This window comes from Saccoglossus kowalevskii, chromosome 14 (assembly GCF_978046115.1).
Source record: "Saccoglossus kowalevskii chromosome 14, keSacKowa6.1, whole genome shotgun sequence".
In the NCBI taxonomy this organism is placed as follows: domain Eukaryota; kingdom Metazoa; phylum Hemichordata; class Enteropneusta; family Harrimaniidae; genus Saccoglossus; species Saccoglossus kowalevskii.
Genome location: NC_140654.1, coordinates 11,786,142 through 11,919,556, shown reverse-complemented (window position 1 = coordinate 11,919,556; position 133,415 = coordinate 11,786,142). Strand labels below are relative to the sequence as shown.

General features: G+C 35.5%; 6 protein-coding genes and 1 long non-coding RNA gene across 8 annotated transcripts; 4 read left to right on the top strand and 3 right to left on the bottom strand.

Annotated features, from left to right (window-relative positions):
* The first annotated feature begins 4,052 nt into the window (after nucleotides 1–4,052).
* LOC100375516 (small ribosomal subunit protein uS14m-like) lies at nucleotides 4,053–11,999 on the top strand. The gene is made up of 3 exons (XM_002733328.4): nucleotides 4,053–4,139; nucleotides 10,411–10,596; nucleotides 11,540–11,999. The coding sequence occupies exons 1-3, from the start codon at nucleotides 4,086–4,088 to the stop codon at nucleotides 11,720–11,722; spliced, it is 423 nt and encodes a 140-aa protein (XP_002733374.1). The 5' UTR covers nucleotides 4,053–4,085; the 3' UTR covers nucleotides 11,723–11,999.
* Nucleotides 12,000–21,083: 9,084 nt separating this feature from the next.
* Nucleotides 21,084–26,998, top strand: EEF1A1 (eukaryotic translation elongation factor 1 alpha 1). Its single transcript, NM_001184809.1, has 7 exons — nucleotides 21,084–21,120; nucleotides 22,209–22,416; nucleotides 22,911–23,090; nucleotides 23,311–23,607; nucleotides 23,816–23,966; nucleotides 24,776–25,032; nucleotides 26,176–26,998. Exons 2-7 carry the CDS (start codon nucleotides 22,273–22,275, stop codon nucleotides 26,530–26,532), a joined length of 1,386 nt encoding a protein of 461 aa, NP_001171738.1. The 5' UTR covers nucleotides 21,084–21,120; nucleotides 22,209–22,272; the 3' UTR covers nucleotides 26,533–26,998.
* An 852-nt stretch (nucleotides 26,999–27,850) lies between these two features.
* LOC102807311 (mitochondrial inner membrane protein Mpv17-like) lies at nucleotides 27,851–52,146 on the bottom strand. The gene is made up of 6 exons (XM_006814703.3): nucleotides 51,979–52,146; nucleotides 47,780–47,892; nucleotides 46,706–46,801; nucleotides 35,363–35,458; nucleotides 34,920–35,005; nucleotides 27,851–31,173 (listed from the first exon to the last, which is right to left on the bottom strand). The coding sequence occupies exons 1-6, from the start codon at nucleotides 52,052–52,054 to the stop codon at nucleotides 31,056–31,058; spliced, it is 585 nt and encodes a 194-aa protein (XP_006814766.1). The 5' UTR covers nucleotides 52,055–52,146; the 3' UTR covers nucleotides 27,851–31,055.
* Nucleotides 52,147–52,838: 692 nt separating this feature from the next.
* On the top strand, nucleotides 52,839–60,475 carry LOC100376565 (adenosine deaminase-like). The gene is made up of 8 exons (XM_085507913.1): nucleotides 52,839–52,965; nucleotides 53,588–53,649; nucleotides 54,883–55,005; nucleotides 56,057–56,310; nucleotides 56,644–56,762; nucleotides 58,290–58,534; nucleotides 58,640–58,769; nucleotides 60,118–60,475. The coding sequence occupies exons 1-8, from the start codon at nucleotides 52,915–52,917 to the stop codon at nucleotides 60,238–60,240; spliced, it is 1,107 nt and encodes a 368-aa protein (XP_085364039.1). The 5' UTR covers nucleotides 52,839–52,914; the 3' UTR covers nucleotides 60,241–60,475.
* Nucleotides 60,476–63,002: 2,527 nt separating this feature from the next.
* LOC100376412 (doublecortin domain-containing protein 2-like) lies at nucleotides 63,003–98,290 on the bottom strand. 2 transcript variants are annotated; one of them, XM_085507912.1, is made up of 9 exons: nucleotides 97,910–98,290; nucleotides 97,453–97,504; nucleotides 75,035–75,117; nucleotides 74,209–74,340; nucleotides 73,718–73,864; nucleotides 73,147–73,234; nucleotides 72,806–72,974; nucleotides 72,077–72,273; nucleotides 63,003–66,360 (listed from the first exon to the last, which is right to left on the bottom strand). In XM_085507912.1, exons 1-9 carry the CDS (start codon nucleotides 98,179–98,181, stop codon nucleotides 65,680–65,682), a joined length of 1,821 nt encoding a protein of 606 aa, XP_085364038.1. In that variant the 5' UTR covers nucleotides 98,182–98,290; the 3' UTR covers nucleotides 63,003–65,679. The 2 variants fall into 2 exon arrangements, with proteins under 2 accessions (XP_085364038.1, XP_002733380.1); XM_002733334.4 differs by having other exon boundaries at nucleotides 72,806–72,977; nucleotides 97,910–98,289.
* A 7,091-nt stretch (nucleotides 98,291–105,381) lies between these two features.
* On the top strand, nucleotides 105,382–131,204 carry LOC144355304 (mitochondrial nicotinamide adenine dinucleotide transporter SLC25A51-like). Its single transcript, XM_085507911.1, has 3 exons — nucleotides 105,382–105,578; nucleotides 106,472–107,101; nucleotides 125,816–131,204. Exons 2-3 carry the CDS (start codon nucleotides 106,684–106,686, stop codon nucleotides 126,331–126,333), a joined length of 936 nt encoding a protein of 311 aa, XP_085364037.1. The 5' UTR covers nucleotides 105,382–105,578; nucleotides 106,472–106,683; the 3' UTR covers nucleotides 126,334–131,204.
* Nucleotides 124,706–125,575, bottom strand: LOC146734454 (uncharacterized). The gene is made up of 2 exons (XR_014931605.1): nucleotides 125,369–125,575; nucleotides 124,706–124,879 (listed from the first exon to the last, which is right to left on the bottom strand). It is a non-coding gene; the product is annotated as an uncharacterized LOC146734454 (long non-coding RNA).
* Nucleotides 131,205–133,415: the final 2,211 nt, after the last annotated feature.

Below are 133,415 nucleotides of genomic sequence, written 5' to 3'. Positions count from 1 at the left end.
CCTAAGAGGGCTGTGTACCAGACACAGTCGATCTTATTAGCATGAAGAAAGATATATTTAAACTATCCTCCAAGCTTAGCTCAGATCCCTATAATAAAGAAAAAAGGTTGGCATGCTATAAACTAAAAAAACAATATAAACAATTAGTTAAGAAAAAAAAAGAAGGGAATTTAAAAATAACATTCTAACAAAGCTTGATAATCTGAGCCAATCGAAACCAAGTGAATATTGGAATTTAATTAATGAGCTTAAAAATAACCCTCAAGAAAATCATTTGAAAAACATTGACAACCAAAAATGGTTTGATCATTTTAACAATTTAAATGCAAGTCCAGCTAATTAAAAAACAAATCAAAGCATTAAAGATGAACTCGAGTTTATGGAACACAATGAGCAATATCGACTGGTTTTAGATCAACCAATATCTCAACCAGAGATACAAAAAAGAAATAAATAATTTGAAAAAAAAAAAACACCTGGTGCTGATAAAATAACAAACGAAATGATTAAATCAGGTTGTCATATTTTGATAAAACCTTTACAAACTCTGTATAACCTAGTTCTATCCATGGGTAACTTCCCAAACAGCTGGAATCTGGGTACCATAACTCCTATTTTTAAGAAAGGAGATAAAGTGGATCCAGGTAACTATAGGGGCTTTACTTTATTAAATTCCCTCAGTAAATTATTCACAGCAATTTTAAAATCAAGGCTCATTAAGCATCTTAATGATGGAAAAGTAATTATAAAAGAACAAATAAGTTTCATGTCAAAGTTCAGGACATCTGACCATATATTTATCTTTAAACAATTACTCACAAAATAACTATCCAAGGGTAAATATATCTTTGCATGTGTCATAAAGCCTTTGATTCTATCTGGCACCATGGTCTGCTTTATAAGCTATTAAAAAACGGTATTTCTGGTAAATTCTATAGAATCATAAAGTCAATGTACATGAACTCTCTAGGCTGTGTCAAGGTCAAACATGGCCTCACTGAACAGTTCAGGGTACAGAGAGGAATTTGACAAGGTGACGGATTAAGCCCCATGTTGTTCAACATTTTCATAAATGACATCAAGGCACACATACATTGTAGACTCTGTTTTATATGCGGATGACTTAGTCCTATTGTCAAATTCAAATTCAGGTCTACAAAATGAATTGAATACTTTAGAGAAATACTGTACAAAATGGCACCTGAAAATTAATACATCAAAATCAAAAACCATTGTTTTTAATAAATCAGGTAAAACTCTTAAAAAATTTAAATTTTTTATAGATGGGAAAGAGATAGAAAAAGTCTCTTCTTACACATACCTGGGCATTAAACTAAACTCAACAAGTAAATTAAATAAAGCCCAGGAAGATCTTAAAAACAGAGCAACAAAAGCATGCTTTAAGCTAAAACAGACCAATATCCCAATAAAAGTATACTTAAAAATGTTTGACTCAATGATCAAACCAATTATATTATAACTGCAGTGAGATTTGGTCAAATGAAGGAATAACAGACTCATTAAATTTATTTAATCTTGCGCGCCCAATAGAGAAACTCCACAGCAGATACCCTGGTACTGTAAATATTTACTGAATGTTAACAGTAGAGCAACTAATATTGCATGTCTGTTGGAATTGGGTAGATATCCCCTCATCATTCCAAACCTGACACAGATGGTAAAATACTGGCAAAACATCACTAAAAACCATAAAAACACACTGGTCAAGGAAGCCTACAACGTTGGTATCCAACTAGATAAGCAAGGTACCAACAACTGGGTTTCAGGGCTTGTACATATTTTAAAATTCTTGGGCATCAAATACACTTTGAACGATAAAAGGATTGAAAATACCTTTTTTGCAACTTTTGTGGAAAAATTAAAACAGAGATTTGAAGAACACAGCAACAATGTATTATTTGATGATAACAAGGGGGAAACCAGAAAAACAAATTAAGAGCATACAGGCAACTAAAAAAAAATGTTTCATTTGAAAACTATTTGGAAATTATAAAAAACCCTCATCATAGGTCAGCCTTAACTAAACTTAGGTTAAGTGCCCACAATCTCCACATTGAAACTGGCAGATATACTAATAAAGATGTGACTGACAGAAAATGCCAAATCTGTCAAAACAGTGAAATTGAAGATGAGAAACACTTTCTATTTCAATGTAGTCATTACACTAAATTAAGGAACACATTTTTTAACAAATTTAACATTGTTCCTAATATCTGTTCAGCAGAACAGCATTTTATCAAATTATTAAAAAGTACACATCAGGAAACCATTATTGAACTTGTTCAACTTATCTACAGTTGTTTTCAAATGAGAGAACAAACTTTGAATAAATAAATTTACCAGCTGTCTCATATCAGAACCATCAATAAATAAATAAATAACATTTTATTGTAATATTACCATCTATGCAGTGTACTTATTTTACCTTTGTCTCAACTGAATTTTCTGTTTTTACTTTTTTATTATCATGATTTTATTCTTTAATGTAATTTTATCTATATCTCAACAGAGATTCGATAACAATAAAGTTATTATTACAGCAAATAGTGAGCTGGGCATTAGCGAAGTGGTGTACAGCAAATAGAAAGCTACATACACTGGGCTAAAAAGGGTATGCTGGGCTAAGGAGTGATGTACAACAAATAGTGGGCTGCATAGACTGGGCTAAAAAAGGGGTATACGGCAAATAGTGGGCTGTATAGACTAGGATAAAAAGGGGTATACAGCAAATAGTGGGCTGTATAGACTGGGCTAAAAAGGGGTATACAGCAAATAGTGGGCTGTATTAACTGGGCTAAAAAGGGGTATACAGCAAATAGTGGGCTGTATAGACTGGGCTAAAAAGGGGTATACTGCAAATAGTGGGCTGCATAAACTGGGCTAAAAAGGTGTATACTGCAAATAGTGGGCTGTATAGACTGGGCTAAAAAGGGGTATACTGCAAATAGTGGGCTGTATAGACTGGGCTAAAAAGGGGTATACAACAAATAGTGGGCTGTATAGACTGGGCTAAAAAGGGGTATACAACAAATAGTGGGCTGCATAAACTGGGCTAAAAAGGGGTATACAGCAAATAGTGGGCTGTATAGACTGGGCTAAAAAGGGGTGTACAGCAAATAGTGGCTGCATAAACTGGGCTAAAAAGGGGTATACAGCAAATAGTGGACTGTATAGACTGGGCTAAAAAGGGGTATACTGCAAATAGTGGGCTGTATAGACTGGGCTAAAAAGGGGTATACAGCAAATAGTGGGCTGCATAAACTGGGCTAAAAAGAGGTGTATAGCAAATAGTGGGCTGCATAAACTGGGCTAAAAAGGGGTATACAGCAAATAGTGGGCTGCATAAACTGGGCTAAAAAGGGGTATACAGCAAATAGTGGGCTGTATAGACTGGGCTAAAAAGGGGTATACAACAAATAGTGGGCTGTATAGACTGGGCTAAAAAGGGGTATACAACAAATAGTGGGCTGTATAGACTGGGCTAAAAAGGGGTATACAACAAATAGTGGGCTGCATAAACTGGGCTAAAAAGGGGTATACAGCAAATAGTGGGCTGTATAGACTGGGCTAAAAAGGGGTGTACAGCAAATAGTGGCTGCATAAACTGGGCTAAAAAGGGGTATACAGCAAATAGTGGACTGTATAGACTGGGCTAAAAAGGGGTATACTGCAAATAGTGGGCTGTATAGACTGGGCTAAAAAGGGGTATACAGCAAATAGTGGGCTGCATAAACTGGGCTAAAAAGAGGTGTACAGCAAATAGTGGGCTGCATAAACTGGGCTAAAAAGGGGTATACAGCAAATAGTGGGCTGTATAGACTGGGCTAAAAAGGGCAAATCAAAAGCTAGATTCTAAGGTTGTTGCATGATTTAATCTAAATTATCAGTTTACCTAGCCTGATTACCTATTATTCGTAGCTACTGTTTAAGAAATTTCATTTATAATAAACATCGTGTAGAAATGTACAGTGCTCGTGAAAAGTCGTGTATGGTGCGCCATCACGGTTCAGATTGTTACTTCATTACCTCTGACACCGGAAGTGATTGAAAAAGATCCGGTAAGCATGTTTGGTGTCGTGAGAAAAGGTTTTGCCTCTTCTTTTGCAGTTGTGCAACAGGTATTAACAATTTTATTAGATATTGATTTAATTTATTGAACATAGATCTGTTATGGCGGTTAAATTAACTGGGCAAGATAAGAGGGTGGGCTAAAAAAAAAATGATAACGCTTAACGATCGAGTTCGTGGTGTGTGACAACACGGTTACTAAAAAAGTGACAGCGATTCCAAGCACACTCAAATTAAAGCACTCGTCAACCTTGTCACATTGTCATAATCAGTACATGCCTAGATACTAGCTTTGAAAAATTGATTAAACAATTTTCTTCTCAATTCTTCTAGTTTCGGTAAAACAAAACATTGAGGGCGCACTACACAACAAAAAATAGTTTAGTACCGGTAAGCTGTTTTTTTTTTTCCGGAATCCATAGATTACGTCAGAATATGTAAATTCCGGAAACTAATTTAAAAATGTCAAGAACTAGTTAAATGTATACAATATAAGTCATCATTTCTATACTACGAAATGTAATCTTTACAGTCAGTTGGCAAACAAGTGTTTGTATGGACATGGACATACATGTACAGTGACTAAAGTCCACTGTTCTCGGGGGTGGACATCCAGGCATTTTCACCGCCTGGCAACAATCACGGTGAAAACAAAAGCCGAAAACTCTCAGAAAAAGGTAGTCTGGGATGGTTGTTGAGACTCCCCTGAACAGTGTAACAAGATTACCCCTGTGTGTGTAACATATATAAATTTGATTGTTCAAGATTACTTCAAAGTTGAGTTCCTGATTTTCACTGACTCTTCGCTCATCGTTCATTTCGGAAATTGATATCAATCTTATAGAGTATACACATTGCAATGATTGAGCACAGTCGCTTGGAATGAAAAATGTCACGCAAACCGATCCGACATTATTGTACCTTATACATTACAAGTATTGGCGTCAAAATTTTATACTAATTTACATATTTTTCTAACGGATTAATAGAAATTGATTTTTTTCCGCAGAAATAAAGTTTGTGATTTTAGATAGCAAATGATATATAATTTGTTATAACAACACTCCGAAAACAAAAGAAATAGTATTGCTTTCAACACACGGCTATGGGTTTTTTCTATGTAAAGTGATTAAGAGGTCAATGAATCAAGTAAATAAACACCAAAACACGTGTGTAGCTCCACCAATGTTTCGAATGACAGCTTGCATTCTTGATGGCATCGATCTGACAAGTTTCTGGCATTTTACTAATGGTACACTTTCAAATTCTTTTTTTACTGCTGTGTACCGCGCGAGATAACTGTGTCACATGACGATGACACCCCTGTACAGCACTCCCAATTTGGTTCCACAGGTTTTCTATCGATGGCCAGGCGATCACTTCCATACTATCAAATGACATGGGGGTTATCAAACCATATCATCATTAGCTTGGCAAGGTGAATAGGTGCATTGTAATGCTGAAACAGAAAATCTGGTGCCACAGTCTCATGTTCACTCGGTATCATGTGATTCTCTAGAATATTGAGATATCCAAATTGGTTGAGACATTCATCACATTTACACACGTCAAACACCTTTAGCACTGAAACATCCCCCATATCATAACAATGTCATCGCCATATTTTACAGTTGGTACAAGACAGTTGTCGCAGTATGCTTTGCATGGTCGCCAGTGAACATGTACGTGGCCATCGCTGCAAAATAGCTTAAACCTTGATTCATCTGACGACATCACTCAACTCCAATCTTCAAAGACAATTCGTGCTTGTTTCTGCTGGTGTTTCAGTAGAGGTTTTTTCTATGCCACATACGCGTTCATGTTTACTTCACATAAATGTTGGTGCACAGTGAAAACACTAATATTTTTCCCGTAATTAGTTTCCATTTCATTGCGTATTCTTGGTGCGTTTTGAACCGATCTTGCATACTGATCCGCAAAATTGTCCGGTCTTCACACACTGTTGTCCCTTTTGATCTTGGTAAATTCACCATATTTCCATGCATTTCCATTTTTGCCAGGTTATAACAAACACAATGTTCAGAAATCCTCGAAGAACGATTATTCCTTCTTGAAGTGTACTGTGTTAACATCTGACCCTTCATAAAATTCGAAATCTGTAAGGCTCAGGCATATTCAATTCAAAACTTATATTTACAAAATAGGCAGAGCTATCAATGCAAAGTTTTGTAAAACAGAGTGACAGCTGCTAACAAAGAAATTCCTGCCCTTTGACCCCGATTGAATCGCGCTAGAATCGCGATTGGCGACTACAAATTCACCATATCATGAATCAGGGATTGAAGAATACGGTGGTCCGAGGTCCGGGACTCATAAATTACTTTGACAAACCTCTGGATTAAAGTCCATCGGACCATTGATTTTATAGATAAAAAATAATAAAAGTGTCTGCATATAACAATTTAATCTAAAAACAGTCCTGATATTCGTAGTCTCAAAACTGAGTTTATTACATGGAACGTAGTGACGTCCTCCGTTTTCTTACGCAGACTGTAATTGGTCAATAATATAGCGCGCGGAAACATCAATGATGTCAGCCTACTTTGTGCGCGACAGCAATACAATGAATCCTGCACGCGCAAACATTATTTGTGTACAGCAGCCATGAGTAGCAGTTTGTTTGATTTTGGGTTTAGTCAAACTAAAAAATCTAAAGGGAGTGATGACCATGAGACAGAAGAAGTTCCGTCTAAAAACAGAAGTACAATGTGACATCAAGTCATAGTGAACCAGAGAAACTCGCGAACTTGACGAAGGACAAGAAATACGATCGTGAGAAACGTGTTTGGACTTTCAAGTCACATTGGACAACTGAATTTCCTTGGGTATGCTACGATGAAGTTACGAATACATGTACTATGTTCTGTGAATATTGCCGAAACTATCCGCTGTCATCTGATAAGTCAAGTGCCTTAGTGAAAGGAACGACTAATTTGAAACTCGATTCGCTACGTTCTCACGATGTTACCAACGAACACTTATCCTGTAGCCGACAGTTCTTGAGAGATAAAGATGGTCGAGCAGCAACGCCAGTGTCACAGGAAAATGTATTTGAAACTTGTATCGTCAAATCCTTCACGCGAATGGGTAAAGAAAACCAAGACCGAATGAGATATTTATTCACCACCGCATATGCGGTTGCCAAAGCAGGAAAGCCTTTTTCTGACTTCAAATTTATTTGTGGTATTCAAAAGAAAAATGGATTATGTTAATAGTTATGGCTGTACGGAATTTATGGAACACATTGCTTCAACATTAAGAAAGGACATTTCCAAAGAAATAAAGACTGTGAATTTTATCAGTGTTCTTGGCGACGGTAGTACCGACAAATCAATTATTGAACAGGAAATTACCTATGTACGCTATGTTGGGCCACGTAACAAGTTACCTGTCACCCGCGAGGTTGCGATTACATCGGTAGAAAATGCCACATCACAGGGGTTTTTTGATGCTTTGACGAATGGATTATCAAGTGTTGATTTAAATTTGGACGATCTCAACCCTGATAGGGAGAAAAAAAAAACATCTCTTATATCATCAAACTTTGATGGTGCCTCCGTGAATATGGGAAAGAAGACGGGTGTCATCACGAAAATAAAAGACGTTATCCCGTCATCTATTGGTATTCATTGTGTGGCGCACAAGTTGGAATTGGCGATTTTGGACGATTGTAAAACTGTGAAACAAATATCAGACTTCGAGGCCACATTAAAGGGGATATTTCATTTTTACCACTATTCTCTGAAGCGTCGACGTGAACTTAAGGAGATTGCCAATATATTTGAGACGGACTTAGCACATTTCTCGTCAGTCAAACAAGTTCGCTGGTTGGCAAGTAAAGAACGCGCAGTGAAGTCATTAGCGGTAAATATTGTAACAGTTGTAAAACACTTAGAACACAATTATACTGCTGGTAATCGAGCTGATGATGCAAACTGCGCAATGGCTTATTTAAAGGCGATTAGATCGTCATCTTTCCTGAAGATGCTCTATTTTTTGTTAGATTTTCTTCCAATTATTGCAAATTTGTCAAGGGTATTTCAGCAAGACACATTAGTTATTGAACTTCCTGATAAAATTGAGCAAACTATTATAAAGTTAAATGCTCTGAAAACTGTTCCTGGTACGAATATGAAGCATTTTAGTGACTGCTATGAACCAGAAACTCGTAAATTTGAAGATATTGAAATTAACGGTATTTTATTACCAGCTGAATATAATACACCAGTTTTTGAAAAACTGATTGACAAAACCACTAAATATATAAACAACAGATTTATTGAACTTAATGAACCATCATTTAAACAGTTGTTGTGCCTGAACTTTCATCAGTGTCCTATGGATAAACAAGAATAGGCTACATATGGCAATGAAGATATTAATGAACTCATAAACAATACAGTAGTCAAATCATATTTCAGTGAATCAGAAAGAGAGACAATAATTAATGATTGGTTAAATTTGAAGTTTTATTGCAAAACACACAGGTCACAGACGCTTTTAGATGTATACTCAATAATTCTACAGAGTGCAAATGATGTTATTAGTGCACCAGTTAAGAAATTATTTGAATATATGTTAACAGTATCACCTAGTACTAGTGCTTGTGAGAGAGGTTTTTCTAAAGTGAATGTTATAAAAACTGAACTCGGAACTAGACTAAATCATAACAATTTTCAGAATCAATTATTTGTTATGTCCAGATTTAGCTGATTATAATCCTTACCCAGCAATTGTTGAATGGTTGTTATCTTCATCAACTTCAAGGCATATATCAGAACATAAGTTACCTCAACCTAAAACTGATGAACATGCTCCATTACCTGAGATTGTATCAGAAAAGTAACTTACTCATGTACATGTATATGTATTAAAAATGAAATATGCTGTTAGAAAATAAAAAAATAATATTAAAACATCATTTCAGGACCAGTGAAATTATTACACGGACTAGTGACAATTTTCTTATCACTAGTCCTGGACCAGTGGGAAAATTCCATATTCTTCAACCCCTAATGGATATTTATAAAATGGGTGGGAAAGTTACAAGGTTAAACAATGGAACACTATTATGCAAATGTTATGCTAATGAGATGACACGCCATAGCAAAACAACGGTGCAAAAACTCTGTTAAAATTGAGTGATGGTGCAAAATAATGACAATGGTTCATTAGAAGTGTCAGATTTATTATATTGTGCGTCTACATACAATTGATCAAATCGTGGGCATCTCAACAATACTTTTGACGTGTAGTGTACCTCAGACCATTTTTCCACACCTCTGATGTAACACAAACTTTGAGGATAATGATGAAATACGAGACCAAGTGCATGATTGGTTGAATTAAATGAGTATTAGAAATTTAAACTAATCATCTGTTTGCGTGCATGACATCACAGATAAGGTGAGGGTTGTCACATGAATGTTCATCGCTAATAAACGGCTGATATTTTCCTTTATTTGCATAATTTTGATTGAGTCAATTAATGCATCAAGTTATTGTCATCACAATTTCGCATAATTTTAGTGCTAAAAATGGCAGATTTTAATTAAAGTGGGTAACCAATCAAAACATTACATGTAGTTTTCTAATTTCCAATATACTAAGTACACTAATTTTATTTTTCTTTACAAGTGAATGTGTTTACAGCATGTAAACCAGGCCAAGTGTTTATTTCGGAAATGGACGTAATACGAATAAACATGCTCAGTGTACCAGGTGTAACTGAACCTCAAAGGATCAAATAAGCTGTTTATCAGAATCAATCCCAGGACCCCACTGGTGCGAGTCAAACCTGCTCACCACTGCACCATCACGCAGGTCCAGGTGTTTACCTGACTTATCAGAGGTTCTATGTGTGCCATGCTTGCACTTCCTTGTGTTATTCAAAGCATAGCCGAAAATTATTAAACATACTCCGTATTCTTTACTTGTATATTTTGTATACTTTGGAGAATTTTGATCATGTGAAAAACCAGCAATCATAAATCACCAAACTGAAATAATATCTCATTCTGGACTTATACAATTCATAAATCAGCTGAAATTTGAGAAGTTCTGTCGCTTTAAATTCAATCAATCAATGTTTGTACTCAGTGTGTATGAGAATAAGGGAATATAGAGAAAAGGAGTGCGACTCAGATTACCCAAATTTATGTTTCAAAAAATGGAGATTTCGCAAAATCAACCTCTGAAAAAGCAAATATATAATGTGTGTAGAAATCATAAGCAAATGTGATCATTCATTCATTCATTCCATTCATTCATTGGGCATTCATGTTTAATTTTTTTATTCAGGTTTGTCTGAATAATCTGTTGAAGTTTGTGCCCTCGTCACCAATCAAGACGACTGTGAGAACATACTATGCTGACTGGCGGATGTTACGAGATGTTAAAAGACGAAGAATGGTTAAGCAATATGCTTCACAAAGAGTCCGACTTAACTCTCTGAGAAAAAATACTATTTTACCCAAAGAGTTACAAGTAAGTAAAAGACGCAGTTTACAACAGCTTCAGTAAGGGCCAACATTTGTCTGGTCATCACACATTTCTCAAAAATAATATCACACCAACCCATTTTATTTGAAGTATACCCTCTATGCAACACAATAGAAGTATGCCCTCTATAGATCATTTTGCTGGAAGTACAGACTCTATGGCAAGAATGAGTGTTTTTAGAGGTGAAATGTTAAAGGTAACTGAAATCTGTACTATAAAAGTGACACAGTTATCATATTTTTATGCGATATTTACATGGTATGGTATCAATTCATTAGAATTAAAATTCTCATTCATTCCCACACTGAAAAAGAAATCTCATGCATTTCATTTTTTGAGAACCATTTACCAGAAAAATAATTTCTTGAGAACCAAAGATTTTCATTCAACACATGTAAGGTTATAAATATCTAGTGGCATAGGTATCAGGTTGCTATCATTCTTCTCGCCTTGGTTGATATGACATGATATGACTAAATATGGTCACAATGCTCATATTTGGAAGCATGATTTGAATATTTATGAGTTATTCTTTGAAAATGTCAGTTGTAAGTTCAGTTCATGTAAATATTGGTTCTGAGTTGGAAAACTGCAATACTAGTATATTGTAGCAGTGAGCATTTTATGATTTGACTGAATGTCACTCAAAGCGACTTTCACTAGATTCCTAGGGAGTCACAGTGAATTTCACTAGGGTCCTAGGGAGTCGCATCAACTTTCACTGGGGTCCTTGGGTCAGTGACTTTTGTTAGGGTCCTAGGGTGTCACAGTGACTTTCACTGGTGTCCTAGGGAGTTACAGCGACTTTTATGAAATGTCATGAATTTCCTCAAAATCAATGCAAAGTGATAGCATTGAAAATAAGACAGTTTATAGTTATCACTGTTTCTATGGTGAGTGATTATATACATTTATCTGTACTTTACAGGAGATTGCGGATCAAGAGATTGCAGCGTTACCGAGAGACAGTTGTCCAGTACGCCTAGTTAAGCGGTGTGCCATCACCTCAAGACCTAAAGCAGTATCAAGACGATGGCGTCTTAGTCGTATTCAGTGGCGTATTTTAGCAGACGCTAATCAACTTCCAGGAGTTATCAGATCAATGTGGTGATGCACGTTCGTTGACTTTTTAGGAGTATTTATGCAAGGATAGACGATGTACACATTTTATTGACACATTACCTACTGAAAGCAGCCTCCGATAAATGTGGAAATAAATGACGTCGACAGGCGATGTGTTAAGCATGCAATGATAATATGGTTGATGTTGGGCATTATGATCATTCGTGTTCTTGATGTTATCGTCATATTTTCAGTCAAAGTACCCAAATTTAACTACTGTAGAACATGTTGAAATAGCTGCATGCAATTTTAGCAGACTTTTGGCATAAATTAACAGAATCTTAATTTAGCTAAAGTGTTGACTAAATTAGTTAAAATAACATGGCATGCTAGCTAAAAAGACATGTTTTACAGTATGTTTCTTTTCTAAAATGAACAGGTTACCATAACCTAAACTTAGGGTAAATCACAATATACTAGTACTATTGAACCCCAGGGTCCTTAATCGGAGTAACGCTATCGTCAGAACTGTGCATGTGTATGTGGACGGCTCACATAACAACAAATGTTTATTTATTAATGGCCGTTCTTAAATAAGTGATTTCCATTTACTGTAAGATCTCATCTATTGCGTAAAAAGGCACAGACAAAACGTCTGGCACAAATATTAAATAATTTGATTTCAAACTTGAATTTCTCATTAAATGTGCATAGTACATTATTCCCATGCAATGTTTTGATGTCACTAAGACATTGTTATCTTTGTTTGTCATGTTTTCACCTTAAATTTCATGCTTAGCATAGAATCTTGTAAGGGAGGGAAAATGGTTATTAACAGTTTACTGTACGTTTCTTCATGGTGATAAGTTATAGTATACTCAGAGATATTAATTCTAATAAACTGCCACATTTGGAAGTTTAAGAGAAGTAGCATTCAGTTGATAATGTTTCTATTCCTGTATTCATTTATGCCATTAATGGTAGCCATTTTTCATGTCGGTATAAGCATGCTGAAATGTAAATTAGGTTTTTTCAAAATAAAACTTGAACCTAGTAACTAGTGTTTTTTTGTTTTTCTAAACACACCACAATTATGCAAGTTTCATTAGAGCACATCTCATTGACTGTGGTGCGTTAAAATGCGTTTCATGATCCAAGATGCCGAATGGTGGCCATTTTAGTGCTAAAAATTCATCAAAATCAAGCGTTTCTGCCATTTCGAAACTGGATCTCAGTGCATGGACACATGTCATTCATTTTTTTCCCAAGATTTGATTCAAAATGGCTGTCTGATGGCCATTTTGATTTCAACAAGTGCTGTTTTTAGAATCATATTGTTGACATGGTTGGACTGAGATCATGTAACATATTTGCACACACACGTGATTCAAGATGGCTGATCGTCATTTTTCATGCCAGAAATGCATTATGAATACCATGGGTGGAATAAAGGAAGGAATAAATAACACAAACTGTACCATAACTGGCTCATAACTTTGTGGGTTAACAGTTTGTAATCTATTCTTATTTGATCTAGTAGCCAGTGATGGCTTTGGAGAACTGGAGATATTATCTTTTCTGCAATGAATTGTGATTCTATATAATTATTCAATGCTATATTACATACATTTAGCAAATTTTGCACCAATGATTATTTTTTTTAATACATGTAATAGAGTGAAACCTTTCAATATTTCTAATTACTAAAAATGTGCAACAAAAGTAAAAAGCAATGGTCGTTGTGCAGCACATTCTGATTTTGTGTATACATTGCACGAACAGAATGCCAAGCAACTACCACCAGTCGTTAAAAGTATACAACAATTATTCCTTTATTTAGAATTTTGCTTTGAATATGCAAGTATATACTGTCGTTGTACTTGCAGTCAGAAGGAAAACAAGCAGCCTCTCGGCTGAGATAGCGTTGCTGTTAGCAATGCACTTTTCAAATAAAGAACTGAAGATATCATTAGAAAATGAACAATAAACTGTTTTCAACAAGAATTCATTGGATTTTAATTGGATTGATTAACTTTCTAACCTTAAATTTGTTTTTCTTGTATTTTTCATTATTTCTTGAAAGAAACCATAATTTTGGAACCAACAGACAAAATTTGAGTCAATTTTTATTTTTTACTCAAAACATTCGACTTTTTTTGTCCCAATCTTCTGAAGGAAAGTTTTCAACAAAATGATAAACATTGGGCAGAAATTTGCCAGCACCTTATGAAACATGGTTGTCCCTATCTGAGGTTTCTGAAATTGTATTTGTGTCGACAAAATTTTTTTTTTGGTGGTGGAATAATTCAGTAAAAATAAAATCCAGTGAATATACCGTTTTTCTTATATTTTGCATCGTTCTGTCAGATGTGCGTTTGGTTTGGAGCACCATAGAGAGATGGTCATTACGACATGATGAACTTTGTTCTTTGTTGCTCCTGGCACTTTTAGACAAAGTAAACAGTATAGAGCAGTACTGACTACATACCAAACAGCAATCTGATTCAGATATTAATTGACATTTAATTTGTCTGATTGCTCTACATTTGGTATTCACCTCTTCATAAGCGATAACATCTCATTTAGTATCATTGAAAATGGCAGGCTGAAGGATCTGAGGTGACCTTTTAACGCAAAGTTCACTAAACCCCTTGTTCCCAACACATATACTGTAGCATTTGACACTATCTGGAAAAGTTCTTTCAGAGACTCTGCACCTAAAATGCTCGGAATTGAAACCAGGAGAAGACACTCTGCTGCAGTACGTCCATGCACCTCTTCTGACCAAGTTTCATGACGATTAATCTCTACACACTGCTGGATAAATCTGTAGTTATCTCCATGCCTAATGCAGCGCTGAATCGTTTTCTTCAAAAACAGAGAACCCCATATCCCTACCAATACATGCAACTGATGTGAGGAAACTATCCATGGTGACCAATTGAGTATTCCAGGATCAAATCTTGCGTTCATCACCTTGTTTCCCAAATGATCCTATATCAATATTTACAGGTGACTTTGTTGTTTTTAGTCTTCGAGTCTTTGATTTCCATCGATCTAGTTTTTTGCTACACCACACCAGATGAATGGAGGGTGGATTTCTGGATCATCTATTTTCAGATCAATGTTTAGCAATCTTGAAATTGCCGTTTCATTGGTTAATTTATTAGTTGGTGACCGCCCAGGAATGCATGATCTTTGGTTCTGGCAGAGTCGGCAAAACTCCTTCAGATGTTCTCTGTGAAATTCCATGTCCACATTTTACCTGCAGAGTTAAAAAAAAAATATATTAATTCATGACTGTTGTTGGTAAATACCTTGGAAATACACTTGTAAACGTATAACAACTACTGCAGAATACTTTATTTTGGCTTGAAGTTAATTTTCGCTATTTTCGCTGAAGGAATAATTCAGTAAAAATAAAATATACCGTTTTTCTTATATTTTGCATTCAACTTATCAAAAATCAGTGAAAATAATATCTATACAAAACACCAAAAATGTCTATTTAATCAAAAATTAATTCCAGCTAAAATAAAGCATTTTACAGTAGATGAATTTATATAATCCTTTACATGCAGAACAAGATAAAATACATTGTGTTTTGTTGCGTTGTGGTGCAGTGCGTTGCGGTGCGGTGCGGTGCGGTGCGGTATCGTACGGTGCGGTATCGTACCGTACCGTACGGTATCGTATGGTATGGTATCGTATCGTTATTGTATTGTATATGAGGTTTTGATGAAAGGTACAATAAAGTAATAAATACAGGGGGAAAAAAAGACGCTCAAATTCCTAGAAATTGGTTAATTTGTATTTTCTGAAGCTGCAGTTTCAAGAATTTCACTTTTAATTAAATTTTCTTTCTAAAACAGTTATGCCGGTAGATGTGTTTTGCCACGTATCATTTATAATGTTTTTATCTTTATTGTTTAGAATATTAATTAATAACTGTTCATTGTTTTTGTTGTCATGGATACTGTAAAATTACTAATTTTCACTAGGTTTAAATTTCGCTGATTTACCATTTCAGGCATATTCAGTGGGTTTTAAATTCATGGTTTTGTCATTTAGATAATGTGTTCTATGCTAAATATTATTCACTGGATTTAAATTTAGTGCATTTTCCAGTCAGCGAAATAAACAAAATTAAAACCCAGTGAATAATCAACCCCTTTACAGTGATGTTGTTCCTTTTGAACAAACTTTCTCTTTCTTTATCGCATAACTGGCATGACAGCAAGAAGTTGTTGCTCATTTTTAATTTTCAAACTGAACATTTTCTATCAGAAATTGATACATTATTGTATCTGTCCATTTCAATCAGAAAGTGATTGGCACTTATCCTCAGTTTGGTCACTGCAAAGCGATATAGTTTTTTTTTTATTATTATTTGCAAGTATTTCTTCTAATGAAAAATCTGTTTTTAATTTTTTGTACGTTCTCAGTTTATTTTTATGGTTTGTGCTTTTGTCGTCGTTGTACATAAATTCTTTACATCAAATAATGTAAAATACTTTATTGTAGATGGAATTGATTTTCGCTGAAAAAAAAAATTTGGTGCTTTGTATGGAATTTATTTTCACTGATTTTTGACAAGTGGAATGTAAAATATAGGAAAAAAGGTATATTCGCTGGATTTTATTTTCACTGAAACATTCCTACGAGCAAAAATTAATTCCAAGCAAAAATAAAGTATTCTACAGTATTTGAATCCCACTAGATACCCAAGTTTGTGTACCTGAGTTGTGTATTTTTAAACCAAAGCTGCAAAGTTGCAGAAATCCTTTGTGTGTTTAACTATGTCACTTAACCCAAATTTCTGTACAGTACAAAAGGACTGGTTTAATTACTGCATCAAACATCTTTAGATGAATTAGCAAAGGAATAACGAAACGAGTACCAGTATTTGGTTTATTTTTGATGCAGCCTTTTAATGCCTTGTTTTTCAGGGATATATGTGCTCTATCTAATCTACCTGGTCCCACGAGTCGATTCGTCCCAATTCACATTCGTCCCACGAGTCGATTAACTTGTGAGACGAATCGACTTGGGACGAATGTGATTTAGGATGAATTGACCCCCACCCCACCCCCACAAACCTGGTCACAAGCATCGCAGGCTGAAAATAACACTGACCACAGTAACTAACCGTGCACTGACGCATGCGTAGTACTACTTCGCATTCACTGCGCAGTATAGTATTTCGTTTTTGCCTTTTTTTAGACTATCGACAGTCGGTCGTACCTAATATTAATCTGTTGTTATTATTAATAAATATTGCGTATAAACGTAATAGGTGTGAATAAATTGCGAACGCCGGGACAGAAAGTCTAAAGTTCCTCGCGTGAAATGCTTTGGCGTTTGTATTTCTAGGATACACAATTACATCAGGCCCGAGGACTGTCGACAGCCTAGCTCCATGGTTACAGTACAGCAAGTGATCTGCCTGCTGGTGAGTTTCAAAAGATCATATATCATAATTAAATAATGTTTTATCAGTAGTCTGAGATTTGAGGAGTACTGGTAAACACTGTCGCATTGGTTACTTATCAGAGGGGATGCAAGGGGGTAGCTGGTACGGTTTTACGGGAAATAAAAAGGGATTTTTACAATTTACATCTAGTCGTTTTACAGTTTCTAAAATGTAATTTCCCTGGATTATTCTTTACGATTTTTTTTTTGATGTAAATTCTTGTACGTACCGAGAAAAATGACACATTTTTACAGTGTACGAAAAAAATATTTGATTGATTACGTTGTACGTCTAGCCTGTGATTGCAGAATTACGGAATTTATTTTTCAATTTACGTTGTACGAACAAAAAACATATTGCAATTACGTTGAACGAAAATAACCCTTGCCCCCCTCTAGTTTGCCATGGGTTGTTTACAATCTGAAGAGACTTTTTATTGAAACGTCGGCCTTTTCTTCCACTTATTTGGTAAATTTTTGGATAACATTATAATGTATTAAAATGCAACAATATGGAATAATTTATGGCTTCAATGTATATATCGAATCAAAAAGAAACACACCAAAAGTCGTTTCTGTTGTTGTTGCGAAGTGTTAGGCTTTGAGTTTGTCATATTTGTTTTGACCATCTTTTCTACCTTCATGGTTTGATCTCAGACAACTAATATTAGTTGTCTGGGGTTTGATATAGCAGTCAAACCATAGACCTTAGAAAACATGTTTTCTAAGGTCTATGGTCAAACAAAGCAGTTGTCAGTCTTCCCTGGATCATGAAGGCACGGTTACTAAAAATTTAGTAACCGTGATGAAGGTAATGCCTGAGGCTGAATCTTTCCTATCGAGTTTGTAAAAGGTTGGTTCTTGCCTTGCATTTCGTGGTAAAGAATCAAATTTACCTAAATTTCCGAATGTAAATATACATGAACATATCCCCTAACCACAGTCCCTCAACACATCTATTGTTGAGGGACTGTGCCCTAACTTATGAATGGACTACAGTTTATTTTGTGTTGGTTTAAAAATTGGCTGGACAACAGTAAGTGTACATAGGCAGAAAACAACACAACTTTTGTCACTGTATCAATAAACATTATACGCGCATAATAAAAGTAACCGTGATTGGTGTAAGAAGAGAAGCTGCTACTATCCGTGTTTAGTTTTCAAATTAAAATTTCTGATAACGAGGTGAGATGTGTCAAAAAAATGCACGTGCAATGATCCCCGTCAGTCAGCTACACGTGATCAATACTAACATGTCTTAGCAAAATACCTCCCTCAACATTTTCTTGGTCACGTGGAAAGTCGACAAAACTGAATGTCTAAATTGAGTGTTAGGTATTTGGATTTTTTCTCGAAAAATATTAACAAAAAAAAAACAGATCACAGACATGAGATTGATGATCACTAGTATACTAAAACGGACACCGTCCTGCTGGTTATAGGATTAACAGCTTTAGACAATGGTGTTTCATTGAAGGGCTGTGTCGAAAAGTGTGATTTCTCGACGGTCATGTCCCGTAAAAGTTTATACTATACATCCATCCATGTTATAATGAAGGTAAATCCACATCGGCTCAGACGGTTAAAATTAGCTGATATATACATGACATTGACCATGAAGTAAATATTCTTCTTAGAACGTCAAATTTATTTATTTATTTATTTATTTATTTATTTATTTATTTATTTATTTATTTATTTATTTATTTATTTATTTATTTATTTATTTATTTATTTATTTATTTATTTATTTATTTATTTATTTATTTATTTATTTATTTATTTATTTATTTATTTATTTATTTATTTATTTATTTATTTATTTATTTATTTATTTATTTATTTATTTATTTATTTATTTATTTATTTATTTATTTATTTATTTATTTATTTATTTATTTATTTATTTATTTATTTATTTATTTATTTATTTATTTATTTATTTATTTATTTATTTATTTATTTATTTATTTATTTATTTATTTATTTATTTATTTATTTATTTATTTATTTATTTATTTATTTATTTATTTATTTATTTATTTATTTATTTATTTATTTATTTATTTATTTATTTATTTATTTATTTATTTATTTATTTATTTATTTATTTATTTATTTATTTATTTATTTATTTATTTATTTATTTATTTATTTATTTATTTATTTATTTATTTATTTATTTATTTATTTATTTATTTATTTATTTATTTATTTATTTATTTATTTATTTATTTATTTATTTATTTATTTATTTATTTATTTATTAACACACAACATCCCCCGGAGGGGATGAAAAGGGTTACAAATCAAATATTAGTAAAAGAAAAATAACTGCCTAAAAAGTAAGGGAACAAAAAAGCATTAAAAAAAAGAAAGATAAATTGGTATACGAGGAATGTGTTACTGGCTTAGTTTATGTAGGTGCTGCTGTCTTGTATTAAAACAGTTTTTTAAATATTGCGCTAAAGGAATTGACATTTTCTCGTTACTTAGTAATGACATGGAGGGGTTTATAGTTCCATGGTAATGATATGAATTTATTTTCATTACTAAATTTGTCAAAATTTGGTATACATTTTTAGCTACAATGTAAAGTTTTGATCTTATTTCGTTGTAATGAGGACAATTTATGACAAAATGTTGTTCATCTTCAACATGGTCATTGTCGCACATATTGCAGACTCTGTCTTTAAAATCCAAACCTATATGCGTGTCAATTGCATGGTATTTTCAAGAGTGATGCGATGGTGACCATGGCTTCTGGGTTTATTTTTTTTAATGCTTAAACCATCGACATTTTCGCCATTATTTGAATGCCATTATACTATTGAGCTACTGGTATATTATTTCGTTACTGGCCAGTATCCTGAACATGATTACCATCAACAAAAATAATGACCATTTCACACCTGAACTTGTCTTTAGAAATGACACACATGCCACGACAGCCCCCGTCACCACCTGGATTATAGACGAGACTAAGCTGTGAAATATATACAATTCTGGGAAGGTGTGGCGTCATGGAAACAATAGGGTGACAATTTCCAGCCCGCGAATAAACGTTTATCGGTTGTTCATCAGAAAGCCGTGAACAATGAAGTGATTGACGGGTGTTGACCAAACTCGACTCAATACTGTATGCTACGCACGTGAACATTTCACACATTTTTTGCGCTCAGTTTTCGCTCCATTTAATGTTCACGTTGATGCTACCCACCCTCGATCAAGAGTTGTGTATACTTCTCAATATCAGTACGTGTTTTTTGATTAAAATCAGATTTTTTAAAAATGTTAACGATTTGTATTAATTGACACAAATTATTTAAAATACATACACCAGATTATAAAATGGTGTTGTACAATGTATTCTTATCCGCTATTACATTTGACCATGGATGTACTGATGTACTTAGTACATCCATGATTTGACTCAGTCATTCACATGAAAAGTGTATTCATATTGCTTATTATCTTTTTAGTTTATAAATTACTCCACATTTTCAAATTCCGATGCAATCATAGACCTGCTCTAATAAACTCTATGATGCAATAAACTTTGCAAGAAAATATAAAGTCACAACAGTTTTTTCAATGAATTTAAAATATTTGTGTAAGCATAGATATACATTAAAATTTATTCACCCTAAATATTTTATGACGCTGTTGATGCATGCCTTCACAAGCAAGACTTTAAATGACCCGTGAAAGATATGTTAATGGTGGCAAAAATAGTTTGCTTTGTTTTAGAAATAAGCCAGAGCTCCTTGAAATAATACATTAGTACTTGTGAACGATCCACACTGACCGATAATCACCAATTCACGGATAGACACTGTGACGTAGATTGCGCAATGTGGATGGGGTACGGGCATTGCGCATATGACGTCATTTCTCGAACCCCTCTAATCGAGCACTATATATACCACGTGACTTGCACTGAACCGGTCTCTTCTAACTCGTGGCACAGCCGTGGTAAGTCTCGATTTTCTGTCTTGTCATTTGAAATCCATTGCAATCTGCTTGAGTTTTCACAAAGGAAGTAACATCTTGTATATGTATAGTTGAAGAACTTAACTAACTATCTCATCGTTATTATTTTGCCGATGATCAGAATCCGGTCGACTTTTTAATTCGTGAAAAACCTGAGCAGTTTTTCGGAAGCTATTGGACGTCGTTGGTACAAAAGCACTCATAAGCTATTCGGATTATTCAGGACAAATTTATGACAATTCAATGATACTTGCAGACATTTTAAATTTGTAATGTAATTTATATTTTGGATTCTTAAAAGCAGACAACGATAATTTTTGGACCAAAGAGCCGTTGATTGTTGCCCAAGCTGTTTGGATAGACCGGCCATTGTTGGGCGTATTCGAGATTGCACAACACTTTGAAATTAGAGAGAGTGGTGATACGTTTATATTCCGCGACTTGGCTCGGCACAAATTCAGTGTTGTAGTTGACAGGACCTGTGAAATCAAGAGACTCGAGCTTTATTTTATTGAAGCTGCAAGTTTGGTCGACAAAGACGGCAGCCATCTTGGAGAATTGTCAACGTGGAAATAACGATTATATTTCGGTTTGGTTAACTCCCAACTTAATATTCCCACCTACAACAGTAGCCTCTAAAACATTTTTTCATTTGTAGTCGTCCATTTTATTGTCTTGAAATATTCAATTTTGTATTTGTGTGTATCGCTCCTGTATTCCCTTACAACACGTGGTAATCATAGATTTAACGAATCAGTCTGTTCGAGGTAGTTGACTGTACATGCTTTCTTCTCGGAGGCCTATGTGGGGTATTTCCGCAGTATTTGTGACCAATCTTGCACGAGTTCCCAACACCCCGTAAAGTATTTCATAAAAACTTCAACCTTTGTCCTTTTGAAAACAAAGGCTTGTTCACAATGCGTCAACTTTCCTGGCAACGTGGACTTTTATAGTCTGGTTTTAACGTGAAGCCATTTTCGCTGCATGGAGTCGGTCCAATAGGATTTGAGTGAACTAATACATTTACGCGATTGATTTGTTTAATGTTTTTTTCTTTTCTTTTTTCACAGAAAAAGCCAAGCCAGCCCTAACATCTCAGCTTAGCCCAAGTTGATAAAAAACAAACAAATCAGAATGCCTAAAGAAAAAACTCACATTAACATTGTTGTCATCGGTCATGTAGATTCTGGAAAGTCAACCACCACTGGACATCTTATTTACAAATGTGGTGGAATTGATAAAAGAACCATTGAGAAATTTGAAAAAGAAGCACAAGAAGTGAGTAAACTGCCTGTGGATATCAATCGATTCCATTTAGATGACAAATTGTGTACCCCTTCAATGGAAAATTGTATCCATCCTATTCAGATCTCTTATTAAAAAAATAATTCAAGGATTGATATTGAAGTTTTCTGCAGTTGGACAGCAGAATTAATTTGATTTAAAACAAATTGCAATAATGGCTGTCACGGAGTGTACTGCCCTCATGCCTTGGCCATGGACCCCCTACCCTAGGGAGTAGATCCTATGGCAACCATACAATTCAGATTGACCAGGGAATAACGTATGGCGAGTCTTCAACTGTGACCAGCATGACAGTAATGTTTGCCACAAGAAAGCCTTAGAATGCTTTATTTTAACTTAGAAATATCAAACTCCACACCCTGGTAGGGGAGTAACCCCCCTCCCACTTGGTGGCGCTGCTGAATTGCAGTTTTTATTCTAGAATAACCCCTGACTGTCATTGTAACTGACTCTTTTCTCTTCAATAGATTGGAAAAGGTTCTTTCAAATATGCCTGGGTATTGGACAAGCTGAAGGCTGAGCGTGAACGTGGCATTACTATTGACATTGCATTATGGAAATTTGAAACTGACAAATTTATGATTACTGTTATTGATGCCCCAGGTCATCGTGATTTCATCAAAAACATGATTACGGGAACCTCTCAGGTGAGTCTTGCAGTGTTTTTTTAGTATAATTAACTATCATTTCTGGAGCTTAAATTGGTGTACAGTCTGCGGTATTAGATTTAAAAGACTGGTTCTTGCAAACAAAAAAATATCAGTATTTAAAAATGTCAATCATTAAGTTTGTAAACTCTGCCATAAACACTCGACTTAGTCCAAATTCCTTCTTTTGTATCTAACAAGCTCTTGTGTTACTTTGTAGGCTGATTGTGCTGTGCTGATCGTTGCTGCTGGGGTGGGAGAATTTGAAGCCGGTATCTCCAAAAATGGCCAAACTCGTGAACATGCTTTGTTGGCTTTCACCTTGGGAGTAAAGCAACTGATTGTTGGTATCAACAAGATGGATAATACTGAACCACCATACAGCGAGTCTCGGTTCAATGAAATTGTGAAGGAAGTGTCCGCATATGTGAAGAAAGTAGGATACAACCCAAAGAATGTTGCCTTTGTACCAATCTCGGGTTGGCATGGAGACAACATGTTGGAACAATCTGCAAATGTAAGTGTGAAATTGACTGGTAATGGGTATATGCACACATTTGCTTTGTTGGTTGTATTGGGTTTCGTTGACAAGATTTGCACAAGACCATTTGTTGCCACTGTTCCATTCTACTGGTTCCCTGGACCATGTAGCTGAACAAGTGGATGCAATGCATCTGCTAATAACTTTACTGATTTAAAAATACACAACTTGTATCTCATTTTAGATGAAATGGTACACTGGATGGAGCATGGAACGCAAAGAAGGAAACGCCAAGGGTATAACTTTGAAAGAGGCTATGGACGCTATCTTGCCACCCAAACGTCCAAGTGACAAACCTCTTCGTCTACCACTGCAGGATGTCTACAAAATTGGAGGCAAGTTTACAATACTGATTAATGAAACTGCAAACAACATGTCTCCACGAGGGGTTTTATCGGGGCCCATGCCCCGTTATTTAAAATGTGCAGCCTGGTCGAATCAACAGTTTGTCTGCTTTGTTCAAAAACAATTTTACTGTGTGCACACTGATATTATGTAACACTTGCTTTTGATTGACCAAAGCCATGCATTGACATGAAAAAGAACCAATCAGAATGTTTGTTCCAAGATCACAAGTAAATTTATCTCCTTCACTTATGATAAAAAAAAACGCATGGCTGTTTTACCAGGGTTTTTAAATCCTAATTTAAAGAAAATTAAACTTTAAATAGCGACATTCGTCAAAATATAAACATTTACATGTTTGAGCAATCATTCATGTGGACTTCTTGGTGATCGACAATGTCTGTGATATTACGTCTATTGCGCAGGTCGTTTACCGATCATGCAAGTGCATGGCTGCCTTGGTTCCGCTCAGTGGCGACTATGTTGCAGCTACAGTGTCATGATGCATGGTGCGCTCAGTTTGATTTTCAAACTATGTAGAAGCCTGAATAATCTTAATTGTTAAACCTAAAATGTTTCTAGGTTGTATACAAGAACTATGCATCGTAATATAAATTTTACTAATAGTAATCGTAGGATGTATGCAACATTTATTTTTAAAAAACCTTTTTTATACTAAAAAAAGAACTTCATAGTATCCAGTGGTATTAGACCTAAAAAAAATGTTCTACAATAAAGGCCATTATATCGTTTTATTCCTGGTATCAAGCTAATAAATATCACTGACATTTTGTTTTAGGTATTGGAACTGTGCCAGTAGGAAGAGTAGAGACTGGTATTATGAAACCTGGCATGATTGTTACTATTGCCCCAGCTATGATCACTACTGAAGTAAAATCTGTTGAGATGCATCATACAGCCCTAACTGAAGCCTTGCCTGGTGACAATGTTGGCTTTAATGTCAAGAACGTCTCTGTGAAAGAAATTCGCCGTGGTAATGTTGCTGGTGACAGCAAAAATGATGCCCCTAAAGGAGCCAAATCCTTCAATGCACAGGTAAGAATAACTTATCTCTTAGGTTATGCCTTTCAAATCATTATGCATTTATTAAGATGCAAGTCTAAAGCCTGAAATCAACAAAAATGCTACCATTTAAAAATGAAATAATCCAGAGCAACAGCCTAGTTAGTTCCCGTTCGGACGCGGTCCGAAAACGGGGACTTGTGTTTTGACGTCCATCTGTGTGTGTGTGTGCGTGCGTGTGTGTGATTGGACCCGTATCTTAAAAATGCCTGGACCAATCACAATCAAACTTTACACATGCATCATACATGATAGTATACATATGCACATCAATTTGTTTTGCGATCTGATTTAAGATGGATGACTGGCGGGCATTTTGTTTTAATGAATGTGGTTCTCGCACCAAATGTCTAACTTGTTTTGACTGATTATGTTCAAATTTTTAATATTCATTATACATCATGTCATAGATATACGGATATATTGGTTTGATGATCTTTTTCAAAGTGGCCAAATGGTGGCTATTTTTAGGCTAAAAAAAATCATCAAATATCAAGCATTTCTGGCATTTATGGATGGATTCAGTTCAAACTTATAACATACATTAGATATAACAGGTTCCTGATGCATGTCATTTTATTTTTCAGATTGGATTCAAAATGGCTGACTGGTGGCCATTGTTTTAATGATTGGGCTTCTCGAGCCATATCTTTTAAATGCTTTGACTGATTATATTCAAATTTTATATATTCGTTATACATCATGTGATATATATATACATGTATTCAAAATGGCTGATTTTGAATGTTCCAGAGCAATATCTCTCAATATGGACAAGTACTTGTTTGACGATCAGATACAAATGTCAATCATTTTAAATGTTAAAAAATCGTATTCCTGACTTAGTTATATTACTATAAACAAAACTATATCTTAAATTTGAGAACTAACAGGGACTGTGCCATGCATGGCTTGTTGTTGTAAATTATTTAGTACAAGAAATTCTTTCTCAAAGCGATTTGTTTGTGCAGCTGTTTGCTAGTCTTATTTTACTAACTGTTTCATGTGCTGTGTATAGTATGCAATTCAAATTGAACATGTGTGCAATGATATTTGTACATTTCCTGTCTCTGTACTGTTTCAATAAGCTAAAAATGTTCAATTGTTTTTCAACAGGTCATTGTGTTGAACCATCCAGGACAAATTGCAAATGGATACAGTCCAGTCTTGGATTGCCACACTGCTCACATTGCGTGCAAGTTTGCTGAACTGAAAGAAAAGTGTGATCGCCGTACTGGCAAAAAAATTGAAGACAACCCCAAGTTTGTTAAGAGTGGAGATGCTGCTATTGTCAATCTTATACCATCTAAGCCAATGTGCGTTGAAGCCTTCGCGGAATATCCCCCCTTGGGGCGTTTTGCTGTGCGTGATATGAAACAGACCGTTGCTGTTGGTGTTATCAAGAGCGTTGAGAAAGCAGATGCTTCTGGCAAAATGACCAAGTCTGCCCAGAAAGCTACCAAGAAGAAGTGATGGCTGCCCCCCGCGCTCGCCATGTCTGGTGCCGCAGATGACAAAAAGAAGTGTAAACGGGACATTGTTAAATTAAAGAAATGTCATGCAGAATTGTGCACTAGTGTTTTCAAATACTTCATTAGATATATTTTCTTCTTTTTAGCCGCCTGGATTTTGTCCAGTAAACAACACTGGAAACATTTCAGACGGAAAAAACATTTTGGTAACAATTTACCTTGCCTAATTTAATGGTGGCAAACAAAACTTGAAGAATTCTTTATTTTATTGTTGTAAGCGAAAAGAATTGGCCCTCTCATTTACCAAACCTCCTTTTTGTTAACTGTCGCAGACAGAAATTCTACAAGATAAAATGCCATCTATTGTTTGGACACAAGCATAATAAAAAATAAAATGCAGTCTAGAAAACATGCTTCCAGCTTATGTGTCATTTACTTATAGCCTGAATAAATGTGGCTTAAATTCATGATTGTTGCCTTATTTTGTTGACCCTGCACAGCCAGTGATGTTCCCAATTTGGCATGTTGGCAAAATATTGCCATGTATCTATTATAAACTTCAGATAGTTGTGAATTTATCACCTAAGAAGAGCACTGTTAATGACAGAGATTAATCTCCATAGTACATCGTGTAACCCAAATGTAGTTTAAATATATGAAGTTTTAAGATTGTTAGTTGGCCAGAATGGGTTTTGTACTTTAGGTGGGTCTATCAGCTGTTTATTTTATGAACATGGCTTTCATTAGCTCAGTTGTCAACAGATAACAAATTAATACAATTACTGAACGAAATGCTCCCTAATTTTCTGCTGTATACAACAATCTTGAAGTTGATCTGAAAGTAGCCATTTTGTAGTTGTGTTGATAGTGTGTGGTTTACCAATTTCGTGAATGACACAAAACTGAAACCGCATGTTGTGAACATCAAAACATTGTTTAAAGTTGACTGGTTTCTTTTACAAAGTGCATTGTTTGGCTAAATGTACTCATTCACAAGCATGACTGTCCTGACATTTCATACTGACTGACTGTTGTGCCATTTATGATTAGAAGACTTGAATCGTTTTCTATATACAAGTTTCACGGTTAGTTTCACTTCTGTTGGTTTGACTCGCACAAAAATCTCGTGTATAGCAAACCAGTTGGCTAATATGCCTGACCGTGGTTTCGTGACTCCTTTTTTTTCCCCTTCAAAATCTGTTGATTGAAATTTGTTTATTTTGGATGTTTTGTATGAAATTTATTTTCACTGATTTGTAAAAAAAAAAAAGGTACCGTATGTTGGATTCACCTAAAAACAGTATACAATCACACTAGAGTTGAAAAAACTTAATTTTTTAATTCAAGTGATATTTACCATACTACATTAGAAATTCATAAATATATCTATTGCACATTAAATCTGATAAACATAATTGCCATATATATGATCTCATTAATGCTCAAATATTGTATCTTTAGCAAATAGGTAGGTGCCCGGAGATCGTGTGGAAAATAGAATTGCTCCTAGGGGGTCTGGTATGAAAAATGGTGAAATTATTTATCCACATCTCAAAATATTCTGGACATTCGCGTATTTGTATTAAAATAAATTTTAGTAGTGCTGAAACAACTCGACAAATTTACATTTAATTCCATGATATACATTAGGAAATTCTTTCCCAGAATGCACTGCATACATGTGCTGTAACAGTAGTACAAAACTTAAGCTCAAACTACATCAAGGGCATTTGTGAAACTGAAATTTAAGAAAGTCATCAATTGACAAGATTTTTCTGAATCAAAAAAAAAAATCATCTGCCCAAATAAACCTGCTACTGCTATGAAATGATATGAACAACATTGACATTAAAAAGGAACGCAAATACAAGTTAATAACAGTAATATTAATATGAAACTCGGATTTATATATTACATTATATCTTCTGAGTGAAAAAGTTAAATACAGGTATATAACTGGTGGTCAGTGTCTTTTCTTAACAGGGGCGCAGCGCCCTCATGCCAAGACCATGTGCCCCCTTACCCTGGGGAGCAGATCCTCTGGCAACCATACAATTCTGATTGACCAGGGATCAAATGTGGCCAGTCTTCTACTGTGACCTGTCTGATAGTAATTTTGGCCCCAAGGAAGTCATAGAATACTCCATTTTAACTTAGAATTATCAGAAACTCCACACCCTGGTAGGGAGAACCCTATCACCCTGACTTGGTGGCACCGCTGAATTGCAGTGCTCCCTCTTTTTTACCTAAGTTTTTTTCTAGAAAAAACTCCTGTTATAGACAAAACGATGCTTTACAAACAACCCCTAATGGTTGCGTATCCTTTCTGGAGCAGGTTGTCACTAATATGTGTCCCACCCCAACGTAAGTACGGCTCTCATTGATGCACAAAGATGATTTTAACACAGCCATAAGTGTGTAATAATAATAGGAAATTATCATTCAAACAACTGTGATTATAAACAGTGTATTTGTATCAAATCCACACCATTCTTGGTAAAAAAAATATCAATAACAACACAGAATGAAATTCCTAATCTAGAGAAAACATCTTGTCAGAGTTGGGGAATTTGTCACCAAAGAATTCAAAGCATGCAAGTGAGGTGAGCAAGTTGACACTGTTTATTAATTTAGAATGTTCAATGGCACTTTGTTAAGAATCCAGAAATATTTAACATGCACTAGTTTAATATTTATTTTGATTTGGTAATTCAGCAAATGAAGTTGTTGTATAGGACAATACCCCCAGATATTACCAGGATGTGTGACCTTTTGGGGTCATACATAAGGCATATTGTGAGCACTATATATAGACTTGTATCTCTGCCTCAGTTAATATATGCAACTAATTTACATATATATATGATATGCGGCGACCATAATGAATATGACTGTGGCTACCACCCTCTAGTGGCAGATTTGAAATGTTTTTTCTTAGAATGTGAGAAGAGTCTCCCGAAACAAATCAAATAGCTTCACTATCTCAGTGGTGTGCCATTTCGCATTGAAAATTGTTCTTTATGTTTCATGAGTTTTATGCATCTGTAGACTACTTGTTATGTTTGGAGATTTTGATTGATGGTAATAATTATTTTGTGTTGCATTATGGATAATTTTACTCATTACTTGTTTGATCTTTCGATGTGACTCGCCCTTTTATGGGCATTATTGCCGTTTGATGATAAATCCAAAACATGAAAGCTGTTTTCTTGTTATGTCAATGTGAATTTCTAATATTTTCAATTATCTCAAGGCTTTACGGGTCGCCAATGAGTTTTTACAGACCTTAAAGGGAGACACTCATCGTGCCGCGTCCTGTTCGATATGGGACTCATAGCGACGTATACAAGCGTGTAAAATACATTGTTTATTTACATGAAATTCGAACACACGCTGCCCAACGATCGCCATGCTTTAAGATTGTGAATACGATGTTCATGAAGGTACTTGGTTTTACACTACTAATCGTTCGCTGTATTGTGTTAAGCAGACCTGCACTGCTACTATGAATAAATCACATCTCCAGGATACGAAACTCTTGTAGACTTGTCACTTTAAAGTAAAGCTCTTGATGATACAATGATCCCCCAGTAAATATCGGTAAATTACTCGCGTATATTACCGTAAAATCTGTATTAGAAGCTGCGGCTTCTATTAAAATGGTACAATGCAACAGAAGGGATGGGGCTTCAATTAGAGCATCTACATGTATGAGAAATTGTGAATGTTTGGTACTCAATTATTCAGAAAGAATTCATGCGACTTCTATTAGGGATGCGACTTCTAATACAGACTTTACGGTACTGGTATACATACATGTAATACTTTGCTCAGACTCTGACAGAATTTATAAACTTGTCACTTTAAAGTAAAGCTCTTGGTGACACAATGGTCCCCCAGTAAAAAATGGGTAAATTGCTCGCGTATATTATATATATTTGTAATGCAACTTACTGCACTCAGACTCTGACCGAATTTATGAACATTGCCTCGCGAACAATGAACATGGTTTACAGTTATTCTGCTACAGTTATTTATCACATCTAAGATTTAAAAAAAAAAAAATTGTCATTAGTGATCTTGATCAAAATTTTTAAAAGAATATGAAAAAAAAAAAAAATTTATTTTGTGAAAGATGACAAATGGTTGACTTTGTTTTTAGAAAGATAACACCATAATTTTTCTCATCAAAATTTTGTTGCAATGCAATACTTTTATAATAACAATATAGCAAATTGGCATAATTTTCCTTTGGCTCCAGAAAGTTTTTTTAAAAAATCATTCTGGTTCATAGTGTAAAAGGTCAAAATTAGACTACTCAAGTGTCATATCTTCCTATCGCTCATAAAAAATGAGACAAATTTGGTTACAACGGCCATGCATGCAGAAACCAGAGCTCAGAAATAGTGTAGACATCAAATCTGATTTTTCAATCTTGTTACCAATTGAATTATCTTCTCATGTAGATGTAAGTCATATTCCTAGCACAACTTAGTGTTGCCCTGGCAACCAATTTTATCCTTTTTAGTCCAAGATCATCTGTCCATCTGGGCTGACCTTATCTTGTGGTGCAATATCTATGTTTGTTTTCCAGGCTAGATATGTGTTCCAAAATAATGCCACAGTGTTCACAAATAATACCCTGTAGCGGGGACAAAAAAAAAATATGCAAAACAAGTTAAAGTTGTCAAAATCAGCAATAACTGATTGGACCAAAACACAAATTAATGTGCATATAATATCATGTGTCATCTTTGAACAAGGTCTGACAAAAATTGACCAGGCATGTCTTATGAAATGGTTCCAGACAGATGCCATCCAAATTAATATAATAATTTTCAGACTTCGCTCCAACAAACAAGTACTGTAGAATACTTTATTTTCGCTTGGAATTTATTTTCACTATTTTTGCTGGATGGATGATTCCGTGAAAATAAAATCCAGTGAATATATTTTTTTCCCTATATTTCACATTAAATTCATCAAAAATCAGTGAAAATAAGTTCCATACAAAACGCCCAAAAAGCCTTTTCAGCGAAAATTAATTCCAGCGAAAATAAAGTATTTCACAGTAATAATTAACCTCAGTGACCCTGATTACATTACATGCACCTTTGTATGTTGCAGAAAACAGCTGTACTTAAACAAGTAACTCACCTGTATTGAGCTAGTGATGTACTAAAACCAATAACTCACCTGTGTTGAGGTAGTGATGTACTAAAACCAATAACTCACCAGTGTTGAGGTAGTGATGTACTAAAACCAATAACTCACCTGTATTGAGCTAGTGATGTACTAAAACCAATAACTCACCTGTGTTGAGCTAGTGATGTAGTAAAACCAATAACTCACCTGTGTTGAGCTAGTGATGTACTAAAACCAATAACTCACCTGTATTGAGCTAGTGTTGTACTAAAACCAATAACTCACCTGTGTTGAGGTAGTGATGTACTAAAACCAATAACTCACCAGTGTTGAGGTAGTGATGTACTAAAACCAATAACTCACCTGTATTGAGCTAGTGATGTACTAAAACCAATAACTCACCTGTGTTGAGCTATTGATGTAGTAAAACCAATAACTCACCTGTGTTGAGCTAGTGATGTACTAAAACCAATAACTCACCTGTATTGAGCTAGTGATATACTAAAACCAATAACTCACCTGTGTTGAGCTAGTGATGTACTAAAACCAATAACTCACCTGTATTGAGCTAGTGATGTAGTAAAACCAATAACTCACCTGTGTTGAGCTAGTGATGTACTAAAACCAATAACTCACCTGTATTGAGCTAGTGTTGTACTAAAACCAATAACTCACCTGTGTTGAGCTAGTGATGTACTAAAACCAATAACTCACCTGTATTGAGCTAGTGATGTACTAAAACCAATAACTCACCTGTGTTGAGCTGGTGATGTACTAAAACCAATAACTCACCTGTATTGAGCTAGTGTTGTACTAAAACCAATAACTCACCTGTATTGAGCTAGTGTTGTACTAAAACCAATAACTCACCTGTGTTGAGCTAGTGATATACTAAAACCAATAACTCACCTGTGTTGAGTAGTGATGTACTAAAACCAATAACTCACCTGTATTGAGGTAGTGATGTACTAAAACCAATAACTCACCTGTGTGGAGCTAGTGATGTATTAAAACCAATAACTCACCTGTATTAAGCTAGTGATGTACTAAAACCAATAACTCACCTGTGTGGAGCTAGTGATGTACTAAAACCAATAACTCACCAGTGTTGAGGGTAGTGATGTACTAAAACCAATAACTTACCTGTGTTGTTGTATTAAAACCAATAGCTCACCTGTATTGAGCTAGTGATGTACTAAAACCAATAACTCACCTGTATTGAGCTAGTGTACTAAAACCAATAACTCACCTGTATTGAGCTAGTGTTGTACTAAAACCAATAACTCACCTGTGTAGAGCTAGTGATGTATTAAAACCAATAACTCACCTGTGTGGAGCTAGTGATGTATTAAAACCAATAACTCACCTGTATTGAGCTAGTGATGTACTAAAACCAATAACTCACCTGTGTGGAGCTAGTGATGTATTAAAACCAATAACTCACCTGTATTGAGCTAGTGATGTACTAAAACCAATAACTCACCTGTGTGGAGCTAGCGATGTACTAAAACCAATAACTCACCAGTGTTGAGGTAGTGATGTACTAAAACCAATAACCCATCTGTGTTGTTGTATTAAAACCAATAACTCACCTGTATTGAGCTAGTAATGTACTAAAACCAATAACTCACCAGTGTTGAGGTAGTGATGTACTAAAACCAATAACTCACCTGTGTTGTTGTACTAAAACCAATAACTCACCAGTGTTGAGGTAGTGATGTACTAAAACCAATAACTCACCTGTGTTGTTGTACTAAAACCAATAACTCACCTGTGTTGAGCTAGTGATGTACTAAAACCAATAACTCACCTGTGTGGAGCTAGCGATGTACTAAAACCAATAACTCACCAGTGTTGAGGTAGTGATGTACTAAAACCAATAACTCATCTGTGTTGTTGTATTAAAACCAATAACTCACCTGTATTGAGCTAGTGATGTACTAAAACCAATAACTCACCAGTGTTGAGGTAGTGATGTACTAAAACCAATAACTCACCTGTGTTGTTGTACTAAAACCAATAACTCACCAGTGTTGAGGTAGTGATGTACTAAAACCAATAACTCACCTGTGTTGTTGTACTAAAACCAATAACTCACCTGTGTTGAGCTAGTGATGTACTAAAACCAATAACTCACCTGTGTGGAGCTAGCGATGTACTAAAACCAATAACTCACCAGTGTTGAGGTAGTGATGTACTAAAACCAATAACTCATCTGTGTTGTTGTATTAAAACCAATAACTCACCTGTATTGAGCTAGTGATGTACTAAAACCAATAACTCACCAGTGTTGAGGTAGTGATGTACTAAAACCAATAACTCACCTGTGTTGTTGTACTAAAACCAATAACTCACCAGTGTTGAGCTAGTGATGTACTAAAACCAATAACTTATCTGTGTTGTTGTATTAAAACCAATAACTCACCTGTATTGAGCTAGTGATGTACTAAAACCAATAACTCACCTGTGTTGAGGTAGTGATGTACTAAAACCAATAACTCACCTGTGTTGAGCTAGTGATGTACTAAAACCAATAACTCACCTGTGTTGAGGTAGTGATGTACTAAAACCAATAACTCACCTGTATTGAGGTAGTGATGTACTAAAACCAATAACTCACCTGTGTTGAGCTAGTGATATACTAAAACCAATAACTCACCTGTGTTGAGGTAGTGATGTACTAAAACCAATAACTCACCTGTATTGAGCTAGTGATGTACTAAAACCAATAACTCACCTGTGTTGAGCTAGTGATGTATTAAAACCAATAACTCACCTGTATTGAGCTAGTGATGTACGAAAACCAATAACTCACCTGTGTTGAGCTAGTGATATACTAAAACCAATAACTCACCTGTGTTGAGTAGTGATGTACTAAAACCAATAACTCACCTGTATTGAGGTAGTGATGTACTAAAACCAATAACTCACCTGTGTAGAGCTAGTGATGTACTAAAACCAATAACTCACCTGTGTTGAGGTAGTGATGTACTGAAACCAATAACTCACCTGTGTTGAGCTAGTGATATACTAAAACCAATAACTCACCTGTGTGGAGCTAGTGATGTATTAAAACCAATAACTCACCTGTGTAGAGCTAGTGATGTACTAAAACCAATAACTCACCTGTGTTGAGCTAGTGATATACTAAAACCAATAACTCACCTGTGTTGAGGTAGTGATGTACTAAAACCAATAACTCACCTGTGTTGAGGTAGTGATGTACTAAAACCAATAACTCACCTGTGTTGCAGTGGGATGAAGTAAAAATTAATCAGCTGGAATGCCGGCCATACTTTATAGTTAGCAATGACTGTGTCAAAATAGTCCTGAGTAAATTAAACAGAGTGAAAGAAACTGATATAAATGGTGGCAATTGAAAATTAATTAAGTACAATTACTGACGTCTTCCAACAGTGTGCTATAGGACAATGTATTTTTCAAGCAAGAATGCCAAATTTTGGTTAATTTCAATACAATGTAAACTAAAGTTACCCCATTAGATTGTTTTTTGTAAGAATCTGAAAACTAGTTTTCATAACATTCAAAATGGCTGCAGCTATATTTTAATAATAGGTCAGCTGACAGTGTGTAGCCATATTCAGCTTGATTAAAATCAGTCATCTCCAAGGGTAGTATTTATTACGGTTATTTTATGTTATTTTACGGTTTTCTGTGTAACGTACCTGACGTACTTTGTCTTTAATCTTTTGTAAGGATTTACCACTCGCACATCCCATGACGGTGAAAAATGTAAATATAAACAGAGGAGCCATGATAATCTAGAAAATAATAGAAATAAACAAGAAGAGTGATTATTCTGTGGTAATAATACAAAAATAGGGGTTCCAAAATATATGTGTAATACAAGTAACCTGTAGAATGCTGTATGGGTAATATTTTTATATTGATTTTTGTTGCATTTGCAGCAAATAGTTACCAAACAATGAGAAATCTATAAGATTGGATATATCTCTCAGCTGGCTTCACATGCATAGTTCAAGACTACCTAACCAGTGCTTATACCGGGATTTAGTTACAGTACCTAGACGGTCTGTGGTTACAGCTTCTTGTTCCGAGTAATTGCAAGAAATTGACATTACAATAGAAAATAAAAGACTGGCAATCCTATGCCAATAATAGCAAGTGAAATTCCTGGGATTGAAACATAGATTTTGAAGTCACTGATGTAGGCATTGAATAACTTCAAGTTGTCATAAAGACGACTCATTTAGATGAGGTAGTTTAGAAGCTGAAAATATAATTAAGTCCGTTGTCATATAATTTGTTTATTTCAATTTCTCCTAAAGTCAAATAGAATACATGTTTTGTGGGTGTAGTTTACATTGTGTATGAATTGGTAGGGTTGGGTTTCATATAATTTGTTCATTTCCAACTCTCATGAAGTCACATAGAATTTCACTTAATATATTTTCGATGAAAAGTTTTCAAGCATTACGTGTAAATCCAATTTTCAATGTGCTGTTTCAAGTCTCAATAGAGTATGAGGGAAATTTTCACTGGAATTTATTTTAGCGGAAAAAAGTTTACATTGAAAATGTATTCCACATTATTACATATGTACTGCAGTTTACTTTGATTCGTCCCTAAAATCAAAATCGGTATTACCACACTCCATATGCAAATGAGGTCTGGGAGCAAACAAAGTAGTCCTTTCAACAGTAGCGATTTTTGAAACATAGCAGAAATAAACAATATATAGAAGTACGATATTTAATTTTACCCCTTGGGTACATGAATATACTTGCCGAGTAAAATGAAATTTGAACAACAGTAATGAAACTTCTTGGCAGTCACTTTTTAATTAAAACTAATTTGCATATCACCAACGCAATAATGTTTTTTGTATTTTCATGGACAATATGCAAATGAACATAGTATTGGCGATCCGCTCCACTACGATTGCCCTTAAAATCACTTTTGTGTGTGATTTCCAGTGTTTTCACGTATAAATTCTTCTGTTTTTTTTGGCTTGGCCGATTTCGCTCAAACTTAGCAGGTAGGTTACACCTTCACCCTAGTTATTAGGAAAAATATGAAAAAAATTTCGCCCACCGTTGCCATAGCAACAGCCAAAAAACTGATTTTGGGATAGCTTCGCGTAAATGTATCTCCTGCTACAAATTTAGTATACAACACCTCAGACATAGCTCATTCTACTCAACTTGAGTGTGGGCACAAAGTTACTATTTGTAACATCTGAGAACAAATTCTGACCACCGTTTCCATGGCAACAGCCAAAAATGAATACCTTTACGCCAAATGTATCACACCCAACATTTCTATGATTAAAAAGCACGGACGTAGCTCATTCTACTCAGCTCGAGTGTGGGCAACAATTTACTGTTTTTATGTCTATTTTCATTACCGAGAAAATTAACCCCAAGGTTGGGGTAACTTTTTAGCAGCAAGGTACAACACTCCATTGAGTTACTCATTGTTTCGAGATTGAGCATTGAGTTACTCATTGTTTCGAAATTGAGAAACTCATTGCATCAACATTGAGTTACTCATTGCTTCAACACTGAGTTACTCATTGCTTCAACACTGAGTTACTCATTGCTTCAACACTGAGTTACTCATTGCTTCAAGATTGAGTTACTCATTGCTTCAAGATTGAGTTACACATTGTTTAAAGATTGAGTTACTCATTGCTTCAACATGAGTTACTCATTGCTTCAACATTGAGTTACACATTGCTTAAAGATTGAGTTACCCATTTCTTCAAGATGGCGCTCATTATGAAACAAACATACGTGTATATGCATATTAACTGCCTGGTGATGAGGGCAAGTACTTATGCTGGTGATTATATTCCCCAAAGATTGACAGCATTTTTAGCATCTCTAAAAACTGTCTTTCACCAGACTTTGAGGTAAATTTGACATTCTGATCAAACATTGCAAAACACAATTTTGAAACACAAATGCAACAGACTTCTTAAGAATTAAATAGGGTTCAAAAAATTTCCAGAGAAAAGTTCAATAAAGAATTTTGGGTAATTCATAGTGCTATAAGGTTTATGAATTAATTTATCCATAAAAATATTTGTGATTCATCACAGTTTACCAATCAACATTTTAATATAGTGACAAATACGCGAGTGTCATGCTGCATTTCACAAGTGAATAACTTGCTTGTTTTCAAAAGGTTGCAACTGTTGATTATTACTCTGTTGTGATTATAATAACGTACAAAAAATAAATTTGCTCAATTGTTATGAAATGAAAGTAAAATTCAATTTTGTTTCAACGTAAGTGAATGATTTTGGTCACATGTAAACGCTTGATGCTATACGATATCCGCCATGCTTTTCAAAGCACATGAGTGAACTGAAAGTCGCTAAATAACCAATTAAAATGCTGGATGGTGCCAACATGTTCGAATTACCATACCTCATTTAAATATGTTAAAGTGTAACTGAATTGGAACAATTTACTTTTTTTGTGTGCAAAATTTATTTATAAACAACATTATGAAAAAAACTCAAGTGAAAAATGTACATAAATTAAATAAACGATCAATAGCAATGTTCTGGATAAGGAAACATCCATGTCCAATTTCTTGGCCGACTCAGAACGAGGCTTCAGCTAGAGAACTAATTAGCATACAAGGGTAATTTGTGACGTCACTGGGGGAACTTGTCATCGTTTCACAATGGCCACTATATGTAGGCAGTGCTCGGAAAGCGACACAGACTCTATCTTATTCACACCAAAAATGGCTGTTTATGGTGAGCTAGGAATTAAGGTACCCATTGACTGTTTTATCAAGAAACAACGACTTAAATATTTCAACCAGGTAAGAAACTCTGATAACACATTACTAAAAGAAGCCTACTTAGTAAATAAGAATGTAAAAAGTAAATGGTTTACTAGTGCAGAAACCCTCATGCAAGATATAGATGTTGTCACCATTGTAAACTCAAGTGAAAAAATAATTAAGAAAAATTTAGACTTTATTCATAAAAAAATAAACAAATCATTTGAGAACCAATGGATCTTAGACATGCATAATGATAATGATAATAGAAAACAAACCTTGGCTAAAAACAAACTAAGAACATACAGACTTTTCAAACAAGATTTAAAAATTGAAAATTACCTAATTAATATGCAGAACCATAGTCTTAGAAGGTTAATTGCAAAATTCAGGACAAGCAACCATGACCTTAAAATTGAGAAAGGCAGACATAATAATGTGCCGCTGGATAAAAGAACATGTGATATGTGCAGCCAAAATATAGTTGAGGATGAGCAACATTTTGTAATGAAATGTCCAGCTTACAGTCACCATAGGGACAAATTATTCCTGACTGCACAAAATAAAGTTCCAAATTTTGATAAAGAAAATAGTCAGAATAAATTCATTTTGATTATGGCAAACTATACTCTAGCACCAGCCTTAGCTGTCTTCTTAAAAAACAGCTATGGAACAAAACAGCAACAACTACATTGTATCAGTGTATTAGGCTACATTTTGTGTTCATTCCATATTCTGTATTCACCATTGGCTGCAAATTGTCTTTATTGTTTTTGATTTGTTTTATTTGTTTTAGAAAAGTTTTCATTTTTTGTTTTACTTTTTAGATTGTAGTTTTTTTTTTTTTAAATTTCTTTCTGTAAGACCCTTTTTATCCTTTCCTAAGGATTTTATGCGTCTAATAAAAAAATAAAAAATATCATTGTCAGACGAGAGTTATGAGAACGAGGAATATGATGACAACGAGATATGTCAAGATTTTGTTTTAGAGTGCCAGGGACAAAGTGGCTCATACAGGTTTGAACCTGCGAGAAAAGTACGCGATGTGGGTGACCGTGTACCTCCCCAAAATGACCGTAACGATTCAGGCACAGGCACAGAGTTTGAACATCGTGACCGAAAATCTTAATGTTGTTATTTTTATTAAACTCCACCTGAACAATGTATCGGTAATGTTAGAAAATTTGCACTCTAAAGTGAAAATATTTGTGCGTCCGATAGATCGATGGATCGCGTGTTCTATTTCCGGTAGGACAAATACCTACAACTGCAAGATCGAAACAAATGAAATTGTACTGATAAATGATTCGGGCGTAAAATTGGCACTGCAGATAACGTTATAAGGAGAAGGTCCATCCCAATATTTCATGGTGTTCTTGACGGCTTTGATCCACTGATGTCGTAATTCGAATTTAGGTGAGGGTTCTCCGAACCCGCCTCTTCACATAGTTCATACCCACCATAGACTCCGGTCAGTCAAAATGACTATTTTGAACTGTAGGCATTAATCAGCGATTCTGCCGGTGATGGAGAGATAGAATCCAGGTCAGGGGAAGCCCCATGACCTCAAGATTCTTTTACCCCTTACGTCACGAACCCACGTGACCGAGGCCACCTGGCAGCGCCACAGGTAGCCGTCCTTCACTCTGGTTCCTTTCTCTCCGCCTCGAGGACTTAGACCAACGCGACGGAAAGAGTGGGGAGGTTGGGGGGGACCCGGAGTCTATGGTGGGTATGAACTATGTGAATAGGCGGGTTCGGAGAACCCTCGCCTAAATTCACTACGTTCAATTACCCACCATAGACTCCGGTCAGTCAAAATGACTATTTTGAACTGTAGGCAGAGTCAGACACCGATAGGTGGCGGGTTTTTCAGAGCAAACAGAAAAAAAAGGAGAATGATGAAAGACTTTTCCCCAGTCCGGGATGAAAACACACCCAAAAACCTAAGTTAAGACCCAAGAAGGGTGGTGTCTTACCTTGCCTGTGCTGTCCCCGAAGCAAGAAGCCAATGCTGCTGTGGTGACAGGGTTCGGTGTGCCCGAGAAAGCTAGACCCAAGCCGAACTCGGGGGTGATAAGCTTGAAGTAGGACCGAAACAGTTCGCATGAGGGCGTAGGTCGACAGAAGCGAAACCTGGGAGCTTCCAGGAAGTGCTAGTGGAACAGACAATCTGCCCGCAAAAATGCAGAGACTGACTTATCGCCTATGTGCAGAGGCCCCTGCAGTCGTTCGGGCTGGGTCAGCAAACAAGGCCTGACCCGCTACGACGGGGCCTAACCTGAAGAGACCCTGCTCAATAGATTGGGTGTCTCCTAGGTAGTAGTTGATGAAGACGTTCTGCGTTCTCCAGAAGCCTGCCCTCAGAATGTGTTTGAGGGGGGCACCTGACGCTAGCGCTAGTGAGTTAGCAATCGCACGGAACTCATGTTCTTGTACTTGGTGTCTCTGCAAGGTCTGTGTTGAGGAGGATAGTGTATTATAGACCTCCAGTACAGTCGCAGTAATCCACCTGGGGATGGAAGTCGGGGAAACCGGCTTATCCCGCTTGTCAGGGCCGTAACACAAAAACATGTGTTTGGTTCCCCGTCTAGAAAACCTGTTGCAAGGGGGGGGGGGGTGCTCCCTTCACCCATGAGGCGAGTTCCCCAAGGCCTGAAGTAGTCACTAAGTTGTGATCTGGCCACTCACCGAACACGTGCCCCCCCCCCCCCCCCCCCCGGTTGCAGAGGTGAGCGTCAAACATGCTTCCCCTGCTGCCGGGTAGACGTCCGCCCAGAGAGGGTGAGGAGCCACCACCTGGCTCTTACCTCCCTGGGGGCGCGCCACTACCCTTCCCTCCCATGGAAGGGTATAAGCGCTTGCCTCCTGGCTGACTCTGGCTAGTGGACAACGCCCTAGGGCGTTTTGTTTTCTGTGCTTGGGGTGCCCTCCGCTTGCCCATGGCAGGACCAACTGGCTAGCGGATTCGATCTGAACCCTCTGATTCATTGCACTCCGAAGCTTCGAGACTGTACCCACCATTCCCTGAACAAAGAGGGTGGAGGGTGTCCAGTCTGCGTCACTGAAGTGGGGGACGTACCCCAGCGTCTAAGGCCGCGTCTCGTAGCACAGTAGTGGCCCTGGCCAAGCGAGCCAGGCAACACTAGGGGGTGTCGCACGTAGATGTGCGGTGGCCCACCAGTAAAAATGTCGCCTGGTCTAGGAGGCTGGTGCGTTCTGCCTCCAAGGTCACCAGAGTGCTGGGCACGCATAATAATGAGCTCAAGCAACTCTGCCCTCAGGGCTAGATGGGTCGTCCTCAATTGGCAAAGACACCCATGGAACGCGGCTATCCCCCTTTGCCCGGTTTGCCAAATTCGTGGTACCGGGGTCTGGGGAAGGAGCCTTGGAATCCGGTTGGGGGCGTTTTGGTCTCATCCCACGCTATGGGGTCTGATCCCGAGACACACCGACCGGGTAGCGTTTGGTCCAGTGGGAAGTGTTGCCTAACGTTATCCCCACCCGGGGGCCTTGAGCATTACATCCTCCGTGGCTGACCAACGCCGCCCATCAACACCGTTTGCATGCTCTGCGCCCCACTCCGCACTCAGACGGACAGGGGAGAGATGTGCCGACGGGGTTGCTTTGGATTCCGACGCCTGTGATCCCATAAGTGTTGAAGCCACCTTAGGTGGTCACTTTAGGATCAAGGGTGGGGTATATACATCGTCTCACTGGGATCGATGATACTCCGCCTCACCCCAAAAGCGTGGCTCACCGAGTCATACAGATGGAAGACTCTGAGGGACCGCCCGGAGTACCGGCTGTATCCAACGCGAGCGAACTGCGTCTCCTTTAACTTAAAATATGTGAGAGGGAGCGTGTTCGACTGTGCGTCTCATGACAGGGTCGGTTCCCTCTGGGGACGCCCGTGGGTCGGTAAGAAAGTAGTCAAAACCCACAGCGGGGACCGGACACAAGGATAAATTCGTTACCGTTGTACCATTATCGCGTGACGAACCCTAGCTGGCTGAAAGTGGGGGGTCAACGCGTGCCCTGCCCTGAAAGCCCTGCCCCGAGATCGGAGACTTGGCTGCCAGCACCCCGTTGGCATTCAGTGCCCACGGATCCAAAGAAGGACCGGTGCAATTAGCCTGAGCCTCGGCCACCCCCCAAAATAGTGGGAGAGCCGTGACTGGGAACGGGGGTTCCCCGGAAGAGACGTGTTTGAATGCAAACATGCTTTCGTGTCTCTTCCTGCTTGCCCACCGAGGGGACACAGTGGAGACAGCTCGCTCCGACTGCGTCTGATCTACCCGACCTGCCAGGGACGCAATTGCCCCGACAGTTCTTCGACCAAAGCCCTCAACTCGGAGGCAAACTCGGCGCCGTGCGAGGAAGGGTCCACGAAGAGACCCGCAACGGGCCCCATAGGAGGAAAGCCTCCAGGGGCACAGCCTCGCTGCAGCCGGTAAAATCGGGTAAAAAAACACCGCCTGAAAAAACAGACTGTGAGGATGCCCTCCGATCAGCGGGGGAGACCGAGAAAATATCGGTACCTCCGCCGTCGGGCCTCTTACTCGACGTCCCGGTACATAAAGTACCGGTAGCCGAGCGCGAGGACTTTCCACTCATGCAAAACACGCAACTCACTTTAACCGATTTGTTTACTGGACGCGCGACCTTGCTGTGACGCGGTCAGTGTCAGCGATTTTGATGGCTCTGAAAGAAAATCTCAGGCCTCAGAACTCCAGTGAAAAAAACACGCTTTCACGCAAAAAAAAAAACCGGAACCCACACATAGCCACGACAAAGCATCTCGGATGCGGGTTCTATGCTGGTAGATTCTGAATAAACCACTGTACGGTCGGCTCGAAAGACGAGGAGACCGGAAGAAAAAGGCAGCGAGCCTTGGAGCTGTCATTACATCGATATATTGCTAAATACATTAAAAATAAAAGACGACATGCATGAGGGAGACGAATTACAGTTGTAAAAGGTGCCGCCATGAAATCAACATGTGATTACGTAGTGGCGCCGGATTTTGATTTCTTTGCTGTGAAAAATACTACACGCAAAGGGGAAAACGACACGAGGGTAAAAAAAGACAAGGAAAACTTATCCTACCAGCTACCATGTCGGATGCCGAGCAGCGGCAACAACCCAAGCTATAAATCCGGACAGGAAAAAAAGCAGGCGATCGCGCAGAGCTCGCTAGATTTCATCTCCACTCGAGGCGGAGAGAAATTAAGAGTGAAGGACGGCTACCTGTGGCGCTGCCAGGTGGCCTCGGTCACGTGGGTTCGTGACGTAAGGGGTAAAAGAATCTTGAGGTCATGGGGCTTCCCCTGACCTGGATTCTATCTCTCCGTCACCGGCAGAATCGCTGATTAATGCCTACAGTTCAAAATAGTCATTTTGACTGACCGGAGTCTATGGTGGGTAATTGAACGTAGTGAATCTTTTGGGAACTGTGCATAGATATTGAACAACCGTCAAAAGTTCAAATACTTTTTGTTTCAACTATCTATAATTATATGCACGCAATCTGACCTTCGACCTAGATTTGGCTGGGATTGAATATTTTATTTTAGACAATATTCTGGCGTGACGAACTGCTACAAAATGTATTTCAACAGAAGTACGACATGGTTGTCTGCGTTTCCTTTCCTTTCCTGATTGTGTTGAGTTTACGATTTGTATAATTATTGTTGTTTTCCTCCAAGGAGAAGACAAGCCAACGGACCATGCAGCTAAATAGAAGTCCCACACATGGACTGGGTGAAAGAAAATATTAAAATAAAGGCTAAAACAAAACCTAATATTACACTTCTTTGTGTATTTGTCAATTTTGCATATATTTGGTATATATTTGTTCGTAAATATCTAGAAAATGTCGTCTTTCGTTAATAATTTCATTTGTTTGAAATGTCCACCGACCGTGTCCCACTAATTTGTTTGGAATAATGATCCCGTTGTAACAAAGCATATTTGATGCAAATTGAAGGGTCGTCATACCATCGAATCTCCTGCGTCGATTCACTTAGTTTTTTGTGCTGTGACAGGCTTCACAATTATTCAATGAAAAACATCGGCATATTTTGACAATCGGATGCGATTTGACTTCAGTTCAAAAAAAACAGGGCTGAGACACAAATCAGTGTCGCAAGTTGGGAAATAAGGTACACCAGACTGGGGTCGACGATTTTCAGTATCGAAGAACTTCAAGTTCCGTGTGAATCATGATTTTCAATTTGTTCATCGGCTGGTCACCAAATATTTACTGCTACAACTAAATGGACATGCTTTTTTCTGAAGACCAATAAATTATTTCTGCACGTCAAGCGCTATTCGATTTTTTTACAGGGCATGTGGTTTTTATTCGAAAATATTTTTTGTGAGAATACTTTTAAAGTACGTATAGATCGAGCTCAGGTCACTGATCGTGACTTAATTTTGAAAATTGGATGTCAAATTTTACCAGACCGACGCCACCACAACCATCCAATCATAGTTAGAAATGTACGCACTTGTTTTGGAACTTTGTATCAAGATGGCAGGCGGCGACGCCGACGCAACCAGGCGGCGTACGTGTGTTTTGCAGGTATTAGTAGTCCGAAAACGAAACACAGAACCTGAAAATACCACCGAAATGAGTAATCTGAATCTGTTCTCTTCCCAGCAAGTAAAATGAGCGAAAAAAAGGTAATTTTATAACAAGAACAGCTTCATTTCGTATATAGTAAATTGTGTTGTATCCGAACGACGATTGCATCGTGTGATTTTTTAAATTTATCACAATTTTCCTTGCAGTCAATACGACACTCGTCACGTTGCCGATTGTAATGTACTTCACAATGTTTTTGGTGCCCAATACTCTCAACACTAAAATAATTAAACAAGACATCTTTTTAAAATGTCACTTTACTTTTGATCATATTATTTTATTCCCCTTACCGCCTTGAATTTCAAATCGATTATATATCGAACTTCTGTACATGTGTTTTTCTCTACTGTGTGCAAATAATGAGATCATACTCATGTCACAATACTTTGAAGCTGATGCCATGTTGATGCCATGAGACTGCGAAGTTGAGGCCACGATGATGCCACAAAATAAGCGAGACAAGCGCAGCTTCAATTTTCAATGACGCGAAGCGACAATGAAGCAATGCGTAGGCGACAATGATGCCACAAAAGCCAAATCTTTCGCGAGAACTGTACTGTATGCTGGTTTACTATTAACGCTTGCGTATGAAAAATGGTAAACAATCCTGTGCACTAGCAATCTCCTGCTTTATGGTCCCGTTGGTGGCGCCATTTCGGCAACACTCGTAATGCTGAAAAAACTCGAAGGTAACAGGAGAGGAGGCGTGGCCCGGTTTTGGAATATCATTGACTGTTTACCCAATTTATATACCCTTTTCACTTGATTTTTTTTCATAATGTTGTTTATAAACAAATTTTGCACACAAAAAAGTCAATTGGCCCAATTCAGTTACACTTTAATGACAGTTCAGTGACTTCATGGTAAATGCAACACGGAAGAGGTTTACTAATGTTGTAGTGTGATCTTTTAGATTTGATTTCAATCATTTTTTTAAATCAAGAAATTATTTTTTTTAGTCGGCAGATTTAGAAATATAAATAAGCGCACCGCCCCAAATAAAAACATACCAGGTGGAATTTTTCGGGAAAAAAATAAATGTACCTGTACGTTTATCTGGAACTTGAGAGAATATCCGGTGAATGCGAGGCATCATTGCTCTTTAAAATAAACTAAATAAAGTACTGTAAAATACTTTATTTTAGCTGGAATTAATTTTCGCTGAAAACACTTTTTGGATGTTTTTTATGGAATTTATTTTCACTGATTTTTGGCGAGTTGAGTGTAAAATATATAGGAAAAAAGGTATATTCGCTGGCTTTTATTTTCACTGAATCACTCCTTCAGTGAAAATAGCAAAAATTAATTCCGAGCGAAAATAAAGTATTTTACAGTACTCAACAAGAGATCATGTAGACTGCCCTCTATGAGACGACATTTACTATACTGTAAAATGACTAATTTTCACTGGGTTTAAATTTCACTGATTTACCATTTCAGGCATATTCAGTGGGTTTTAAATTCACAGTTTTCTCATTTAGATAATGTGTTCTATGCTAAATTTTACATATTTACTGTGTTTTAATTTAGCGCATTTTTCCAGTCAGCGAAATAAGCTAAATTAAAACCCAGTGAATAATTACCCCCTTTACAGTACCTGATCAGTGACCATTTTCTTCAATGCCGCAGTCTGTGGTCTAGATGTTTTGTATATTTTATCGAGTAACACGTACCATCCTCTTAACGCAGGCCCCTGTGAATGAAGTACATAAAACACTCATGTCCATAACTTACAAAACTTAAATAGTTTTATACATAATAACAAGGTTTTTCATACTTCAATATATCAAATATGTTCAGAGTTCTCCCCAGGGCATTATGGGATAGGGGTTTCCAACTGCTAAATTTTGGATAAACAATAGAACAAATTTAGCATAACAATAAATACAATAAAAGTCATAAAGTAAATTGACCGATAATGTATTCATTTTTTGTGGAGAGAACACTGATGTTGAAATGTCAAGATTCACCCCTAAAAAATAGGTTGTTCTTATACCTGATCCAAATTAAAGAAGATCGCAGACTGTATTCAAGTATTTTGGTTCTAATGATAATTCTGAAAAATGAATATTAATTAGCTCATAAATATTAATGCACTCATGAATATTAATTAGTGACCGGCACACAAATCAGGCTGGGCAGAACCCTGAATTCTCTTAACTCTCAGTCTGCATAACTGTTGACTCAAATTAAAATCTAATAATCAATCTCAGAATTAATATGACGGCGATTGTTGATCTAAAAGCACTTGTATATTACAAAATACACTCAAGAATATGTTTATAATACAAGGTTATTACGAGAATACCTTAAAGCATGCTCGAAGACAGTACAGCTGGAGTATCGACCGACGCGACAATGACGTACTGTCTGAGTGCATACTTTGAGGTATTCTCGTAATAACCTTATTATTATACATCTTATTTTCCTACCAAGAATACATCATGGGAATGCCGAAATCAAAAAATTTAGAACAGAATCAGCGAACTTCTTTGTGTGGAGTCCGGTCAAACCCCGAATGCAGACATGTTAATCATTCCATATTTGGAATTCGCATTTACTTTATATGGTAGGAAGAAAATACCCTGTAAAATACGACAAAATTACGACACGCTGTAACTTATGGCGTTACGGTGACAGATGTATAATAAAGATAATTATTTGAACTCACAGCAATGACTAGTCCAAATACGGTCTGTCTAACTGTGCGATATGGATTGTGGTTACTTCCCTTCCTTTCAACGACCTGCTGAGCTACCACGTCACCAATGAAGAACAAAACACCTAAAGTAAATATGCCATCAAATGAACAAATGAACATTTACCGGTAAATCAAAAAAAATGTGCGGCTTTTGTTTCCACATGTCTGCCAAATAATTGAGCGCATGTTTACACCAAGGTCATAAAAAAAATCGTTCCACCACTCTATTTTTGGAAGTAACGAGAAATATAATGACATCTATATGTTGTTTGATTCTGGGGAATTCAAATTCGTACAGAGTTGCTTTAATTAAACAGAGAGATTTGAAAACATTAGGTGCCTAAAGGTATAATATTGAATCAATCTAACAGGTGTTTTTTTTTTTTTTAAATACAAATATTTAAGACCGAAGTACCCGTTCGTTCAAGTGTGAAAACAATCTAACTTGCGGTTAAAATTTAAGTTACAGCAGGAGCAAAATATCTGCATTCACTCAACAATATTGTTGTAACACTTTGAAGTAATATAATACGAACATAAAACAGACAATGGATATCAACAAGGAATAATGATTAAATATTCTGTTGATGATATTTGAGTATTGTATATTAGTAATAGTAGCTTTGTTAGTGTCATGTTCTCAGTTTCCTGTATAATGAAATGTACTATTGAAGGTTTGCCAGAACATGCATCACCTAGTCAATCTTTCACCGGAATCTTTCACTTTTAGTTTAAACCCTGTAAAGTAAAATGCATCAGTATCAAATATCCTTCAAATCTTGTGTCATGCCATATTGAGTTTATAACGGTCACTGAAAGAGTCTGGGATGCTACAAAGTCACTCGGTAATTGGCTATCAAGTACGGAAGCTACGTGTACGTAAACATTTTGCACCTGTTGTTACTGTGTCAAATCAGCTTCACTGTTGTTCAAAACTGAATGCAAGCAGTAATATCAAAGTATGACACAATACAGAGAATTGTCATAAAATTACACTACCTGTAGCAAGGCGCACACAATGCTAACTAATGTAAAACATGTTGAATAAGCGACATGCAATTTTAACGAACTGTGGTGAAATGACGTAATAGCGAAATGTTGATTTAGCGATTCTTTCTCATTGTTGATTTTCTGTTTTCACTATACTTGTCTGTCGCGTGCCAAAACAAATGTGCAGTTATCATCTCCATAAAAAGAAAGAAAAACTGTCAAAGTCATTAGCGACATCTTGAATTAGCGAATCAGTTCTCTCGCTAAATTCGCTAAAAAGACATGTTTTACAGTAATTCTGGAGGGACTGTCACTGGAGTGTAAGGGTTTGGGTTTAAGGTTATTGCGTTTACAACGGTCACTGAAAGTGTCTGGGATGCTGCAAAGTCACTCTGTAATTGGCTATCAAGTACGGAAGCTACGTGTACGTAAACATTTTGCACCTGCTGTTCCTGTGTCAAATCAGCTTCACTGTTGTTCAAAACTGAATGCAAGCAGTAATATCAAAGTATGATACAATACAGAGAATTGTCATAAAATTACACTACCTGTAGCAAGGCGCACACAATGCTAACTAATGTAAAACATGTTGAATAAGGGACATGCAATTTTAACGAACTGTGGTGAAATGACGTAATAGCGAAATGTTGATTTAGCGATTCTTTCTCATTGTTAATTTTCTGTTTTCACTATACTTGTCTGTCGCGTGCCAAAACAAATGTGCAGTTATCATCTCCATAAAAAGAAAGAAAAACTGTCAAAGTCATTAGCGACATCTTGAATTAGTGAATCAGTTCTCTCGCTAAATTCGCTAAAAAGACATGTTTTACAGTAATTCTGGAGGGACTGTCACTGGAGTGTAAGGGTTTGGGTTTAAGGTTATTGCGTTTACAACGGTCACTGAAAGTGTCTGGGATGCTGCAAAGTCACTCTGTAATTGCCTATCAAGTACGGAAGCTACGTGTACGTAAACATTTTGCACCTGTTGTTACTGTGTCAAATCAGCTTCACTGTTGTTCAAAACTGAATGCAAGCAGTAATATCAAAGTATGACACAATACAGAGAATTGTCATAAAATTACACTACCTGTAGCAAGACGCACACAATGCTAACTAATGTAAAACATGTTGAATAAGCGACATGCAATTTTAGCGAACTGTGGTGAAATGACGTAATAGCGAAATGTTGATTTAGCGATTCTTTCTCATTGTTGATTTTCTGTTTTCACTATACTTGTCTGTCGCGTGCCAAAACAAATATGCAGTTATCATCTCCATAAAAACAAAGAAAAACTGTCAAAGTCATTAGCGACATCTTGAATTAGCAAATCAGTTCTCTCGCTAAATTCGCTAAAAAGACATGCTTGCGAAAAAGACATGTTTTACAGTAATTCTGGAGGGACTGTCACTGGAGTGTAAGGGTTTGGGTTTAAGGTTAGGGGCCGGACCATAAAGTATATGGATTTGTAGTTTCAATATTTTTTTATTATTTTTTATATCCTTGACCCCCCCCCCCCCCATTTTTTTCATGTTGTTATGTTTTTTTTTACTGATATCTGATTTGTAAACCTTTTCATTCCCTCCGGGGGATGATATGTGTTAATAAAAAAATATAAATGGCAGTGGTTGCACAGTGTGTGTTCGATTTTCATGTAAACAAACAATGTATTTTATATGTCTTGCCATATTGCGTTTACAACGGTCACTGAAAGTGTCTGGGATGCTGCAAAGTCACTCTGTAATTGCCTATCAAGTACGGAAGCTACGTGTACGTAAACATTTTGCACCTGTTGTTACTGTGTCAAATCAGCTTCACTGTTGTTCAAAACTGAATGCAAGCAGTAATATCAAAGTATGACACAATACAGAGAATTGTCATAAAATTACACTACCTGTAGCGAGGCGCACACAAACATGAGTGATTACCCACAGGGCAACCTGTTTTTCATGATGCTAACTAATTCTGGGGGAACTGGAGTGTAAGGGTTTAGATTTAAGGTTAGGGGCGAAGACATTAAAGTATTTGTAGTTTCAATACTTTTTTATTGTTTTTTACTATATCCTTGATTTATTTTTCATTTTTTTTCATCTAGTTATTTTTTTTATATTGATATAGTTATATCTGATTTGTGACCCTTTTTATCCCCTCCTGGGGATTTTATGTGTTTATAAATAAATAAATATAAATGGTGGTTGTTGCGCAGTGAGTGTTCGAATTTCATGTAAACAAACAATGTATCTTATAATTATCTCGTTACCATGTTTTTTTGTGTAGAAATTGTACTCTTTTGATGGAATGATTTTATGTATTAACGAAAAATAAAATAAAATATAAAAAAATAATGTATTTTACAGGTATGTATCGAACAGCCTACTCATAAGTGGTCATAAATCGCATGAAAATGTTTATTGGTTTATTTTGTAAAATAGTGAAGCTATGGCACCATAAAATAGCATTTTGAGAAACTTGCCACTTTTTAAAAGCCAGATTTTTTAAATAATTGAGAGCAAAAAGTACCCCATTCTTCACAATATACCGTGACAATTTTTTCAGCTTACATGTATGTCACCAGCCTATAATTTAAGATATGATATATTTAATTATCTCTATCATAGGAACCTATGGTAAAAGCACTGGAATCCTGCCAAAATAACCACGATGTATATCCACTAAAATACAACCATAATTTTTTTCGAAAATTAAACAGGTGAACCCCAGCTTTTTTTATTCTTATATTCTTATATTGCTCGAAAGTACAATTACTTGGAAAATGGCTAAATTCCCTTTACCTTAAAGGGCGGCAGTCGTCGTGCCGCGTCCTGCTCGATATAGGACTCATAGCGACGTATACAACGCGTGTAAAATTCATTGTTTATTTACATGAAATTCGAACACGCGCTGCGCGACGACCACCGCGCTTTAATTAATTTAAGGAAGTTTTTCCCTGGTGGGAATGTATCTGGCATTGGTTAAATAATAGCACGTGTTTGTGAGGGCTGTTGGTCATGACTATAATATTGATGATGCCACGGCAGGCCTCAAATCGTGATATTGCCTGAATCACCACGGCTGACAGGATATGTACTAGAAAAAAATACAGAGCTTAGGAAATATTGTCGAAATATTGATTAGAGTCGGTGTGCAACAGTAAATTGCCCACAGAGGGGCTAAGACTGACCTGATGAGTAAGCTTGCGACTTCAGAGGATATTTAGCCACGAAATCTATATAACTCTTCCACAATCGCACTGCCATTTCAAGAAGTATTGTATCGCCAGCTATTGATAACACATCATCGTATATATGGCTGTTTATAGATCTAACAAAACACGTGTTTCAAGCTTCCGGTCAAACCGAGTGAAAACAAATTTTTGATTGGTTATTGCATGATTTTAGTAATTCGTGGCTTATTATGTTATTTTCTGAAAGTATAGTAAAATATAAATATTATACGCAGTAATAAATATTTATGTAGACCAAAATATGTAAATAAAATATGTTTTCACTAACTTCTGATATTTTTACATTAGAATAATTTATAATTATATTATTATGTTACGGTCGAAACATTGAACTAGAAGTCCAAAATACTTTCAGTATTGCTCAGGGGGGCACTCTCAGCTGGACACTCTAATCGGAAGGTGTGATAGGGTTAGGGGTCGATCATTTGACATAATGGAGGGTGGCTGGAAGATTTGTTAACACACAAAAAATGTCAAGCTAGACAGCGAAAACAAAATGCATACAAAATGTTGAAGGGAAGAATATTGGCACATTAAAACAAAATGTACAGAAAAGACACCCGAACAAAAAATACACTTTTCCTGCCACCCCCATGGATTCAAATGGTTGACCCATATGTATACTTAGGGTTAGGGATTACAAGGTCCGCTGCCCTATAGGAATAGCCAGGTTGCACACTGTCGAATTAAAACCTGGATTCAACTTTATATCCAACTCTGGGCCGGTTCAATAAACCACCTTAACCGTGACCTTTTATTGGAATTCCTCCAACAGAAGGACACTTCCGTCATTGGTTGCGGATCAGCCTATCAGTCACTCTGAGTGAATGGTATTCAAAGTAGGCTGGCCCCTGGCCTTACAAGTAGCTAACAATGCTTATTTCACTAGCAAAGATGGCAGCATCGTCAGTTACCAAATTCAGGGTAGGAAATTTTACAAATTCTTGCTATATAAGTATATATAGTGACTCTCCACTGTCTTGTAGCGATCACAAATGGTAAACGCCGCAAATATAAAGACAACCTATCACTTGATACAAATGGTTTACAATCTAATTTGGACTTTGGACGTGTTACAAGCGATGTACCGGTTTGCCAGTGTACAGTCACAGCACTATAAGTTGTTTACCGTAATACTAAAGTCATACCGTAGTAGGTCACATCGAACTTCGTGTTGTCACACATGCGAGCGAACCAGATTTTGCGACATGTTTCATGAATTAGACCATTATTTCGACCAAAATTCATGCCGGGTTTTTATTTTCAATAACCGTAACATATGTTATAACTGCGAGTGTGTAAATTGTTAAATTATTTTCAGTTGTTGACGGTAATCTATGACGTCTACATCCTTAACATATTTACTAAACATTCTACCAGAGAAAGTCTGTTGTGTTCGATATTTATTCCCCTTCATAGAAATGTTTAGTATATTAATATTAATGGTAGTAATAATAGTTTTTAAAAATGTTTGTTTTTAACATGCCATTCACAGTACAGTATCCTTGACCCAGTTTGACAGTTAAACTGTATGTTTGCACTATAGGTGGAGTTGCACTGCCACTTAGATGGCAGTATTAGAGTCTCGTCGCTTTATGAGCTAGCCAAGTAAGTATTATAATTATTTCAATTCTAGAAAGAAAAAAAAAATCAAGCCTCAGCAGGCTGATTAGAAGATTCAGTTGTAAAAAAAATAAATACAAAAATGAGATTACATACACAAAACTGACAACAACACCCAAAGATGTTGAAATACTGTAAAATGGTTAATTATTCACTGGGTTTTAATTTAGCTTATTTCGCTGACTGGAAAATGCGCTAAATTAAAACCCAGTGAACATGTAAAATTTAGCATAGAACAAATTATATAAATGATAAAACCGTGAATTTAAAATCCAATGAATATGCCTGAAATGGTAAATCAGTGAAATTTAAACCCAGTGAAAATTAGTCATTTTACAGTAGTTCTTTCTTAACTACAGCTGTGGTATGTCCTGGATTTGCAGGGAAATGTCAGGCATACTATACTATCATAAGATGTAACACAGTGCAGGGCCCCCTAGGTTGAAAACTTTTAGCCATCAAGTCATTGTTTTGTCATTTTCCCACCATGCACATTTTTTACAGATTTCGCACGAATGTTGTTTATGATTAATTTATATATATTTTTTTCAAAACAAGAACATTCAAAACTCGAAGTGATGATTAAAGCGCGGTGGTCGTCGGGCAACGCATGTTATAATTTCATGTAAATAAACAATGTATTTTACACGCGTTGTATACGTCACTATGAGTCCCATATTGAACATGACGCGGCGCGGCAACTGTCGCCCTTTAAAATACAGAGCAAGAGTGCAAAAAGTGCTTTATTCAATATGATCATAATTTATTTGTTTTGCTCTCTTAAATCTAGATTGACTTCTCATTATTGACTTTGTGTACAATTTTTGATATCCTATCTCGTATGACACATGAAACAACAAATCCAAAATGGTAGAAAATAAGAACATTTTATTGTTTTGATACACTGGCATAATTAATGACACTCAATGTTGAAAATTTAAATCCATATCAAAATATGTGGATATATACATTTTAATTGCAATTGAATTTAAGTCCACAATAATGACTATTTAAATCCATTTTTGACTGTTAGTACAATTTTTATAAAATATGTGTATATATCTGGATTTAAAGCGAGAGAGTCGTCACGTGCACATGCGTCAGATGGCCATAGCGCGTCATTGTTTACAAATATTGGTAAAATATGGTTTTGATTAGCGAAAAGTGGAAAAAGTTGACTTCAAACTTATTTAATATTTATTTATATTTTATTGCTAGAAAGAGAGGATCACCGTATGGACAGAAGCCATTTGAAGAGTTCAAGAATGATGTGACTTATACCGAAATTGGAAATTTAACCAAGTTTTTAAAGACATTTAAAATTTTTATCCCATGGATTGTGTAAGTTTGATTTATTTATTTTTAGCTGATCAACAAATTTCTGTTTCTCACATGAGCTTCTGCCATGCTCTTGATACCTATCTAAATTTGCATATATGTAAATTATAGCCTCACTTCCATCACAAACTTGCATGACTATGCTAATATTCTTTTTTTTTTCTCTCCCAATTTTTTCTTATATTCATTAATATTTCTGGAAATGAACCCTAATTTTGGAGCCAACAGACAAAATTTGAGTAAATTTTTAGTTTTCAATCAAAAAATTTGGCAATTTTTTGTCCCAATCTTCTGAAGAAAAGTGCAGACTATAAAGGGGACTATTTTGTGAATTTGTGAAAAGAGGCAACAGGTGGTGAAAAGGTTAAATCACTATAGTTGCTGCACCCTTTCCTGTTTGATTTGGGGAAACAGCAACCACAACGCATGCAAAATACAATTTTTGTTTTAGCTGAATTTGAACATTTTAGGCATGATAGAATAGTTAATATAAATAGTCTATTTTGGAGTTTTTGCAGGCATCTTTCATCTTTCAAAGATTCCCGTGAAATAATAATGACGGAATAATTTAAATAAAATACAAACAAAAATTACATTTTTGAAACATCAATGAAAAACACTAAAAGTCTACGTATAAGAAAGATGAAAAAAACTCACAATTTGTTACAAAAAGTTTTGTCCAAATTTCTCCTCGGTAACAATATTAATGTAATGTTGCGCATATTAATTAATTTTTTTGTTTAATTAAAGCTCCTGTCATTTCACAACATAGTGTTCGATATGGTTTCATGCAACGTATTAAATGTATGTAATGTGAATTAAATAAACAATGCATGATGACGTTCAAATCATTCATTATTTGATAATAAACAAAATGTACAACATAGTAGAATGCGAGGAACAAAATTTCAGAAAAAAATGTGCTCTCGTTATAAATAGTTTATTTCAAATTCAAGAAATTTGCTCAATATTTATGTTAAATGTGGGATAACTATCGCGGTATAACATATGGTAGTAAATAGTTTGCCTAACTGGTTAACTTGTTTAATTTCAGAGGAGATCGTGAATTTATTAAGAGGATGGCATATGAGCTGTGTGAAGACAAGGCTAATCAAGGTGTAGCATACATAGAAATGCGTTACTGTCCACATTTCTTTGCTAGTGCCAAGGTTGCAGAGTTGAAACGCGTCGATGGAGATCTGACACCTCACGGTGTTGTGCAATGTGTTAACGAGGGTTTGAAAGAAGGATGCAAAGACTTTGGTATTACTGCTAAAAGTATACTATGTTGCATGAGAGGTTTTTCAGGTATGTTTAACTTTTTAGCTCCGTTGTCATCGTGAATGAAAGAGTGGAGCTGTTCATATTATCGGGGGCGAACATCCGGGCATTTTCACCGCCTGGCAACTATCATGGTGAAAACAAAGGCCGAAAACTCTCATACAACTGGATAGTTGTTGAGACTCTGCAGTTTTAGCTGTTTTCACAGAGCCCATAGAAACACATGATACAGTGGTGCAAGCACGTCTTAGCAAAGTAGAACGTTCTGTGACGTAGCTGTGCCCATGAGAATTGTTTGTGTTGTTGTATTTTTTATTATAATATTAGTCTTAATAACAAATATTTGATTTATTCATTTAGCGTGGTCACCGCAGATTATAGAATTGTGTAAGGAATTTCACAATGACACTGTAGTCGGGATAGATCTCGCTGGCGATGAGGATCTCCCGTTAACAGACCATGAGCTACAGGCATTTGAGGTGAGTTTACCAGAATGAGGTAAAAGCATTTGAGGTGAGTTTACCAGAATGAGCTACAGGCATTTGAGGTGAGTTTACCAGAATGAGGTAAAAGCATTTGAGGTGAGTTTACCAGAATGAGGTAAAAGCATTTGAGGTGAGTTTACCAGAATGAGGTAAAAGCATTTGAGGTGAGTTTACCAGAATGAGGTAAAAGCATTTGAGGTGAGTTTACCAGAATGAGGTAAAAGCATTTGAGGTGAGTTTACCAGAATGAGGTAAAAGCATTTGAGGTGAGTTTACCAGAATGAGGTAAAAGCATTTGAGGTGAGTTTACCAGAATGAGGTAAAAGCATTTGAGGTGAGTTTACCAGAATGAGGTAAAAGCATTTGAGGTGAGTTTACCAGAATGAGGTAAAAGCATTTGAGGTGAGTTTACCAGAATGAGGTAAAAGCATTTGAGGTGAGTTTACCAGAATGAGGTAAAAGCATTTGAGGTGAGTTTACCAGAATGAGGTAAAAGCATTTGAGGTGAGTTTACCAGAATGAGGTAAAAGCATTTGAGGTGAGTTTACCAGAATGAGGTAAAAGCATTTGAGGTGAGTTTACCAGAATGAGGTAAAAGCATTTGAGGTGAGTTTACCAGAATGAGGTAAAAGCATTTGAGGTGAGTTTACTAGAATGAGGTAAAAGCATTTGAGGTGAGTTTACCAGAATGAGGTAAAAGCATTTGAGGTGAGTTTACCAGAATGAGGTAAAAGCATTTGAGGTGAGTTTACCAGAATGAGGTAAAAGCATTTGAGGTGAGTTTACCAGAATGAGGTAAAAGCATTTGAGGTGAGTTTACCAGAATGAGGTAAAAGCATTTGAGGTGAGTTTACCAGAATGAGGTAAAAGCATTTGAGGTGAGTTTACCAGAATGAGGTAAAAGCATTTGAGGTGAGTTTACCAGAATGAGGTAAAAGCATTTGAGGTGAGTTTACCAGAATGAGGTAAAAGCATTTGAGGTGAGTTTACCAGAATGAGGTAAAAGCATTTGAGGTGAGTTTACCAGAATGAGGTAAAAGCATTTGAGGTGAGTTTACCAGAATGAGGTAAAAGCATTTGAGGTGAGTTTACCAGAATGAGGTAAAAGCATTTGAGGTGAGTTTACCAGAATGAGGTAAAAGCATTTGAGGTGAGTTTACCAGAATGAGGTAAAAGCATTTGAGGTGAGTTTACCAGAATGAGGTAAAAGCATTTGAGGTGAGTTTACCAGAATGAGGTAAAAGCATTTGAGGTGAGTTTACCAGAATGAGGTAAAAGCATTTGAGGTGAGTTTACCAGAATGAGGAAAAAGCATTTGAGGTGAGTTTACTAGAATGAGATATCTAGAGATAGATTCTCCTGACTTCTTCTCAAAGTATCATACAATATTGAATTGATACATTTAATTCAATCTCAGATTCTTCTATTACGAGTAGTGTTAACATTTGTACTCATTTTTTTTTTAAATGTTGCTGTACATTTACAAATATAGAATTATGCAGCCATAGTGTTATTTTGCAGGAAGCTGTGAGGTGTGGTATACATCGTACTGTACATGCTGGGGAGTCTGGTCCATCTGCACATGTGAAAACTGCTATTGATGTAATGAAAGCTGAAAGAATAGGCCATGGTTACCATGTCCTGGAAGATGAAAAATTATATGAGCGAGTTCTGGAGGATCAAATTCATTTCGAGGTGTGCCCGATGTCAAGTTACTATCTGTCCTCGGCAGGTACTGAAAATTTCCGAAAACACCCTGCTGTTAGGTGAGGTGCTGCAGTTAGCATAAGATTCGGATTCTTGAATTCCAAGATTCAGATTCAAGATCATACATTAAATCAACATGTTATTTTGTTTTTATATTTTTCTAGGTTTGCCAAAGATAATTTGAATTTTTCCTTCAACACAGACGACGAGAGTATCTTTGAGACATCACTTCCGAATGAGTTTAACGTTGGTTATAATAAAATGGGACTAAGTGAAGCTGTACTCACTAAACTGGTATGAGCTGTTTTTTCATTTGAGAGCTTTTGATCGTGGTACATCAGTGGTGATTTTTTCTTTTTGGATTTTTTGTTAGCTCCGCTGTCGACTTTGTCGAGCGGAGCTTATCATATGAGTGATTGTCCGTCGTCGTCGTCCGTCTCCGTCGTCCGTGTCAATGTTTTACTTTTTCGACTTCTTCTTGAAAACTACAAGCCCTGAATGCTTTGATACTTGGTGTATATGTACCTTGGGTAGACCTCTCTCAGATTTGTTCATTTCATGATGATATCTTCAATTCTCTAATTTTGGTGAATATTTTTGTCATTTTTAGTAAAAAGTGATATTTTCGACTTCTTGTTGAAAACCGCAAGTGCAATTGCTTTGATATTACATATATAGGTACTACATGTGGACCTCTCTCAGATTTGTTCATTTTGTAATGATATCTTTAATTCTCTAATTTTGGTGAATATTTTTGTCATTTTTGGTAAAAAGTGATATTTTCGACTTCTTGTTGAAAACCGCAAGTCCAATTGCTTTGATATTACATATATAGGTACTACATGTCGACCTCTCTCAGATTTGTTCATTTTGTAATGATATCTTCAATTCTCTAATTTTGGTGAATATTTTTGTAATTTTTGGTAAAAAGTGATATTTTCGACTTCTTGTTGAAAACCGCAAGTCCAATTGCTTTGATATTACATATATAGGTACTACATGTGGACCTCTCTCAGATTTGTTCATTTTGTAATGATATCTTTAATTCTCTAATTTTGGTGAATATTTTTGTAATTTTTGGTAAAAAGTGATATTTTCGACTTCTTGTTGAAAACTGCAAGTCCAATTGCTTTGATATTACATATATAGGTACTACATGTGGACCTCTCTCAGATTTGTTCATTTTGTAATGATATCTTTAATTCTCTAATTTTGGTGAATATTTTTGTAATTTTTGGTAAAAAGTGATATTTTCGACTTGTTGAAAACCGCAAGTCCAATTGCTTTGATATTACATATATAGGTACTACATGTGGACCTCTCTCAGATTTGTTCATTTCATAATGATATCTTTAATTCTCTAATTTTGATGAATATTTTTGTAATTTTTGGTAAAAAGTGATATTTTCGACTTCTTGTTGAAAACCGCAAGTCCAATTGCTTTGATATATTATACATATAGGTACTACATGTGGACCTCTCTCAGATTTGTTCGTTTTCTAATGATATCTTCTGTTCTTTAATTGCCATGTGCATTGCTAACAGCGGAGCTATCTCAGCCGACAGGCTGCTTGTTTGTTTATATTTCGGCAAAAAAACAATTATTATATTTGAAACTGATTGATTTGTTTTTGTTTGTCAGGTCTTCAATGCAGCTCGGTCAAGCTTCCTTCCTGAAAATGAAAAACTTGATCTGATTCGTCACCTACAAGGTGTGTATGGGATGACAAACAACGTGAACACATCGCAGTGCAATACACTATAGAAGACCGCCTTCTATGGCCAACAAGAATCATCAATGGCTGTGAGTTCCACAGTGCATTGTTCATGTCCTCTGGACTGTTGGTGAGAAGCAAGGTATAGAAGGAGGGAAATCATTGTCCCTCTAGGGTGTGTGTGCTCCATTTAACAGACGTAGGAATCTCAGAAAAATTAGTCACAGTAGTCAATTAGTAATTAATTAAATTATGGTATTAATTGTATTACTAGACATATTCTAACTCTTTGTGGGATCATGTAATTTGCTACATTGATACTCACTGCACAGAGATCCTAGCTTGGGTTAGGGTTACATAGACATGTACAGTAAATTTGAGGCAATGATAGTCACACTGCACAGAGATCCTAGCTTGGGTTAGGGTCACATAGGACATGTACAGTAGATTTGAGGCATTGATAATCATACTTGACAGGGATCCTAGCTTGGGTTTCTGTGACAGAGGGGGCATCCACTAAAACAATTGTTACCCGTATATATATATTATACCGGTATATCCCATAATGCAATGTCTTGACAACATTGTAAAGATGCACCCTACTGTCCACAAATCTTGTCCCAGTGTTGGGATCTAGTAGAAGTTTACAGTATATTTACATTTTGCTGATTTTTTTTCAAGCTGCTGATTTTAATTAATTGTTATTTTCAATGTATTGCTAAAACGACTTCCCCTTAGTTCTCGTAATAGATTGTTTACATCTACATGCTCCATAGTACATAAATGGAATTCGGCTATACATCCTAAATCCATCCCGTCCTAAATTCAGTTAAAATATTTTTACATTTTGTAAAATTTTCATTAAATTTTATCATCATTTTGAACCATATAAACAGTTTTCAGATATTGCTTTTAGTTTTTGATCAAAAGGTTTGTCAATTTTTATCAACCTTTCATGTGGGGACGAGCAGACCATATGGTGGCAAAGGTCACCCACCAGCTCTATGTGTTTTCATATTGACTTGATTAGATAAGGGTTATCAGTAATATCAAGTGCAAAAATGGCAAAAACAACAGGTTATGTAACGTTTACACAATGTATTATTACAGTATGTTTTTATTTGAAATGAACAATTGTTGTGAGCATGCTGCTAGGCGACAATAATGTGAAGATTGAGAGAATGACTTCCCATGAAGTCTTTCAACAAGTGTTGTATTAACTACTGCAAAAAATGTGACAGACTATGTTGAAAGGGGAGTTCATGGAATGGCATGCTAAAGTAATTGAACACTTGCTTCATGGTGTGTCTTCTTCCTTTGATGTTTTTTGCAGTTGTAGTCTACGTCCATTATTTTTATTGGCGTCCTCACTCATATTTTTGCACAGTTTTCGACCATCCAAATCTATAATCCCGTAGTAAATCCTTAATATATTTACTTTGTTTTTATTTCTGTCATTGTATTGTAATTTTTATTTTTTAATTGTATGACTATCATTTTGTCCATTTACAGACATCCACATTAATTTTTTGGAAGATTTATTTTGTTAAATGTATTTCTTTTCTACAGCTTTATATCATTTCAGTCATTTAAAACGGAATCCTATTTATCTGACCACATATCCAAGTTCAACTAAAAAGCATAAACGATCTTTGTCGTTATATTTTGCTATTGCAATCTCTAATGTAAAGTCATACATGCAGAACCAGCATAAGCAATCAAGAAAACTTGAGTGGAAAATTTTACCTTCTTTTTGCTGGACATAAAGTATAAATCCATGGTAAATTTTAACCTTGGGGTGGTTTCACATAAAACACTTGGTGGCCTCTAGGTGGCATGGTATGACTATTTGCGGTCAGCTACAGTCCAAGTTTTTTTTAATGAATTTAATTGTACCATGTACAATATTCTCGTCAGTCAGTGGTTGAATTTATCTGGATTGTTATTCTGTATGGAAAAAAAAATCGATTTGATCACTATGTGATCCAGTGTAGACCCTTAATTGTGAATTATTATTAAAATACATGAAGTCATTATCATCCTTGTAACTGGCATTATTACATCTTCAAATCGCGTGTAAAAAAAACCATGTATTTTACATGTGTTCTATACATTGTATGGAACCCCCATTTGAACGCAACACTGCATGGTGACAAATAAATTGTGGTAATGAACCCTAAGAGATTAATATCGACTGACAATTTGATCATTTCCCATTATGCATTACTGACATGTGCACATGTCATAAAATGTAAGGATACAGTAAGGTTACTGTGAATGAAAATGCAACCCAAACATCAGTACTGCAATATAGAGTCTGTGTATTAACTTGCAAACTATCAATGTAAGATTTTTTTCAAAATTAGACTCCCCTCCCTTGCTTTTTATTATTTTCCAGTAAGCCAAAAATGACAAAATTCTTGCTTTTTTTTAAAAACTCTATCGATTATCCTTAATTGTTGGCCAATTTCCGGTTCTATTAGTCAGCACCAAAAAAAAAAAAGGGGGGGGGGTCAAAATTAGTAGTAAGAGTGCGATTTATTTCAATAGCCAAGATATTAAACTAATTGACAAATTCCAAAACATGGAAAAAATTCTCCATTTCTAATGGTCAACCCTTAATTTGTTTCAAGAGCAAATTTTGTTCAGTTTGTTTACAAGGATTTCTTCCCCATCTATTTCCATAACATTAAGATGAATGCAGGAAATGAGGATAGTCTATGAGATTCAGTGGACTCCAGTATGTACACAATAAAAATAAAAAGAGCAATTCTTCACTCTGACACTGAAATAAATATTCGTGCAACGTATCTTAGCAATGCAAATATAGGTTTATTTTAGAACAAATCGACAGAGACCATGGGAAATGATGCCATCTTAACTGCTCCATTGTCATGGAAACCTGAGATTCTGCATCACTATATACAAACTGAAAATTTCTTGCATACATACATACATAGCTAGCTATACAAAATCAGGTCTTTCAGATCAAAATCTGTCGGAGATGATCTTCGCACGGACGGAAAACTGGATGTAAATCATATAAATAAACTGATTGAATCTGAACGAAAGACTGGTTTTCAGTTTTCTAAGCCATCAGGTATAGCTTGTTATAATTTTGTACCATTAACAAGACTATTTCGGATACAATGAATCGTCCGATCACTTAATACTGTAAAAAGATTAATTATTCACTGGGTTTTAATTTTGCTTATTTCGCTGACTGGAAAATGGGTTAAATTAAAACCCAGTGAATATGTAAAATTTAGCATAGAACACGTTATCTAAATGATAAAACCGTGAATTTAAAACCCACTGAATATGCCTGAAATGGTAAATCGGCGAAATTTAAACCCAGTGAAAATTAGTCATTTTACAGTATAACAACTTGTACCAGTAGCTGTGATACAAATCACTACCAGCCAGATACCAAGGTGTTTCTCTCTGAAAACTATATTTAATATAAGGTGCCACAAAATCTGTGTGTATTTTAACACGCATTGATTTTGATTTTAAGTGTCAAAACTAGGGATCACATGCACTTATCCGAGACCTGGATTTGTATTCAAGTAAAATTACAATATTACTACCAGTAGTCTTAAAAGCGCTACTGTCGTGTCTTTGATGTGGGAACCTCATTGTTTCTTTGGAAAATCATAGGAGAATACGACAAAATAATAAAGGAGTAAAATAAATTGCCAGTAAAAATTAATGCTTTTACAGTGTCAAGATCTGTCCAAATGTAAAAAAAAAAGAAGACAGACACAAGAGTTGGTAAACAAATGTTGATTGATTGGTTCACCGCTTTAGCCAATTAGATAAGACCTTATATATGACTTTTGAGCAAATAGTACAAAGTAGCAAGCCATATCCACTTGCGTTAAAAAATTACGATAACCACACAATCTCAAATAACTGACATAAATATTTAGAAAGCTGCAACAAATGTGAAATAATGTTTACATGCAATGATGGAAATGGCAGCAACGACGTCTTTAAAGTAGAAGGTTACACAAGGTAAAAAATATTGTCATTTTCTTCATTTTCACATACATGTATTTGATATTTCATGTCATGAGGATAGAAAATAGAATACAAATATGGGGTCATCGTAGTTGATTTTAAAAAAAATTGTACAAAATTGAGTGTAATAACATGACTGTTTTAGGGCATTTTACGAATATTTCCTAGAGAACGAATATGGTAAAAGATATATAGTGTCGTTCAAGGTACTTTCTGATGTATAGAAGTATTAAAAAAATTGACAATATTTTCAGTGGGTTTTATTGAGGAAATGTGTTTTCCTTGTTTATTTTACAGTTTTTTTCTAAAAGAACAGATTGACAGTGAACCAAAACAAGTTCATATACAGATAGATTTTGACACAAAATATTGCTCCTGATATAATATGCGCAAATGTAAAAAACATTCTTAATATCAGAGAGTCAAATATTCTGCCAACAAGACTCTTAATCATCTCCGCATATTGTGAAAGGTTTGATGATAGGCTCATGTGGGGGACGGGTACAATAATAAAACACCAATTAGACCAAAAAACAAAACAGAAAAGTTGTTTTCTGGGTCTCACAGTAAAATGTTGACAATGTACATAAACAAACTCTTACAGATACACAATAAATCACAATTTCCTTTTTCTGTACGGCAAAGTGATTGAAAATTAACGTCAGATGTTTGTTGAGGAAATGTGTACCACGGCAATATCAGAATTCAAACGTGTTTGCCTATACTCATTTTGGAATTCATATTTGATTTCTAAACTAGAAACATATAATCAATGAAAATCTCCTGTGAATTAATTAATACTGTCATGCATGCAAATAAGTTTTGAGGTCAAAGTGGAGGGAATAATACATCTCATAACACCACAATGTTTATATATAAAAAATCAAATTATGTGAGTATTACAAAACGTTTCTACAACACTTCAGATATACTGAATATATACAAAAAAACTGAACTAAATTACTCTGTGCTGTAAATTTTAAACTCCACAATGTGATAATTTGTTTTCTTTGTTGAATAAAAATATATATATTTATATAAGTAGCACACGTAGGTATACATCAAACACATTGTCATGCACCATTGGGGGGTCAAACTACCAAAACCAGCCATGAGCAACCAAAAACTACCATTAATGATATGATACAAATTGATATATATATATATATGTACAATCAATGAATTTTACATCTTTTTTTAAAAATATATTAATGAGGATAACTGTCAAGACCAACTTTTTCAGCTTGATGAATAGCGCCATCTACAAGTGAAAATACCAGTTGTAGAGGGTGCTATTTACACTGTAAATTTATGGCAACCAGAATTCATAGAAAATGATATATCAATAAAAATAAACCTCAGAGTGATCAAGGCAACACACATTTTTTTGGGTGGGTTTCTGATTTAATTGAAGTCATAATGTTCAACAAGTTGTTAAGAAGAAAATTGAATCTTTGAAGCCATAATTAAATGTCATCAACCTTTTCTTCAGCACTTTTGTCAGTCTCAGCATTTTCCATCGGTTGTTCATCGTCATCTTTCACAGGCTCAACAGTTTCTTCCTCTGCAGCTAGCTCTTCTTTGATTGGTTGATCAGCTTCTTCCGCTGGCTTGTCAGTTTCTTCTGTTGGCTTGTCAATTTCTTCTGTCGGTTCATCAATTTCTTCTGCTGGCTCATCAATTTCTTCTGCCGGCTCATCAACTACTTCTTCTTCCACAGGCTTGTCATTGTCCTTGTCCTCACTTTCTTTGTCAGGAGTTGTCACTTTTTCAGGTGTCTTAGGTGGACTTGCTGAAGGAGTCACATCCTGAGAGGCCTTCGGTGTGTTCTGTTTGCTGCCACTAGATACTGGTGCAGAGACTGGACGGCTACCTTTATTATTATTATTACTATTAGTTGGTGACGATCTACCTTTAGTTGAGTTTTCAGCTGGACTCCTGGGAGAGCTTTCTACAGGACTTCTGGCAGGACTTCTAGGGGGGCTTGCTACTGTACTTCTGGCAGGACTTCTAGGGGGGCTTGCTACTGTACTTCTGGCAGGACTTCTAGGGGGGCTTGCTACTGTACTTCTGGCAGGACTGCTAGGGGGACTTGCTACTGGACTTTTGGCAGGACTTCTCGGGGGACTCGATGGCTGGTTTTCATTCTGTAAATAACAAATGTTCTTTGTGTTAATGTGTCTATGATTATTTGGCACATTAGATGCAGACCATGGATCGGAAACATAGCAGTCATCTCCAGCTAGTTATATTATAACATTCTAGTACAGCTTTATGGAGTATTATTTTCCATGGTATACACCAACTTACCCTCAGACAAACTTAATTAAGAGACTGTGGTGAGCATGTAATGAAAGAAAATAATAGCCATGTTATTTGTTGGTGACACTGCCCTCTAGTGTTGAAAGTATACAGTTACTTTGTTTTTAGCACATGACTGGTAAACTGTTCTACAGTGTATTCATTGTGTATAGCAATGCCCTTTGAGGAAAAGTAAATTCTTGTAATATTATGAGGATTATTGAGCAGATGTCCAATTTTTAATTGTTTTTTTGAGTGTTTATTATCGTCAACTGTTCACTGGATTTGTTTTCACTGAAAAATTAAATCTATATGAACATGTGAAATTATAGTACAACTAGTTGTTTCTTTGGAAAATTTGTCAACATTTTTACAGTATCAAAAGTGAAAGCTGTCCAAATGTGAAAAAAAATCAAAGGGATTGGTAAAACTACTGTTGTGCCATCCTGTTCTTTGTGTGAATTATCAGCCTTCTTTAACAAAATTCTTGCAAACAAAAATTTGTTAGTTACATTTTGACTGGAATTGACAAACAAGCAGCCTGTCGGCTGAGATAGCTCCACTGTTAGCGATGCACATTGCAATTTAAGAACTGAAGATATCATTAGACAAGCAGCCTGTCAGCTGAGAGCTCCACTGTTAGCAATGCACATTGCAATTTAAGAACTGAAGATATCATTAGACAAGCAGCCTGTCGGCTGAGATAGCTCCACTGTTAGCAATGCACATTGCAATTTAAGAACAGAAGATATCATTAGACAAGCAGCCTCTCAGCTAAGATAGCTCCACTGTTAGCAATGCACATTGCAATTTAAGAACAGTAGATATCATTAGACAAGCAGCCTGTCGGCTGAGATAGCTCCACTGTTAGCAATGCACATTGCAATTTAAGAACAGAAGATATCATTAGACAAGCAGCCTCTCAGCTAAGATAGCTCCACTGTTAGCAATGCACATTGCAATTTAAGAACAGTAGATATCATTAGACAAGCAGCCTGTCGGCTAAGATAGCTCCACTGTTAGCAATGCACATTGCAATTTAAGAACAGTAGATATCATTAGACAAGCAGCCTCTCGGCTGAGATAGCTCCACTGTTAGTTATGCACATTGCAATTTAAGAACAGAAGATATCATTAGTAAATGAACAATATGTATAGTATCTTCTGTTCTTAAATTGCAATGTGCATTGCTAACAGTGGAGCTATCTCAGCCGACAGGCTGCTTGTCTAATGATATCTTCAGTTCTTAAATTGCAATGTGCATTGCTAACAGTGGAGCTATCTCAGCCGACAGGCTGCTTGTCTAATGATATCTTCTGTTCTTAAATTGCAATGTGCATTGCTAACAGTGGAGCTATCTTAGCCGACAGGCTGCTTGTCTAATGATATCTTCTGTTCTTAAATTGCAATGTGCATTGCTAACAGTGGAGCTATCTCAGCCGACAGGCTGCTTGTCTAATGATATCTACTGTTCTTAAATTGCAATGTGCATTGCTAACAGTGGAGCTATCTTAGCTGAGAGGCTGCTTGTCTAATGATATCTTCTGTTCTTAAATTGCAATGTGCATTGCTAACAGTGGAGCTATCTTAGCTGAGAGGCTGCTTGTCTAATGATATCTTCTGTTCTTAAATTGCAATGTGCATTGCTAACAGTGGAGCTATCTCAGCCAACAGGCTGCTTGTCTAATGATATCTTCAGTTCTTAAATTGCAATGTGCATTGCTAACAGTGGAGCTATCTTAGCCAAAAGGCTGCTTATCTAATGATATCTTCTGTTCTTAAATTGCAATGTGCATTGCTAACAGTGGAGCTATCTCAGCCGACAGGCTGCTTGTCTAATGATATCTTCAGTTCTTAAATTGCAATGTGCATTGCTAACAGTGGAGCTATCTCAGCCGACAGGCTGCTTGTCTAATGATATCTTCTGTTCTTAAATTGCAATGTGCATTGCTAACAGTGGAGCTATCTTAGCCGACAGGCTGCTTGTCTAATGATATCTTCTGTTCTTAAATTGCAATGTGCATTGCTAACAGTGGAGCTATCTCAGCCGACAGGCTGCTTGTCTAATGATATCTACTGTTCTTAAATTGCAATGTGCATTGCTAACAGTGGAGCTATCTTAGCTGAGAGGCTGCTTGTCTAATGATATCTTCTGTTCTTAAATTGCAATGTGCATTGCTAACAGTGGAGCTATCTTAGCTGAGAGGCTGCTTGTCTAATGATATCTTCTGTTCTTAAATTGCAATGTGCATTGCTAACAGTGGAGCTATCTCAGCCAACAGGCTGCTTGTCTAATGATATCTTCAGTTCTTAAATTGCAATGTGCATTGCTAACATTGGAGCTATCTCAGCCGACAGGCTGCTTGTCTAATGATATCTTCAGTTCTTAAATTGCAATGTGCATTGCTAACAGTGGAGCTATCTCAGCCGACAGGCTGCTTGTCTAATGATATCTTCAGTTCTTAAATTGCAATGTGCATTGCTAACACAGTAACAGTGGAGCTCTCAGCCGACAGGCTGCTTGTCTAATGATATCTTCAGTTCTTAAATTGCAATGTGCATTGCTAACAGTGGAGCTATCTCAGCCGACAGGCTACTTGTCTAATGATATCTTCAGTTCTTAAATTGCAATGTGCATTGCTAACAGTGGAGCTATCTCAGCCGACAGGCTGCTTGTCTAATGATATCTTCAGTTCTTAAATTGCAATGTGCATTGCTAACAGTGGAGCTATCTCAGCCGACAGGCTGCTTGTCTAATGATATCTTCTGTTCTTAAATTGCAATGTGCATTGCTAACAGTGGAGCTATCTTAGCCAAAAGGCTGCTTATCTAATGATATCTTCTGTTCTTAAATTGCAATGTGCATTGCTAACAGTGGAGCTATCTCAGCCGAAAGGCTGCTTGTCTAATGATATCTTCAGTTCTTAAATTGCAATGTGCATTGCTAACAGTGGAGCTATCTCAGCCGACAGGCTGCTTGTCTAATGATATCTTCAGTTCTTAAATTGCAATGTGCATTGCTAACAGTGGAGCTATCTCAGCCGAAAGGCTGCTTGTCTAATGATATCTTCAGTTCTTAAATTGCAATGTGCATTGCTAACAGTGGAGCTATCTCAGCCGACAGGCTGCTTGTCTAATGATATCTTCTGTTCTTAAATTGCAATGTGCATTGCTAACAGTGGAGCTATCTTAGCCGAAAGGCAGCTTGTCTAATGATATCTTCTGTTCTTAAATTGCAATGTGCAATTTCAAAGCAAAAATTACAAAAATATTCACCAAAATTAGAGAATTAAAAATATCATTACTAAATGAATAAATCTGAAAGAGGTCCACATGTAGTACCTATAAATGTAATATCAAAGCAATTGGACTTGCGGTTTTTAAAAAGAAGTCGAAAATATCATATTTTACCAAAACTTACAAAAATATTCACCAAAATTAGAGAATTAAAGATATCATTACAAAATGAACAAATCTGAGAGAGGTCCACATGTAGTACCTATGTATGTGATATCAAAGCAATTGGACTTGTGGTTTTTAACAAGAAGTCGAAAATATCACCTTTTACCAAAAATGACAAAAATATTCACCAAAATTAGAGAATTAAAGATATCATCATGAAATGAACAAATCTAAGAGAGGTCTACCCAAGGTACATATACACCAAGTATCAAAGCATTCAGGCTTGTAGTTTTCAAGAAGAAGTCGAAAAAGTTAAAAGTAAAAGGTTACTGTAAAAACTTTCCATCATAATTAAATATTTTTTCAGAATACAAAAGTTTTGACTTGCTGATTTTTCTCATAGTAAAAAAATCACTAATTAGATGACTAAGTGGTGCATCATTTATTCTCGTAAAAGCAAAATTTTTGTCAAAACACAATCACTTGTAATGTTTCATGCCCCCCCCGAAAAAACAAATTATGAATACGACTGAGTTAACGCCATTTCATCCGTTATATCATAAAAGCTGTTGAAAATCTTTAAATATCTTACATGCTCTATTGACCTAAGTTCCCTCAAATTCTCCAATGGGCTGCATGAGGGCGCTACAAATATGATATTTGCACAATATGACATGCAACTTTGATAATGCTAATATTTGGAAGATGTCAGAAACTGACAGTAGAGCTGCAAGGTATTCTGAGTGGTTAAAGGCATTCTTGACCTATCAGGTTAAGGGACACCTTGGCAGGTCAACTTGCGTCAAAAAAAACAAACATGGCAGATCTCAGCTGTGTATGGAATTGATCAGATGTCATGAAACATTTGCTCACAATGAAACAAACTTTAAGTTTACATAGATTTCATAGCAGACAAAAGTAACAGCATTTTTTGTATATACATTGAACCACGATTGAATAATAAGCTATGCTTTTATAATCTCGGAAAAGAAGTTATTTGTGTGTGTACGTCTACGGTCTAGATCAATAGTGTTTGTTCTCATTATTTAATAAATAGGTTGAAGAAGAAAAATCTGAGATGAACGAATTTTTCTTTCGTATGTTTTCATAATATCAGAGTTTAGCAAATGATATCAGCTACTCCACCCCCCTCCCCCCAAAAAATAAAAATGACATTGTACGAGACCCATATCATACATGGCATGATGGCTATAGTGATTTAACAAGTTAAACCAACATATACAGTGCTTTGAAAAGCAACAGAATGTTTAATCACTTAATTAATCTAATTAAGTAGTGATAGTTCACGATCTACAGTTATGTATGCTGAGTTTTTCCCTTAATAATATATTATTATATGCTAACAGTGCTGACTTTAAGCCAGTTTTAAGCATGAGTTATGTCACTGCCTTACCACTAACACCTTTTTTCCCTATTTATGCAATTTTAGCAGCGGCTTCCACAGACCACAATGAAAACACATCAGGGTTGGACTATTAGAAACTCAAGAGTTTCAATTTTTTTTTTTAATGATGAATTTGCTATAATTTTTTTCCCACTAAGTGAAATACTTTCCTTATAAGATTTAAGTGTGTAGAATTGTTTTTTCATCTGTTCCAGTGCAAATTATTTTTTTTTCCATTCTGCCATCACTCCTCTCCTGAGTTTCTATTGGTCCACCCTTAACCAACAGTTTATACAATTGGGGAGAGATGGTAAAGAACCATGTGATTATAACATTAATTATTAAAAATAATCAGCCATGCACAGAAAGGCAGATAAAGCAACACTATCAGTAAAGCATGACTAATAAAACAACGAGATAAAAAACATGCACAATAAAAATTAATTTGAACCAAACTATGTAAATAAGATCATGCATTAATTAAAAACAAATTAATTAATGCCAAATCAATGAACAGAGTGAATTCACTCGATTAGATAAGAACCGACACAGAAAACAGAAGCTTATGCTTTGATTCATGGGTAATTTGAAGCATAGCATAGGTTACGTCATCTGTTACGACTCCGGGGATTAGCTCAGGTTATATAACTTTGGAAAAAAGATTACATACATCATGCTAATTCTGACGGCAGCTTTATCTACCTACCCGAAGTTCATCACCATGGTAACATCATTGGTAGATTATTTCAACTCACTTGATCCTCAGCTTCCTTGGCTTCGTTGCTAGGTAATTCTAGTTCATCGCCTTCAGGTTTGATGTCTTCCTCCAGTACTTCCTCCGCTGTTACTTGATCAATCGGGAGTTCGACAGCTGTGTTCTTATCTTCTTTTACCTCTGAAGCACCCCGTGTTTCTTCTCTCTCGTTTTTCGCTTTAAAAACACTGTTTGGATCTGGAAAAAAAAAAATGTTACTATCAAGTACACAAATAAATAATATTGACAATTTCAGGTAGAGAATTTACTTCCAGCTATTTTCATGTTTTGCATATTTTGTTTACATCACATGGGGCCCATATTGAACAAGGTGTGGTGTGACAACTGTAGCATTTTACCCTTTTGAATGTTAAAATTCTATTCATTTGGCCCAAAATTCTATCCATTAGACCCAAAATTATATACATTTGGCCCAAAATTCTGTCCATTTGGTCCAAAATTAATGAAGAAATTATAGAAAACACACCAACTACTTAATTAAAATATGGGGCTCAAGATTTGAAAAAAATATATTTATGTACACTGATGAAGCAGCAAAAAACTTTGGTAACCTTGGTAACCATCAAGGACATTTACCACAGTTGCCACGCTGCACTCATCAATCAAAATGTTGTGTAACTTATGTGACAGTGATGCTTTAAAAGTTGAGAAAATTAGCTGCAAACGACTAGTCATTCTATCAAGAACTTTATCAAAACTCAATACTTACCATCTTCATATTTAATTTGATCTCCATCCCTTTCTTTGCTATGCTTCACGATGGTTGGTTTTGAATGGAAGACGCCTTCAGTTTCTTCAGCCTTCTTTGACGTTCTCTTCTTCTTATGATTATTATATCCTCCTTTCGGTGAGTTGTGATCTTTTTGTTTCTTAGAATACTGCTGTGAATTTAAGTTTGAGATTCGATGAGTGCATGATGTTTGAGCAAGTCATTTAAGGATGTCTGCCCAAATTATGTTCAAGGACATGTTCTTCATTAAAAAAGGAAACTAATTACTAATTCAAAAGTTATTTTAATATACAAATTAAATTTGAATTAATTCGACTCACCCTATTCGAAAGTGGTTGAGTTCTTGCTGGTTGCGTTTGTGTCCTTGGATGTGCAGGTTGTCTTGGTCTATTTATAGGTGGTAAGGTCCTGGAAAGAATAAGATAAGAGATTGTAAGCATGGCATGGAAATGGAACAAACACTACAATAAAGACATTCAGTTTTCGACATTGTGAAATTCTTTTGACAAGATAACTCATAAATTCATATTAGTAATAATATATAACAAAATGTATTCCCTATGCACCGATAAATAATTTTCATAATTACTGATTATCCAAGAATATTACTGAAAAAAGATATTCTCTATATTTTTGCTTTTTATCTGTCTTGAATTATAACTGAAAGAAGCTGAATGAAATTACAAACAATGTAGTGTGTTCAACAACTCATGTATGAACAATAACTTTAATAAATACGATTTTACCCAATAAAAATACTGTATTTTTCTGCATAAAAACGAAAGAATTTGACAATGTTGAAAACGAAAAGTCTTTATCGTGTTAACAGTATGATAATCTGCCATTTACAACACAAGACTTGAAATTTAAAATTAGTTTTCTTTAACTTACCGAACACTTCTGGGCGAGTTTACTGGTGACTGATAGCCCTGACCATAAGGCACTCGTTTAAATTTCCCGGGGCCAACAGCAACAAAGGTTTCACCATTTTTAATATCCGCAAGATCAACTATCTGACGGCCATCTATACTATACAACCTATAATGTCGACAACAACAAAATATGGATAAGTAAGTGTTTTTTGTCATCGTCATAATGGTGTACACTTTAAACACATTTCAAAATACTGCACTAGACAAAGAAGAAAAGAGCAGAAGGAAACTGTACAAAATATAGGACACATACAATCAACAATTACCAATATTGTATTTGTTCTATAATAAGCAACTCTCCAATAAAGGCACACTTATACCATTATTATACTATAGACACATCTCTGTCATTTATGTAAGTAAATGTAATACTAATAGAATAAACGTGGTTGCGATTCAAAATGATTTACACATCCAGGTAAAAGATCCAAGTCTCGGTTGGTTGCTCACCTCCTAACTGCTCCTGTTGTAAGATTGACTCGATCTGTGACCATATCTAGCACCATATCCCAATTGTGTAGAGCTTTCTGAGGAAGCAACATTTTCACAGGATGGTTCAGAAAATCTCCATTTCGGTAAACGCTGAATGAACAAAGCAGACATTCAGTGAGTTGGTAGACACAAACATGAACGCATAAATATTATTTTCATTCAATCAGATGGTGGTCGGTATCTATACGCCAGTGTTAGCAGTAATTAGGAGGGATTAAAACAAGTCTCCCTAATGTGAAGCCAAAATGCTAACTAGTGTAGAATGAGGGGTATCTTCAAATGTTATAACCTCAGAAAGCTGTAATTAGTATTCTCCCCAGAAAAATAGGATTCTGCCGAGGCTAATTTTCACAACAATACATGTTATAATAGACCATTTTTCGTTCACTGCGAGAATCACACGTTATGCGTGAAATCGAACGTAAAAACAGGACAAACAAAGGTCATAACGTTGTAGTGGCGTCAAACATCGCGTGGAATTTGACAAACGTAAAAGTATTTTGGGAGACATTTCCATGCTTAATAATGTGCTGTCCACATTTGATGATAGGCAATTTTGATTAAGTAAGGGTATTCGAAAGCAATATTCCACTGTCGAAGATCGGCCGGTCGATGTGAGCTACGAAATAAAGAAATTCAAGTTCAAAATCAAATCGTTCGATTTTTGCGGCAGACGTTTGACGCGCGTCTTTCATGTATCTCGCGACAATCACCTATTGAGCTCTATCCAAAATGCATATGATGCTAAGAGGGGAAAACAGGTGGTCATATAATGTGTACTCACTGAATAGCACATGGCTGAGCAATCCATTCCCTCCATCGTGCTGCCACCTTATCTTTGTAAAGACTATGTTGCACCGGCTTTATCTAATAAATCAGAAAATAAGACACTCATGTAGTCAACATGTATTGGTTAGCTATATATACTTTGGGTTTGACTGCTTGCTGTGAAACGGGAAGACACACATCTTTTTTATAACATGGCTCACTGAACAAAAACAAAATAAGCAACAGGTGCGACACCCACCCACCCACCACATGAAACAGTTTGGAAATTCACACATTTGGTTTACAGATATATTCCAACTGATTTGAATACAAGCATGATGAATGAGGGAATCTCCACAGATCTGAATGAGGATTTTTTAACTGGAACAATGACAAAAAATGCATTACAGCATAAAATACACTCACATATGGTAGTAATCGACGTGACATACTGACAAGAGGGTTATAATGGTCTTTGAGGTGCCACTGGTATATCAAAAATACATCATCATCCCTCAATGGAAGACCCACAATAAATTCAAGACTAATTTCTAATCTTATACATATTACATTGTATATGCTATCGTTAACATGACAACTGGTTAGCAACCAAATTAAGGAGTACAAATCGTCTTTATACCTTTCCCATTGTCATATATATCTAATTGTTTTACGTCATCAATCCCTCAAACAAGTTACTTCATGAATATTCATTACAAATCATAAATGTGTGTTACTGCTTTCTATTATGCTTTTCCCACGGCCTGAGGCAATGATATAAATATTATTATTATACTTTTTATTTGTTACTATGGTGAATTTTTTTTTATAAATTTGCTTTTTGGTGTTGCTTTGTAAATAAATATGAATCCTAAAATGTTCATTTTTTATTGACATAAATCCTAAAAAACTAATGGTACGGTAGTTTGCTAGAGATACACAACAATGTTTTTAATAATTTATTAATTGACCTAACAAACAGTATAAGAAAATATCTTTATTTGTACTTGACTTTTTAAGTTTGTTCTCACTATTCAGTTTATTCATGTATATACACGCATACCATGCATTACTGTAAAGAGGTTAATTATTCACTGGGTTTTAATTTTGCTTATTTCGCTGACTGGAAAATGAGCTAAATTAAAACCCAGTGAATATGTAAAATTTAGCATAGAACACATTATCTAAATGATAAAACCATGAATTTGAAACCCACTGAATATGCCTGAAATGGTAAATCATCAAAATTAAATTAGCTACTTTCTATTTGCTTAAAATGATAGGCACATATTGCAACCAAAATGTAATCAGGTCTGTACATTATCCCAGCGCATCTATGTACCAAGCTTCAATAAAGTATGTTTAGTGGTTGCTCAAAAACAAGTGAAAAACCTTAAGATTTGATAATATACATTTTGTATATGCAAATTGGGTAATTAATATGCACAAATTCCAATCAAAATCTAATCAGGTCTGTACATTATCCCAGCGCATCTATGTACCAAGCTTCAATAAAGTATGTTTAGTGGTTGCTCAAAAACAAGTGAAAAACCTTAAGATTTGATAATATTCATTTTGTATATGCAAATTGGGTAATTAATATGCACAAATTCCAATCAAAATCTAATCAGGTCTGTACATTATCCCAGTGCATCTATGTACCAAGCTTCAATAAAGAGTGTTGAGTGGTTGCTCAAAAACAAGTGAAAAACCTTAAAATTTGCAGATTTAGTAATTAATATGCAAAAATTCCAACCAAAATCTAATCAGGTCTGTACATTATCCCAGCGCATCTATGTAACATGCTTCAATAAAGTGTGTTGAGTGGTTGCTCAAAAACAAGTGAAAAACCTTAAAATTTTCTAATTAATATGCAAATTGGGTAATTAATATGCACAAAAATGACTCAAAATATGAATTTCATTTCAATAATAAGTGCTTGTTGCCATCACATTTTTTACTTTATACAGTCATGTTGTGTTCAGTATTGGTCACATGCGATGTATACAATGTCTGTCGTCTGTTTCACATGAAATCTAACAGTACCACTTCAATTTAATTCTATGACTACACATGAAAAATGGTTTCACTGTAATGAATTAAACTCTAGCTATAAGCAAGTTGAATGATTGTTGGTTAACACCATGCCTCATTACTCCACAACGTTAACACAGTATATTGGTCAGTGTACGGCACTTAGAAGCATTTCCACCTGCCAGTCTGGTGTTGAAAATAGAAACAAAACAATTGAAAATATCCAGATACATATACACAAACAAGTTGTGACAAGAACCAAACCATATTGTTAGGTTCTTTAAGGTGTTTATCAGGGGTTGTTATTGATATAGAAACTCAAGAAGACCAACTATTCAAGCCAGGTCATACAAACACAGACACGCAAGATGCAATGCTATTGTATTGACTACACTGGATTGCTAATATAATATACAGTTGAAATATTAGCATGAAGTCACATTTTAGATACAACACGCAATTATTTGTATTTTCCTATTTACAATGTTTGATTTCGTTAAGATTTTATTCTTTAAGTGTCAAAGTCAACTTCAGGCAAAATAGTTCCATTTATTGTCAGCAATTTTCTTCATAAAATGTTCAATTTTTTTTATCAAAAACTAGAAGCAATGTCACGTTTATGTCTGTTTGGTTCAAAATAAATATTTAATGCAGTGAAAATTATAGAAAAATTTTATCAAATTTACCTTATTTTGAGTGAAAACAAAATTTGACACTTATTAAATAAATGTTAGTTATATATTGTAAGATTAGGCCAGGCCCAAAAAAAGTAACTTGCTTGAAGCAGATTTCGGGAATTTTCAATGACATTTGGCTCAAATTTCCCTTTGATTGAGGAACTGTTGTAAGATACTGATATATGATTTCATGCAGACAACAAAGATATCCCAGACAATGATTGAAAATTATAGTTTAAGCATTTTGCAAAAAAAAAAATCTTTTTGCTGAGTATAAAAACAAGCATTTTTCAGTCTGCTCTTGCTCTACAAAATAATCAGTATACCATATTCACTGACTTAAAATATGATTCAAAAATAAACAAAATTGGATGGATGTAAAATAATCCCAAATTGATAGAAATTAATAATAGTAACAAAAAAAACCCATGAATTATTTGTATTGTTGCCATGGTTACCAATTTTCAATCCGAGACGTGTACGAAATGTACTTTCCTGCGGCGCAGGAATAAGCTATGATATCATTAATATTTATAAACTTGCTTAGTTCATTGAGGGGTTGCGAGATATGCACCTGCCTGTTTTATTTCAACTGTTTCATAATGTTGTTGCTTTTTTTCTAAATTTCTAAATGAACTTACCGGTAATTTAGTAGTATTTGTGGAGATTCTAGATTTGACAATATTACAATAAAAAAAAACATATTGTGGTTACGATTTACAATAATGAAAGCTATGACAAGAGTAAAACTTGATAAAATCATATCATAAAATGACAAACACATTTATTTTTAAACTTCATAAGCAGTTTTCATGTTTTGATGAATGGCAATTTGATTATTAATTGTCTGTAGATTTGAGGAAATGAAAGAAATCAACGGAGACATTCAGTCGTATGCAAATTGGCCACTGTGTTCAGACTTTCAGGCTGTGCAGTGCATAGCTGCTTGAGTGAAAATAGAAAGTATAAAGATTAGGTTTCATTCTGTAGTATTTTTTGTTTCATTGTAAGACTGTAGCTAGAGGGGATTAATGTGTGTCCACAAATAGTCAACAATTGTTTTTTTAAATATAGTTTTCTTTTTACAATCTTTTTTGGCATATCAATCCTGTTGACATTATTCATGACTATTTAATAATTAACATAAAATTACAAAATTACATAGTCCCTGTCAAATTTTTTCAACATTTCAACATTTATGTGCACAACAATAAGACATACAAAAAGAAAAACATTTGTCATTGCACTTGGTAAAAATGTTTAAAAGAAAATTAAATATGTTTGAGAAATGATTAATTGCTTGTGATTAGTTTTTTCAATAAATCAAGTCATTACATATCATCATGTATATCTAAAAGGAACTAAAAAAACGGCCATTCGACGATCTTGAATTGAATGTGCATACATGTATGTATGATTTGTGTGTTAAGTTTCAATGAAATAGACCATGGCATGTCGAGATACAGAACGAACACACAGACAAGAATTTATCTGAACGGGGACTAACAAATATTATACTATCTACTACACTTTTTGAGGAGCGTCTTTCGCAACCAATGAATTTAATGAGAATTGTAATTTTTTGTGACTTTGCCCATCCCAACTTGGGGTTCTATTCACTGACTTTGCATATGTGCTATGGGTCCCAAGTCACTATAAATAAGTAATTGTTAATGACGCAGTCCCCGAGGCAATTAGGAGAAATGTTATTAAGATCTAATCACAAATTGAATTGTTATGGACGTGTATTGCTACATGCATAATATATGCAAACAAATTGGATATGCAAATCACTGGTCATGTGCCCAAGTGACTTGTGCCCAAGTGACTTGTGTCCAGTACTCATTTTTCGCAGTATTCCAAAATACAATGCCAACATTTTGTGTACATGTTCCAATATACCATATAGTACAAGTTTCCAATTCACCACACTAAAAGAGACACTTAGAAACCACACAATGCAAAAACAAGTTCAGTTGCATATAGCAACCATACCAGACATTATTAATTTGTTTAATTGTTTAATTGTTTCAGAAAGAAGCAAGTACCAGTATGTTTAGTATTCAACCTCCTGACATTAGCGATTCACAAAATCAGGTCACAGCAGCTGTTTCCATAGAAACATGCATTATTTAATTTTCCATCTCATAATAATTACAGGAACTTCCCTTGTCCCAGGGCTGACATTTTATGAAAATTAGTAGCCAGACTCGACTAAAAGGATATTATGGTTAGTTTAAGCATTAATAATAAGCTCACGGTATGCATGTGTATGTGTATTCATAACTATGTTTGTTTCAAATAAACTGCTAGGCAACTAAATATTACCAAATAAACTTTTCGAATCGGCAATGGGCTACCAAAAAAAAAAAATGTATTTTTTTAAGTTGTGAATCATACACGTAAGCCTAAAAGTGACAAGTTGTATGAGTGAATTCAAATTTGACATGATTTGGAAAAAGAACTGGTCACTGGTGCCAAACTAGGGAACAGAATGGGAAAAATTAAAGTAAATATATCAAAAGGATTTGAAGTTTGAAATTAAATCTCACCTTTGGTGAAATTTGATCTAAGCTATACATACATGAAGAGTTTAAAAGAAACCTTGCTTTTATAGGGGTATATCTGCAGTGGTACATTCTTTAACAATGTGTATCAGATATGTATACATATATATAACACACAAAATGTTTAGCCTCAAATTCATTAAATAACTATTTGATAGTAGAAATGGGAAATTACGTCTGCTGCATCATTTTGTTTTTATGACTACGTACTATGTAAATGATGGTCACGTGATGGTTACTACATATGAACCACGAGTGTGAAGCGCAATCGCCGTAATCAGTGACTATGGTTTAACTAAATTGTTCCATGGCTGTTGCCAACTTGGGAGTTTCGGCCAAACTAAATTTTGGCTGTGAATATGAGTACCTTAATTTGTACTCAATGTGTTACATATTGGGAATTGTCGGTACTTTGATCTCACATACCACCAATTACCACACCATAACCAGGTTACGCCATATAGCCATGCACGGAAATTCTAGAATGAGCATTGACCAATTCAAAACACCCATGCTACAAAGTTGTTGTAAAGCAAATTTGTTGTACTTAACCTTTACACCACCAGTTCCCTATATTCATCACAAATTCACAAAATAGTCCTGTTTATAGTCTGTCCTTTCCTTCAGAAGATTTGGACAAAAATGGCCAAATTTTTTGAGTAAAAACTGAAAATTGACTCAAATTTTGTCAGTTGGCTTCAAAATTAGGGTTCATTTGCAGAAATATTGAAGAATGTCAAAAAAAGTGCAGAAAAATTTGAACGACAAAGTGTGGTGGCATATTAGCTCAATGTCACGAACCTGCCTGCCATTTATGGTAAGCACAAATGCAAGACACAGGAAGCAGGCAGCATAAACACTATTGCATCAAATGCATAGAAACTGTCTGTTTCGTTGCTATGCAATGGTGTTTATAATATAAAAGTGTGTAGCTTAACATTCCACTTTTGCAGCAATTTAAGTAAGTGATTGATTGAGTGATTGATTGATTGGCTGCCAGTTCTGTGTTATGTTGAGTGGCAATTGCATTTTATGAGTAGTGGCAAAGTTAAACAAGGAATTTAGAATAGATCTATTATGTGCAAAAGGTATTCAACCATCTTTATAAAGGATGTGTTTATTATCAAATAAAAAAACCACATCACAGAGTGTTTACAGTTTAGGAGCACACACAGTTACTGCAATAATGTCAGAGCATGTGCCATTTCTCAATACTTTTAGTTTTCCTAAGCTTAATTAATGGTTTCAGTACAACCACGTCATCATTCAAGTACAAATAATATATTCAGTAGCTGTCAATTCATTGAAATGTTGATTGTCATCGACATTAACCATGCCATGTATGGACATGGATTTTAGTTTCATACCATCTTGAACTGGTCAATGGGCGTTCTAGAATTTCTATGGTTAAATGCCGTAACCTGGTTATGTCATGGTATATGAAATCAAAGTAGCGTCAACCCTGAATATGCAATACATTGACTACAAATTAAGCTACTTGTACTCACAGTAAAAATTTAGTTGGATGAAACTGTCTAATTCGTGATCGCTATGGTACAATTTAGATAATGAACACTAGAAGGTTTTGGCACACAAACTGCTTCATCCTTGTGGTTCATATTTCTATAATCATCTCACGATCATGATTCAACTAGTACAAAGAACAACCTGTTCTATCCGTGTACTTGGACAATCTAGAAACTTTATAACCATTTATTTGAGAGCATCTGGTTCACACAAAAATAATCCATTCAAGACAGGGAAGTAATTAAACAATTAGATACTTTCAAGCAGCACTTTTAGACTAATTAAAATCACTTCAAATAACATGCTTGACCAAATCCCTGCATTTGGATCAACTCAAGTACACATACGAGACTAAGACATTGAGCAATTTAATTTCAGGAAAGGGAAACTTATACTGCTAGGTTTACAATTGCCGAGTTGATTTGCTGAACTCAAGTACAAAGAAATCGATATGAGCTGTAAAGTAATGATTATAACTCACAAAAGTAAATCTCATACTGACATGTATATTGAATTTACAATTATTATTTTCAAAAATTGTTCAAAACCTCCAAAACATAAAGATTGCAGGTGAGTGAAGCCACAAATAAATCATTTAAACTAAACTTGCAAGTACAAGAAGTGTTGTTCTATACTTTTCAACATTCACTAGGAAGCAAAACACATGAGGCCATTAATTGACTCCAGTTGTGAGACAGGCGACATACATAATCCCAAACTCAAACAAAAGGTACTTCATGATTGACTTAACCCAGAGCTACTTTAAAAGTTGAAACTTATTTTGCTTCAAACTACCAAGTAGTCAAATTGCAGAGCATGTGAAATAGACAATAAAATGGTGACGCTTATAAAGTGCCTTTTCAATGTAGCATGGGACATAGCAACAATGTAGCGTGCGATGGAAATCAAATATTGTAACTGAACGAAAATGGTCTTGCAGGACAAAATCACGCTGGCATTTTGGGCTGATATATTTCTCTAAATTATCACTATACAAGCGGGCAAAGATGTACAATAATAAGGTTATCACTAGAATACTGCAATCACATCAACCTCAGCTGTAGATCCACCGGTCAATACAAATGCCCAATTGGCTTAATTTGTTTTCTGTATTTCCGTAATAATAAGATTCTGGATGATTGCTTTTATACAGATTGCCCTATTGATTTTTAAAGATTACAGCTAATAAATTTGGTTACTTAATAATTAATTAATCTTGCTCAGGTGAATAAAAATAGACTTAGAATGTTGAATTATTCTAAGTTAGAAGACGATAAAAAAATGTTTGAACCAAATCAAAGACCAGTGCACAACTTGTGTTTCCCCCATTAGCCAAAAATAGCGATTGTGGTTATATTTCTAGTATAACAATGGTAAAAGTGAGCTAATTAACCAATCGTCCATTATACCTAAATCCCTAGTACTAGTAATTGCACACTTCCTACAAGCCATAAGAATGTTCAATTTTTAGAAGTCATTTAATGACACAAAAGTTGAAAAATAAGACTAAATAAGCAAAACATGATGACAGAATGGTGGTCATGTACCGGCAATATCGGTATTATGATAGTAGTTTCTGCTGTTGACAAAGTAATAATAGAGAATAGAGTATTGCGAAATCACATACAGTTGAAACACATATTGATTTCAGAGAGATAATTTTAAGGAAAATAACCCAATTCTGTCAGTTTTAAGTTGAATAATTTCAGTTCTCATCAACAAATCTACAAAAACAATTTAACCCCCTTAAATTGAGGCATTTATAGCCAATAAACATCACCATGAATGGCTGGCTGGCTGAGCTGGAACAGGAGTGAAATCACCACACCGGATTGTAATGGCTGACACAGCATGTAACATCAGAAGCTCATTAGACAAGAGACGATTACATATATTACATCAGTAAAACATTAACATTAGATAAGTCTCGCATATATAGCAATTTTTGACCTCTTGTGTGACCTCATGCAGTCAACTTCGTCCAACTGATAAATTCTGACAAAATCGATTAGAACAGCAAATATGTCTTTGTTTCCTAAAGACCTATCGATCGAACAATGAACATACCAGATGAAAATAATATACTACTGACGATAACCTATGGCATTAGGACAATTCCACATTTATTACTGTCACATTGTTTTATTTCTTTTTCAATTTATGTAAATTTTCAATTTATTCTCATTCAGGGTTAAAAATGAAACATAACATATTCTGTACTGTGACAATAGCCATGTGAACAGATTGTATCTTTCAACATTAGAAGTGAACTTTGTAACCTTTCCCAAAATAAACCTTACTTGTGCAAAACCTTGTGAAAATTATCAAATTATCAAAAAAATATATAAAAAATACAAAATATTGAACCAAAGTTTTGTTGGAAAATTATTTATAAAATAAATAGACTGTTGCCAAGTACGATATAAATAATGACCACTGTTTTCCATATTACCATGGTTACATTTTTCAAATACCTGTACTTTGTTAGTACATGTATATATTAAATTATTTAAAGTGTAAATTTATAAACCAAAGAAGAAAGAAAAACAAGTTTTTAGAGTCAATATTTATTTTAATAGCAATTAATTATTTTTACCATACATCACATAATTTATGCCATATTATATCACAGAGAAATTGTTGCTAAGCTAATGTTTACTGTACAACATTAACTTTTTTTAGCAGGAATTTATTTTCGCTGTTGACCACAAATATATAACGCATACACAATTAATGTTCGAATGATCTGGTTTCAGAAGCCTTCTAATTTAAAGGCCACTAATTAAAAAATAATAGATATTTTGAAGGTGCCCAATGCAATCTTAGAAAGCTACATCCTCTATGAATTCCATGCCTTGATGAAACAATGAAAAGCAACAAAGCGGCCGCTAAGCGACACCGTACTGGTCAATGACATACGATAAAGCGAGTGTGACTTAAAACAAGGAGGCCAAAACTAGTTATACTTTAGCGAACTCAGACTAAACAGAAATACACAATAATAGTAATTTCACAATGAGTTTGCACAAACCACCTGTGGATCAAGCATGTGTGTGTTACTACAACAAAAACACTGCTCTGTTTGATCTGATATACAAGTACAGCTGGTAACTATGTACATCAACCCCTTCCCCCCATTGTAGTAATAGTTTATCTCCTTTATGTACCAAGTAATACAGACCGTAAAGTTCGGTCATACGTGATGATTTACACTTGAACACAAAACCATACGGTCTTGCACTTGACCTGAAACCATTCTGTAAAGCAACAGCAACAAAGAAATGAGAAGATTTTGTTTATTAACTCATGTAAAAAACATATTGTTGCTTAAAAAAAAAAATATCTGATTGTGATACTGATTGAAAGCCATCAAGCATGTTTGACATTGTGTTAGTGCTATCTGTAGAGATGCCTTGTCGTGTCAAACAATGCATAAACAATATGAGAACTTGACATGGAAAAAACCCCAAAACAGACAACAAGGTAAAGCATTGATAGCAATATTGCACCATGTCAAGCGTTATGTCAAGGTATTGCAATAATAACCTCTCCATTGGGGTGTGAAAACAGCGCTGGTGACATTTACTTGTGTGTCTGATCACTGATATAGATCTGACAACACGCCTCTCTTGTGTTTGTAACATCACATTGATATTTATGTAGCCCGCAAGACATGTACAGTGTTGTCAGCCACTCAATAAAAATACACCTACAACAAAGCGTGTTTGACCAAGAAGAGACACTTTTATTCAGATAGACATGTCTATACCACTCCCCTTTCCATTGTGGGATCAAAACAAAAATGGGCTATTATGCGTAGACCCAAAGGTTTTACTGTCTGTATATAATACACGTATACGTGTCAGCAGGAATTCTTCACCCATTTACATTAATCCGAAGTCAAACGCTGTGTATGGGGTAAACTACATTGTGTGCTTAACAAAGACCATCTCATGGTAAAGTAAATTCCACTTTTCCACACGCAAACACAAGACACCATTTCAAGTAAACTCAGTCATAGCCAAGACCAATAAAGGTGGGGGGTAATATTAAACATATATTGACATAAAAAATAAATAAATATGTGGTTTCTTATAAAAACATTCCATTTCTATATGGTCAAACAATAGAAAATAATGAATTTTAAACAAACAGCTGACAAGTGACAGCAGCATTTATTGTGCCCAAACAAATATTGATACATAAACACTGCAAAGCAGTCAAGTTTTGAATTTAGACCATAACACCAGATACCAAAATGTAAAAAAGTAAATTGAGGCTAAGATGATTTTTTTCAAGAATCTAGTGCTTCATTGTTACCGGTATGTATTATAAATCAATGCGAGAAAGTAGACTGCGTAAGGTGCTTGGGCTCTTTATTTACAGTTTGAACAAGTTGCTATGGTAACAGTACCGGTCAGTGACTTTCTGTGATATTTATACGCATGTTTCCTGCGAACAGCCTCGACCACTGAGCAATACTGTACAAGGGGCATTCTACGGCTAATGAGACTGCATTGTTTGGATTTAGGATTATGTGATTACATTGTTAGTGATAAGTGGAAAATGATACGATTAGCTCAAAGTCCACAGATTATTTAATTGCTTTTTGGGTCAAGTTTTATGACCTAAATGAAAATAATTAGTGCAGTACAGAGTTATGAAAGCACGTCAAGAGTAAAGGCTAAGTTACATAAACAACAATGTTCATTTCTTTAACTCTGTTCTGAACATATTAAACTGTCACCTTTTTATTGCACTTTGTAAAGTTGAATAATAATTTAATTTAAACCTCATATCGGTTTGAGTGCTAACAGTATGGTAATTTTAATAAAAATAGCAAGCCACATTTATAAATAAAATAGAATTGCTGACAGAGATTGACAAGCAAGGTGTTAACAGTTGAGTTGCAGACAAGTATGTTGGTCATTAACTGAACTTCCAAATTACAGGCCGAGAGTTTACTGATAACAATCTTTCTGGTATATTGGGTATACCTGTTAATTCAAGGTATTCTGTAATCACTTAATGCCAGCTTTTGGGAGAGTACAAATAAACACCAAAAAGGAATTTGGGTTTCACAGCAACATAAATTGGTACTGTAAACCTGGCAAACCTTGATTAAATTTGAAACTATCGGTAAAAGACGCATGTTCATTGGATAAGAATGAAAACGCCTGAGTAGACGTATCTGTCCCAATCAGAGACACACCTATCCCAATCAGAGATGCACCTGTCCCAATATGAACGTGACTATCCCATCCAGAAACGTACCAATCACGGAAGTCCCTGCGTGATCAGGTACCTGTTCCTAACAGAGATGTACCTGTCTCAATGAGACGTCCCTGTCATAATCAGAAATGTACCTGTCTCAATCATACATGTCCAAATCAGAGATGTACCTGTTCTTAACAGAGATGTACCTGCCTCAATCAGATGTACCTGTCCCAATCAGAAACGTACCTGTCTCTATCAAAGACATAAATGCACCTGTCCAGGTAATCCAAGTACGCGCCTCCCCTTTCAGCCCGCAAAAAAAAAAAAGACAAATCAATTGCCAAACCCAGCCCACAGGAGGTGCGCTGACATGGCCTTCCACCACGTCAATAGGAGTGCGCCACCCACTTACCGAATTTCTGGAACTGCCAGTGCCAGGGGTATTTACCGTAAACTGCTCTAAGTTCACAAGTGCCAAATTTTCACAACTTTTTGCAAGACATAGAAAAGATCAGTTGAGTGAACTATTCAATCGGATCCTTACAGTCAATGTAAAACACTGTGATGTTCACTGGAATCCTAGGGAGTCACAGTGATTTTCATTGGGGTCTTAGGGAGTCACAATGATTTTCACTGGGGTCCCAGAACGTCGCAGCAACTTTCACTGGGGCCCAAAAAACTTGTAGCAGCAAAAATTTAATGGACTCAAAGGATATTTTATAATTACCCATCTCACTAAAGTCAGCTTGTCTGGAACAGGTAAACAGGCTGTAATGTACTGTAAAACATGTTTAAATAGCTACATGCCATTTTAGCGAGTTTGACTCCATGCATGAATTAACTGAATCTTAATTTAGCTTAAGTGTCGACAATCTCATTGTGAGAATATACTTTATTTTAAATTAGCGACATATTGAATTAGCGAAATTACAGATTAGCTAAATTAGCTAAAATAACATGCTAGCTAAAAGACATGTTTTACAGTACTTCTCAAGAATGGTAGACCCGCATACATTGATTGGTTAGAAATCTACCACAACCAGCATATACTTAAGGAATGTGACGGATAAAGAATTAATCAAAGCATTTAATATGCTTGAATTCTTTGTTGCTATTAGTATCATAAACTGTAAATTAAATATATTTGAAAGATAAGGTTCATGGGGGGTGGTACACAATAATTGTAAGGAATTAGTATTATCAATATAACAACAATCTACATGTATTCTAATGACAAAGAATGATAAATTTTTTTGAGAATTTGGACTGGATCTTTGTAATACATGCCATGTGTTTTTAGCTGAAATTTTTAAGTCTCCAAAAAAATCAGACATCAACCGTTAAATATATATGCAGCCGAAACCGACACTGCGTTCATCTGAAAGAACTATTCACAGTACATAAGTGGCAATGATTTGTTGAGTTGAAACTTAACTGGACCGCTAAATACCCCAAATGTTTCTATTTCGTAATCAGAAATGTACCTGTCTCAATCATACATGTCCAAATCAGAGATGTACCTGTTCCTAACAGAGATGTACCTGCCTCAATCAGATGTACCTGTCCCAATCAGAAACGTACCTGTCTCTATCTATCAAAGACAGACATGCACCTGTCCCAGGTAATCCAAATACGCGCCTCCCCTTCCCTTCACCCCGCAAAAAAAAAAATGACAAATCAATTGCCAAACCCAGTCCACAGGAGGTGCGCTGACATGGCTTTCCGCCACGTCAATAGGAGTGCGCCACCCACTTACCGAATTTCTGGAACTGCCAGTGCCAGGGGTATTTACCGTACACTGCTCTAAGTTCACAAGTGCCAAATTTTCACAACTTTTTGCAAGACATAGAAAAGATCAGTTGAGTGAACTATTCGTTCAGGATCCTTACAGTCAATGTAAAACACTGTGATGTTCACTGGAATCCTAGGGAGTCACAGTGATTTTCATTGGGGTCTTAGGGAGTCACAGTGATTTTCACTGGGGTCCCAGAACGTCGCAGCAACTTTCACTGGGGCCCAAAAAACTTGTAGCAGCAAAAATTTAATGGACTCAAAGGATATTTTGTAATTACCCATCTCACTAAAGTCAGCTTGTCTGGAACAGGTAAACAGGCTGTAATGTACTGTAAAACATGTTTAAATAGCTACATGCCATTTTAGCGAGTTTGACTCCATGCATGAATTAACTGAATCTTAATTTAGCTTAAGTGTCGACAATCTCATTGTGAGAATATACTTTATTTTAAATTAGCGACATATTGAATTAGCGAAATTACAGATTAGCTAAATTAGCTAAAATAACATGCTAGCTAAAAGACATGTTTTACAGTACTTCTCAAGAATGGTAGACCCGCATACATTGATTGGTTAGAAATCTACCACAACCAGCATATACTTAAGGAATGTGACGGATAAAGAATTAATCAAAGCATTTAATATGCTTGAATTCTTTGTTGCTATTAGTATCATAAACTGTAAATTAAATATATTTGAAAGATAAGGTTCATGGGGGGTGGTACACAATAATTGTAAGGAATTAGTATTATCAATATAACAACAATCTACATGTATTCTAATGACAAAGAATGATTAATTTTTTTGAGAATTTGGACTGGATCTTTGTAATACATGCCATGTGTTTTTAGCTGAAATTTTTAAGTCTCCAAAAAAATCAGACATCAACCGTTAACGATATATGCAGCCGAAACCTACACTGCAGTCAATCTGAAAGAACTATTCACAGTACATAAGTGGCAATGATTTGTTGAGTTGAAACTTAACTGGACCGCTAAATACCCCAAATGTTTCTATTTCGTAATCAGAAATGTACCTGTCTCAATCATACATGTCCAAATCAGAGATGTACCTGTTCCTAACAGAGATGTACCTGCCTCAATCAGATGTACCTGTCCCAATCAGAAACGTACCTGTCTCTATCTATCAAAGACAGACATGCACCTGTCCCAGGTAATCCAAATACGCGCCTCCCCTTCCCTTCACCCCGCAAAAAAAAAAATGACAAATCAATTGCCAAACCCAGTCCACAGGAGGTGCGCTGACATGGCTTTCCGCCACGTCAATAGGAGTGCGCCACCCACTTACCGAATTTCTGGAACTGCCAGTGCCAGGGGTATTTACCGTACACTGCTCTAAGTTCACAAGTGCCAAATTTTCACAACTTTTTGCAAACATAGAAAAGATCAGTTGAGTGAACTATTCGTTCAGGATCCTTACAGTCAATGAAAAACACTGTGATGTTCACTGGAATCCTAGGGAGTCACAGTGATTTTCATTGGGGTCTTAGGGAATCACAGTGATTTTCACTGGGGTCCCAGAACGTCGCAGCAACTTTCACTGGGGCCCAAAAAACTTGTAGCAGCAAAAATTTAATGGACTCAAAGGATATTTTGTAATTACCCATCTCACTAAAGTCAGCTTGTCTGGAACAGGTAAACAGGCTGTAATGTACTGTAAAACATGTTTAAATAGCTACATGCCATTTTAGCGAGTTTGACTCCATGCATGACTTAACTGAATCTTAATTTAGCTTAAGTGTCGACAATCTCATTGTGAGAATATACTTTATTTTAAATTAGCGACATATTGAATTAGCGAAATTACAGATTAGCTAAATTAGCTAAAATAACATGCTAGCTAAAAGACATGTTTTACAGTACTTCTCAAGAATGGTAGACCCGCATACATTGATTGGTTAGAAATCTACCACAACCAGCATATACTTAAGGAATGTGACGGATAAAGAATTAATCAAAGCATTTAATATGCTTGAATTCTTTGTTGCTATTAGTATCATAAACTGTAAATTAAATATATTTGAAAGATAAGGTTCATGGGGGGTGGTACACAATAATTGTAAGGAATTAGTATTATCAATATAACAACAATCTACATGTATTCTAATGACAAAGAATGATTAATTTTTTTGAGAATTTGGACTGGATCTTTGTAATACATGCCATGTGTTTTTAGCTGAAATTTTTAAGTCTCCAAAAAAATCAGACATCAACCGTTAAATATATATGCAGCCGAAACCGACACTGCGTTCATCTGAAAGAACTATTCACAGTACATAAGTGGCAATGATTTGTTGAGTTGAAACTTAACTGGACCGCTAAATACCCCAAATGTTTCTATTTCGTAATCAGAAATGTACCTGTCTCAATCATACATGTCCAAATCAGAGATGTACCTGTTCCTAACAGAGATGTACCTGCCTCAATCAGATGTACCTGTCCCAATCAGAAACGTACCTGTCTCTATCTATCAAAGACAGACATGCACCTGTCCCAGGTAATCCAAATACGCGCCTCCCCTTCCCTTCACCCCGCAAAAAAAAAAATGACAAATCAATTGCCAAACCCAGTCCACAGGAGGTGCGCTGACATGGCTTTCCGCCACGTCAATAGGAGTGCGCCACCCACTTACCGAATTTCTGGAACTGCCAGTGCCAGGGGTATTTACCGTACACTGCTCTAAGTTCACAAGTGCCAAATTTTCACAACTTTTTGCAAGACATAGAAAAGATCAGTTGAGTGAACTATTCGTTCAGGATCCTTACAGTCAATGTAAAACACTGTGATGTTCACTGGAATCCTAGGGAGTCACAGTGATTTTCATTGGGGTCTTAGGGAGTCACAGTGATTTTCACTGGGGTCCCAGAACGTCGCAGCAACTTTCACTGGGGCCCAAAAAACTTGTAGCAGCAAAAATTTAATGGACTCAAAGGATATTTTGTAATTACCCATCTCACTAAAGTCAGCTTGTCTGGAACAGGTAAACAGGCTGTAATGTACTGTAAAACATGTTTAAATAGCTACATGCCATTTTAGCGAGTTTGACTCCATGCATGAATTAACTGAATCTTAATTTAGCTTAAGTGTCGACAATCTCATTGTGAGAATATACTTTATTTTAAATTAGCGACATATTGAATTAGCGAAATTACAGATTAGCTAAATTAGCTAAAATAACATGCTAGCTAAAAGACATGTTTTACAGTACTTCTCAAGAATGGTAGACCCGCATACATTGATTGGTTAGAAATCTACCACAACCAGCATATACTTAAGGAATGTGACGGATAAAGAATTAATCAAAGCATTTAATATGCTTGAATTCTTTGTTGCTATTAGTATCATAAACTGTAAATTAAATATATTTGAAAGATAAGGTTCATGGGGGGTGGTACACAATAATTGTAAGGAATTAGTATTATCAATATAACAACAATCTACATGTATTCTAATGACAAAGAATGATTAATTTTTTTGAGAATTTGGACTGGATCTTTGTAATACATGCCATGTGTTTTTAGCTGAAATTTTTAAGTCTCCAAAAAAATCAGACATCAACCGTTAACGATATATGCAGCCGAAACCTACACTGCAGTCAATCTGAAAGAACTATTCACAGTACATAAGTGGCAATGATTTGTTGAGTTGAAACTTAACTGGACCGCTAAATACCCCAAATGTTTCTATTTCGTAATCAGAAATGTACCTGTCTCAATCATACATGTCCAAATCAGAGATGTACCTGTTCCTAACAGAGATGTACCTGCCTCAATCAGATGTACCTGTCCCAATCAGAAACGTACCTGTCTCTATCTATCAAAGACAGACATGCACCTGTCCCAGGTAATCCAAATACGCGCCTCCCCTTCCCTTCACCCCGCAAAAAAAAAAATGACAAATCAATTGCCAAACCCAGTCCACAGGAGGTGCGCTGACATGGCTTTCCGCCACGTCAATAGGAGTGCGCCACCCACTTACCGAATTTCTGGAACTGCCAGTGCCAGGGGTATTTACCGTACACTGCTCTAAGTTCACAAGTGCCAAATTTTCACAACTTTTTGCAAACATAGAAAAGATCAGTTGAGTGAACTATTCGTTCAGGATCCTTACAGTCAATGTAAAACACTGTGATGTTCACTGGAATCCTAGGGAGTCACAGTGATTTTCATTGGGGTCTTAGGGAATCACAGTGATTTTCACTGGGGTCCCAGAACGTCGCAGCAACTTTCACTGGGGCCCAAAAAACTTGTAGCAGCAAAAATTTAATGGACTCAAAGGATATTTTGTAATTACCCATCTCACTAAAGTCAGCTTGTCTGGAACAGGTAAACAGGCTGTAATGTACTGTAAAACATGTTTAAATAGCTACATGCCATTTTAGCGAGTTTGACTCCATGCATGACTTAACTGAATCTTAATTTAGCTTAAGTGTCGACAATCTCATTGTGAGAATATACTTTATTTTAAATTAGCGACATATTGAATTAGCGAAATTACAGATTAGCTAAATTAGCTAAAATAACATGCTAGCTAAAAGACATGTTTTACAGTACTTCTCAAGAATGGTAGACCCGCATACATTGATTGGTTAGAAATCTACCACAACCAGCATATACTTAAGGAATGTGACGGATAAAGAATTAATCAAAGCATTTAATATGCTTGAATTCTTTGTTGCTATTAGTATCATAAACTGTAAATTAAATATATTTGAAAGATAAGGTTCATGGGGGGTGGTACACAATAATTGTAAGGAATTAGTATTATCAATATAACAACAATCTACATGTATTCTAATGACAAAGAATGATTAATTTTTTTGAGAATTTGGACTGGATCTTTGTAATACATGCCATGTGTTTTTAGCTGAAATTTTTAAGTCTCCAAAAAAATCAGACATCAACCGTTAAATATATATGCAGCCGAAACCGACACTGCATTCATCTGAAAGAACTATTCACAGTACATAAGTGGCAATGATTTGTTGAGTTGAAACTTAACTGGATCGCTAAATACCCCAAATGTTTCTATTTTAGACTGCATGTGTATCAAATTTAAAAAAAAAGTAAAAAAGGCATGAAGTAATGCATCTGGATCATCATGACTGAATTAGTGTATTAGTGAGTGGGGTTATATAACTGCAACCTTAGATTACCAGTATATTACCGCGTTCTCATAAGAAACAGTTGCACTCGGTAATAAGTTTAACAACAACAATAACAAACTTAACTGCCTTAAATTTATTTACTTGAATTAACTGCCTAAAAATTTTTCACACATTTCAAGCCATCCTTTGAAATAAAATAAACGTGAATACAGTGGACAGTGGCACTCAAATTCTCAAATTCAGTTTAGGATTCCAATGCAAAACACTCTTTGTGAATGGTTGCCAGTGTTGTTCTCTCCAAGGGGTTGAAACTTTGTCATATTCACATCCCTTTGCACCTTTGTTTTTAAGCCTGCATGTAATACGTAATAGTTGCATCAGTGCAGATACCCTCCTTTTAAGGGGGATTAAACTCCACCATATTTAAGCCTCTTTGTGCTTGCATAACATAATCCTCTGTTTTTCTCTTACGACAACATACCGCCGGTAAGCTACGTACTGTATACTTACTTACAGGTTAGGCCGGATTATGTTTTCTTAAAATGACTTACACTGAGTGAAAAAAATTGGTTTTATTTATATATTCTATTTTATATGTTGTTTCATACTGTATTCATTATTTAGTGTAGAAGTATAGGATGAAATTTAACAAATTAAAATAAATCAACTATAATACAACTTAATACACCAGACATCAGAGTTTGTGATATTGAGATGGAAAATTAGTCATATACCATATAGAAGCTCATCTCTAAATAGCATCACACATAAATCAAAAATAGGATTTACTCAGTAACTGTATACTGGATCATTAAAATATGACATAACTCTGTCATTTACGTAAGCCAATAGTGTTATTACCGTATTTGCTCTATTAGTAGTGCATGCGCTTACATGAATTACAATGGTAAAAATAAGTAATATTTTAATAACGGATGCAGTATAAAATAACAACAAATGCAAGTGTTGGTTTATGTGTGCTGCTATCGGAGATGCGCTTCTAATAGAGCAAATATGGTATTACGAACTTTAATATTTTCTGAATGTCATTTAAATGACGGATACTTAACCATTTATTTTCATTAGGAATTTTTCATTCACAATGAACATTGATAGTTGTATTGATATTTTTTATACAAAAAGATTATTTGTACAAGACACAATGAGAATAATCAATAACCATCGATGTGTAATGTATTCCTAAACGCAACATTCAATGAGTATCTAATCTTGTGTGCTAGTCTATTGGCTAATTAGAAAACAGGTGTTAATTGCACTATTATATGTTGTTTATGTTGATCAATACAATTCTTCGCAAGAAGTAGACAGTAGTGCAACTCATTAAGCTTGACACATGTCCTGATGAAAGCATTCAAGGATAGCCAAAATGAACAGTAAAACAAACAGTGTCAGTAGACGATGAATCATTAATTACAATAATCATTATGGAACGGAAACATCAGAGTCTCTCACAAACAATTCTCTAAGAGTGAGTATACTTTGACAGAACTAAACGATACAGGTACATTTCACCAAAATGATGCGGGATATATTGTACGAGGCACAAATGACGTGACAAAATAAAACCGGAGCACCAATGACTAATTATAGCATTGATGGGTAACATCAAGAATCACTCATTTTAAAGCAGTCTATAGAGGGACTGCGATGTAACTACTAGCTTTGGTGATCAATTATCTTTAATGACCTCTTAATTATACACAGGCACAAAACAAGGTTCAATTTTTAGGGGACAATAATTGCTATAACAAGAATCACTTTTACTGAGCACATACTCCACGGTATCCATGACAATGGTATTGTTGTCAGTTTCCTGCTACTGGTCTGGCTTTAATCCCAGACAACTAATAAATTATTAATTAGTTGTCTGAGCTTTAATGCAACCATAATGTTGACTAGAATACATGTATGCATGGTCATCAAATCAATCGTCATTAATCACGTTCTTTCAGACAGCCACAAATGTCAACGATACCAGGTTTATTTTTATTTTTTTTCGTCAAGTCATGGTTCCCACAGTGACACTCTACATAGCAGAATAGTCGCAGTAATGTTTTTTTGTTGTCGGTTGTGATTGTCTAACAACCATTGTCAAGTGCTGTCGCTTATGATACGCTAATCGTATCTCAATACCGATAGAACTCAGACAAAACTATATATTAATCAAGTAGTGCCTATTTGAAATTATTCTCTTCAAATAATTAAAAAAAAGACAGGTGCCGATGTAGAATGGCTTTGATCATGTCATTCAAACATATTATTTTCTGTCAATAGGCTTGATTATATTAAATTTTATTTAGCGTGTATTTGTAAATCAATTCTCTGAAGGTAAGCAAATTGAATTAATGAACACTAGTTTTACACAATGTAAAGCAATCATAATAAAATACAAGTTTCTAGGCATCAAAAACTTTTATGTAAAATTGTTTTGTTCGCATCGATTCTGTTCTTTATTATTATTTATAAGAGATTAGAAACATAAGATTTAGCGACATATTCGGGAAGACTGTTTCACATTGATTAATACAAAGTAAAATTTAAAGGGCGGCAGTCGTTGTGCCGCGTCCTGTTCTATATGGGACTCATAGCGACATATACAACGCATGTAAAATACATTGTTTATTTACATGAAATTCAAACACGCGCTGCGCGACAACCCACCTTGCTTTAAGTTATAATTTCTGCACAACAATTTGTAATGTGACGTAAAACCTTATGATTACAAATATGGCAAAATATAATAATTTATTTTAAAACGTTGGAGTATTTGTACAACAAATGTGCAAATTTGGCTGTAAATGAAAATCCAGTGAAAAAGAACACATCGCCTAATACCAGAGTGCACAGGTACTGCAAGACTGTATGAACCAAGAGTTCAATACTTGTCAACAGTTGCTTAGCTACTGCCCCTGTTTATTAACTTTATATATGATCTGATTTACAGTATACACTATAATCCCTATATACAGTATCCTATGCTAGTATGTGACTTTGATTTATAGTCAGAGTATCTATATACAGTAGTGTTTATAGCTGTGTATGACATGGTAGTATGGTGTACATGTTTTTTGCCTCAAATCTACCAAGCAGAAATTCAAAATCTATTTCTCGAACCATGAGTTGTCAATTAAATTGTTCAGTGAGCTGTTGAATAAAATGTTTGATTCACAGTTGGCACGAAAGCTTATTTTACACTCCTCGAAGGGTGGACTGACCTGGAATGTGAATCGTTAAAAAAAGAGTCGCGTGGACACGACATGTAGTCTTTAGCTTGTCGTTTTGTTGTACACTTATTGGGATTTTTTGTACCCGCTCTGCGGAACGTACGTGGTCAAAAGCAGGCATTTGGCGGAAAGCTTGTTGTACAAGGAGCAGCAGCTAGCACATTATTTAACTTAACAAATCATGCGAGTGGTCACGGTTCGATTTTGTGAATGAAAACAGAAGCAACGAAAAAAAAACACACTTGCCTCGACGAGTTGTGTCCTCGCATTTGGCTTCTTTGTACCGATTTCTGAGTACCTAATCACATAAAAGTAAAGAAATGTTTACCAATGAGTACAAGGAACTGACATTGTTATATTATTAGAAAGAGGAGGGCACGAAGATAGTGTACACCACAAAGACCGAGGCCATTACGGCAACTCAACAATAACATGTGGGTGTATGTTGGTCTTTTCAATAAAACTAGCTGAGTCAACTTGTCGAAAAAAAAACTAAATAGATTGTAAAACATACAGTAACCAACATAATGGTCGCATGTTTGCTGTGGACAGTGTCTAAAGTTGAGCCATTTTAATTCGTTTGCGAGTGACGACAATCTCTATTCATATTCAGTTGTTTGCAAGGTTTATCGATTGGTTGCTCGCGCTCGCAGCAGGCGATGGAACTACTCCGTGGTAATATCATAATCGGTCGAATACTCACCCAAGTTTCTTGAATCGTTCAACACCACCAGCCACATAAGGTTTTCCATTTTCCAGAGTATCTAGCCTATCAACACGATGTCCATTGATCGGCGTGTAAATGCTTCTAATTGCAGCATTGGCACGGATCCCCGTCGTAACTTGCGTCAAGAACGAGTCATAGTTTCGGATCTGTTTCTCGTTAACCACGAATTTTCGTCCAGGGTAGAATGGGTCACCATTCTTGTATATACGAATGCTCTTTGCAGTAATAAGCTCCGTCCTTGTAGACATTTTGGTCGTGCTACCGTCGGAAATCTCGAATAACTATCGATATATCATGACACACGTGAAACAGCCTGCCAAAACTTCTGCTCTAAAAAACTATGATCGCAAAATCGAGAGTTGCGCGATGCATTGTGGGTCGTGTTTATTGTTTACGATCTCCCGTAGTTTGTTAGGGACATCTCGTCGTCAAGGCGATAATTATTCGTTGACTTAATATTTTAACTATTATATAAATATGTTTCTTTGCACGTATTTTTTACAATGACACGTGCATCGTACCGCAGTTGGTTTTCGCTTTAAAGAACTGACCGCATAGTTGAGTAATTGAGATTCCTGAGCGCAAAGTTGAGTTGCTAGGGAACTTCGGGTGAGCGAATATCGAGGGACAAACGCGGGCGCCGTCGGCCTCGGTTCAGTTCTCGCAGGCAAACTATGTAAGGATATAAAGTAAACTATGTTATACCATTAACCGGCACTAGTACGACAACTGTAAAGTAAATAGAATATCAGATGATTTTTTTTATTTATCGTTATTTTATTTAAAGTACAGGTGATATTGCCAGGTTTTTGTATTTTTTTTTTATAAATAAAGATACTATTACTCGTATTCTGTTTTAATACATCTATACTAGAGCAGAGAATATAATAAAATAGACCAAAAAAGCAAAAACAAAAAACAAAAAAAAACATTGCACTCAAATTAATGTATGATTTAAATCAATTATATAGGAATCACGTGAATTAATGAGGCGCATAAGAAATAGGAAATCAAGAAATAACGATGAGGAATGTATAAACATATTTTTCTTTTTCTCAAAAGACTAGACAGAAAGCAACAAAGTGGATACTACTAGATTATGATATGCAAGTGAAGCATATATGTACCATTACACACGCTTTGTTTAGGCCGCCGGCATTCTGAATTACTGGGGTGTGTCCACTGAGGGGGAGACTGCCTCGGCTCACTCTGCGTACCCAGTCTACTAAGTGCTTTTCCATGAACTCGAAAAATCCCCGGGAGGGAGAAATCCAACACCGAGTATTGTGTATTCCATAAATTACTCCTAGACAACTGTAGAACATTTCAATACGTATTTCGCGGTAATTTGTCTAAATTAGAGACGGTATTAGTTCCAAATCACCGCAAACATCACTGGAAAGTTCCGACCGTGACTGGCACACAGCATCCTGTTTTGAAGTTGACTTACAGCATCAAATCATTGCGATTATACTAGTATCAGTTTTCTGCAATGATTCTATATTTCCGGAGTTGTTTTAATTGCAGGAGAGAACAGTAGTATATATACCACCACTCAATCATCTACAGTTTATGTAATAGACATAATTGCATCGGGGTACATTTAATTTCGCTTATAATACAATATAACAAACAAACACAAAATTGCGCATCATGCTCAAATACACCATTTCTATTTCATAAAAAAAATAATAACGTAAACACAAGCACATGTTAAATGCATGCAAGACTAATATTTTTATTTTAGAGGCCAACATTACTAACATAGATTAAACGCAAAACACTGAACAACCTGTCATCATCATAGTATCCATGGCATGGCACTCGATCGGCGCAAACAACCCCTTGAGTCTAATGTACTGGCTAGGACTTGAACATCGCCAAGAAATGCCACATACCGCCAAAAAATACAGCATTAAAATTCGCCTGGCCGTGTATGAGTTTTTTATGGTGTTTACTTTCGACTTCGGATTTATTTGAAAGAAAATTAAACCAAAGAAAGGATTCCCCTAAGGTATTCCAATGGTAAGCTCTTACCACGTTTTTCTAATTCTTCGTAAGCCATTTGTTACCCTCAGATGATGACGGTGGTTATTCTATTCCCCGAAAAATTTCGCTCTGAAACTTAGAGTTTCTGTTGTTTACCATGGCCTCGATACATGTGCCAAACTGTTATTGTAGCTGAACAATCACTTAAATCACAAGTTTTTCAGGATCAACATTGTGACACACCATGAATGCCATCTTAAGAAATATACCATTATACACACTGCGTGTACCATGCAGTAAACACGTACTACACGCGTGACTCGGACCGACTCACGCACATGTGACCCTTGGTGAAAGTCAGGTACCCAACCTTGAAGTTTTCTATTTGACTGATAAGCACGTACCGTGTCGAGATAGAACACAGATTTTTTTGTAAGTTTCTTGGACGCAATTTAACGACATCCCTCTCCCTTTCGGGGTTACTTTTTGTTCTTATATGTATTTGGGGCTAACTGACTTATATACCCCCAACTACTCATATTGGTAACCGACTTCTTAACTGTCACATGGCGTGCCTGACCAAACATCTCTAATCACGGGTATTTTGTTTTAAAGTTATTCGCGGTTATAGCAATTACGATGCTACGTTTGGCGTAACCGAAACTTTGACATGGAGGGTTAGAACTGGGAATTAAGAAGAGCTCAACAAACAACTTAAAAAAAAGCAAAAAAAAAAATTAAGGAAGAAATAAAAACAAATACTAGAAAACCATGTGTCGTTGCCGCTGGTGGCAATATATTGGTCCCTCTGATCATGATATCTGTTTTTCTTCTCGAAAGTTGGATGTGGTATGCGCCTGCCAGTTTTGGCATTTATTCATGTTAAAACAAACTGTGTAAGTGTTCTTAGTGGCATTGAGATTAATTTATATTGATTTATGCAAGAATGTTAGCAAATGACGAAGGCCTAAGTTTGTTAGCGTCATTTCGCAAACAAACAAAAAATAATGTTGGCGTTACGCTCACTTGGTTTGAGTTCACACACGCACCATTGACGTAATCTCGGCACGGGTCGTCATGAGTAACCCAATGTTTTTGCAGTTACGTCATTATGACGTGGACAAAGCGCACTTGAAAATACCAATCATTATACAAATTATTATTTGGTGAAAACTGTAGTATAGCCCTGAGCTGTTTCATCATAAGCATGATCTCGACTATCAATAGAGCTGAAGCAGCAATGTTATCATAACTCCTGGTTGCAAAAACTCAATAACGTCAAAACAACACACAACAATGACATCGATAACATCAATAAAGACTGTTTATATCAGATATCTAAAGACTACTACAATAAACTATGGAATCAAGACAATAGCAGAGAGAACTCAGAACTACGGACATACAGACAAATAAACAATGAAATTAAAGAAGCACCATATTTAACTAAATTAAATAAACTCCATGATGTTGAAACGCTGGCAAAATTACGGCTTAGTTGCCACAAATTACAGATCAAAGTAGGAAGACATACTCGCCCAAAAACACCACTAAGCAAGAGACTGTGCAAAACATGCAATGTATTGGAGGATGAAATCCACTTTACTCTTCTGAAAGAAAGACTCTTTACGATGACTTTAACCACAGTCCCTCCACATGGAGGGAGTGTGCTTTAACAAAATATTTACTAATTTACATGAAATGGACAAAACAGAAAAATTCAAGACAACATTTACTGAAAGCACTAATCCAATAAATTGATAATGCAAGCTTGAAAAGAAGCATCCAGTAACTTTCTTTGTTTTGATACTTTTATTATAATTAATTTGTGTTCATGTGTATTGATTTAACTTGATTACTCAGAGCCCCCAAAAATTGTAATTTCTTCACGGTGATAATAAAGTGTTATTGTTTTTTGTACTTTTGGAACCGGAGGTTCCCGATTTTTTTCTAAATTGTTCTTTGTGCCTGAGTGTTTTGAAAACTTGACTAACTTTTTAATTATTAACCTAAATTTGATATATTTTACGTATTTTCCAATTTAAAATAACCTCCAAAGTCACGTCACGAGTGAAATCACAAAATTTACTCGTTTCCATTTATTTTGACGTTGGTTATTTGATGAGGTTGGTTTATTATATTAACTGCATTTAATAACAATGTCTAAAATACAAAATGTACATTGTAAATGATTTAGTCAATGTGACCAAGCATTTCAAATTTTAATTACATAACACAGAAAATACATTCCCCAAGATTGCTTACATATTTTTTTCATCATATGTTCCCCATCAAAATGTTGAGACATTTACGTGACCAGTGTTCATAAAGCACACTTGTTAGTCGAAATACATTTCTGAATACTATGATTGGTGATTGTCAACAACAATCTCGGTGTGTGTTGTTTGATGTAAGTGTTCCCAGTGTATCTGCATAATAATGCAAATGCAAATCTCCTGGATCACCTTCGCCGGCCAAGGTCCATTTATTCGGCCATCGTCTCACTATTATAGAAACGGTCATGAATGGCCGACTAAAGCGAAACCGTGGGAATCGGAAGATACCCCCGAAATAATCAGGGTAAAATGACCTAAAATGAACAAAACATGCTATTTTTAAATCAGTTTTTAACACCATTTCTTCCGAACAGGGTATGGCGACTTCATATTTTTCCTATCCTTGCTGTAACACGAGATGAGCCGACATTATTTTTACTTGGAGTAGTGGTCTACCTTACGAGAGATTACTAGTAAACCACCCACCGCGACCAACACCGCCAAACTCGCCCGGCAGTGCTCAGGGAATAACATGCAGACAGGTGATAACTCGCGTATCACACTTGCAACACTCCCGAAAATGTACTTTTCCCATCCAGTCTCACACCGTGCGACACCATTACTTCAGTCACAGTTTTTAATTCGCAGACGGTCCATACTATACACAACATGAATTCAACTATTTTTGTTTAACGTTTGTATGTTTACGAGTTGTTTTAGTCTAATTTGTTGATGTTTTAGATATTCTGTGGTAAATATATTTGCCATAATCTACGTTTATGAGCGGAATGTTTCAATATCGGTTATGTAACATTTGTCATTATACTAGTACAATACACGTCTCTGACACGAAACAGTGCAGTACTATAGTCATTCTATATTAATCACATTGTATCGTGTTCGGTCTGGAATATTGTAGCATTTTTAAATCATGGTTTTGTACTACGATTCACGCGTTGCACTCGCCAAACTTGCAGACATCTTCAGCGCGACTAGACAGACGAGTCTGGGTAATGCAAAACTTAACCGTGTCTACAGTTCCTCGACACCTGTGCCGTGTCATTTTTATTTCCTTCCCCAATTAAAATGTAGTAACGACTGAAATTGGTCATAAATACTCTGGCCTGCACCAACTTTAAACCTTAGCCTGACATGTAGGCGTGAGTGGCGCCCTCACCGGCCGTCCGAACGGCACCGCGGAGGGCGCAACTCACGCGACCTTGTCAGGCTACTTCAAACCTCTGCGAGCTCCAATACAATATAGTAGTAGACGATTGCCGTTGAGAGAGGGCAAAAAAAGATACTTTCTTTTAAAATCGAAATTTGATCAAATATCATTAAATATACATCGTCCGAATCGCACAGTTTCGCTAAAGCCGGCCATTCATAACCGGCCCACAAACCCATGCGTGATCGTGTTAGGAAAAGCTGTATTTCACTGCAGTTAGTCATCTGATTGGGCGCGCCAAGAAGCTGGTCCTACTAATCAGCGTTGTTGTATCATAAATTTGAAGATCCGGGGGGTCATCACAGATTAAAACAATGCGACGCGTCGGCTCTGCGCTGATTTACTGGGAGTCAGGAACAGAAGGTATATGTTCGTTGACACGTTTTCAAATTGTTTTATTCCAACGTTGGAAATTGTTTGTGGGCACGTGGATGAAGACTATGGAATGTTTAAATATTTGTGCAAACTGTGTTTTAGTAAACCACGGTCTTTTTTAGTAACCGTGAGTAAACTGACAAAAACTGTCGAAACAGATAACATGTCGACTTATCCGATCCGTTCATCGTTGCAACTAGCACATCATTTCCCTTAGAAACAGCACTAAGTAAATTTTTTATCTTTTAATGGTCATTAAGCTCGTTCACAGAAAAAAGCTAGCAACACGAGCTTGCACCACCGTGACGATTATACAAACTAATATGCCATTTCTATCGTGAGTTCTGATTGGGTAAATCAAAGACCTAAGGTTTATGGGTAAATCAAATGAGCCCACGTGAACCTTAGAATCGTTTGAGGGCGTGCAACATACAGTAAATCGCAGTGAAATCGAGAAATCTGTCAAGGGTTAATGTTGAGGCTTCGGTCGAATAAATGGTTCTTGGCTTGCGAAGATACTAAATACTAGTATGCTGCATGAATGGATTTGTGTTGGGCCAGTGAAAATATATGACCGGACAGGTTGGAATAAAAAAACAAAAAAAATCAAAATTCGGATACGGAACTAAAATAATCAAAAGTGCACACATTTGTTTACTCATGCATGGAGGTATAAACAGATTATATCCCATGGCTCATGTAAGTCGTGTAAATAGGTGATTTTCCGTACAACTGCGAGATCTCGCGAGATGCATGAAAGACGCGCGTCGAACGTCTGCCGCAAAAATCGAACGATTTGATTTTGAACTCGAATTTCTTTATTTCGTAGTGCACATCGACCGGCCGATCTTCGACAGAGGAATATTGCATTCGAATATCCTCACTTTATCGAAATTGCCCATCATCAAATGTGTACAGCACATTATTGACATGGAAATGTTCCCCAAAATACTTTCGCGTTTGTCGAATCTCACGCGATGTTTGACGCCACTACGACCTTTGTTTGTCCTGTTTTTACGTTCGATTTCACGCATAACGCGTGATTCTCGCAGTGAACGGAAAATGGTCTTTTACAATGGCACGGAATCCGAGTTCGCTGGTTCCCGGCGTCCTTTGCGAATGGCAGGTAGGATTTTTTGGTACGCCATGACACTTGAGGCGGGAACCAGCCAAGGAATCCGAGCAGAGCACCACCACCGGTCAGTTGTCAAGGAGAGCGCCACCAATTATGACACATTTGAATAGAATATGCAAACGTTTAAGGGCATTCGAATGTATTATCGTATTTGTATTACGTTTCATAAACTTTGGCTTTGAAAACGAATGGGTGTCCCCCTCTGAAGTTCAAGCCCAGTGCAGCAAATACAGATAATCAATTGAAAGTCAGTTTTAAGTAAAATTCTCCAATCTGTTCACGACAGTGATTCAATAAACACAACAGTACATGTCCTCCTATTGTCCGTATGTGTGCGTGTGTGCGTGTCTTGTTTCCGTGGGGAATAACAAATACTTGTATGTAAGTGCGCGTCTTCTGCTACACCCATCCCATGATGCATCTGCATAATAATTACTCCACACTCAAACAAACATGGCGGACGAAGAACACGTTGTTCCATCGTGATCGTACACAATTCATTCGCTACCTGCCAAGTGGTGTCAAATGCCAACTACGTCAAAACACAGTAAAACCCATTGTCAAAATAACAGCGTTGACGAGAGAGGGTTTTGCAGACGATTGCACGGGCAGCCTGAGTATACGAGCACGGCAACGGAACCGGTATGTACTAGTATGCAACGCAATCAAGTTGTTCAGTGTGATCGATATCGAATCGGTCAAGATCGTTTCTAAATACCTGACCTTGTAGAGTTCACATTGTTCCTGACTCCGCCCTCACTTACCAAATGTACTTCTATTAATTTTCGGGAACGACTTGAACTGAGCTCTAAATTTAATTTGTCAGTTAAATAACTGCCATGACTGTACTGATGTCGCGTACCGTTGACTACTGTTTACCGTGTTGTTGGTGACCTCACTCTGATATTATTAGTTGATCAGCTGACTTAATTTGTTCGTGTCACCTGACATATGGGCACATGAACCCAACCCACAACAGTTTTTTAATCGAGTGACCGTTGGTACATATACTGGGCACGGACTCTCGAAGTCAACGTGGCACTTATAACGATCCGTCTACTGTGCTCTCAATGTACTGTGCCCCAGTTTCCAAATGTATTTTATGGTAAACGTGTTGACCTTACCAATGCTACTTGGACATATTGCTATACGTAATTATATAACATATGGGAATTGTACTAAATATATTGGGTATTTAATTATTAATATGCAAATAAGATTGATTGGTCAATTATTAATATTAGAATTTCTGTACATTGAAATATTTGTTGAAAGATAAGTGCGAAATGTTAATATGCCAAATATCAACATAGTGATTGTTTAAACTGGTAACCATGTTCAGTCAAAAGTTTAAGTTCTACCTGAAGTGACTGTAATTGATGTAACAATAATGTATTCATTTCATCTCAATACATGTATTAAACATGAGTTTATGGTAATTCTGTTATCAGTACAATGCATTATGGGAAATTCAAACAAGTTCATGCATAAATATATATTTTATTTTCTTAATTGTAATTTATTCTGCTCTACAGATTTTTCCCCATTTATGGTTGCCTATTGATGCAAGAATTTGGTCTGCATATATCGATCTGCTACAATTCCCGTACATGTGATTCAGCAGAGATGAATTTCAATAAAAACTATTGACTCATTGATTGGCGCTCTTTCTCTGTTTGGAGAGTAACATTGGAAATAACTGTTGTGCTGCTGTTGTTGTTGTAGTACTGTGTCGAATGAAGTGAGGATGCCAAACAGTGGAGTGGTATATCAAGATGTTGATGGAAAATGGACTGAAAATGAAAGTTGCCAAGTTGAATCTAATCTTCATTATGAAATTGATAGAATGCCTTTTCAAGGGCAGGTTCATCAAGAGTTTGTATGCGGTTGGGGCGCTGCCTTTATCAACATTCTGGCTACTTTTCCATTGAATAAGTTAATGTTCAGACAACAACTGCATGGCATTCCGTGCTGGCGCGCTGCTCGGCAATTACGAGAAGAAGGCATCATCAATCTGTATCGAGGACTGCTTCCACCGCTGATCCAGAAGACTACGTCGGTGTCAATGATGTTTGGGCTGTATGACTATTTCCAAGTAGTTATTCATCGCTTTGACCCTTCTGTTACAGTGCCTGTTGCTCAGGGAATCTCAGCGCTTTTAGCAGGTAAGCTCCCCTAACTCGATAGTTTTAGCAGGTAAGCTCCCCTAACTCAGCAATTTTAGCAGGTAAGCTCCCCTAAATCAGCAGTTTTAGCAGGGATAGACTAGATTTTCAGTGCCAACAATTTTACATAGTCTGTGTGATACATATCCCCCTCAAAATATTTGATTTGAATAGCTTAGAAAAATATGTTCAGCATTAAAGATTTATTTTTCAGTTTTTATGGCTTAATACAGATGTGTATTATTATTCCCTACTGTGAAGTCAAGTACTTGGTGAAAACCAAATTGTGATAATTTTATCACGTATAAAACTACAATATGCAAATCAGTGGAACTTGTTCTATTGATATCCACGTAAAATATATGCTCTTTTACTTTTGTTGTAATGGTAAACCTAATTTTGTGTTTAATAGTGCTGCATAAATCTGTAAGTTAAGTATTAAGCTAATTTTAATTACTAGTTAATGTTCCAGAAAAGTGCAGTGTTCACTATTTTATTATTGTTCTATTTTTTCAACCAATTATATAATAATACAAGTAACCTGTAGAATGCTGTGTGGGTAATATTTTTATATTGATTTTTGTTGCATTTGCAGCAAATAGTTACCAAACAATGAGAAATCTATTGAATTGGATTTACCTCTCAGCTGGCTTCACATGCATAGTTCAAGACTGCCTAACCGGTGCTTATACTAGGATTTAGTTACATCACCTAGACGGTCTGTGGTTACAGTTGCATGTTCCGAGTAATCGCAAGAAATTGACATTACAATAAAAATTAAAAGACTGGCACTCCAATGCAATTAATAGCAAGTGAAATTCCTCGGATTGAAACATAGACTTTGAAGTCACTGATGTAGGCAATGAATAACTTCAAGTTGGCATAAAGACGAGGTAGTTTATTTAACCAGTGCTGAACTAGAAGCTGAAATTATAATTAAGTTCGTTGTCATGTAATTTGTTTATTTCAATTTCTCCTGAAGTCAAATAGAATACACTGGTGAAAGGATGTTTTGGGGGTGCAGTTTACATTGTGTATGGAGTGGTAGGGTTGGATTTCATATAATTTGTTCATTTCCAACTCTCATGAAGTCACATAGAATTTCACTTAATTTATTTTCGTTTTCAAGCATTACATGTGAATCCAATTTTCACTGTGCTGTGTCAAGTCTCAATGGAGTATGAGGGAAATGGCATTTTCACTGGAATTTATTTTATGGAAAAATGTTTACAGTGAAAATGAAGTATTTAACATTATTACATATGTACTGCAGTTTATTTTGATTCGTACCTGAAATCAAAATCGGCATTTCCACACCACATATGCAAATGAGGTCTGAGAGCAAACAAATTAGTCCTTTCAAAAGTAGCGTTTTTCGAAACAGCAAAAATAAACTATATTTAGAAGTACGATATTTTACCATTGGGTACATGAATATACTTGCCGACTAAAATAAATTTTGAACAAAAGTAATGGTACTTCTAGGCAGTCACTTATTTTGACTAAAACTAATTTGCATATCACCCATGCAATAAGGTTTTTGGTATTTTCACGGTCAATATGCAAATGAACATGGTATTGGCGTTCCGCTTGACTGGGATTGCTCTTGCAATCACTTTTCTTGGGTGTCTTGGCTTGGCCTATTTCGCTCAAACTTAACAGGTAGGTCATACCTTCATCAGAAAAAAATCTGGAGAAAAAAATTGCCCACCGTTGCCATAGCAACAGCCAAAAAACTGATTTTTTGATAGCTTCGCGCTAAATGTATCTCCTCCAACAAATTCAAGATACAACATCTCAGACATAGCTCATTTTACTTAGCTTGAGTGTGGGCACAAAGTTACTTTTTGTAAAATCCTAAAACAAATTCTGACCACCGTTTCCATGGCAACAGCCAAAAACTGATTCTTTTAATACCTTCACGCCAAATGTATCACACCCTACATTTCCATGATTGAAAAGCACGGACGTAGCTCATTCCACTCAGCTTGAATGTGGGCAACAATTTACTGTTTTTGTATGTCTATTTTCATTACCGAGAAAATGGACCCCAACGTTGGGGTAACTTTTCACCAGCAACAGCTTTTAACTCCTCTCTTGGCTAATTTTGTTCATACATGACAGGCAGGTCGTACCGTCACTAATCCTGGCCCACAGCTACCATAGCAACAGCCAGAAACTGTTTTTTTTTTAATACTTTCGCGCCAACTTTACTGCTCAAATTGTTATAGTAATTGCTTGCTCTGCATAATAATACACTTCGCCATATTTTGCGGATCTCCTTGTCAGTGAAACAAAACTTTTCTGCTATTTCACGAAAAGAAGAAAAATGACCAGTGATCGGATTACCGCCACACAATATAATTTCATTAACAATCATATTTTCAACCTCTGATGTTTTTGACCGTCTCTTCAATATTTTACCGGTGGCAGTAACGGTATTAGCCATATTTCTGGTCGAATATCGTGTGAAGCAACGCAGAGAAACTTATTTATTCTGTGGGCGTGGTTTAGAGTGGAGACGGTTGGCGGGTTGACTTTTATTTTTTGTGCGTAAACCTTTGCAATTTGGCGCGTAGATGTTTTGACTTGACAAGTTGTTTGACAGCTAGCAAAAAGATTGTGCGACGCGCACCGTCGGCGGCGTCTTTTTATGACGTTTGAACACTTAGTCAATTTGAGCAGTAATACCAGTCTTGTAATAGCAGTGTTTAAATGATTATGCCTTTTATTTTGGCTACGTTGCACACCGGCGCCGACATTGTTACAGTCAACGTAATCTCAACGCAACTTTGAACTTTGAATGAAATGTAAATGCTGCCTCCAATCTAGAAAATACTATCGCAAAACGGTTGGAAATAATACATTTAATGGCAAAATACGTTCTAGCAATAAAATTAAGTGACTTCTAAAGACTGAATGTTTTTTGCAAACTTCGTATACGGTGCCCGGTTTTAGTTATAAACTGGCGTTAGCTTCACGTTCCTGTCATAGCATCGCCAACCAGCCTATCGGCTTGTTTTCATTGGCAACCGGACTACTTTTATTTTGTATACAAATTTTCGTCTGCTATTGTTATCCAGTTCAAATCGCTCAGCAACATTTTTGGCATATCAAGTGTACATCACATGGAATACTACGATTGAGAGAACTTGGTGTAATGTTGAGCTTTATAAACCCTGAAGGGCTCTCGGAAGACCCCCCCCCCCCCCGCAGTAAAATTAGTGATTGCCATGGAGGCGCAACCATCAAGATCAAGGTACCAGGAGGTTTCTGCTGGCGCCATTACCCAGTTCCAAATAAAGATTACCAACGCCAAATGAGCAACATTTTAACTGGTAATCAAGATTCATTCAATCCACGGCTAACAAGTTACATCACAAGCGAAGTTGTAGCGTGCAGCTCAGCGACGAAAATCATCCCGCCAGTGGAGTACCGCAGTAGCATGGCATGTTTGCCAATGCAAAATTCTGTGGAGGAACTTTTAACTTCAACAGAAATTTGTGTCAACCCTTCACCATTGTATTCAAACGAATCACGTGGTGTGCCGTTCTTCTTCAAACCCGGCATTCAATCAAAAGGGGAGTTTCAATTAAGAAAAAACATCATGCAAATCATGCAAATTCAACATTTTCAAACCAGTATACTAAAACAGAAATGTTCAGCGATGGAAAAGAAGGATAGATGTTACTTTTCAGTATACACATCTCTGTTGATACTATCCCTCACATATTCTACTCCCAATTATTCCTGCGTAAAATGGACTAGTCTCTTTTCATGTTGACATTCAGAGTAAAATCACGTGACAGGCTGTTAAAATTGACTGTTGCATACACTTTCGCCGGTCTGGAAAATGTGTTTAATTAGCTCTCATTCAAGCAACAATGCTAATTTCCCAGTGGGAGTGAAACTATTCGACTCTGCCATTATAACAAAGGGGTGTTTTGAGCAAAAAACGAATAACTCTGGAGTGTACACAACACACTGAATTTCGGAACAAATTTTGCATTATTTACAGCAGCAGAATACCACAGAAATATCAGACGAAACATGGAAACACTATATATTGTATTTCGGCCTGAACCCTCTCTATTGCAATTCCAGGAATTACAACCATATGTGCATCCATTTTCCACCTTGGTATCACCCACCCCTGAAAACAAACTCTTAATACCACGCTGAAGCGTTTGGTAATAAAATGAATGTTTAAACATAAAAATGAAACTGTTTAAAAAAAATAAATGAAAAAAATGAATGTCATTTTGTACTTCTGTAGTCATGGCAACCTAAAGTAAATTACTAAATCAATTAGAAATAACAAAAAAAACATATTGACATATTTTGTCGTCCATTGATCCTTTCAATTCCTTGTACAAATCAAGTCTGCAGCATCGATTAATTTATTGATTTCCCCATACTCATCAGATAATGACTGCAGCACTGATCAATAAATTATATTTATCTGTGAACAGAGTTAAAGAGCGTTCATCTCGAGATCAATAATGATCTACTGACGATTATTAATGTGGAATATTGATCATTACCATATTGTCATGTTTTTTTACTGAATTGCCCTAATAGCGTAACCATGCACATAGTAATAACAGATTGCTACATAAAACAGAAAACTTATTTTCTTTGACTACACAGTTTGATCAATGATGTACATTTTAAATATACTTTAAAAATCCTTTGAAAGTCTTTGGATTTTTTGAGGTCTGGAAAGTCTTTGAGTTGTCTTTAAAATAAATTACAGGAAAAATAAAAAAATCTTTGAAAAGTCTTTAAATTTCTACATAGTTGTTACCGGTAATTCATTTTAGAAAGACACGTTTTCTTTGCATAGAGTCTTTTTTTGTATAAAAGTGTTTTCTACCCCAGTTCCGACAAGTGTTGGTAATGATTGCTATCCTAGCGCCTGAATAAAAGATTAAAATGTCTTGGAAAAAGACAAGAAAGTTTGGGAAAAGGTCTGGAAAAGTCTTGAAAATCATTTGGCTCTTGGTGCTATCATGGAGTTAAAAAAAGGAGGAGACTGGACTGGTTTTAATCCTACTTGAGTCTTTTGTTTTAAGCTGATTATTCTTTTGTGTTTACACCTTTCTTGTCGATGACTTCTGCCGGCTGCCGTCACACTGATTATTACCGCCTTCCTGAGGTGTGACGATCATTTTTGTTCTGCGCAGTTGACGTCAAAGGGTGGAGAACATGCGCGTAGCGATAATTACGGAAGAGTGTCGTCAGTTCTACAGGTCTGCGTTTGAGTCATGGAAATCGGACGGGTTTTCAGCAAGTTATTACAATGTATGTGGTTCTCGTAATGTCAAAAACATTGCTCACAAGAAATTGATTTTAAAATAAAATACTTGGTCGCAGACGATAAAATTACCACCGATATATAGTGTTTTCCATGTACTTTCCAACAAGCTTGAATTGAAGTTCGAGCTCCCATAGCCAAATTCACAATCACGTTTTTCATTTCTGTTCATCTGTCCTACTTCCTGTGTGGGCCCTCATAGACAACACGTGCTTTGGATAAACGACGCGTTAAATTTAAGCTCCGGTAAATTTTATTTTTTTCGTAAAATCTTTTCCCGCAAACGCCGAAATTTAGTTAAATAGTAAGCTGACCTCTTCTACGTCATGCTAGGGTAGATGCCAATAGCGACATATAACGGCCAAACCGGCAATCGCCGATTGAATTTGACATGCGTTGCGTTGCTTTGATTTGTGTTGATAGCTCATATAGGATAGGGAATAGTTATATTGTGGCGGGTTGGAAGTTAACGATACTTTGTTCCCCACTACATTGATTCCATCACAATTACTTGTGTATTACACATCACCAATTTAGAAGTTACTGTGTAATTCTGGCCATGTTTTTTTCCTACTTGAGTCGTTATAAATTTGTTTTCGTCCCTCACCCTGCTTTGTAATACCGACCGAACTCATCCGAGAATGTCCGATCATGACTAATTAAATATTCACGTCCAGTAATCCCCCCATAAACCTGTCAAGTGTTATCTGTTGACTAAATAGTCGGCTGAAGTCATGGTAACAATAGCATCAAAGGGAGTTCACTCTCCTTTTTTTTTTAGCTCCATGGTGCTATGGATCCTGCTAAATTACAATTTATGTGAATTTAGGCAGTAATTTTACAGCAGACTAAGAAATGGATAAAGTTTGAAGAAAGAAAGAAATGATATACATGTACTCTAATCACTCACAAAATAGTATTTGCTTGTTTGCTGGTACATACATACCAGTAATGAGTATAAAATATTAATATGTTTGGACCTAAACACTATTTTTATAAATTTACCGGTACATCATAATCCAGTATGTATATATCAAAATGATATGTACATGTGTATGGATGTTATTATTATTACGAGGGAGAATACTGCGATGTATGCACCAAGGCAGTACAGTGCATCAACCAATGTGTAATTGAGGTTGATGCCATCCTGTACTGCTTGTTATTGAGAAGTACACTGAGGTCAAAATTAAGGCATGTCCACAGACAAACAAATTTTGGCTGGGTCAGGTAGGTCCTGAATTGAAATCCTACCTGGGGTTGAACACCAAAAAGAGGTTGACCCCCCTCCCCCCTACCATGGGTGGGTAATCACCTATTGAATTGACATAATACAATGTAACATTATAATAGAAAGTTGGTCACAATGCCCTGTCACGTAGTCCCAAACATGGAATATGGTTTCTGTAACAAAATACATTATACATGGTACACCACAGTGAGGAGGGTGTCATAACTACCAAACTTTTCTCAGCTGACTTTGCCTTTTTCATAAATCCTGCGATAAAGTTACCGGTAGTAATGGTGTGATCCATATCAGTAATTTCAATAAATCATTTATTGCATTCTCAGAAATAGTTTTCATTGGTTGATAGCAATAACAAATTACTGTAAAAAGATGAATTATTCACTGCGTTTTAATTTTGCTTATTTTGCTGACTGGAAAACGCGCTAAATTAAAACCCTGTGAATATGTAAAATTTAGCATAGAACACATTATCTAAATGATAAAACCGTGAATTTAAAACCCACTTAATAAGCCTGAAATGGTAAATCAGCGAAATTTAAACCCAGCGAAAATTAGTCATTTTACAGTAGTTATAAGAAACAATAAATATACTAAAGTAAATTATCAGTTATTTTTATTTTTGATCTCAAATACTTTATATAAATATTGACCAGCTTGGCTGATTATTATGTCTTCTCCTTGAATCATAATATATTTAAATTTCTGAACATCATTTTTTAATTCTTCTCGACTAATAGTATTACTGAATAACTTTGTCTTTGTGTTTGGTGTCTTAAGACATTCAATGAAGAAATGTTCTTAGTTTTCAATTTTGTTTTGGCAACATTGCTAACAGATTCTGTTTTCTGAGGGTGTCTTGGGTTAGGGATGTCTACCCTTTTTGATTTCTAACATATATATACGTTTATATACGTTCTTAGTTTTTTTTATTATTTGTTACACTCAACTTCCAGAACTCTGCATACCTTTGCCGGATATTGTTTCGCATGTGTTTTATTTTACTGTGTGGTAAATTGTGAGGTGTGATAGGCAAAGACAAATTTACAGTATTTTCAGAGACCATATCTGATGTTTTTGAGTTTTATAGTTATTTTTGGCTTGTTTTGTAATATTATTGTCAATGTAGGTCACTAATACTAGAAATTCTAGTTGTATTTTACTCACTGATAAAAACAAGATGAGACGAATATTTAAAGACAAATTATGTGCAATACTACATTTATTATCGTAAAAACTCATTCAAATTCAATTCAACTGCCTAATTCTTCAGCAGATTTTTGTAATTTATTGACCTCCAAAATTTTGACCTCACCAGAAATTGCTCACTTATTTTCACTCCAAAAATTTTTTTAGAGACGTGACTTTCTGTAAGTATTCTATTTCTGCAACTGTATATAACCCAACTTTTATATTTGTTGATTTTTTAATCTAAAAAATTGTACTGGCTGAAAATTTATCATTATTTTGTATTCTAAAAACCCGACCGTTTTTAAAAATAAATTATTTAAAAGTGGACAAAATTTTAGAGTTTTTACGATATCTGATTTGTTTTTTTTTGTACATGTATGAATGATAGGGAAGTGGGCAGTACTTCTATCGTGTCTTATTTTAATGAAAGTCGGGGGTGTTTTTGTTAATGGGGTTCTTTCGTATGTAAGCCTCTTACCACAAGAACTGACATTTTCTGAGATAATCTTTAATAGAAGTGGTAGTATTGATTTCAGAAACAATAATCAGTTTCTTGACATTATGACCTAAGATTGTGCTGAATTACCACAAATTTGTAACTGAAATTGTTGCCACAGTCGATCACTTTTGATAAATCAGTCTTATCAGTAAAAATCCTTCTAACAATCTGAGGTTCAGGTGTTCTAGCTAATTAAAACTTCATGTTATCTACACGTTTCCTTCTTTTCTGTAAAACTGTTTGCAGCAGGTACCACAAAAAACTAATCAGGAAAGCTGCTATCTCTCTATCAATCTTTCTTACAACATTGCAATACTGTAAAATACTTTATTTTAACTGGAATTTTTTGGTGTTTCCTATGGAATTTATTTTCACTGAATTTTGACGAATTGAATGTAAAATATAGGAAAAAAAGTGTATTCGCTGGATTTTATTTTCACTGAATCATTCCTTCAGCGAAAATTAGTTCCAAGCGAAAATAAAGTATTTTACAGTATGCATAGAAATATTGACAGCAGTTTTTGTTATGACTATGCCTTCAACTGTTGGATGGTACAGGATGGCTCAAGTCCAACTTAACATACATTAAAGCGATCTTAAAGGGGAACTAAATAGAGCCTATTTTGGTGTTTGTATTTATCAAGTTATGTACCGGTATATTGATTATAAATTTGAAAAAAAAAAAAAATGATTATCTTCAGAGTTATGATGATTTAAATATGATAAACCTGCAAAGGACTTCCGTTTGCGCCTCTTGCCATAAAAAAACGCCTTCATGAGGTATAAACAGGTAAGGTAACAAAGCATGATGACGAAATAGTATCTGATTAAATATAAGCAACTTAGGGAGCCATAGTTGGCTGGACTGGTGAATTGACTTCTAGTCTAGGTTGTTTCGACTTTTACGTTAATGTTATTTACAAGCGTATCAACATACAAACCTTATGGATGTGCGATTGATCGAGACAGGCATTTTTTTTTGTCTAACTGTCTGATAAGTGCTGTTTCCAGTACTGCACTGTGCGTGCAAATTATTTCAAAGTATGGATGCTGGAGTATGCAATCTTGAGTTCATAGTTGGTGGTGGAAACATTTTCGTCCATGTATTCATGGGGCTGCACTGGCAAATCATGGGACAATTGTCACAGGAAGCAGATTTTTCACAGACTTCCGTGTAATTTGAAATAAAACTATCATTCGAACAAGGGGCATCGTTGACGATATACTCTCATCACTCACACTGCACTGATCTGAATCTTCACAGTATACCGTACTTCCCTGATCATAAGCCCGGAGGCATGAACACGTAAGGGAAAAGTAAGGGATGAGCTTATACTCGAGGACCAACTCAGAAAAGATGATTTTGTTTTGGGGTTAAACACTGTAACCATCTTGCCAACAACGAAAAATTGTCCAAAAAAATTATTCGTTCATCACGATGGGCTCAGAAAAATAATACCGGTACTTATTTTTGAAAAAAAAATGTGTCATTGATTTCCACGACACTTACAATGAAGAAACAAACATGTTCATAAAAAACACACACATTTTATTACAATACGATTTACATACCGTCTGAATTTACGGTGAAATAATGGGTAGGGTCTGTGGGGAAACAGTGGACGAAGGAATTTATCATTATCTTCGTTTTGGTATGTTTTTGATCGTACGAAAAATCTCTACGCAAAGCAATTTTCCACCATGAGGTTTTTCAGCACGATTTGACCTGAAACAACTTCATTTGACCTAACAGGTCATGACTTTCATTAACCAATCAAAATGATGTTGTAATGATGAAATTTTCTTATTATTGATGATGATTTTTTAACGCAATGCGGTAATTCAAAATGCGATCTGTAGCACTGATTGCAACGAAACACCAATGATTTTTTCTCTAAAAACTGGTGATTCGCAATTTCCGAAATATAAACGACGGTTAATAGTAACAGTGGGTAAACTGAGTGTGGAACTAGAATTTAAACACCTTTCACGTTCGCCAACATGTCACATTGTTCAAACCTTAGGCCTTTCATGATATTGATAGTCTCAAAGTAAACCATGCCCAATAACCAGGTACACGACTTAACGACAACATTTTTGGCTTTTCGAACGCTACTACTCAAAGAAATATTGATTACTCCAGTATTGCAACATCGGGGTTCATCCTGAGTAAGTGACAGAATAGAAAGGATACGAACCACGTTGTGTACGTTCGCCATGCACTCTGAAATTAATGTGAGTTACTTACTTGAAGTCATAACAAATACCGCTAACAAATATATTTTTTTTAATATTTTTAATGTTTTTGTGCCAGGCGACAGTTCTGGACATTGCGTGTCTCTGACTTTTTTTTTGTATTAAGTGCTAGTGCTGACACATAGTGCATTCTGCCACAGAAGTCATATTCATGTTTAGGACTACATGACAGAGCAGTGTGGCCATCTCTCTATCAAATGGCAATTTTAATGCACTATCCTGGCGTGAACCAGGCTCGGTCAACACCTGCGGACCTTAACCAAAGTGCATTCTTTAGTGAATGAATTCAGATTTTCATAATAATTCAGGACAACAAAACGTTTTCAGCTATGTCACCGACCTACAATTTAAAAGGCGACAGTCGTCGTGCCGCGTCCTTGTTCGATATGGGACTCATAGCGACGTATACAACGCATGTAAAATACATTGTTTATTTACATGAAATTCAAACACGCGCTGTGCGACAACCACCGCGCTTTAAAATATTGCATAACATTTCTGCCATAGAAACCTAGGATAATAGCATTTCTCAAAATTAAGGCTGGTGACCCCGAATTTTTTTTTATGTCAATATTGTTATATTCCTTGGAGTACAATTTATCGCAAAATGAATAAATTCTGAGTATTTGCATTTATGAGTAGGGGTCTACTTTGAGTAGTATCCACACTGTAAAATATTTTATTTTAGCTGGAATTAATTTTTGCTGAAAAGACAATTTGAATGTTTTGTATGGAATTTATTTTCACTGATTTTTGACAACTTGAATGTAAAATATGGGAAAAAAGGTATATTCGCTGGATTTTATTTTCACTGAAAATTAATTCCAAGCGAAAATAAAGTATTCTACAGTGTTTTCAAATTGTTGAATCCTTCATGACGACAAAGATCAAACAGTTTTAGAGTATACATGTAACTATGTTTTATACTGTAAAATACTTTATTTTAGCTGGAATTAATTTTCGCTGAAAAGACATTTTGGATGTTTAGTATGGAATTTATTTTCACTGATTTTTGACAAGTTGAATGTAAGATATAGGAAAAAAAGGTATATTCGCTGGATTTTATTTTCAATGAATCATTCCTTCAGCGAAAATAGCGAAAATAAATTCCAAGTGAAAATAAAGTATTTTACAGTAGTACATAGGTGGATGTAGATAGTGATGTGACCCACATACATGTACATGCAACTAATGTGAGAAGGCACTGATTAAACATTACAATGTCGGTTATATATCATTTAGGTCAATAGATTGTATTTCCTAAATTTGATCTCTTTTCGCATTGTATTCTTATCTTATTGACTCTTTGTGCACCATAGATAATTAAACATACAATATTCTTTCCTTGTTAATTCAGAAATTTAGACTTTTAGTAATATTAAATTAAATTGGTAAAAAAATTTTTTAAGAAATCACAGTAGATTGCTGAATTTTAAATAATGTTCTTGGCCTGTGAGTTGTTCGTGTCAGTTTTGAAATCTGGTTACTGATACCAGTTTCTTTTATTCATATTGTCACTTTGATGACATTGCTTGGTTTAGTAAGTCAGTACTCGGTGATTATTACTCTGTCTTGGTGATTGTTGTAAGCGCAAATTGAGGTCACTACTGTTTAAGTGTCGCCAATCACAATAGATCAATTGTTGCATAAGACCAGGCTAGTATTGATGACAAGCTTCTACCCATCATGCATTGCTGTTTGTAACAACTTAATTTATATTCTAGTGGGGTAGATTATCTAAATTAGCATATAAATTGTTAAAAGGAATGAATTGAATGTGTTACACCAATGGCCAATAAACTGGACTGTGAGTGATTTACCCATTTGGGTTCTTCTTTTTATTTCGTTACTTTTAGAATAATACCCCGTTTTGAACATTTTGTTTTTTTTCTTTACTTTCCCATTGGCTACATTTCTTGATTACGAATTATTAAAAATTATGCATTTTGTCCTGTGAAAGGTAAAAAAAGTTGTTTTTAGTGTTTATATGTTATTTATTATTATATGAGTTTTTGCCCAGTGTGGAATTGTATATGACATATTTAGTCATACAAATTATATGATTTTCATTCAGAAGTGTTTATAACTCCAGTGTTTGCTGGATATTATAGAAAAACCACTTGGCAGTTTGGTTGATATAATAGGCTGACTTGTCCTGAGTTTTTTATTAAATCTTTGCATATTGATTATCTCTTTTGAATAATATTTTAATGATTATAGTATAGAATAGTAATATGACGTATTTAGTTCTACATATTTTAACTTTTTAAAAAAAATTCCTGCGTTGCATGCCTAAATAATCTTTTTAGCTAGCATGTTATTTTAGCTAATTTAACTAATCTGTAATTTAACTAGTTTAAGATTAGTTTATTTAACACTTTGAGTGTCATTGCCAACTACATGTATAAAATGATGTTGTATAGTCTGTTCCTTCCCCACATGAAAATTTGACAAAAAATTAATAAACCTTTTGATCAAAAACTATAAGTAATATCTGAAACTGTCTGTATGGTTCAAAATGATGGTGAAATTCAGCAAAAATTTTACAAAATATGAAAATATTTGCACTAAATTTCGGATGCTCAAACGGTTCAAGAAAATATTTTTTCAATGAGATTGTTGGCATTGCAGCTAAATTAAGATTCTGCAATTCATGCATTGTCACAAAATTGCTAAAATTCCATGCAGCTTATTTCAACATGTTTTATTGTACCCGGGGTATAACTATTTCATCCAAAATATACTTGTGTTCCAACTTACCATGGCTTCAAAAAGACCTGCTCTCAGAACATTCCTTCACATTTATAGGTAGGCGCAATATTTTTGCATGTTTTTATCATTTTTCTCTACTTATTTGGGATCAAAATGATCATACATAAAGTTTACCATTGGCTACATTTTCAAAAACTTTGAAAAAAATGTTGTAAATTAGGTTTATTTTGTTAAAGGAGACAAAAGATAGCTTTGGCTTTCAAAGAGTAACTTATCTATTCTTTCACACTCAATATTTAGAAAAGTATGTAGGTGGATGGATAATAAGTATGCAGTCTGCTGCCAAACAACTGAATTCAATTATTCTGTTAAATTTATTGAATTATAAAATTTTATTGATATATTCCCATTTGAAATTCAGATTTCTTATAATATTTAAATTTTTATAATTGAATACAGCATTTCCTGAAATTTAAGATTTAATGAACTGTGTGCAAAAACAAATTGTGAGCTAAAAGAAACTGTGAGCGGAAACAAACCCTGAATAAATTTGAATATTTTAATTCAAAGACTTCCTGATAATTAATCCCTCAGGACAACATTTTGATTGAAATTATTTTTTTCTTCTAAGTTTGAATAATAAAACAAATGAATCGAAAAATTGAACATGTGTGAGTGGAAAGTACAATTGGCAGTATTTTTGATGGAGATATTGATTTGCTGGTTGCCATGACAACATTTTGCCCAAGGGTTGTATTAAATTGTATTAGTAAAGTTCTGCTTCCTTGTTCCCCCATGTTGTAGTATAAGAAAAGATTCCATGCAGTCTGTAGAATGATGCTGAAGGTGATCGAAAAGGGTCATCCAGTCAAGGTAACCATTTTAGGGTAAATACATGTACACTATTTTGTTAGTAGTGCAATGTTACGTAAATGACTATGGTGTGTTTATGGTTAAAATAAGTCTTATTTAAATGATTCAGTATCCAAAAAATGCACTTGTACATTAACATTTTCTTCTACAGGTATTTGAGATACGCTTCTAGGTAAATTTGGTAGATACATTTTGTACAGGCTAGGTCAAAGGTTGAAATATATTTCATTGCAGATATACTAGTATTCATTTGTTTATAATATAAGGTCAGGATAATTAAAAAAAAAATATTTTCAAGTAGCAACAAACGTATCAGTTTAAGATAGTATCGTTACTGCTATTATGTTGTCATGGTAATGTATAATTGATCAAAAAATATAATATTTGTTATTTATAATCATTAGATGTTTTAACTTACATCTTGTAGAAACTATGGAAACGAAAATGGTTGAGTGCAACATAATGCAGTAATGACTTGGAAATTTCTGAACTTTTATCAAGTGCTGTGGATAAATTCATTTCTCCTCATGGTTAGAATTCTACTCCAATCTGATTAAAATAAGATCAGAGTGTGCTGAGTGCACCGTTGTGGTGGTGCACAATGGGCTAGCCCATTTGTGAGTTTTAAGGTGCATCGCACTGTAGTTTAGGTTGTCTAATTTTTCAAAATATTTATTATATATTTGTTTTATTTGAACATATTATTTATATGCTGGCTGTTTCATAAAATTGTTGGTAATTGCGAAGAACCCATGCAGCTATAGTTAAAATAACACAAAATAAGATGAACATGGTAAAAATAAATAAATTTACACAAACTAAAAAAAATACCACTGTGGTACAAATAAAAAAACACACACCATACATCAGATTGAATGTTACTCAAAATTAAAAATAATTTTCTTTATTTTTGTTATTACATGTGGCAAATTTCATGTTATGAGGATAAGGAATATTAAATATAAATATGGGAAAGAACATATATCAATACATGTATCTCAAAATATGGATGTGTGACATATGTAGAGTGATATATAGTGTGGTACAAGTGATTAAAACTATACTATATTTAGAGGACTTATAGTGAAGAATGTGTGTTTGCCATTTGTTACATATTATTTGACAGTTTCTTCTTAAAAACCAGATTACAGTGAACCAAAAAAGTAATACTGTTCATAATTCTAGTAGACTGATTTTGACACAAAGTATCGTCATTGCTGTGTGCGTTAAAATATGGGCACACATCAATATTTTAATTTAATTCATGGTTTATAGTTGGTTTGGGCATAGTTTTAAAATTATTTTGAAATACACTAAAGCTACATATAAATCACACGCTGTAAAATAAGTGGTTTATAAATACACGTACATGTAAAAATATGGTACCAGTACATGTATGTTGGTCAGCCATGTGAGCTTTCATCAGATTAGTTATTTCCTGTGTTTTCAATGCAGTATTACATATACACATCAATATTTGTATTGTAGTCATTTGCAATTACTTACTTACTTAAAGATGATAAATCTAATAATAATCTACTTCATATCTGAAATCAGACGATGCTTTAAGGAGAACTAAATATTAGTACCGGTATACTCCCATTAAAATGATTTGTCTGTTTTACCTAGACATTTGTCTTGCATTTTTATATCATATCATATCACAAATAATAGACTAAGGTAACTGAATAGGTGATTTTCCGTACAATTGCGAGATCTCGCGAGATGCATGAAAGACGCGCGTTGAACGTCTGCCACAAAAATCGAACGATTTAATTTTGAACTCGAATTTCCTTATTTCGTAGTTCACACCGACCGGCCGATCTTCGACAGAGGAATATTGCTTCCGAATACCCTTACTTAATCGAAATTGCCTATCATCAAATGTGGACAGCACATTATTAAGCATGGAAATGTCCCCAAAATACTTTGGCGTTTGTCGAATCCCACGCGATGTTTGACGCCATTACGACGCTATGACCTTTGTTTGTCTTGTTTTTACGTTCGATTTCACGCATAACGCGTGATTCTCGCAGTGTACGGAAAATGGTCTATTCCTTTTTGTACAACAGGATATCTCCTATCTAATATTAATGTCCATATACACCCTTGGTTTCTATATTCCCAATTCTTTCCTGCTGGTCAGCCAACTGAAAATTAGGCACCAATGTTTTTGTAAGATATTTACACCAATCAAGGACTTTTGGTACACTGCTTTCGCACTGCTGTTTCAATCCTAATATTTGTTTGACTTCAAAATTAATTATGACAATGGGCCATTCCAGTTTATATCTGCACCCCCTGTTGATGTGGTCGGATTTCCAGCACTGTATGATGGGGAAAATACCCTGGAATTCCAACTGTATATGGAGAAACAGAATCTGGAAATCCGAACGAGTATGGAAAAAAAATTCCTGGAAATCCATGGTTACTAAATAAAATATGGCCTAGTTTATCTCGCCACATACCGGTTGATGGTGTTGGATTTCCAACAGTATGACTAAAAAAACTTGGAATTCTGACTGTATATGGTAAAAAAATTGGACCAGTATGAAATAGTTATTACTGAAATTAGATAAGGATGGTGGCACAAATAAGCTCATCAACACCGTAAATCAGGACTAGTTTGGATTTCCATTATCAAATATAAAATTTTGTTTAGCATATGATGAGAGTTATATTTGGAAATCCTACTCTGTATGGTGGCACAAAGGAACTCATCAACACCATAAGTAGAACCTATAGTTTTGGATTTCCATTACTGTATGGTGAATGGTGATTTGGAAATAAAACTTTGTATGACTTATACACCCATGGAAATTATACCCTGTATGAAGTAAACACACAAGCTCATCAACAGGGGGGTGCAGATATAAACTGGAATGGCCCAATACATATTCATATTGAAACAAACAATATTATATAACAAAAGGAAAGGTCACCAGAGTTAAACTATGTTTAACTGATACATACAGATTTTTTTTTTTTATTCTAGGCCTAATCCGCCTTCGCTGATTTTTATTTTTGTTTTATCTGTGTCAAAACATAGCCACCATATTTTATCATGACAATGAGCATGGTCACATCTAAGATACAAGTCCAACAAGACAAGTCTCTATATCGGGATCTTGATCTTTGATTTTGATCGTTTACTGCCACCCTATCTGGTGCTGATGACTGGGTCACATTCCAATCTGATTAAAATCTGATGTAGTGTACGGGCTTTAATTATTTTGGCTATAAACTTATTTTAATTTTTTTTTTATTATATTTGTTATTGATGCCCTTTTATTTTATTATTATACTTTGATTTTGAGATTTTTTTTTTTTAATTACGCCCTACCTACATCTGATCCGACGCCTATGTATGTCCCGTTCAAATCTCGCGTAAATACCATCCAATCACAGACCCCCTTTTATACAGGCTGTCGGTTGCTTACTTTTCAGTGTATACGGGCAATCTTTCTGTACATTATATTTTGCCCACTTGAATATACCATTAATAGAAAATTGCTAGTATATTTTTATTTGCAAAAGAAATTCCACAGCATTTTACAATTTTTGTTATTACATTGAATATTTTTTTCACTTCCAACAAATGTGTACACTTCCAGATACATCTTCGCCAGCCAAGGTTCGTTCATTCAGTCATCGCTTCAATTTTACATCACTGAGCATAATTATCTAGAATGGAAGCAAAAAAATAAGTAAATCGTAATGATTAGAACACTGTAAACAGCTATAGTAAACAATGCAAACTGATTTTAAATTGTATAACGGTCACCGGCCCACGGCATCGACGCAGAAAATTGGAGCAAACAAATATTTCCTGATCAATTGCGATGTGTTCCAAATAAAAAATATTTTATTCCAGTCCAAATCAGCTCAATTACTTTAATAAAGAGTTATTGTATAATGTACAAAATGTTGATACAATTTGATGAATATTTACAGCTTCAATACTGTAGACGATTTTGGCCCGGTCGTCAACAAAACATCACCCGTCTCCAGGGCAGGCGACTGGAAAAAGACACTGGTGTTCGGTCGAACCGGTGGAAACAAAATCAACACTCCCAGAATAACTATGCGGAATAACGATCTAAAGTCGAACCATTTGAGTCACAATATTAACATAAAAATGACTTTCGTTGCATTTGACAATGATAAACTTACCGAAAAGCCGTGTTATTCACGGTCGCTAACGTCGGTATAATCCGCCATTTTATTTGAGTGTGTTTGCCACCCGGTGACGTCATCATGTACGCTATAGAAGGAGGTATGTGATTCGTTGACTAAAATCGTCGATAGTGGGTCTCGTTGAAATCTCGTTACATAGGCATCGGATCAGATGTAGGTAGGGCGGAATTAAAAAAAATCACAAAATCAAAATCAAAGTAAAATAATGAGATAAAAGGGCATTAATAACAAAGGTAATAAAAATAAAATTAAAATAAGTTTATAGCCAAAATAATTAAAGCCCATACACTACATCAGATTTTAATCAGATTGGGTCACATTCTAGCGTTATAACATTTCTAATGTCATGCATTCTTCTTGGGTCCCCTTGTCAATCATGATGGCCGAGTTTCTAAAATTTTTTTTGTTTAATTTTGTTCATAGGTACAACAGAAGCTGTACTGACCCCTTTAGAACGAGTGCAAACCATTCTTCTCGATCACCGACATACGAAGAATTTCACCAATACTGCACATGCTTTTAAAGTACTGAAACAATACGGATACATGGAATACTATCGTGGAATAACACCGATATTGGTCCGCAATGGACCAAGTAATGTGCTTTTCTTTGGCTTGCGGGGACCAATCAAGTCGACTTTACCAGAACCGAGCAGTCAAATCGGACACACAATTAACGACTTCATAAGTGGTGCTATGCTGGGTGCTTTTATAAGTACTGTTTTTTATCCTGTCAACGTTGTCAAGACTCGGATGCAGGTGCAATTAGGTGGACCACATGAAACAACGTGGCACACATTTAAGATCATCTGGCGAGAGCGTGGGTGTAGTGTTACTCGCATGTTCTATGGTGTTCAGCTCAACTTTACACGATCCCTGGTGTCGTGGGGAATTATCAATGCTTCTTATGAACTCATTAAAAAGTGTTTTTTTTCCAAATAAAACGGATCATCAATATAACTATAGTCTGGATCACAGTCCTTGGACATTCACGCACACCTGCATTCGCAAAAAAACTATTTTGCAGTCTGATTAGAATATAATGTTAGGTAGAGGTTGTTTTTTTTTAATATACTGTCACAGGCTTATTTGCATTGGTGTACTGTAAAATACTTTATTTTAGTTGGAATTAATTTTCGCTGAAAAGACTTTTTGGGTGTTTTGTATGGAATTTATTTTCACTGATTTTTGAAGAGTTGAATGTAAAATATAGGAAAAACGGTATATTTGCTAGATTTTATTTTCACTGAATCATTTCTTCAGTGAAAATAGCGAAAATAAAGTATTTTACAGTACATCAAATCTAACTACATCTAACCTACATGTATTACCTATGCATGTCACATTTCAAGTTTTGTAGGATAAGCCACCATTTTAGATTGACTTAGCCATTTTACGTAATGAACACGATTAAATTGGTAAATCCTGTCAGGATGGTCAGATGTAATAAGAGGTGTGTAACATGGCAGACGTATTTTAAATGAGTGGTTTGCCAACATCTGAGAAATATTAGATTATGTTTTTGTTTGATTTTTATTTCTTGAGCACTGTACGGATGAATTAGTAAAATACATTTAGTTTTTGTGTTTCACAACATATTTCAGACAAGTTTGTGCCCGGGCAAGCAATCTTTCTTTCAGCGTTTGCAAGCATTATTTTTATCAGTTCTGTACATTGTTCAGCAATCTATGGGTATGTCTTTTCTGTTATTAGTTTAATGATTATAACACATATTTTTTAAAAGTATTTACATTTACGTTTGACTAAAAATTTGTGAAGGTAGTTAATTAATTAACCAACTGTGTTTTTCAAAAATCATTAAAAAAGTTCATTTATTTATATCCTAACAGTTCTAGTGTATCAAATTAATACTTATTGATACACTGAAATATTCACATCTCCAACTCACTGCTGAAAAAATGTTACAAAAGTTCGTCTTCCAAAATAAAATGTCAGCTAAAAATCTGGCAGAATTTGTTTACCAGCCAAATTACTGCATATACTTTCAGGCATCATTATGAATTAAATGAATACTATATGGCTACATAAATAATATAATATCAATTGACTTTTTGAAGCCAGTTTGAATGTGTTATACATATTTTTGTAATTATGGTTATCAGTTTTTACTTAATAGTTCTGTAAATTTTTTGCTATTCATTGATTCCACAGAGACAAAATTTCAAGTCACTTCGTCCACCATGTCTTTAGGACCTTATTCTTTTCAACACCAGTTCCCTCTTTTCATCACAAATTCATAAAATAGTCCCATTAATAGTCTGCACTTTTTCTTAGAAGATTGGGACAAAAAACAGCCAAATCTTTTAATAAAAACTGGAAATCGCCTCAAATTTCCTGTTGACTCCAAAATTAGGATTCATTTCTAGAAATATTGTAGAATATAAGAAAAAAAGTGCAAAAAAATGTGGGCGAGAAATCTTGCGATTGAAAAGGTTAATGATATGTTTACTGCTATTATTTTTCTTGACTCCTGTGCAATTAAAGCAGTTTTCAGATATCACTTAAATCCATCTCAAAAAATGTTAGATAATTAGCTGAAATTTTTCCCTCCTTTACCCTTCTCCAATATAGAATGTTATTTTCGCTAATATGTGGCAAAGTTTGTTCAACTGCATTGTACATTAAAAATAATATCATTGTGCACTTTACACTGTTTTTAGTGTTCTTCTGAAGCTGTTGCATACATGTTGAATTATATATTTTTTTTGAGTTTCAATTATTCATTCAGTTTAATATCTCCTAACTTTCAAAACTGTGTGTTCATTTTAGTAGACGTCTCTGTGGTCCAAAAATTAAAATTAACAAATTATTCATGTTTTTGGTCATACATGTAGGGCCTAAATAGCCTAAAATATTCATATTTCTGAACATAATGCATGTCAGTTAAAAATATTCATGTTCTTGACAATGGTGCATGTCAGTTAACAAATTACACATGTCTGTTAAAAATATTCATGTTTCTGGTTATCCCACATTTAAAAATATGCATGTTCCTGACCATGGTGCATGTCAGTTAACAAATTACACGTCTGTTAAAAATATTCATGTTTCTGGTTATCCCACATTTAAAAATATGCATGTTCCTGACCATGGTGCATGTCAGTTAGCAAATTATTCATGCTGCTGATCATTACACATGTCTGTTAAAAATATTCATGTTTCTGGTTATCCCACATTTAAAAATATGCATGTTCCTGACCATGGTGCATGTCAGTTAACAAATTACACGTCTGTTAAAAATATTCATGTTTCTGGTTATCCCACATTTAAAAATATGCATGTTCCTGACCATGGTGCATGTCAGTTAGCAAATTATTCATGCTGCTGATCATTACACATGTCTGTTAAAAATATTCATGTTTCTGGTTATCCCACATTTAAAAATATGCATGTTCCTGACCATGGTGCATGTCAGTTAACAAATTACACGTCTGTTAAAAATATTCATGTTTCTGGTTATCCCACATTTAAAAATATGCATGTTCCTGACCATGGTGCATGTCAGTTAGCAAATTATTCATGCTGCTGATCATTACACATGTCTGTTAAAAATATTCATGTTTCTGGTTATCCCACATTTAAAAATATGCATGTTCCTGACCATGGTGCATGTCAGTTAACAAATTACACGTCTGTTAAAAATATTCATGTTTCTGGTTATCCCACATTTAAAAATATGCATGTTCCTGACCATGGTGCATGTCAATTAACAAATTATTCATGCTGCTGATCATTACACATGTCTGTTAAAAATATTCATGTTTCTGGTTATCCCACATTTAAAAATATGCATGTTCCTGACCATGGTGCATGTCAGTTAACAAATTGTTCATGCCGCTGATCATTACACATGTCTGTTAAAAATATTCATGTTTCTGGCTATCCCACATTTAAAAATATGCATGTTCCTGACCATGGTGCATGTCAGTTAACAAATTGTTCATGCCGCTGATCATTACACATGTCTGTTAAAAATATTCATGTTTCTGGTTATCCCACATTTAAAAATATGCATGTTCCTGACCATGGTGCATGTCAGTTAGCAAATTATTCATGCTGCTGATCATTACACATGTCTGTTAAAAATATTCATGTTTCTGGTTATCCCACATTTATTGTGATTGATCATTTGTGCCATATTTTTGCATATTAATAAGATTATTTGCATATTAATTAACATATTTCAGCATGTTCCAAATGAATTCCGGCTTGATACACACATCTTGGTGAATACCGTTAATGTGACAACTTTCTTACAAAGGATCTGTATATATTAATGACTGAAAGAAACACGAGTTGTGAGTTTTTCCAATTGTATTTTTTAATCCATGTAATTCTGAGCCAACATGACTTTAGTGAAACCAACCCAAAGTACACAGGGTAAAATGCTAAGCTGTTGAAGGACGATGGTCGCCGTACCGCGCATGTGTGTTATTTGGATTGACTTTTCCATCATCAAATGCGCTCTTCTAATGGAAATCACAAGTAATGCATTTTGACCCTGGCACGACATGAACTAATTACCACCACAGATCATAAAACAAAATTGGCAACAAACACAGCGCATGACCCTTCAATAAAGAAATCCTGTGTGAATCTTGTTTACAATTTACCAGTACTTACTCAGTGTTATTTATGATAACAGATTTTAGCGTGTCGCATTCTTTAGTTTCTCCAGCACGAAGATGTGCAATGTTTGCACTGTTTAACATTATGGAAAAACATAAAAATTCGCATCAATCAAAAACAGCGAACTGCTGAAACAGAATTGCAGATAAAACTTGGTAATGGGCATTTTCATGTTCCTCGCATATTTGCAATTTTTTTTAATCAAAACAAGGAGTATTTTGCATTTATAGTAGACACAAATGTGTTCATGAGTTATATAATTATAAATGCCTGAAGGGACATGTATTTGAAATACAAGGACTTGTTGCAATGCTTGCTTGAACACATGGTAAGGACACTTAAATTTGTTGGTCTTATCTTATTTGATTTGTCTCGGATCTTGAAATGTTTTTGTATTTTGAGTGAAGTGTCAATTAACAGTAGTACCAATTGTTGTTATAAAACAAAAAGTGTTGTCCATAGATACTGTAAAGGGGTTAATTATTCACTGGGTTTTAATTTGGCTTTTTTCGCTGACTGGAAAATGCGCTAAATTAAAACCCAGTGAATATGTAAAATTGAGCATGGAACACATTATCTAAATGATAAAACCGTGAATTTTAAACCCACTAAATATGCCTGAAACACTAAATCAGTGAAATTTAGTCATTTTACAGTAACAAGTTTGTTGAAGGTAACTGAAATTATGGTCCATTTTGTCCAAAATTAACAAAAAAACTTATAGAAAATGTTAGTTCAATGAGCATGAAAGCTCAAATTAAATATATGCTCTATTAGAAGCACATGTATATGTGTAAATGACGTTTTGAAAACAGTTGGAATGGACCCGAAACGTGATGTCAAATTCAATGGAATCCTTGATAATCAAATTCAACATAAATGTTTCTTATTGATATTATGTCTGATTAGAAATGGTGGCAGTGAATGTCAATGCATATTTGTGTTCCTTGTCCCTCACTATATAATTGTTTATTTGAAAAAAATGTGCATAGCCATTATCGTGATATACAGGTAGAAGATTATATTGCATTGTGGGATAGTTTGTGTTCCATTAGACACAAACCGTGCCATAATTGTGAAAATCACAGAATGTAAAATTCAAGAGAACTAAATGGTTGGAAAATAAAATGACGATTAAAAAAAATAAAAGTTTGCCAAAATAACTAAGTATTTTGTCATTTTTTCCAAGATTGATGGTGTCACACCAATTAATAACATTTGTTTAAGGTAGATAATTTGTCTAAGACAAAGTAGGTCTTACTACTGCCAGTTAGTTGAACCCAGGTATAACCCACCAGGTGCAGAGCACCCTCAGGGAAAATGGGTAATACCTGTAGAATTTTCAGTTTCTCACTACCTTCAGGCCATCATTGTGCATTGTTGTGCCAGACTATGTTGGTCAGACTCTCCCTTACCATTGAGATCCACACTGTCTTGCCTTGCTCTGAAGGTATTATCATTTGCACCCCCCCCTTGCATTTTGGAACTTGGAAAAGATGACGTTGCCAGATGTTCCATCCTATAATTGGCCAGGCGACTGGCGTCTTGTGGTCAAATTATGTGTGCCAATGAGCCTGGCAAGATTATTTGACTCGCCACATTACAAACTTGCTTGTGTTGTCACTGGCTAATCTGCCTAGGGAAGTCTCCAAAGGCAGGCTGGGCGAGTAATACTGTAAAACATGTTCAAATAGCTGCATGCAAATTTAGTGAATTTGAATCAATGCGTCTTAATTTAGCTATACCGGTAGTTTCTTCTATCTCACTGTGAGAGTATACTTTCTATAAAATTTGCTACATTTTGAATTAGCCCCCCCAAAAAAGTATAGTAAATTCTCTGGAATCTACTAAATCACAAATGTGTTTATGGATACAAATATCATTAGTATTGTCCTCAAATAACTGTTTGCATCACTGTAGGTACAGGGATTAGTTCTTTCACCTTGAATATTAAAGGGGGTTAGGCTACATTCTATGCGATAACTCGTTCATTCCAATCACTGCATGTAACGTAGTTGTCAAGCTGGAACCCTGCCACCTGGAAGCACATCCTTGACTATTATAATACTCTGTTCTCGATTCTTACACGACAAGCATACATATACTGGGTGCATGTCGAATCAAATTGTGACACAATCTGATCATAATATTAAACACTATGTCATGTCACATATGTAATAAATAAAGTTTTATATCTTCACAGTTTTATAAAATATGTACCATGTGCATAAGACAAACGGATGGTACCAATAAGTTTTCACTCAGCCACTGGGAATTTTACTGAAGGATAAATATTGTGAAACCTGTAAGGCAATTCAAGACTACCCAACTAGATGGGGGATTGACCTTAATCTGCACAGCATATAATATGAATGATGCATCTTAATATGGCTGCACAGCATATAATATGAACAATGCATCTTAGTATGGCTGCATAGCATATAATATGAACGATGCATCTTAATATGGCTGCACAGCATATAATATTAATGATGCATCTTAATATGGCTGCATAGCATATATTAATGATGCATCATAATATGATCGATGCATCTTACTATGGCTGCACAGCATATAATATGAACAATGCATCTTAATATGGCTGCACAGCATATATTAATGATGCATCATAATATGATCAATGCATCTTACTATGGCTGCACAGCATATATTAATGATGCATCATAATATGATCGATGCATCTTACTATGGCTGCACAGCATATAATATGAATGATGCATCTTACTATGGCGGCACAGCATATATTAATGATGCATCATAATATGAATGATGCATCTTAATATGGCTGCATAGCATATATTAATGATGCATCATCATATGATCGATGCATCTTACTATGGCTGCACAGCATAAAATAGGAACAATGCATCTTAATATGGCTGCACAGCATATATTAATGATGCACCATAATATGAACAATGCATCTTACTATGGCTGCACAGCATATAATATGAATGATGCATCTTAATATGGCTGCACAGCATATAATATGAACAATGCATCTTAATATGGCTGCACAGCATATAATATGAATGATGCATCTTACTATGGCTGCACAGCATATAATATTAATAATGCATCATAATATGGCTGCATAGCATATAATATGAACAATGCATCTTAATATGGCTGCACAGACTGTACAAAGATTTTTTTATTTTTCCTGTAATTTAAAGACAACTCAAAGACTTTCCAGGCCTCAACGAATCCAAAGACTTTCAAAGGATTTTCTGAACGCTATAGATGGCGACTGATATTAAAAAAAATAGCTTTTTATTTGGAATAAGTTTGTTTTTTATTCAGTAAATCTGTAAAATGCATTAGATATTTGATTGTAAATTCCTACTTCATCA

Bases quoted from the DNA above. Each gene is read 5' to 3' on its own strand.
- LOC100375516 (XM_002733328.4), top strand. From the start codon at position 4,086: ATGTTTGGTGTCGTGAGAAAAGGTTTTGCCTCTTCTTTTGCAGTTGTG. The intron at 4,140-10,410 runs GTATTAACAATT...TTTTTTATTCAG, and splicing joins CTTTTGCAGTTGTGCAACAG to GTTTGTCTGAATAATCTGTT. The intron at 10,597-11,539 runs GTAAGTAAAAGA...TGTACTTTACAG, and splicing joins TTTTACCCAAAGAGTTACAA to GAGATTGCGGATCAAGAGAT.
- EEF1A1 (NM_001184809.1), top strand. From the start codon at position 22,273: ATGCCTAAAGAAAAAACTCACATTAACATTGTTGTCATCGGTCATGTA. The intron at 23,608-23,815 runs GTAAGTGTGAAA...ATCTCATTTTAG, and splicing joins TGTTGGAACAATCTGCAAAT to ATGAAATGGTACACTGGATG. The intron at 25,033-26,175 runs GTAAGAATAACT...GTTTTTCAACAG, and splicing joins CCAAATCCTTCAATGCACAG to GTCATTGTGTTGAACCATCC.
- LOC102807311 (XM_006814703.3), bottom strand. From the start codon at position 52,054: ATGGCAGTGCGATTGTGGAAGAGTTATATAGATTTCGTGGCTAAATAT. The intron at 35,459-46,705 runs GTACTGTAAAGG...ATTATTTTCTAG, and splicing joins AGAAAATGGTCACTGATCAG to ATTATCATGGCTCCTCTGTT. The intron at 35,006-35,362 runs GTACGTTACACA...TAATTTACTCAG, and splicing joins TTAAAGACAAAGTACGTCAG to GACTATTTTGACACAGTCAT.
- LOC100376565 (XM_085507913.1), top strand. From the start codon at position 52,915: ATGCTTATTTCACTAGCAAAGATGGCAGCATCGTCAGTTACCAAATTC. The intron at 52,966-53,587 runs GTAGGAAATTTT...TTTGCACTATAG, and splicing joins CGTCAGTTACCAAATTCAGG to GTGGAGTTGCACTGCCACTT. The intron at 55,006-56,056 runs GTAAGTTTGATT...GTTTAATTTCAG, and splicing joins ATTTTTATCCCATGGATTGT to AGGAGATCGTGAATTTATTA.
- LOC100376412 (XM_002733334.4), bottom strand. From the start codon at position 98,181: ATGTCTACAAGGACGGAGCTTATTACTGCAAAGAGCATTCGTATATAC. The intron at 97,505-97,909 runs GTGAGTATTCGA...TTATGTGATTAG, and splicing joins GAACGATTCAAGAAACTTGG to GTACTCAGAAATCGGTACAA. The intron at 73,865-74,208 runs GTGAGCAACCAA...TCGACATTATAG, and splicing joins ACAACAGGAGCAGTTAGGAG to GTTGTATAGTATAGATGGCC.
- LOC144355304 (XM_085507911.1), top strand. From the start codon at position 106,684: ATGCCAAACAGTGGAGTGGTATATCAAGATGTTGATGGAAAATGGACT. The intron at 107,102-125,815 runs GTAAGCTCCCCT...TTTTGTTCATAG, and splicing joins AATCTCAGCGCTTTTAGCAG to GTACAACAGAAGCTGTACTG.